Source organism: Rutidosis leptorrhynchoides, chromosome 9 (assembly GCF_046630445.1).
Source record: "Rutidosis leptorrhynchoides isolate AG116_Rl617_1_P2 chromosome 9, CSIRO_AGI_Rlap_v1, whole genome shotgun sequence".
Taxonomy (NCBI): Eukaryota; Viridiplantae; Streptophyta; class Magnoliopsida; order Asterales; family Asteraceae; genus Rutidosis; species Rutidosis leptorrhynchoides.
In genome coordinates, this window is record NC_092341.1 from 308,122,301 (window position 1) to 308,266,479 (window position 144,179).

Here is a 144,179-nt window from a genome sequence, read left to right on the forward strand (position 1 = left end):
GAGTTGTCAACCCTAACCAAAAGTTCACAAAATCAATAATCGCGTTTATGAAGTTTCTTTAATCAATCTATACATCAAAATGAAGCTAATGATACTAGTAACACTTTTAAAACATGCACCTTAACAATCTAATAACATTTGATCATCCAAAATCAAGGATTTAGCAAGTAATTTTCATAATGAACTAGTTACACCAAAAACAACAAATCGAGCATACAAATTACATACACGACATCACAATGAGCCATAGACACTAATTAACATACTTTTAAGTCAAGAACACAAATTTAAAGAAAACTAGTGTTTTAGAAATGTTACCCAAACGAGATGAAGTTGGTACCAAAATGAATAGGATGAAGAGAGGATCACGAATATGTAATTTATTTTGTTGTAAGCCTCCTAGATCGAATTTAGATGATGATTGGATGAATTTGGAAATTAGGTGTGTTCTTGCTAGAGAGAGAGAGAGAGAGAGAGAGAGAGAGAGAGAGAGAGAGAGAGATGGTTGAATGGTGGTGATTGGGGTGGACTAGGTGACCTAGTCAACTAGTTTGCCCCGTGTCAATTTTAGTCCCTCGAGTTTGTAGTCGGGTGCGGAAAATACCTAAACGGAATATTTTAAAACGCGTATTAACGGGAGATGTTATAAACATATAACGGAGTTTAAATTAGTATAACGGAAAAGAAAACGGAAAAAGGCGGGATGTTACATTACCTACTCCTTAAAAGAAATTTCGTCCCGAAATTTAAGTAGGCGTAGTAGTCGTTGTTTCTTCCTCGAGATCTTGCGTTTCCGAATTCACGAATAGATGAGGATACTTCCTTTGCATTTGATCTTGTCTTTCCCAAGTAAACTCGGGTCCCCTTTTGGCGTTCCAACGGACTTTAACAATCGGGATTCGGCTTTGTTTCAATGTCTTGACGGAGGTGTCCACAATTTCAACCGGTTCCTCCACGAAATGAAGTTTGTCATCAATGGTAAGCTCCTCGAGAGGAATGACGATATCGGGTTCGGCAAGACACTTTTTCAAGTTGGATACATGGAAAGTAGGATGAACGGAGCTCAATTGAGGCGGAAGATCTAAACGATAAGCAACGGTTCCAATACGCTCCAAGATTTCGAAAGGACCAATATACCGCGGATTTAGCTTCCCGCGTTTCCCAAAACGGATTACACCCTTCCAAGGTGTGACTTTTAACATTACTCGGTCACCGACTTGAAATTCAAGATCGTTGCGTCGTTTGTCGGTATAGCTCTTTTGACGACTTCGGGCCGTCCTAAGCCTATCTCGGATTTGAATGATTTTCTCGGTGGTTTCGTGAATGAGTTCGGGTCCGGTGATTTGCACGTCGCCTACCTCGGCCCAACAAAGAGGTGAACGACATTTGCGGCCATATAGCGCTTCAAAAGGTGCGGCTTTAATACTCGCGTGATAACTATTGTTATAAGAGAACTCGGCGAGAGGTAAGTGCTTGTCCCAAGCTTTTCCGAAATCAACCACGCAAGCTCGTAACATGTCTTCTAAGGTTTGAATTGTACGTTCGCTTTGTCCATCGGTTTGAGGATGATATGCGGTGCTCATGTCTAAACGCGTTCCCAACGCTTCTTGCAATGTACGCCAAAATCTAGAAACGAAACGGCCATCTCGGTCGGAGATAATCGATAAAGGTACACCGTGTCGGGCTACGATCTCCTTAATGTAAAGTTGTGCAAGTTTCTCCATTTTGTCTGTTTCTTTCATGGCAAGGAAGTGTGCGGATTTGGTGAGACGGTCAACAATAACCCAAATGGTATCATAACCGCCCGTCGTTTTTGGTAGCTTGGTGATAAAATCCATCGTTATCCTTTCCCACTTCCATTGCGGGATCTCGGGTTGTTGAAGTAATCCGGACGGTCTTTGGTGTTCGGCTTTGACTTTGGAACATGTCAAACACTTGGAAACATAAGTAGCTACGTCCCTTTTGATGTTCGGCCACCAATATAGTTGTTTAAGGTCGTGGTACATCTTATTGGCACCGGGGTGAATCGAGTATCGTGACTTATGGGCTTCATCTAAAATAAGGCTTCGTAGGTCCCCATAACTAGGCACCCAAATCCTTCCGGCGTAATATCGGAGTCTGGTCTCCCTAATTTCGAATCGAGAGACGTGAATGTTTAAGAGCTCGTGTGAAAGGTTTTCATCCTTGAGAGCCTCATCTTGGGCTACCCGAATTTGGCTATTAAGGTTGGTGTGAATGGTGATGTTTAAAGCTCGGACACGAAGAGGCACCGCTCTTTCTTTTCGACTTAAGGCATCGGCTACTACGTTTGCCTTCCCGGGATGGTAACGAAGCTCGCAATAGTAATCGTTCAAAGTTTCAATCCACCGTCGTTGTCTCATGTTTAGTTGCTTTTGATCGAAAATGTGTTGGAGACTTTTGTGGTCGGTAAAGATAGTACTCTTGGTTCCATAAAGATAGTGTCTCCACATTTTAAGTGCAAAGACGACGGCTCCGAGTTCGAGATCATGCGTCGTGTAGTTTCGTTCATGAATTTTGAGTTGTCGAGAAGCATAAGCAATGACTTTCGTTCGTTGCATCAATACACACCCAAAACCATGTTTCGAGGCATCGCAATATACAACAAAGTCATCATTGCCTTCGGGAAGTGACAAGATAGGAGCGGTGGTTAGCTTCGTTTTCAAGATTTGAAACGATGATTCTTGCTCGGTCGCCCAAATGAATTTCTTTCCTTTGTGAGTTAATGCGGTTAGAGGACGTGCAACCAAAGAGAAATTTTCGATGAATCTACGATAGTACCCGGCGAGACCCAAGAATTGACGAATGTGAGTAGGAGTAGTAGGAGTCTCCCATTTACTAATGGCTTCGATCTTCGTGGGATCGACTTTAATACCTTGATCACTTACAACATGACCAAGAAATTGAACTTCCTTCAACCAAAATTCACACTTGGAGAATTTGGCATAAAGTCGTTCTTGTCTCAAGAGTTCAAGCACAAGTCGGAGATGTTGTTCGTGCTCTTCTTCATTTTTAGAATAGATCAATATATCATCGATGAACACAATAACGAATTTATCAAGATACGGTTTGCACACGTGGTTCATAAGATCCATGAACACCGCCGGTGCGTTAGTGAGACCAAATGGCATGACAAGGAATTCATAACTACCGTAACGAGTCCGGAAAGCGGTTTTGGAGACATCTTTCCCCTTAACCCTTAATTGATGATAACCCGAGCGGAGATCGATTTTCGAATATACACAAGACCCTTGTAGTTGATCAAAGAGGTCATCGATGCGAGGAAGAGGATATCGGTTCTTAACCGTCAATTTATTTAGTTCACGATAATCAATGCACATTCGTAGGGATCCGTCTTTCTTTTTAACAAACAAAATCGGAGCGCCCCAAGGTGAATGGCTAGGTTGGATAAAACCACGATCAAGTAGTTCTTGGATTTTACTTTGCAATTCTTGCATTTCGGATGGGGCGAGTCTATATGGTGCACGTGCTATGGGTGCGGCTCCCGGAATAAGATCGATTTGGAATTCAACCGGTCGATGAGGTGGAAGACCCGGCAATTCATCGGGAAATACATCGGAATAGTCACTAACAATTGGCACATCATCGATATGCTTATCATCGGACTCGACTTTCTTAACGTGGGCAAGGATCGCAAAACAACCCTTACGGAGCAGTTTTCTAACTTTAAGGCACGAAACGAGGTTGAGTCTGGTGCAACTCTTATCGCCATAAACAATCAAAGGTTCACCATTCTCGATAGGAATTCGGATTGCGTTAAGATCACAAAGGATGTGAGATTTCGTTTTGACTAACCAGTTCATACCGATTATTACATCAAAGCTTCCTAGTTCCATGGGTATCAAGTCAATCTCAAATTCCTTACCCAAAATGTTTAACGTACACCCCCGGTAATATGTGTCGGCACTTAATAGTTTCCCGTTAGCCACTTCAATGGTATAAGTGGTATCTAATGGAAGAGGTGGAGTGCTAAAAGAATGAGTCAAAGTCTTGGATACAAAGCATTTATCGGCACCCGAATCGAATAAGCAAGAGACATAAGAATTGTTGAGAAGAAACGTACCCGTGACTAGTTCAGTGTCATCCCGGGCTTCCTCGGTGTTGATGTTGAAAGCTCGGCCGCGCGTATTGGTGTTATCTTTCCTTTTCGGGCATGCATTTCTATAATGACCCGTTTGGCCACATTCGTAACAAGTGCCCGTCTTTGGTGCATTGGGCCACTTTCGAGCGACGGGAGTGGCACTTTTACAATCGTTGGCCTTATGACCAATTCCTTGGCACCGATGGCAAATTAGCTTACCAAATTCGTCAAAGTGATGTTTGTTGCATTTGTTGCAAAAAGGTAGATTCCCGGCATAACCCTTCTTGCCGTCGGAAGTGAAAGATTTCTTGGCAAAGTTGTTGTTGCTTGATTGGGGAGCTTCCCATTTTCTTTTGCTGCCGCCCGATTTATCCTCGGCCTTAGGTGCCGGAACTACGATTTCGTCAACCGTTTCTATCAATTTGCGGGCCATGTTCAAGGCCTCTTGATGATTAGTGGGTTTGGATGACATTACTCCGTGTTTGATACTCTTTGGAAGACCATCCATGTAAAGTTCAACCCTTAAAGCTTCGGGGTTCACAAGATTTGGGCACATCAAGGCTAGTTCGGAAAATCGTTGATTATAAGCCTTGAGATCATTTCCGATCGCCTTTAAGGTTCTTAGCTCTTGTTCGAGCCTTCGGGTTTCTTCACGAGGGAAATATTCGACAATCATCTTTTCCCTCAAGTCGGCCCAAGAGAGGGCGTGAGCTTCATCGGTACCCACCGATTGTACATAAGTATTCCACCATGTAAGAGCGACACCGGCGAAGGTGTGAGTGGAGTATTTGACCTTGTCTTGGTCCCGACAACCGCTTATGCTAAAGACGGCTTCCGTTTGCTCAAACCATCGGGTGAGCACGACCGGTCCCCCGGTTCCATCAAAAGTGTGAGGTTTGCACCCCATGAAAGCTTTATAGGAGCATCCCTCGTTTGAGTTTCCGGCTCCATTGTTGTTGTTGTTGTTGTTGTGGTTGTTATTATTATTGTTGTTGGATGAGTGACCGGCCATGGCCGCATCTACGGCGGTGGCTATCATCCGTTCGAGAGCTTGTTCGGGAGTTTCATCGCGGCGTACACGACGAGGAGCCATTGTTCCTTCAAGACACAAGAATATCATTGATTAGCATTCTCAATAATACTAACCGTGATATAGAATAAAGATAAAGAGAAGTTTTTCCTCGACTCGCCTTAAATTCTTTATGTCATAATGTCGGAACGTTCATATGAGTCACCGTAATATAATCCCGGAAATTATATTACCCTGATTCATATGTGCATTCGACATCATTTCATATAGTCAAGGTGGCGTGTCAATCAAATTAAACAACGTGAGATTAAGATGAACTAAGAGTAGATATGAGTAGAAGCGTTCGAGTATAAATGCACAAGTAGTCAAGTAATTCCTACTTCAAGTCTATATGCCGGTTGTAGTCTAGACTCACCAATGTACCCTATGACTCGGGGTTGACACTAATGAACTCTAAATCCCTACAACCAACGCTCTGATACCATCTGTAGTGACCCGACCAAAACATATTTGACGGCGCCGTCTACTTAGGTCCCGTTACGTGGTCATAAGTCTTTAAAACAACGTTTGACCAAAAGATATGTCGCATTCATTTCAAATGTAAAGATTGTTCAAAGTTTACAAGAATAGTTCCACCACAAGTTACGATACAAAGTTTTAAGTACAAATGAAACTTATGCGACACAATTTGAAAGTAGCCAAAAGACGCTCCATGTATGCATATATACACGACATCCAATGCAAGTATCAAAATAATGAGCGGAAGCATGTAACATATATCGTTCAAAGACCTGAGAAAAACATAGAAATCTGTCAACGAAAACGTTGGTGAAATCATAGGTTTAAGTAAGTAAGTACAAGTGAACCACAAGATTTGCATCAATGAAATAATAGTAATACATTCCAAAAGTTTGTTTCACGAGCACCCAATTATCAATGCTTAACATTTCTCCCATTGAACCCCATCACTTAGTGCTAGAACATACACTGTTTCTCGAAAATATATTTCATTCGTAAACGGTAGCGAACCGTTTGAATGAGGGTTTGTCAAACCCATATGGATCCATACAACATAAGTTCTCGCTTACACCCGGCAAGTGTAACTAATGATAATCGAATTGAGGATTTTGTTCTAAACTCGTATGTAGAATGTTTGTTTTCCGGTACTTGTGTTCACTTAGTAAAGAAATGTTTATGTTTTCTCATCCCAAATGTAAGTTCAAAAAGAGTAAAAGTGGGACTATGATCTCACCTTGAGTGCACGAGTAGTAAAGTACTTCAACAAGTAAACGTGTGCAAAGAACAATGCTAGTCTTGACCTAAACAATAGGTTGTATCAATAACGGTAAGCACGATAGGTCAAAGATGTTCAATTAGTCCTATGGCTCGTTAAGACTCGATCATAATAGCATGTGAATCAAATTGTCATGTTTCATGCAAGGTACAAGTATAAAAACATGTTAGAACGATTGCACAATTATTTGGTTAAGTTTGATTAAAAGTCAACTTGGTCGGGTCAAAGTCAACGGAAAAGTCAACGGGGTCGGGTTGGGTATCCGACAATTTTTCTAAGTTATATAATCATATATGAGAATGTTGGCCAAGTTTCATGTTAATCGGAGGTCCGTAGCATAGCAAACATTTTTATGTCAAATGACCAAAGCAAACAGCCAGTTTTAGTACAATGGGACGGCGTCCCAAATGGCTAGACGGCGTCCCACAATGAAGGGTGGGACGGCGTCCTGATATCCTAGACGGCGTCTAGGTTCAAAAGGTGGGACGGCGTCCCCAGTATCTGGACGGCGTCCTGATCGGTTTCCAGGCCCTGTTTGCTGTATTCCTCAAATGGACGAACCAAAACACAAACAATCACATTTTATGATCCGCAAACAATTAGAACATGTATTTTATATCATCGGAAAGCTCTTTCGACAAGGAATGCAACTAAGCACTTTTCATCAAACAAAAACATCATATACTATAACCGAAATCCTGCCAAGTGATCAATAGAGGTTTATTTTCAAGTTTCAAGTTTATCAATTGCAATTTAAGTTTCGGGAATCCAATTTATACATATGATATGCCGTTTTGAAGGTAATGAAACATGTAATACAACTAAACACTTATCAATAACATTAACAAGCATTCAACGCATCAAAAGTTCGTTTTAAGAGTTGTCAACCCTAACCAAAAGTTCACAAAATCAATAATCGCGTTTATGAAGTTTCTTTAATCAATCTATACATCAAAATGAAGCTAATGATACTAGTAACACTTTTAAAACATGCACCTTAACAATCTAATAACATTTGATCATCCAAAATCAAGGATTTAGCAAGTAATTTTCATAATGAACTAGTTACACCAAAAACAACAAATCGAGCATACAAATTACATACACGACATCACAATGAGCCATAGACACTAATTAACATACTTTTAAGTCAAGAACACAAATTTAAAGAAAACTAGTGTTTTAGAAATGTTACCCAAACGAGATGAAGTTGGTACCAAAATGAAGAGGATGAAGAGAGGATCACGAATATGTAATTTATTTTGTTTTAAGCCTCCTAGATCGAATTTAGATGATGATTGGATGAATTTGGAAATTGGGTGTGTTCTTGCTAGAGAGAAAGAGAGAGAGAGAGAGATGGTTGAATGGTGGTGATTGGGGTGGACTAGGTGACCTAGTCAACTAGTTTGCCCCGTGTCAATTTTAGTCCCTCGAGTTTGTAGTCGGGTGCGGAAAATACCTAAACGGAATATTTTAAAACGCGTATTAACGGGAGATGTTATAAACATATAACGGAGTTTAAATTAGTATAACGGAAAAGAAAACGGAAAAAGGCGGGATGTTACACCTGGGCTATTGTGATTATGATTTTTAAATAGATCTTTTTGAGTAGATAACTTTTCATATAGGACTCGTCTTAATCCGAGTTACGGTTTAGGATTTATGGCCCTCCGATCGTCACTATGTCCTTTTAACGTTGTGCAGAAATTTCTGACCTACTCGCACTTAGACCGTCGTCACGGTCAAACGAAGATGATTTTGCTTCTGTAAATTTTGCCACACTTAAAGGACTCGTATACGGAGCCATGTCCACTGGTCTCACCTTATTTCAGTAGGTGTAGAGGCCGTGGTGACTGACCGAACTCAGCCTTTGTTTTGAACTACTTTCATAAACGAAACTTACTTTACGCCTTTTGTTTGATGATGAATGATGATGACCCTTAAGACCTTATTTACATACTTTTAAACCTATTAAGACGATTTACTGACATAGTACTATTTGCCTTAGGTTGAGGACCTTCGGACCGATTACTTGCACACCTTTTCCGAACCGACTTTACGACTACATTATCATTGTGAGTTATAGCATTCCCTTTTTACGTAAACTTATTTTGGGAACTGAGATACATACGGATTTTATGTTTTACATACTAGGCACGAGTACTTAAACTTATATATGTGTGGGTTATACAACGGCATAAACATTCCCTTTAGCTCGGTAACGTTTAATCATTGGTTTTTGAACCGTGAACGCGAATCTTAGATATGGATCCATAGGGTTTGACATCCCCACTCGGGCTAGTAGCGCTAGCATTTAACGAGTGTTTAATACTTCGTAGACACACGCACTTGCCAAGTGTACTTTCAGGGGGTATAAACGTTAAGTTAGTTACCAAGTGCCCACAGTTAACATATACTTTATCATACTGTTTTGAAACGCTCTTTGTAGCACTGAAATCTCGTGGCCTACCTTACATTACTGTTATACTTAAACTATAGCTCACCAACCTTTGTGTTGACGTTTTTAAGCATGTTTTTCTCAGGTGCTTGAGGTTAGCTTCCGCTGTGTACTAGTCGTGCTGTAGACACCCGCTGCTTAGAGTTGTCGTCGCATGAACTACTTTTTTTTTTTTTTTTTTGCATTCAAACATTAGTACTTTTGAACTATGACTTGTAACGACCATTGTGGTCACATACACTTATTATTTGCTTCTACTTAGTGAAGCATGCTTTTGGATTGTAAAACATTCGATGTTGGTTTAGACATCACTTTATTAACGAATGCAACTTCTTTTATTACAGCATATAGTACTTAACCTTGTAATGATCCTGTCGTTGATGATTCGTACACAATGGTTTTGTACGGGGCATCACATTTGGTATCAGAGCATTGGTTGTAGGGAATTAGGTTGCATTAGTGAGTCTAAGACCGACCCGAGTAGGATTCACTAATAGGACTAATCTACAACTTGCTAGTTTACTTGTTTCCGCTAAACTTACCGCATGCTGCTGCTTACTTTTACTGCTATATGCCGTATGCTACTACATGATTTCACTACTGTATGATATCACTTGCTTTCGATTGCATGTTACTTCTGTATGATTCATTATTATTTCCATGCTACTTATTGTTATACACGATTTAAACTGTTGGCCTAATACGTGCTTGCATTATGACTTACTGACATGGAAAATTTATTTTTCCTTGTTCAGATGTCGGATGTACCACCTGCTAGCATATTGGGCAGTTTAGACTCTTCAGCTACTCCACTTACCACCGTTGCCGATCCACCGATCCCGATACGCACGAGTGACCCCGGCGCTTCATCTTCCGGGACTAGCAGCCAGCCGCCTGCACCAGTGGCTACTATTGAGGGACACACGGACCCTACGGAGATTCCAGCTCCGTCTGCTCCCGGATCCTCGGAGTCACAGCCCTGCATCGGTGGTGTTGTGATCCCCACGGAGTACGGGGAAGGGCCATTCCGTAACCATATGCGCATGCCGTGCCGACGCACTCCAGATGGACGTTTAGTGCCGATTCCGCAAGGCAGACACAGAGAGATGTTGGCCGCCTTCGGACTGCCAGTTCAGCCACCCGTGCCACTACCACATGATTCGGATGACTCCTCAACCGCCGATTCTTCATCAGATGATTCTTCATCAGACTCCAGTGACGACGAGGACCCTGCTGACATACCTATACAGGCACCCTCACCCCGCCGAAGAAGTGGTACCGTCCTGATGGCACCGTCATTCCAGGGGTGAATGGAGGTCGTGCTTTCACTGACGCTTTTGGTCGGCGTCGGAGGGTTACTGCCCGTAAGCGGCTTGTGTCGTACCCTGCCGACCCACTCATACGTAAGGCACCTCGTTACGTGCTGACTATTTCTGGAGCCGGGACATCTGCACCCCGCTTCGTGCGGTCTGCATCACCCGCTCCACCAGCACCATCTGACCCACCGGCCCCACCTGCACCACCAGCACTGCCCGCCCCACCAGCTCCCACTGTCGAGGCATTGACAAGGGAGGTGGGAACCCTCCGACCTCGGGATACTGAGCTCGAGGAGCAGTTGGCTCAGGTTTTAGACATCCTACACCCACCTTCACCGTATGACTTTTGTATTTAGATTTCGTTATGTAATCTAGTTGTAGTTTTATGTTTCACTTATGTATTGTACGAACTTATTCAGATGTATGAAACTTATTATTATTAATGAATGGAACTATGCGTTATTTAATTCTTGCACGATGTTCTATTTACTTTACTGTACGATGATTCTGTGGTATTTGTACCTAGATGCGTTATTTAATAAAATGTGATGTTTTGACTCCATGTTGGTTACTATATACTGTATTATTACTATATTGAATACTGGATTTTGACTTGAGTCAAAATTTTTGTTTAGAACATCATGGCTAATGGTCGATCCACACCTACTGCTGCTCAAATTGAAGAGATGATCCAAGAACGTATAGCCGCAGCCCTAGCAGAAAGAAACCTCCAAGCTCCATCGCCACCACCACCGGTTATCCCACCCGTTCGAAATGGGTGTACTTACAAGGAATTCCAGAGCTGTAAACCACATAACTTCAGCGGCACTGAGGGACCGGTTGGTCTCACAAGATGGTTCGAGAAACTTGAATCAGTATTCCGAGTTAGCAACTGTTCGGAGGACAATAAGACCAAATTTGCTTCTTGCACGCTATCTGACGGCGCGCTAACGTGGTGGAACACGTTAGCTCAAGCGAAGGGCATTGATGAGGCGTATGCTACACCATGGGAGGAATTCAAAGAGACTATGATTGATGAGTATTGTCCGAGAACCGAAATACAAAAGATGGAGATGGAATTCATGCAGTTAAAGGCCGTTGGGAACGACCTTGATGGTTACAATAGGAGATTTTTGGAACTAGCCCTGATGTGTCCGACAATGGTCACCCCGGAATTCAAGCGTATGGAGAGATACTTCTGGGGACTCCTTAAGTCTATCAAAGGAAACGTCACATCGTCCAAACCACCGAATGTTCCCGAAGCAATGCACATGGCGCATACCCTCATGAATCAGATTCTTATTGATGAGCCGGAGAAGGCTAAGTTTGAGGCTGGTAGTAGCGAAAAGCGAAAGTGGGATAATAACAACAACAACAACAACAACAACAATAACAACCACCACCACAACAACAGGGGGAGAACCTATGACCAGACCCCCGCCAAGAGGCACAACAATGGTGGAAACCCCAACCCCAACAACAACACCAACTCCAACCCAAACTACAAGGGAACCTTACCACAATGCAAGCGGTGCTACAAGCACCATACTGGATATTGCAACGTTGTCTGTGAGAAGTGTCAACGGGCTGGGCATATAGGGAAAGACTGCAAGGTCACCACTTTGAATGGGAAGCCGAACACCAATGGACCAAAAAAGTGCTACGAATGCGGACAGACGGGCCATTTCAGAAATGCGTGCCCAAACAAGCGAAAAGAAGGCAAACCACCCCGTACTAGAGCTTTCAATGTTAATGCAAGGGACGCACGCGAAAACCCCGACTTGGTGACAGGTATATTCAAAATCAACAACCTTTTAGCTTCTGTCTTATTTGATACTGGTGCGGATAGAAGTTATGTATGTAGACATTTTTGCGATAAGATTAATTGGTCATTAGTCCCGTTAAAAGAGAGTATGCTTGTCAAGGTTGCCAATGGAAAACTTGAAAAGGTTGACCATATTAGTCGTGGAGCTATTATCAACATAGCTGGTGCAGATTTCGAAATTGATTTGATACCCATCAAACTGGGAAGTTTTGACGTGATCGTCGGTATGGATTGGTTGAGCAAGATAAAGGCCGATATTATCTGTGGGGATAAAGCACTTCGTATACCACAAGGAAACGGTGAGACACTGATCATCTACGGAGAGAGATGTACCTCGAAGCTGAACCTCATTAGTTGCGTGAAAGTGTAAAAGATTATAAAAAAAGGACGTTTTGCTGTCCTAACACATGTGAAAGCGGTAGAAACTGAGGTGAAGAGCGTGAACGATGTTCGAATCGTGAACGAATTTTTCGATGTCTTCCCAGAGGAATTGCCTGGATTGCCGCTGCAGAGAGCAGTAGAGTTTCAGATTGATTTAGTGCCAGGAGCTGCACCTGTAGCTCGCGCACCTTATAGACTCGCACCTTCCGAGATGCAAGAATTACAGAGTCAACTACAAGAGCTGTTAGACCGTGGATTTATCCAACCAAGCTTCTCGCCTTGGGGCGCACCTGTGTTGTTTTTGAAGAAGAAGGATGGATCCTTCCGTATGTGTATCGACTACCGTGAACTCAACAAATTGACTATCAAGAATCGGTATCCTCTTCCACGAATTGACGATCTTTTTGATCAATTACAAGGATCGAGTGTCTACTCAAAGATCGATTTGTGATCCGGTTATCACCAGTTGATGGTGAAGGATAGTGACGTGATGAAAACTGCATTCAGGACCCGTTATGGTCATTATGAGTTTCTCGTGGTGCCATTCGGTTTAACAAATGCACCTGCCGTGTTCATGGACCTCATGAATCGTGTCTGCAAGCCTTACTTGGATAAGTTTGTTATCGTCTTCATAGATTATATCCTCGTCTACTCTAAGAGCGAAGAAGAACATGAGCAACACCTCCGACTAGTACTTGAACTATTGAGACAAGAGCAACTTTACGCCAAATTCTCCAAGTGTGAATTTTGGTTGAAGGAAGTTCAATTTCTGGGTCATGTTGTGAGCGACCAGGGTATCAAAGTTGATCCTGCCAAGATTGAAGCCATCAGCAAGTGGGAGACCCCCACTACTCCGACGCATATTCGCCAATTCCTAGGTCTCTCCGGTTATTACCGAAGGTTTATCGAAGGATTTTCTCTGATTTCGAGTCCTTTGACCGCGCTGACTCACAAGGGCAAGAAGTTCATTTGGGAACCCGCACATGAATCAGCATTTCAAACTTTGAAGAAGAAGTTAAGCACCGCACCTATCCTATCACTTCCTGAAGGCAGTGACGACTTTGTTGTTTATTGTGATGCATCGAAGAGTGGTTTTGGTTGTGTACTGATGCAACGATCAAAGGTTATTGCCTATGCTTCTCACCAATTGAAGATTCACGAGCGAAACTACACTACTCACGATCTTGAACTTGGAGCCGTTGTCTTTGCGCTCAAATTATGGAGACATTATTTGTATGGAACTAAGAGTACTATCTTCACCGATCACAAGAGTCTCCAGCACATCTTTGATCAGAAGCAATTGAATATGAGACAGCGTCGATGGATCGAGACGCTCAACGACTACGATTGTGAACTCCGTTATCACCCTGGCAAGGCCAATGTTGTAGCTGACGCTTTAAGCCGAAAGGAGAGGACGGCACCTCTTCGTGTTAGGGCTCTGAACATCACCATCCATTCGAACCTCAACAGCCAGATCAGAGTAGCCCAAGATGAGGCTCTTAAGGAGGAGAATATATCTCATGAACATTTGAACATACTTGTCTCTCGATTCGAGGTTAGGGAGTCTGGACTCCGATGTTATGCCGGAAGAATTTGGGTACCTCTTTATGGAGATCTACGGAACCTTATACTTGATGAAGCACACAAATCGAGATATTTGATTCATCCTGGAGCGGGCAAAATGTACCACGACCTTAAAGAACAGTATTGGTGGCCGAATCTTAAGAAGGACGTTGCGACTTATGTTGGTAAGTGTTTGACTTGCTCAAAGGTTAAAGCCGAGCATCAGAGACCTTCTGGTTTACTTCAACAGCCGGAGATCCCACAATGGAAGTGGGAAAGGATCACAATGGATTTCATCACCAAGCTGCCAAAGACGGTGGGCGGATACGATACTATTTGGGTTATTGTTGACCGCCTTACCAAATCTGCACACTTTCTAGCGATGAAGGAAACTGATACGATGGAGAGACTTGCTCAACTTTACATTAAAGAGGTTGTATCTCGTCACGGTGTACCTTTATCGATCATCTCAGATCGCGATCCCCGTTTTGCCTCTAGATTTTGGCGTTCTTTGCAAGAAGCCATGGGAACTCATCTTGACATGAGTACTGCTTATCATCCTCAGACTGACGGGCAAAGTGAACGAATGATTCAGACCTTGGAGGACATGTTACGTGCATGTGTCATATATTTTGGAAAGGCTTGGGAAAGACATTTGCCACTCGTCGAATTATCGTACAACAACAGTTATCACTCTAGCATTAATGCTGCACCTTTTGAAGCATTGTATGGCTGTAAGTGCCGATCTCCTATTTGTTGGGCTGAAGTAGGCGAAAAACAAATCACCGGACCCGAGGTAGTCCACGAAACGACGGAGAAGATTGCTCAGATTCAAGCTAGACTTAAGACTGCCTGCGATCGTCAAAAGATTTATGCCGATCTTAAATGTAAGGACTTTGAATTCAATGTTGGTGATCGTGTAATGTTGAAGGTTGCACCTTGGAAAGGTGTGATCTGTTTTGGAAAACGTGAAAAGTTAAACCCACGATACATTGATCCTTTTGAGATCTTGGAACGTGTTGGACCCGTTGCTTACCATTTAGATCTACCAGCACAATTGAGCTCAGTTCATCCTACCTTCCATGTATCAAACTTGAAGAAGTGTCTTGCTGCACCCGAACTTATCATACCACTTGAGGAACTTACAATTGACGACAAACTTCACTTTGTGGAAGAACCTGTTGAAATTATGGATCGTGAGATCAAAACTTTGAAACACAACAAGATTCCGATTTTCCGAGTACGATGGAATGCCAAACGAGGACCTGAGTTTACTTGGGAGCGAGAGGATCAAATGATGCGGAAGTATCCTCACCTTTTCCCGACTCCTCCATCTACCTCAGCTTAAAATTTCGGGACGGAATTTTCTTTTACAGGTGGGTAATGTAACGACCCTGGATTTTCCAACGTTTATTTATTAATAATTATTATTATTAATACGTGTGATTAAACGAATGTATGCTATTACATTTACATGTTGCCATGATTGCCCGAACTTGACTTTAATTGCCCGAAACGTCTTTGTGACACCCGGAACTTTCACGAATAATATTTTTAGATACTATTTACATTCATGATTAGTTTTATTAATCATTTTAATTAACTATGGTGATTAGTTAGTTACATGGGCTTTATTTGGATTCATTTGTTAATTACACACAACTTGGGCTTTTAATTGAACATGGGCCTATAAAGCCCACCCTACACTCCTTAGTTGAACTAGTTAGCCCATCTAGATATGTAAGTAATACTTGTAAGTATCATTTTAAGTGTAACTTGTTAGTTTGAAAGAATTGGAATCTAGTTGCACTTAATCCCCATGTAAACCATCCTTTTAACCAACTTTTGAAGCTTTAACACACTAGTGACCAAAGAACCTTTCCCTCCTCCTTGTTGGGCTGCCAAAACCGTGGCCTAAGGCTCCCATATGGAGTGGTTTTTGTTTCATTTTTCATTTACTTCATTTGCTACATTCCTCTCTCATTTTCACACACACAAACTTGCTTCATTCTCTCTCAATTTTCTCTAGTTCTTGTAAGTAAACTTGAAGCTTTTCTTCTTTTCTTTCTTCCTTGTAAAACCGTAGCATATGCTACAAATATCATCATCATACTTTGTTTGTTTTAATCTTTGTTTACTTGTGTTGATTTCTAGTAGTTGTTAGTTACTTACTTACTTGGTTTCAAGAATCAAACTTGCTAGTTTCTTTCTTCTTTTATCTTGTAATTTCAAGAACACTCAAGAACATAACTTACTAGTTATGATTCTACATATACTTTCTTAAAAGATTGCAAGTTCATGTGTTGATTAAACTCATACTTGAAGTTCATGAAGTAAACTTTAAAGTTTACTTTCTAAAGATCAAACTTTGGTTTGAATCTTTAAAGTATGAACAACCATGAACAAATTACATGTTTACTTAGTTTACTTCTTCATTCTTGCACTTTAATTTCATGTAATTAGTTTAAATGGTCAAGAACTACAAGTTAGCCTTGATCTCATTAATCTTGAACTAAAAGTCAACCTTGAAAGTTCAAGAACACACAAATAAGTTTTCTTTAAATATAACTTTGTATACTTATGCTTGATCTAGACTTTTGAGTCTTGGATCTTCAAGATCTAACTAAGAACCATGTTCTACACCTTAAGATCTTGATTAGTTAGCTTACTTTCAAGTTTATAGTTCAATATTACCGTTAAAGTTCATGTATGTGTTAGATCTAAGACTTTGATGTAACTTTGGTTCATCAAAACACTTGCAACACTTAAGTGAGTTGTGCTTCATGTCTTAGACTTGCACTTGGGTTATGATGGTCAAAACTTGGTAAAGATGATGTAAACATATCAATGAGTTGTACACTTGAAGCTATAGGCATCAAGGATGAGAACCATGATGAACATCAAACACCAAACCCACCGGAACCCATTATTTTTCTGCTTACTGTTCTCTGCCTACTGTTCCGCTGTTTCTGTAACAGACCAGTAGACCTGGGCTGTTGTGATTATGATTTTCAAATAGATCTTTTCTAGTAGATAACTTTTCATATAGGACTCGTCTTAATCCGAGTTACAGTTTAGGATTTATGGCCCTCCGATCGTCACTATGTCCTTTTAACGTTGTGCAGAAATTTATGACCTACTCGCACTTAGACCGTCGCCACGGTCAAACGAAGACGAGTTTGCTTCTGTAAATTTTACCACACTTAAAGGACTCGTATACGGAGCCATGGCCACTGGTCTCACCTTATTTCAGTAGGTGTAGAGGCCGTGGTGACTGACCGAACTCAGCCTTTGTTTTGAATTACTTTCATAAACGAAACTTACTTTACGCCTTTTGTTTGATGATGAATGATGATGACCCTTAAGACCTTATTTACATACTTTTAAACCTATTAAGACAATTTGCTGACTTAGTACTATTTGTCTTAGGTTGAGGACCTTCGGACCGATTACTTGCACACCTTTTCCGAACCGACTTTACGACTACATTATCATTGTGAGTTATAGCATTCCCTTTTTACTTAAACTTATTTTGGGAACTGAGAATACATGCGGATTTTATGTTTTACATACTAGGCACGAGTACTTAAACTTATATATGTGTGGGTTATACAACGGCATAAACATTCCCTTTAGCTCGGTAACGTTTAATCATTGGTTTTTGAACCGTGAACGCGAATCTTAGATATGGATCCATAGGGTTTGACATCCCCACTCGGGCTAGTAGCGCTAGCATTTAACGAGTGTTTAATACTTCGTAGACATACGCACTTGCCAAGTGTACTTTCAGGGGGTATAAACGTTAAGTTAGTTACCAAGTGCCCACGGTTAACATATACTTTATCATACTGTTTTGAAACGCTCTTTGTAGCACTGAAATCTCGTTGCCTACCTTACATTACTGTTATACTTAAACTATAGCTCACCAACCTTTGTGTTGACGTTTTTAAGCATGTTTTTCTCAGGTGCTTGAGGTTAGCTTCCGCTGTGTACTAGTCGTGCTGTAGACACCCGCTGCTTAGAGTTGTCGTCGCATGAACTACTTTATTTTTTTTTTTGCATTCAAACATTAGTACTTTTGAACTATGACTTGTAACGACCATTGTGGTCACATACACTTATTATTTGCTTCTACTTAGTGAAGCATGCTTTTGGATTGTAAAACATTCGATGTTGGTTTAGACATCACTTTATTAACGAATGCAACTTCTTTTATTACAACATATAGTACTTAACCTTGTAATGATCCTGTCGTTGATGATTCGTACACGATGGTTTTGTACGGGACATCACACCTAATATCTATCTATATACATTTCTATAATTAAAATAAAAGGAATGTGCAAAGTGACATGGATTGAAACAGAAAGTAAATTAGTGATGGTTACATATATCTGTATGTAATGTAATTTAGAGATAGAATGAGATAGATATTTATAACTAAAGTAATAAATATAATATAATATATGTAAATTATAAACATGGGTGAAAGGAATTGAAAACAGAAAACATGTCATGCATAGTGTATATCAATTAAGTTCAATTAGACATAGTAAATGGAATCTCATAATTCAAATATCAAGTATAGTGTAGTAGTCGGGTAATTGGATTTATTTATGTCGACATTCAATAATAAGGATATTATTTCGTGGTTCATTTAAACTTATAAAAATTAAATCAACTGTCCGCTCGATTTTGGGAAAAATATAAAAAGTACTAAAATTTAATAACTAGATCCTAAATAAATTTTTAGTAAACCTAAAATTTATAGAACTCATTTTTGGATCACCGTTTATATTAAAATCATATAAGTTCGAATTAAACTTCTCTAAATAAAAATCGAAACGTCCAACAACTATTACAATCATTTAATATTTATTTTTAATATACAATATATATACATTTAAATATATATGTATCTATTTACAAATAGTTGTTCGTGAATCGTCGATAATGGTCGAATGTCAAATGAATATATGAAACAGTTCAAACTTTTTGAGACTCAACATTACAGACTTTGCTTATCGTGTCGAAACTTATATAAAGATTAAGTTTAAATTTAGTCGGAAATTCCCGGGTCATCACATCACCTCAAAGTAAGATTTCTTGTAGTAATAGCTTTAAATGTTTTTTTGATTTTATTTTGTTAAGCACAATACGAATATAATATTTTAACTGGAAACATATAGTTTTGCGCTGGTAACCCTAGACTCGTTTGTACAAAACAGATTAGTACTTTGCCACATTATTTGAGATATTTAGGAAGAAAAAATACTTCGTTGCCAACAAATATTTTAAGATATCGGTCATTGTTATGTATTTCATGAATGTTTCTACAATATACATGTGTAACATTGTACCTTGCACCAGCCTATAATATGTACACTATCTACACGAGACTTGAATATAAGATATTTGGTGAAACAAATATACACTGGAATATAGACAACAACAATGAGGCAACATATATATAAAATAATTACAAAAAATGACTTTTGCTGAACCTGATTATGCTCTTCTAGTCAAGCATATATAGTTATTGTTCCAATGGGTCATATTTATCTACTATTGAATTTGAAACGGTAGATGGGGATGCCTTGATCATGACGCTTTGGATAAATGCGATCATCTGCAAATGAAATGAAATATACTTTCTAATCTTATATAAAGAAAGATGCACAACCTGTGAAATATGCTATAGATCATAATAAAAGGTGACAATTTCGACCCATTTAGTAATACATGGATGGATTTCAGGATTTGGGTTAGGTTTTTACCCATTACCTGACCCGCCTACTGATTGCCCATTTTGCTACCTCTACTTAGGACGTGTTACTGTAATTAAGAAAATTTGGTTCATGGTAAAACGGTTGCTAAGCACAAGGATGAGAGATTTTATTGATCTGCACAAAAGAAATATAGAGATCGTACCACAATAAAAGCGGCACACATAAGACTAAAACCAGGAAAATGGAATGGGGCGTGATCAGACAAAAATAAAGCTGTGAAGAAAACAGAATATTAGTTACAATCAAATTTAATCATGAACAAAACATGATGGAAGTGTTTACAGACCTGTTAGAGGACTGAAAACTAATGGTGAAATGATGCCGGCAAATGAGCATAGTCCTGTAATGAACCCTTGCGCCTTTCCCTAAAAGGATAGATTAAAACCCAATCAAAAAATGATGCAATAATACATTTATGATTTAACAATTATAGCTGAAACGATGATAGAAAGTAATTAGCATCCTAATAATAATGTGGAACTGATGTGACAAAGTACCTGCTCGGTAGGGCCAACTTGTTTGGATACAATGCTTCGTAACTAAAACAAATGAGACGACGTTAAAGCTAAAATAAAATTGTGAAGTACGTAAATAAAATCATGTAGCCATGAACTTACACTTGGTCCTGCAAAAACAGCCAAAATTTGCAATGTTGTCGCGAGATAAACAACCTGTTACACACAAAACATATAAGAGGAATACTTAGCATTTTGTCAAGTTCAATGTAGTAAATATATAATAGCTTGCTGGTTAAGAAGTACGTACCCAAGGAGCCCAAGCTACCGAAAAAAGAAAAATCTGCATTTCAATTGATAGTGTAAGTTAGGAATGTTTCCTATCGAATTATTTTAAAATGATTAAAAATGCTAATGGAATTTCAAGATAAGATTAGTTTCTAACATGTATACAGTTGAACGCGAGCCCAATCGCAAGAAGTTTTTCTTCATTTAATAACCTAACCAACATAGGCATAAGGATCATCTGCAGTTTTCAATTCAACATTTAAACAAGTTACGACCTATATAAGAAGTATACTATAATAATTAGACATGTTTGAATACCGTACTTGAGATATGATTCCTGCGATGCCATGGATGATCATTAAGTCAGCAAACTGGTCTTTCTTAAAATGGAATTCAGCCTTCAAATAGTACTACATAATAAGGCAAACAAATCCAACAAATGATCTTAATCAGAAAAATGATGAACGGTAATAAGACATTTATAGTTGTGAGTGAAAGAGTATTCGTGGTACCATTAATGCAGATAATTGACCAAGTTCACCAAGCATGCTGAAGAATGCCACCACAGCTGCTTGTGTGAATATCCAACTGAAAGTACATTTCAAACATACTTTACATTATCTATCATGTAGTTTGTATATATGTGTAGAAGGTTTATTCGCATTTCGTTCTTTTACAACTTCTACTAAATATAGTACTCTGAAGTTTGACTCTAACAAAATCTATTTTGTTATATTTTCACCTGAACTAATGTTGTCCTTGTTTTAAACTAACAATGTAGCCATTATGCCTCTAATTTTGCGCTCTATAAATGAGTAAACGGATTAGGTTTTCTCTGTTCAGGCTACCGGATAAGCGGGTTATTTTTACTCAGATGTATGCGGCCTAATCAGGTTATCGGTTGACCGTTTTCGACCTTTTTTCCTGGCCACTCTAAGATATGCTGCTAGTGAGATTTGAAACTGATACCTCTTGTAAAGAAATTTTGTGCTCTATATATGGTATATTCACGACAAACAAAATTTTCTTTATAACAACATACCTGGTCTTCAAAAGAGAAATTGAATCTTGCAAAGAAATAGTTGTACGTAAAGGTCGTCGATTATTGACACTCTTTTTCTCAAGAAGACATTCATATGTTGTTCGTTCTTTACCAGAAACATCAATAACCATCGCTTCCATGTTAGATTCAGGCAAGAAAATTCTCATGTACACTACAGAAACCATTGTCATTACTGCAGACACCTACGATAACAAAACTAAAAGAATTCAAACCACATTTTAATTTTCTCTAATGATAATTTTAATTACAAATATAGAGATCAAAGTGGTTACTTGGAAAACGGAGGCAGTGGATGGAAGGAAACGTGTAAGGAGATTTCCGAGCACAAACGAGCATGATGAAATGCCTGAGAGTAGTCCAAATATGGACACTCGCCTTTGCACAGTTACGTTATCCGCCTAACGTTTTGAAAATCAAACATATATGATTAGCTGATAATCGTCTAGTAGTTGCTACTACGGTTATAAAGAGATAAAAATAATACTGTTTAGAAGGCAAATTGACATCATTTTAAAAACTTATGTAAGATTTTGATTTCAATAGAGGTATTTCCTCTTATTTTTGCAAATTTAAGTACACATTATATTGTTAGAAATGTACAAAAGAAAAAGGAAGTGATTACCACATACGCATGTGCAATGAAGAAGACAGTTCCTTCAGAAACCATGGAGATTAAAGTCTTGAGCACATAATATGCATAAAAGAATACTCTTTCCCTACTATATGCCAATATCACTGTTTCCAAACATCATGTTAGTTAGTATACAAAGTCTCAAACTTAACATTGCTACTTTACTAGTATTTAGATCAAGGTGAAAAGTCTTGTTATGATCTTCCAATGTGTAAGATTATTAGTATATAAAGAAAAAAATATCATGGTTGGTCCCTAAACTTTGTACCAAAAATCAGGATAAGACCTAAAGTTTAAATCGATCAAGGTTGGTCCCAAGTTTTAAGCATAATACACGAATGGTCTCAGATTTAACTGACAGTTAATACATCTAATTAACTTTAACACCTTATGTCAGACTCTGTAAAATGTCAACATGTGCACCTCACATGAGGGTATTTTAGTCATTTTAATAGCAAATTGTGCTTGCTTTACTAATAATCTTCATCCCTACCAAAATTTCACAGCATCTCTCTGTCATCTCTCTCACATAAAATCATCAGTGTATAATTAAAATGGAATCACAAAAACCTAAAACTAATCATCTATACTCAAAGACCATTAGAACCATCGAAAAGAATGTATAATTTTTAGAAAATAATTTGTTTTTGAAGTCGGTAAAATCATCACCTAAGCCTCCGTCGCCGGCTACTTTCGTCGTCGGAGCACCACCACCAAAAACGGGCGGAGCAGCATCATCAACCGCCGGATTTCATATCCTCCGTACAGATCTGGTTCGTAACTAATGACGGTTTCTCCATACACATGTTCTAAAAATGTTGAATATTTGCATTTTCATGAATTGTGATAAAAGTTATTGCTTGCTGCAAATATATATGTGGTAAAAGGTTAACACGGGGAACAAGTTCAGTTATTTTAGAATGGGTTCAAATGGATTAGGTATACTTGGCATTCTAGCTTCCAGTGTTTTTAGTTAAAATTTACGAATAATTATAATTATTATATTTTATTTATTAGACTATAATAAGAGCTTAGTATTGAAAAATAGTTTCCTTCAACCTGATTTAGTAGGTCTGAATCGATTGAAATCACGTATGTTGACTATATGATTTACTTTTTTAGGTTTTTGGAAACAAATTCAACCCAAGTTGGTCCACTTGTAAGTAAATGGGTTGAATTTGGTAAGATGTTACAGTGGGTTTTTAAGTTTTGATATGTATTTATTGGGTTTTAATATTGGTTAAAGTATAGTGAGATTTTTAAGTATTAATTTTTAGTTTGATTTGATTTATGAACACGAAGATTAACTTTTATGGAAGAAGATGAAGTTCATAACTGGGGAAGAGAAAAAAAAAATAGGTCTTTACACGTAATTTTCTACAAACATTATGGACCAATCGCGTAATTTATCTTTTATCACGTGTTAAAGTTAACTAGATGGTACTAATGATCAGTTAAATCTGGGATCATTCGTGTATTATCCTTAAAACTTGGGATCAACCATGATTGATTTAAACTTTAGATCCCATCTTGATTTTTGATACAAAGTTTGGTGACCCATGAATTTTTTTCGTATATAAATAATTAAATATGTTTACCTGCAGGGAAAATGGCGAGCGTCATCGGAAATGTTAGAAGGAGTTTCCTTCCGTAATGGTCAGACAAATTACCAATTAGCGGCATCGTTACCAGACTTCCGATTCCTATTATCTGATCATTTAATAATCAACATACCCAATTATGATTTATGAGTGACATTATTAATTAATTAACTAAATAAAGGATACATACAATACAATGTGACCAAGTCCGATTCATTAAAGTTGGTACAGTAAGGTTTCTTTTCATTTTACTCCCTCCATTCCAAATTATCACGTAGTTTAAGAAAAATTGACACTTACATGTGTTTTTTTTTACTTTACAATTTTACTCTTTAATCTTTACATATATTTTTTTGTCTTATATACAAAAGTTAAAAACATAAAAAAAAAAAATCTACCTTATTATCTATATCTATACTATATAGTAAAAGAGAATTTGTGCTAATGTCATCATGTGTTTGATAGAGTTATAACATATGCTTGATAGGTTGTAGCATGTCAATTTGATGATGTAATATTTAAAATAAACAAAAATAAGGAAAGCCCTTTTATTTTTTTAAGAATTCTACACACACGTTGCAGATTAAGTACTCTTCCGTTATAACAATTGCATTGGAAATATGCAATCCTCTTTCCAAAACGTACTCATTATTTTCACTCAATTAAGAATTTAAAATTTTAAATTCAAGTTACATACTTGGTACAGGATTCAAATATTTTAGTTTTGATTTGTGTTTGTTAAAAAAAATTATTCTAGAGGTTTATCATATTGATTTTAAATTTAAATGTAAAGGTATTATTTTGCAGGTGGCAGACTTAGATCCAAAGGTATTAGATTTCATTAAATTAGTTTTAAGTTTGTGTAATTACTTAACAAATTTTAGTCTAGGATTTTATCATATTGATTATAAATTCGTTTTTTGATTGTCTATAAATGATTGTGTGCGGGCAATGATTTTAAAGTACTAATTTTTGTATGTAGCTATGATTTGTGCAAGTTTCACAATCAATTTTAAGATAAGCTTTTCGTTTTGTGGTTATGTTGGATATGTATTTATCAATTTCTTTGGTTAAAAATTTGAATTTAAATAGTAAGGTAAGAATTGTTCTTTTCGATTATGTTAGTTAATAGTTAATGAATGAATTTTGTTTGCTCACATTTTCATACGTTACAATTTCATAACGTTTTGTATGTTTGATGTTGCTCATAACATTGGTACATGGTGATGGTGAATATTACTTTAAAACTGGAATACAACTCAGTCTCCATGAAGTTGCATAGTAAATTCTTTTTAAAAAGTTGCAGTGGTCTTAGACATAAATTGTAACGACCCGGCTTTTTCGACTGGCTTTTATGCCTTGTATTTTTGTGAAACTGCGTATTTGTGCGTACTGTGTTACTTTATTACTCCGGAACCTTGGCACACGTGTTTTATATTCATATATACTTTAAAACGTGCCTTGGTGTATGTAGAATGCTTAACTTGTCCACCGGATGCTTTATAACCGTTGGTGTTACTTGCCGTTACGAATAAACCTCGGACTGCGCGCACTTTTGACTTTTGTCGGAACCGGAATATTTGGACAGCGAAATATTAATTATTATTTTATAATAATAATTACTTGGGCATTTGGATGCTTAATTTTATTTATTTAATTGCTAAAGCCCAATAGTCAGTCTTGTTGGACTTTCTACTTTGTTGGGCTCAAGCCCACCCTACTCTAGCTAGTGACCCAATTAATTAGCCCAAGTATTATTACTAGTGGCCCATAATAATAAATAAATAATAAATTAATTAATTAATGAGTCATACTAGCATAATGGATAAGGTTTATCTAATTATCACATGGGATTTTAGCATAAGGACACACTTTAGACACCATTAGCCAAAAAGCAAAGTTGTGTCTCCCTCCCCCTCCCCTCAAAATCACGGCCACCATAGGTGCCATGTCACCAATCCATGTCAATCCCATTTGCTTATAAATACTAGTCATTTACCTCCCATTTTACACTTGCTCTCATTTTAGTTTTCACACACACTTGATTCTTTCATTCTTTCCTCTCTAGTTCTTCTTGTAAGTCTTCTTTTTCTTCTTCTTTTCCTTTCAATTTCGTGGTCATCATCATCATATTATGGAGATCAAAGTTCCTTTTAGCTTTGATCTTGCTTATATCTTGTTGATTCAAGCATGAATCCTTCAAGAACATTGAAGATTCAAGCTTTCTAGCTTTGAATCTTCACCAACTTTGTAGATTCATCTTTCTTTTACTTAATCTTATTATTTTGTGATAAAGATTCAAACTTTTATTTGTAATCTTCATGCATCTTCAAGATCCAAGCTTTATGCTTCAAGATCTTCAAGAACAATTGAGATGCAAGCTTTCTAGCTTGAATCTTCATATCTTTTTGTTAGATCTAAGTTCTTTTTGCTTTGATCATGTTGTTTTGTGAAAAAGATTCAAACTTTTGTTTGTAATCTTCATGTATCTTCAAGATCCAAGCATTATGCTTCAAGATCTTCAAGAACACTAAAGGTTCAAGCTTTCTAGCTTTGCAACCTTGTAACTTGTGTGAAAAGGATCCAAGCTCTCTAGCTTAGGGTTTCATCACCTCATTTGACTTAGATTGTGCTTATACTTGTTGAATTGATGTAAAGTTTGTAGCTTTAGTTGTTATTGTGAATTGAAATTGTGTTAAGGCTAAGGATATGATGTAACCTTGGTTCATCATCCATCTAAGACTCATGAATGAGTTGTGTTCTTACTTGGTCTTAACATATTGTGTATTGATGGTGAATCTTGGTCAAAAGTGATGCTAAACCATCAAAGAGTTGTACACTTGAAGCTACAAGCATCAAGGATGAGAACCGTGATGAGCATCAAGTACTAAGAACCCCACCGGAGCACCTTAGCTACTGTTTTTCGTGTCTGATCAGACCACCTGTGTGATGACCCGGAAATTTCTGACCAAATTTAAACTTAATCTTTGTATGAGTAACATTTTCGACACGATAAACAAAGTCCGTAAAACTGAATCTCAAAATTTTTGAACTATTTTCATATATTCAAATACCTTTCGGTTGTTCTCGACGATTCGCGAACAATTATATGTATATAGATACATATATATATACTATAACTTGAAAACGTAACAATGTATTAATTTTTTTGATACCGTACATTAAACTTATTGGTTTAAATATTTATTTGAATATATATGATAAGTTGGAATATTAATTGTATGAATAACTTACGACGTATATTTAAAACGTGTTTATGAATGTTGAAAATATATATTAACTTGGTCATAAAACGATTTGTTATTATATATATATATATTAACAAATAGCGAGACAATGATTTAAAGAAGTAAATGACCAAAACACTCGAAAGTTTAAGATTCACTTTGAATGATGTAGTTTATTGATAATTTAAGACTATATTTTGACAAAAGTACGAGTCACAAAACGTAAATTGCGAGTTTTCTAAGCGTACGAAAATGCGTTCGAGAAACCGAAACCGGGACATAAGTCGAGTGACAACGTACGAGTCATTGGAACGAAAATTACAAGTCAACTATGCATGTGAATTTAATATAATATATAATTAATTATATAAATTAAATATATTATATATATAATATAAAATTATGTCGACAAACAAGAAGTTAAAAATTTGTGAGCTGTCCCAGGGTGCCATGCGATCGCATAGCCTTGAAGCACAAATCCCATGCGATCGCATGGGGTACTTTTTCAGAAAAGGTTCTATAAATTGCTCAGTTTTCACACTCTTACTCTAAATCATATATTACTCCGTATTTTATTTATTTATTATTATTATTATTATTATTATTATTATTATTATTATTATTATTATTATTATTATTATTATTATTATTAAGATTAATATTATTAATAATCTTATTATTATTAATATTATTAATTAGTATTATACATAAAATACTACGACGAGGTTATGAGCGTGTCACTTTCAAAATAGTTTTCAAGCGGGATAGAGCTAAGGAAATTATGGGTTATTGCCAAGGAGGTTATGGGTAATGTTCGGGGGTATATTTGTGAATCAAACCTAGTGTTTATCATCTCCGTTACGTCTACGTACTTTCCTACAATATTGAATCTCAATACTGATACGTAAGCACTCATATCTTATCTTTTATATATTAATTATGTATCCATGTCTAGTGCTCGAGTATATATATTTATATGTGCTTGTATGCTAAATTTCATCGTTAAACAGTTTATAATGAATCACTAATTAAATACATATATTACTGGTAAAAGGTATATGATATACATGTTTTTTAAAAGCTGGCGAAAAATCAATAACTTTTCATTTAGATATCGAATAGTTTCGATGAACGGATTAAAAGATATGATCAACTGAATTATGATTGACGTTAATTGAAATTGCTTTTGAATCTGCAATTAAGATTTAAACAACTTGTTTACGAGACTGATAAAGTGAATTTTTAAATATTACTAACGGAGTAAATGAATCCTTATATAAGGCACGTCTCGTTTTGTTGAACTATTGTCAAAATTGACTTTTTGAAACGACTTTGGATAACTATTATATGTCGATCTCGAGCATTAGGATTGTGATACACTATGACCTGACCTAGCTTAATAGACATTTATTGACCAACATATGTTCTCTAGGTTGAGATCTACGATTAATTGGTAATCCGAGTTTCGATCACATTTTGGTGAACAACTTTATATGCTGCTAAGGTGAGTTTCATTTGCTCCCTTTTTAATTGCTTTTGCAATCTATATTTTTGGGCTGAGAATACATGCACTTTATTTTAAACGCAATGGATACAAGTACATACTAAATTCTACACCGAGTTTGAACCGAAAATCCCTTAGCTTTGGTAACTAGTAACTGCCGGTTATAAGAACTGGTGGACGCGAGTAGTAGTATATGGATCCATAGGGCTTGATATCCCCGTCTGAGCTAGAGCACTAGCCTTTTAACGGACGTATGCTATTTGAGAAGCGTACACGTTGGTTTGCGTGTATTATTAAGATGATTATACAAAGGGTATAAATTATATATACGTTAAGTTTAGTTACCAGGGTGCTCAATTTCGTAGAATATTTTGATAAACGTTTCGGATGAAACAACTGAAATCTTGTGATCCACCTTTATATACAGATTATGCGAAACACTAAAACTATGAACTCACCAACCTTTGTGTTGACACTTGTTAGCATGTTTATTCTCAGGTTCCCTAGAAGTCTTCCGCTGTTTGCTTATATGTTAGACAAGCTATGTGCATGGAGTCTTACATGGCATATTTATCAAGGAAACGTTGCATTCACCAAATCATCACCATGTATCTTATTTTGACTGCATTGTCAACGGAATTACTATTGTAAACTATTATTTACGATGATTGTCTATATGTAGAAATCATCAGATGTCGAAAACCTTTGATTTAAATATTCATTTATGGTGTGCCTTTTCAAAATAATGCAATGTTTACAAAACGTATCATATAGAGGTCAAATACCTCGCAATGAAATCGATGAATGATGTGTTCGTCCATATAGATTTGGAGTGATCGTCACAGTTGGTATCAGAGCGTTGGTCCTAGTGAACCAGGTCTTGCATAAGTGTGTCTAACTGATAGTTGTTAGGATGCATTAGTAAGTCTGGACTTCGACTGTGTCTGCATGTCAAAAGTTTTTCTTATCATTTCTTGTCAGAAATTACCTGTCTATCATCTTAAGTCTAAACGCATCTTATTGCATTGATTGCATAGATAGTGTATAGACAAAATTCATATCTTGGCATATCTATTACAGTAAACTTTGACTGCCATGTTCCGAAAATTTCTCCGTAATTTATGGGATTTTGGTATTATATATACATATGTAAATTATGTATTGAAGAGTACCAATCAAATTCTATAATCTATTTCATATCAAAAATTATCTCTCTAATTATACAAGATGGATCCCGTATCTAGTTCAAATTCCTTCAATTCCGACAGCTATTCCGATATGGATATTCACCTGAACTCTGAAGAAAGTGTAACCGGAATGGATCAACCAATCAGCCATCACCTATTCTGGATGAATTGGGGATGGGTTCGTAGCCTACGTAATCATTGGAGACAAGAAGAAGGTGATCCCTTCCATCCACCACATTCACCTCTTGGCGAAGAACCTGAAGCACTTACCGGCGAACCTATTCGTAATACTATTTTCTCTCTCATTTTCAGAGTATCTCATCATGATTATATACTATCCCATATTATAAATCTTATTTATCCGATCGTCCGAACCACCGATCATCCCGGTATAATAGAAGAAGTCAACGAGCTTCGTGCTCGGGTAGTGGCTTTGGAGAATATGGTGCAAGGGTTATGAACACCAGCAGCAGCACCCGCAGCATAACCGGTACCGCCATCATCCACACCAACAGGATCATTACCCCCACCAACAACCACATACGCATCACACGCCTCAACATCACAATTTGTACCTCGGATATCAACATCATACACACCATAGGTACCAAGAAGTACCAGCAACGACAAACGATGAAGTATGGATTCATAACTTCATCGGAGAAACATTCTACGGCGATTATGTAATTTCTAAAGTTTAGAGATTATCTATTCTAGCCTTAACCCTAAATCAGATAGAGTAGAAACCCTTATTCGAATGGTGTAAGATACAAGCTATACTTGTTTTACCAACAGCATCAACAATACCCTTAGCCTCCCCGGCACAGTCAGTGTTGTCAACATCGTCAGAATCAGCAGACCTCTAACATCACAAGCTCCGTCAGTTCAAGAAAGCACCGTGGACATCATTACGAGTCAACAACGAGTATATTGTATCAATGAGTTATGAAGTAATAACTCAATTCATCTAAAGAATTTATATGTATATCTTATATATATAAATTTTAAAACCATCATGAATCTTTTAGTACTAAGCTATTACGTGTGAATTTTAAGGGGTAGATACTACTTGGTTAATTCATATTACTAATATGCTATGATGTACATCCTTCGTTAACAACTTAACCATCGTTAACTACAAATATCCGTTTCAACTCAATGAATTCCATTTCATAATGAACTTAGTGTATTAATCAATTACATGTTTGATTTTACACTTTTATCTTCGATGTACTCGAAACTTTCTAGAAAACATCATTTATATCCTATGAAGTTCATAAGAATTCCACGAGCATCAACATCCTTCACCGAGGAATAAGAATAAATAATGAAGTATTGATTTCATTAGTGAAATACTCCGCGAAGATTATGTAATCCTTAATGTTTTAGAGATTATTCATTCAATTCAAAAATCAAATGAGCTTAATATGATATTAACTCATCAAATCTGTATTACATCTGAAGAAAATATACATACATATATTTTCATAAGGACGGTAAAAAAAAAATCTTTTGTACAAAGTATTAATTGTGAAATCTTTAACGGGTAGGTAATACTCGGGAAATATATAAGTTCACAATTAATATGTTATACTTTACATTCTTCAACTTTGATTCAAAAATTATTAACTATGCTCACAGCGATATACAATCGTTTCCATACAAATTCAATTACATATTCTGATTTTGAAAAATCAGAATCCAAGCCAAGATTTAACAGAAAACATCACTCTTAGATTCTTACATCTTTCAAATGCTATACTTTGACTTCAAAACTGTGCTAGAACATCACTTCTATTCATAAACCCAGAAAAAAAAATTGTATCGTTCAAAATTCTAGAACATCGTATGTATCTTGACAATTACAATCTTCATGCAAACCCTTCAAACTTTTGAAAACACCTCGGATTGATAACCAACGATTCGGTTATGATAACTTTGAATGCTGATGAAGCAGCAAAAACTGTAAACGACCTTAACAGCCAAAAGTTTGATGATAAAGAATAGTGTGTTGGCAAAGCTTAGAAAAAGAGAAGGTTTGGAACTGGAAAATGGATTGAGCAAAGTATGAAGGAGGCTGTGGATAAATCACAAAGACTAAACCTGCCTTCAAAGAATCCAAATTATTCAGTATCTGCTGAAGCCATTAACGAATACCTTGCTTTCGAATCTAAACCCTTGCGAACAATATTCTTCATCATCCTCTGATATTAGAAATTCTAAGATATCATCGTATCTTTCATTATAAATATCCTCCATATTTCTGGAGATAATTCCATAATCATTCTCATCGGAAATCAATTTTCTCCTTGCGATATATGTGTAACATCATAAAAGAAACTATTTTAGTTTCTAAATTCTGAAATCTTCGAGTTTAAAATATGAATATTTTTGAAGCGGTGTTGGGAACTGAAGCATGAGTTAGTATAATATAATGACACTTGATCAACGTGATTATATTACAGTAAGTCATGCTGAGTTTCTAATGGAACGTGATAAAGGTTCACAGATCATACCCTCATTATAAACCATGTTACATAACTCTTTCATTCTATTTAACCTCTAAACTATCAAGAAAATATTTTCTTAATGATTCGGTCTTTTTTCGAGGTATTCTGGTAATTTGACAAGTCAGATTGTGCTATTACTGTTTTTTTTAAAACATTAATTATGTTCATTCCGAAATTCATACCTACGAATTCTGGACCATTATTCACTTGATTTAAAGTCGGGAAGATAAAACAAAAGCATGAAGCTTCAAAATATCAATGGGAGTATATATAAATCACAGTAAATTGAAGAGAGTATTAACTGTGGATGTCAATGATTATGGAAAGACAGAAGCAGACACATCGAAATATAAGGAAAGATATAAAACCCAACAACCACCCAGAAATTACAAACCGTGTATATCAATGCGTATAGCAATATAAAGACACGGGAGAATGAAAAACACTATAACCCCAAGGTAATGGTAGAAGAAAATAACTTCCTCCGGTGGTAGATGAAAAAGAAGAATGACAGATATGAAAGTTAGGAGTATATCAAGAATCAGAACTGGATGAAGCATTTTTACAATCTTTTGAAAATAGGAAATGAGAAAGAAGATGTAAGAGTGATGAAAATAATGAAACGGAAGAGGTCAATTTATAGCGAAATATCAAACATAGCAATCGAGGAAAATTACGCATTTAATCAAAAGAAATCTTAATTTCCTTAAATTCCGAAGAATCAAATCTTATTTAGATTATGAAGATTTTCTATTCCTTAAATTACGAAAATCAATCGTTAATACGTCAAGAGTTAAGACGAATCTCTATTCTCCATTTCACTCTTTTACGATAACTTCTCTCATACGCTTCGAATAATCAGATTGTTTTATCCATATTATTCAACGATGATAAAACTCTATTTATCAACACATATACGGCATGAAAACATTTTTATTGTTAGTCATGACAACCTCACTCAAATTTCGGGACGAAATTTCTTTAACGGGTAGGTACTGTGATGACCCGGAAATTTCTGACCAAATTTAAACTTAATCTTTGTATGAGTAACATTTTTGACACGATAAACAAAGTCTGTAAAACTGAATCTCAAAATTTTTGAACTATTTTCATATATTCAAATACCTTTCAGTTGTTCTCGACGATTCGCGAACAATTATATGTATATAGATACATATATATATACTATAACTTGAAAACGTAACAATGTATTAATTTTTTTAATACCGTACATTAAACTTATTGGTTTAAATATTTATTTGAATATATATGATAAGTTGGAATATTAATTGTATGAATAACTTACGACGTATATTTAAAACGTGTTTATGAATGTTGAAAATGTAACATCCCGCCTTTTCCATTTAATTTTCCATTTAACTATTTAAAGTCCGTTATATGATTATGACAACCCTCGTTAATACGCGTTTTAAAATATCTCGTTTAGGTAATTCACGCACCCGCAACCGAACTTGAGGGACTAGTTTCGCCAAAGTGCCAAAGAGGTGACTAGCATTTGACTAGTCAACCCCTTCCTCCCACCTTTTTCATTTCATTTTCTCTTTTTCTATACTACTTTCCATTTTTCTCTCAAACTCCATATCAAAGAATCATCATCTAAATCCAAGCTAGCGGGTGTCTTGCAAAACAAATTACATATTTGGAATCCTTGCAACTTCCTCTTCGATTCCATACCGATTTCATCAAGTTTGTGTAACTTTCTAAAATCACTAGATTTTGTGTTCTTGATGTTTTTAACTTATAAAGTTGTTAATTAGTGTCTATGGCTCAAGTCTAACATGAATATATGATTTATATGCTCGATTTCGTTATTTGAAGTAACTAGCTTGAGTATGAACTTTGGTGTGTTTGGTTTGGTGATTTGGTTGTTTGAATGTTGTTAAATGTTATAAATGCATGTATTAAATGTGTTCCTAACATCACTAGCTTCAATTTGATGTGTAGGTTGTTTTAGAAAACTTCATAAACATGATTAGTGATTTTGGTGAAATTGGGTTAGGGTTTGATAAGCTTGAAATGAATATTTGATGTATTGAATGCCATGAATTATTGTTAGTAAGTAGTTAGTTGTATTGTATGCTCGATTACCTACAAAACGGCATGTTGTATGTATGCATTAAATGCCCAAATCATAAATGTGCACTTATCAAATTTGAGTATTAAATGTGTGCATTAATTGATCATTTACTTTGGAAATCCGATTGTTACAAATAACGTTTTTGGTTGATGAAATGTGTTTAGTTGTGTTCTTTGTCAAATTACCTTTCTAACGATATACGATACGAGTTCTAGGTATTATCGGTTTGCGAGTTATGCTTGAAAGTGTTTAGAATTGAGACTTGGACATTTGAGACTGACCAGGTACCAGCTCCGGTGTATTGTCACGGCGCGACAATCCTGGGTCGCGGCGCGGCCTAAGCCGTGTCCAAGTTCTGACCTCTTTGGTCAAATTATGAAAAATGTTTGGCACCCTATGGACCTCCGATTCACATGAGACTTGTTCTAACATGTTTACATATGAATAAAAACCTCAGAAAAATAGTTCGGGACTCGACCCGAACGTGTTGACTTTTCGTTGACTTTGACCGACCAAAGTTTGACTTTTTGTCAAACTTAACCAAATGATTATGCAACCTTCCTAACTTGTTTATATATTGTATCTTGCATGAAACTTGACAATTTGATTCACATGCTACATAATCGAGTCGTAACGAGCCATAGGACTAATTGAACATCTTTGACCTATCGTGTTTACCGATATTGATACGACCTATATGTTTAGGTCAAGACTAGCACTATCCTTCGCACACGTTACTTTGTGAAGTACTTTTCATACGTGCACTCAAGGTGAGATCATAGTCCCATCATTCAAACAACTTTTATGCTTTAAACTATGGGATGAGAAACATATACGTATCATACTTTTATACATTGAACACAAGTACGAAAACGAACATTTCACGTACGGGTTTGAACGAAAATCCTCAATTCAATTATCATTAGTTACACTTGCAGGGTGTAAACGTGAACTTATATTATGTGATCACATGGGCTTGACGAGCCTCATTCGGACGGTTCGCTACCGTTAGCGGATGAAATATATTTTTGGGTCTAGTGTATGTTCTAACACTACGCAAAGGGTGCAAAACAGTTAAGTTTGATAATTGGGAGCCCGCGAAACAAATAACAACTTTGGAATGCAAATGATTTTGATAATCATATTATATTAAATCTTGTGGTTCAAATGCAACGTTTACTAAAACACCTATGATTTCACCAACGTTTTCGTTGACATTTTCTACATGTTTTCTCAGGTCCTTGAAAGCTACTTGGTACATGCTTCCGCATTCTTTTGATACTTGCTTGGATGTCGAGTATACAATCATAGTTGGAGCGTCTTTTGACTACTTTAAATTGTGTCGCATAGGTTTCATTCGTACGTTAAACTTTGTAATGTAACTAGTCTTCTGAACTACATTTGTAAACTTGAAACATCCTTTTATTTATGAAATGAATGCGACATATTTTGGTCAAACGTCATGTTAAAGACTTATGACCACGTAACGGGACCTAAGTAGTCGGCGCCGTCAAACATGATTTGGTCGGGTCGCTACAGATGGTATCAGAGCGTTGGTTGTAGGGATTTAGAGTTCATTGGTGTCAACCCCGAGTCATAGGGTACATTGGTGAGTCTAGACTACAACCGGCATTTAGACTTGAAGTAGGAATTACTTGACTACTTGTGCATTATACTCGAACTCGTCTATCATATCTAATTCTCATTCAATCTTAATCTCACGTTACTTGATTTAATTGACGCGCCACCTTGACTATATGAATTAGTGTCGAATGCACATATGAATTAGGGTAATATAATTTCCGGGATTATATTACGGTGACTCATATGAACATTCTGGCATTATGACATAAAGAATTTAAGGCGAGTCAAGGAAAATTTCTCTCTATCCTTATTCCATATCATGGTTAGTATTATTAAGAATACTAATCAACGGTATTCTTGTGTTTTGAAGGAACAATGCCTCCTCGTCGTGTGCCACACCATGAGACTCCCGAACAAGCACTACAACGAATGATAGCCACCGCCGTGGAAGCAGCCATGGCCGATCACTCCTCCAACAATAACAACAACCACAACAACAATCAAGGGGCCGGTAACTCAAGCGAAGGGTGCTCCTACAAAGCCTTCATGGGGTGCAAACCTCACACTTTTGATGGAACCGGGGGACCGGTTGTACTCACTCGATGGTTCGAACAAACAGAAGCCGTTTTTAGCATAAGCGGTTGTCGAGACCAAGATAAAGTCAAATATTCCACCCACACCTTTGCTGGTATCGCCCTCACGTGGTGGAACACGTATGTACAGTCGGTGGGTATCGATGAAGCTCACGCCCTCTCTTGGGCCGATTTGAGGGAAAGGATGATCGTTGAATTTTTCCCTCGCGAAGAAACCCGAAAGCTCGAACAAGAGCTAAGAACTTTGAAGGCGGTCGGAAACAATCTCAAGGCCTACAATCAACGATACGCCGAGCTATCCTTGATGTGTCCCAACCTCGTGAACCCCGAATCTCAAAGGGTTGAACTCTATATGGATGGTCTACCAAAGAGCATCAAACAAGGAGTGATGTCATCCAAACCCGCTAACTTACAACAAGCTTTGAACATGGCCCGCCAATTGATCGAAACGGTTGAAAAAATCGTAGTTCCGGCACCTAAGGCCGAGGATAAATCGGGCGGCAACAAAAGAAAATGGGAAGCCCCCCAATCAAGCAACAACTACAACAACAACTTTACCAAAAAGCCTTTCACCTCCGACGCCAAGAAAAGTTATGGCGAAAATAAAACCTTTTTGCAACAAATGCCACAAACACCACTATGGTAAATGTAGCAATCTATTTTGCCATCAGTGCCAAAGGGGTGGTCATGTGGCCAACGATTGTAGAAGTGCCGCCCCCGTCGCTCAAAAGGTGCCCAATGCACCAAAATCGGGTACTTGTTATGAATGTGGCCAAACGGGTCATTTTAGAAATGCGTGTTCAAAGAAGAAAGCCAACACCAACACGCGCGGACGAGCTTTCAACATCAACCGAGGAAGCCCGAGATGACAATGAATTAGTCACGGGTACGTTTCTCCTCAACAACACTTATGTTACTTGTTTATTCGATTCGGGTGCCGATAAGAGTTTTGTATCCAAGACTTTAACTCATTCTTTTAACACTCCACCACTTCCACTAGATACCACTTATACCATTGAAGTGGCCAACGGAAAACTATTGAGTGCCGACACATATTACCGGGGGTGTACGTTAAACATTTTAGGTAATGAGTTTGAAATTGACTTGATACCCATGGAACTAGGAAGTTTCGATGTAATAATCGGTATGAATTGGCTAGCCAAAACAAAATCTCACATCCTTTGTGATCTTAACGCAATCCGAATTCCTATCGAGAATGGTGAACCTTTGATCGTCTATGGCGATAAGAGTTGCACCGGACTCAACCTCGTTTCATGTATTAAAGTTAGAAAACTACTCCGTAAGGGTTGTTTTGCGATCCTTGCTCAAGTTAAGAAAGTCGAGTCCGATGAGAAGCACATCGATGATGTGCCAATTGTTAGTGACTATTCCGATGTATTTCTCGACGAATTGCCGGGTCTTCCACCTCATCGACCGGTTGAATTCCAAATCGATCTTATTCCGAGAGCCGCACCCGTAGCACGTGCACCATATAGACTCGCTCCATCTGAAATGCAAGAATTGCAATGTCAAATCCAAGAACTACTTGATCGTGGTTTTATCCAACCTAGCCATTCACCTTGGGGCGCTTCGATTTTGTTTGTTAAAAAGAAAGACGGATCAACGGTATAATAATAATAATAATAATAATAATAATAATAATAATAATAATAATAATAATTGGATAATAATAATAATACTAATTATAACTTTAACGATAATAACGATAGTAATAAAAAAAATAACAATTTTTAATGATAAATCCCTTTTATTGATAAAGATAATAATAATGATAATAATAAGATAAAACTAGAACGACGATAAAAACGACGATAATAATAATAATCATTTTTAATAAAAATATCGAAAATTCAATTGATTATAACTTCTAATCCGTTCATCGAAACCATTCGATATCTAAAGGAAAAGTTCTTAATTTTTCGCTAGCTTTCCAAGGACATGCATATCTTATACCTGATCTCAACCGCAAGTGTAACTAATTCAAGATTCAACCTAACCTGTCTAAGGGCAATATCAAAAGTACAAGCATGCATAATCCTAAATACTCGAGCACTAGTCAGGGATACACTATTAGTATGTAAAAGTTAAATTATGAGTACTCACGTATCAATATTGAGATTCAATATTGCAGGAAAGGTACGTAGACGCAACGGAAATGATAAACACTATATTGACCTCACGAGCATACCCGTGAACCTTACTCAATCACCTCCATAGCTATAACCCATAATTTCCTTAATCCTATCCTACTCGAAAAACAATTTCGAAATCACTCGGACATCACTCCGTCGTAATATTTTATGTATACTAATAATATCTTGAAATAATACGGAGTAAATATATATAGGTAAATCGATTGAGAGAGTTTAGAGAAAAATATTTTCAAGTTTCTATGAAATAATGAAACCTATTGAATTCTATTTATAATAGATTTTTGAATTATTAAAGTGAATTATTAAAGTATGAATTATTAAAGTGAATTATTAAAGTATGAATTATTAAAGTGAATTATTAAAGTATGAATTATTAAAGTGAATTATTAAAGTATGAATTATTAAAGTGATTTATTAAAGTTAAAGTAAAGTAAAAATAAAGTAAATGTAAAGTTTAAGTATAGTAAAAGTATAAAACTATGTACGTATAATACACGTATAAATATATATAATATTAATTTAAATCATTATATATATTTAATAAAATAAAATATAAATATCGTTATCTTTATCATACTAGTTAAGTAATGAGTTGTCAAAAGTGGTTCTAGATATTTATAAAAGTTATATACGTTTTAATAATAAAGTTCTTTTTAAACTGAAAACGTTTTTGTACGTTTGAAACTAAATAGATCAATCGAGTCTTTATGAGATTCATTCTTCCACTATCCTTTGTCTAGTTCTCAATGATTGACAATTTGTTCTTATTTATAAATCACTTTACCATTTTCCGAATATTGTTAAAATAGAAAGATTTCTCAAATCAACATGAGCCTTTCAACAGAGACTTGTAATCATAATTCAATATATCTGATAATTCAATCATTTGATCTTATCTTCTAATTCCATTAATAAACATTTTGAAACAGATACAATCATATAAAGTATTTAATCTAATATTTTGTTTACGTTTCAAGTTATAACATATATACACATATACATATATAATCATATTCGTTTAATGGTTCGTGAAACGTTGGAACTTGGTCGAGGTTGAATGAATGTATGAACATAGTTTAAAATTCTTGAAATTTAACTTAACAAATATTGCTTATCGTGTCGGAAACATATAAAGATTAAAGTTTAAATTTGGTTGGAAATTTCCGGGTTGTCACAGTACCTACCCGTTAAAGAAATTTCGTCCCGAAATTTGAGTGAAAAGGTCGTGAATGATAATAAGTATGTTTTCATGATGCATACGGGCTGAAAATTAGAGTTTTATTATCAGCGAATATTTTGGATAAACAATCCATTTATATGAAGAGTACGAATGAAGCTAACATAGAAGAGTGAAATGAGTAAGTGTAGATTCATCTTATCATTTGACGTAGATATGATTGATTCCCAGATTTCAAGGGATTTGAAGAAAATCTTCTTAATAAGATTTGACTCTCCGGTAATCAAGGGAATTAGGATCCGCTTTAAATGTGATCGTCCATTTTAATTGTTCTGTCAGAAATTTTCTTATAAATTCACCTCCTTCGTTTCCTTGCAACTCACACCTTCTGTTGATGCATTTTATGCAAGTCCCTAGACATCTACCCACGTCCATTGCAGGTACAACAGTTTACAGGCCACCATGATTGCTCGTTATTATACTATCCGTGTTTGTATGTGGTTACAGGAACTGCAGGAACGAGATTTAGATGTTTGACTATGTTAGACTTAGTCAGACGTACGAGTGAAGCCTCACTAGTACGGCTGACAGGCTCATACGCATGGTTGATGCTGAGCTAAGTCACAATTACAACCTAAATGAGAAGACACGAGTGAGTGATCACCCGTACGGCTGATGAAGCCAACTCGTACGTGTGATGAATGAATCGTATGGGTGAGTCAACAGCAGGGGTATATAAAGTCTTATATTCTTCATTTTAGGTTAAACCTCTCATTTGTTACACACACTTAGATCTAGTGAGCTCCTCCGATTCTCTCTCAATCCAAATCACCCAGGTGGTGAATAGTAGCTCTAGATGTTGATCTAATCACACTTAATTTAGCTGTGGTTTGACTAAATTAATCAAAAAAACTTAACCTATTCACTAGAGGGTTTGATTCACTTATTCCGCTATTGTGTGAGTTAAATCTGTTTATTTCTAAGTTCCTAGTCATGTTTCATCACCTTCTATTCTTTCCCCCTCAACTCATATTTTAAAGTATTCATCAATATGCTTCATCCAGTTCTGATTCTCGATATACTTCTAACTTTCATATCGGTCATTCTTCTTTTTCATCTACCGCCGAAAGAATCTATTTACTTCTACTATACTCTTGGGTTTATAGTGTTTCTAGTTCTCCCATGTCTTTATATTGCTATATGCATCGATATATATGGTTTATAATTTCTGGTTTATCGTTGGGCTTTATATGTTCCCTTATATTTCAAAGTCTTTGCTTCTGTCTTCTATAATCATTATCATTCACAGTTAATGCTCTCTTTTATTTGCTGCAATTTATACCCCAATTTCTATTTCGGAGTTTTGTCCTTTCGTTTCTTCTTCTTGCGATTAAGCACCGCTTGTAATGGTCCAGAATTCACAGATATGAATTTCGGAATGAACATTGTTAATGTTCTAGGAAGGAAATTGTGATGGCATAATCTTGACTTGTCAAATTACTAGAATACCTTGGAAAAGGCCAAATCATCAAGAAATATTTTCTTGATATTTTAGAGGTTAAATAGAATACAAGAGTCGTATAACATGGCACATGATGATGTTATGATCTGTGAATCATCACGTTCCATTTAGAAACTCAGCATGACTTACTGTAGTATAATCATGTTGATCAAGTGTCATTATATTATACTAATTCATGCTTCAGTTCCCAACACTACTTCAAAATATTCCTATTTTAATCTTGAATGTTTCAGAATTTAGAAACTAAAATAGTTTCTTTTATGATGTAATACAGATAGCGCGAAGAGGTAAATGATTTCAAATAAGAAAAATTAAGAAAATATCTTCAGAAATATGGAGGATATTTATAATGAAAGATATGATGATATTTTAGAATATCTAAGATCAGAGGATGATGAAGAATATTATTCACAAGGGTTTAGAGTCAGGAGTAAGGTATTTGATAATAATTTCAGCAGATACTGAATCATTTGGACTCTTTGAAGGCAGGTTTAGTTTTTGTGATTTGTCCATAGCCTCCTTCATGGTTTGTTTAATCTGTTTTCCAGTTCCAAACCTTCTTTTTTTCTAAGCTTTTCCAACACACTATCCTTTATTTTCAAACTTTTGACTATTAAGGTCGTTTACAGTTTTTGCTGCTTCATCAGCATTTTCCAAACTTCGGAGAACTAGTTCGCAGTTTAGGATGTTTTTCAGAAACTTCACATTCAAAGTATATAAGTCTAGGAGATAGACGTTATATATACACCTATAACTGTTGGCAGAGACATGCTGCAAGATTTCAAAATACTAATTGCTGATTCCCAGTAATTGGCATGACAATTCTTGTTACAAGATGCGGATGAGTAAATGATGGGGTTTCGATAAATATAATGACTTTTCGAAAAGTCAAAGATCAGTGAAGTTGTTGGTAAGTTTATTTTTAATGTGGTGAGACATAAAAGGTTCTCCGGTAACGATGACGAAAGGGCAACGTCTAAATCAAGGTTATAATAAGATTGTTTCAACTGAAAAGTCGAAGTTGACTTGCTAAAGCTGTGACAAAACTGACTAATTTGAAAAGGAATCGCAAAGTTATTTTTGCTAATAAATGCCAAAGGGTCTGACACGGATACGTGTTAAATTATGACTCTGGTTTCGAGAGCTTTTCAGATGCAAGACTGTGGTTAATATGTGATTGGATCATCATCTCGATTGTTTATTATTTGAAGTGTCTTCAGGAATTTCGAAGGGTTTTGAACACAGATTGTAATCGTTAATATACATATGATGTTCTAACATAGTTTTGAAGTCAAAGTATAGCTTGTAGAAGATGTCAGGATCTAAGAGTGATGATTTCGATCATATCTCGAGTTGAATTCTGAGATTTCAAAATCAGAATATGCAATTAAATTTTGAATGAGTATGGTTGTTTTGATTTCTATAAAAGAATATATATTGTTTGAGAAAATAGTGAGTATATTTGATGATTGCTGAATCAGATTCGAAGAATGTAACATATTAATTGTGAATTTATATATCTCTCGGGTATTACCTACCCGTTAAAAAAATATTTCACAATTAATATTTTGTACAAAAGAATTTTTATTACAGTCTTTTTGAAAATATATATATATATATATATATATATATATATATATATATATATTTTCTTCAGATGTAACATCGATTTAATGAGTTAATATTAAAATAAACTCATTTAATTTACGGTTGAAACTAGAATTGAATAATCCCTTAAAGGCTTTAGAGATTACATAAGTATTACTTCAATAATATTGAAATTATGAATCAATACTTCGTTATTTGTTGGGGCATGATGTTGGTTTTCATTAAATTCTTGTGAACTTCGCAAAGTACGAATGATGTTATCTGAAAAGTTTCGAGTACATTGATGACAAAAGTGTAAAATCAACATATATTTGTATAATACACTTGATTTATTATGAATTGGAATTTATTAAATTGAGACAGAGGTTGTAGTTAACGATAGTTAAGTTGCAGACGAAGGACGTGCATTATTGCATATTAGTAATATGAATTAACCGAGTAATTAAGATTCACACATAATAGCTTAGTACGGAAAGATTTATTATGGTTTAATGATTTATATATAAGATATACATATAAATCCTTCAGTGGAAATGAGTTAATTCTTCATAACTCGTTGATACAATATACTCGTTGTTGATTCATAATGATGTCCGCGGTGATTCTTGAACTGACGGAGCTTGTGAGGTTATAGGTGCTGCTAATGCTGATGCTGACAACACTGACGATGCTGGTGATGCTGGCGGTACTGTTGATGCTGTTGGTAAAACAAGTCTAGTTTGTAAATCGTGCACCATTCTGGTCAGGATTTCTTTTATCATTTCGGTCCACTCATCTGATTTATGGTTAGATCTAGAATAAGTAATCTCTAAAATTTTAGAGATTACATAATCACCGTAAAATATTTCTCCGATGAAGTCATGAATTAATACTTCATCGTTTGTTGTTGTTGGTCTTCCATGTTATTTACAGGACGTATGACCTTGATACTCGTGGGACAGATTGTGGAGTTGAGGTTTACGACGCGGTTATGGTTGGGGGTGGTAATGGTACTGTTGACGTTGATGTTGGTGATACTGATTATGCTGCTGGTGCTGCTGCTGGTGTTTGTAACCTTTGCACCATATTCTCCAAAGCCACTACCCGAACGCGAAGCTCGTTGACTTCTTCTATTACACCAGGATGATTGTCGGTTCGGACAAGCGGATAAATAAAATCTAGAATTTGATGTAGTATATAATCGTGACGAGATACTCTGAAAATGAGAGAGAAAATAGTGTTTCGGACAGGTTCGCCGGTAAGTGCTTCAGGTTCTTCGTCAAAAGGACAATGTGGTGGATGGAAGGGATCACCTTCTTCTTGTCTCCAATGATTTAGGAGGCTACGAACCCATCCCCAATTTATCCAGAATAGGTGATGACTGATTGGTTGATCCATTCCGGTCACACTGCTTTCGGAGCTTGAGTGGGATTCCATTTCATAATCTGAGGAACTTGAACTAATGACGAATTCCATTTCGTACAATTGAATAAAGGATTTTTCGATATGAAATGATTTTTCGGCTATCGAATGGTATTCTAATTACATAGAATATCTATATATATATAGAGAAAAAGATTTCGTAGATTACGGAGGAATTTATGGAATATGTCAGACAAAGTTTAAAGTAACAGATACGATAAGATATGATTCAGCAGATACGCTAAGATATGAATTTTGTCTATACACTACTCATGCAATTAATGTACAAGACGTGTTTAGACTAATAATGATAAGCAAGTAATTTTCTAAGGATGATAAGCAGATGATTTCCGACTAGAAATGATAAGCAAAACTTTTGACATGTAGACACGGTCGAAGTCCAGACTCACTAATGCATCCTAACGACTTATCAGTTAGACACACTAATGCAGACTTGGTTTGCTAAGACCACCGCTCTGATACCATCTGAAAGGACCCGTTCATATACATTATAAACGATTCACAATAGTTGATTACATTGCGAGGTATTTGACCTCTATATGATACATTTTACAAACATTGCATTCGTTTTTAAAAGACAATCTTTCTTTACATCGAAAATTGACAGGAATGCATACCATTTCATAATATCCACTATCCAACTATAAATTGATTTAATAATAATCTTTGATGAACTCAATGACTCGAATGCAACGTTCTTCGAAATATGCTATGAAAGACTCCAAGTAATATCTTTAAAATGAACAAATGTACAGCGGAAGATTTCTTTAACACCTGAGAATAAACATGCTTTAAAGTGTCAACCAAAAGGTTGGTGAGTTCATTAGTTTATCATAATCATTTATTTCCATCATTTTAATAGACCACAAGAATTTCATTTCCAGTTCTCATAAATATACGTCCCATGCATAGAGACAAAAATAATCATTCATATGGTGAACACCTGGTAACCGACATTAACTAGATACATATAAGAATATCCCCTATCATTCCGGGATCCTCCTTCGGACATGATATAAATTTCGAAGTACTAAAGCATCCGGTACTTTGGATGGGGTTTGTTAGGCCCAATAGATCTATCTTTAGGATTCACGTCAATTAGGGTGTGTGTTCCCTAATTCTTAGATTACCAGACTTTAATAAAAAGGGGCATATTCGATTTCGATAATTCAACCATAGAATGTAGTTTCAATTACTTGTGTCTATTTCGTCAAACATTTATAAAAGCGCATGTATTCTCAGTCCCAAAAATATAAAGGGTAAAAAGGCAAATGAAACTCACCATACTGTATTTTGTAGTAAAAATACATATAACGTCATTGAACAAGTGCAAGTTTGGCCTCGAATTCACGAACCTAAATTAATTATATATATTTATGTGTTGGTCAATATTTGTCTAACAAATTAGGTCAAGTCATAGTGTACCACAATCCTAATGCTCGAGACTAATATGCAAAAGTCAACAAAAGTAAATTTGACTCAAAATAATTTCCAAAAATCTATACATGATTAATATATAGTTTAAATATCGTCGTTTTATATTTTTAAATATTTTTAAAAGATTTATTAGAGTAAATAATATAATCTATTTATTAATAAATAAAATTTTATAGTAAATTTATATAATAAAATATACTTTTATATATATTTAAGTAATAAAATTTATAGGGTTCATTTAATATCATAAAGATAATATGATAGGTATTATTAAATAAGTTATTACACGTAGTAAAATATGTTTGTATCACATATTTATTTGATAAAATAATATCTATAATGATAGTAAGTAAAAGTTGTATTATTTTGTAATAATAATTATTATTATAAAAATATCAATATTTATAATTACTAAGATGACATTATGATAAAACGATAATTCTAATTATGATAACTTTAATATTTACGATAATTTTTAATATTATCTTTAAAATAATAATTCTATTTAAAATAATAATAATACTGATATTTTATAGTAACAATGACATTTCTATTAAAATGATAATTTTTGTTAAAATGATAGTTTTAATACTAATGATACTTTTAATAATAATAGTAATGATAAAAATAATAAGAACGATAATTTTATCTAAATAAATATCTTATAATATTTTAATTTCATCATGAAACTCTTACCCATTATTTCCTAATCGTTTCGTTTAATAGCTTGTAATCGTCTTTTATATCGTGTTCATAATAATGATAATAATAATAATCAAAATAATTAGGTGTTACAAATATTTGTTTTAATTACACTAATATTAATAATGATAGTTACTATAACATTATTAACGATAATACTAATAATTATCTTAATGATAATATAGTAATAATAATAATAACAATAACAATGACTATTTTTAAATAATGATATATATATTAATAATGATAATAATAATAATAATAATACCAATAATAATAATAATAATAATAATAATAATAATAATAATAATAATAATTGGATAATAATAATAATACTAATTATAACTTTAACGATAATAACGATAGTAATAAAAAAAATAACAATTTTTAATGATAAATCCCTTTTATTGATAAAGATAATAATAATGATAATAATAAGATAAAACTAGAACGACGATAAAAACGACGATAATAATAATAATCATTTTTAATAAAAATATCGAAAATTCAATTGATTATAACTTCTAATCCGTTCATCGAAACCATTCGATATCTAAAGGAAAAGTTCTTAATTTTTCGCTAGCTTTCCAAGGACATGCATATCTTATACCTTATCTCAACCGCAAGTGTAACTAATTCAAGATTCAACCTAACCTGTCTAAGGGCAATATCAAAAGTACAAGCATGCATAATCCTAAATACTCGAGCACTAGTCAGAGATACAGTATTAGTATGTAAAAGTTAAATTATGAGTACTCACGTATCAATATTGAGATTCAATATTGCAGGAAAGGTACGTAGACGCAACGGAAATGATAAACACTATATTGACCTCACGAGCATACCCGTGAACCATACTCAATCACCTCCATAGCTATAACCCATAATTTACTTAATCCTATCCTACTCGAAAAACAATTTCAAAATCACTCGGACAGCACTCCGTCGTAATATTTTATATATACTAATAATATCTTGAAATAATACGGAGTAAATATATATAGGTAAATCGATTGAGAGAGTTTAGAGAAAAATATTTTCAAGTTTCTATGAAATAATGAAACCTATTGAATTCTATTTATAATAGATTTTTGAATTATTAAAGTGAATTATTAAAGTATGAATTATTAAAGTGAATTACTAAAGTATGAATTATTAAAGTGAATTATTAAAGTATGAATTATTAAAGTGAATTATTAAAGTATGAATTATTAAAGTGAATTATTAAAGTATGAATTATTAAAGTGAATTATTAAAGTTAAAGTAAAGTAAAAATAAAGTAAAGGTAAATTTTAAGTATAGTAAAAGTATAAAACTATGTACGTATAATACGCGTATAAATATATATAATATTAATTTAAATTATTATATATATTTAATAAAATAAAATATAAATATCGTTATCTTTATCATACTAGTTAAGTAATGAGTTGTCAAAAGTGGTTCTAGATATTTATAAAAGTTATATACGTTTTAATAATAAAGTTCTTTTTAAACTGAAAACGTTTTTGTACGTTTGAAACTAAATAGATCAATCGAGTCTTTATGAGATTCAATCTTCCACTATCCTTTGTCTAGTTCTCAATGATTGACAATTTGTTCTTATTTACAAATCACTTTACCATTTTCCGAATATTGTTAAAATAGAAAGATTTCTCAAATCAACGTGGGCCTTTCAACAGAGACTTGTAATCATAATTCAATATATCTGATAATTCAATCATTTGATCTTATCTTCTAATTCCATTGATAAACATTTTGAAACAGATACAATCATATAAAGTATTTAATCTAATATTTTGTTTACGTTTCAAGTTATAACATATATACACATATACATATATAATCATATTCATTTAATGGTTCGTGAATCGTTGGAACTTGGTCGAGGTTGAATGAATGTATGAACATAGTTTAAAATTCTTGAAATTTAACTTAACAAATATTGCTTATCGTGTCGGAAACATATAAAGATTAAAGTTTAAATTTGGTTGGAAATTTCCGGGTTGTCACACAACCAAACTTGAGGGACTAGTTTCGCCAAAGTGCCAAAGAGGTGACTAGCATTTGACTAGTCAACCCCTTCCTCCCACCTTTTTCATTTCATTTTCTCTTTTTCTATACTACTTTCCATTTTTCTCTCAAACTCCATATCAAAGAATCATCATCTAAATCCAAGCTAGCGGGTGTCTTGCAAAATAAATTACATATTTGGAATCCTTGCAACTTCCTCTTCGATTCCATACCGATTTCATCAAGTTTGGGTAACTTTCTAAAATCACTAGATTTTGTGTTCTTGATGTTTTTTAACTTATAAAGTTGTTAATTAGTGTCTATGGCTCAAGTCTAACATGAATATATGATTTATATGCTCGATTTCATTATTTGAAGTAACTAGCTTGAGTATGAACTTTGGTGTGTTTGGTTTGGTGATTTGTTGTTTGAATGTTGTTAAATGTTATAAATGCATGTATTAAATGTGTTCCTAACATCACTAGCTTCAATTTGATGTGTAGGTTGTTTTAGAAAACTTCATAAACATGATTAGTGATTTTAGTGAAATTGGGTTAGTGTTTGATAAGCTTGAAATGAATATTTGATGCATTGAATGCCATGAATTATTGTTAGTAAGTAGTTAGTTATATTGTATGCTCGATTATCTACAAAATGGCATGTTGTATGTATGCATTAAATGCCCAAATCATAAATGTGCACTTATCAAATTTGAGTATTAAATGTGTGCATTAATTGATCATTTACTTTGGAAATCTGATTGTTACAAATAACGTTTTTGGTTGATGAAATGTGTTTAGTTGTGTTCTTTGTCAAATTACCTTTCTAACGATATAAGATACGAGTTCTAGGTATTAGCGGTTTGCGAGTTATGCTTGAAAGTGTTTGGAATTGAGACTTGGACATTTGAGACTGACCAGGTACCAGCTCCCGTGTATTGTCGCGCGACAATCCTGGGTCGCGGCGCGGCCTAAGCCGTGTCCAGGTTCTGACCTCTTTGGTCAAATTATGAAAAATATTTGGCACCCTATGGACCTCCGATTCACATGAGACTTGTTCTAACATGTTTATATATGAATAAAAACCTCAGAAAAATAGTTCGGGACTCGACTCGAACGTGTTGACTTTTCGTTGACTTTGACCGACCAAAGTTTGACTTTTTGTCAAACTTAACCAAAAGATTATGCAACCTTCCTAACTTGTTTCTATACTTGTATCTTGCATGAAACTTGACAATTTGATTCACATGCTACATAATCGAGTCGTAACGAGCCATAGGACTAATTGAACATCTTTGACCTATCGTGTTTACCGATATTGATACGACCTATTTGTTTAGGTCAAGACTAGCACTATCCTTCGCACACGTTACTTTGTGAAGTACTTTTCATACGTGCACTCAAGGTGAGATCCCATCATTCAAACAACTTTTATGCTTTAAACTATGGGATGAGAAACATATACGTATCATACTTTTATACATTGAACACAAGTACGAAAACGAACATTTCACGTACGGGTTTGAACGAAAATCCTCAATTCAATTATCATTAGTTACACTTGCAGGGTGTAAACGTGAACTTATATTATGTGATCACATGGGCTTGACGAGCCTCATTCGGACGGTTCGCTACCGTTAGCGGATGAAATATATTTTCGGGTCTAGTGTATGTTCTAACACTACGCAAAGGGTGCAAAATAGTTAAGTTTGATAATTGGGTGCCCGCGAAACAAATAACAACTTTGGAATGCAAATGATTTTGATAATCATATTATATTAAATCTTGTGGTTCAAATGCAACGTTTACTAAAACACCTATGATTTCACCAACGTTTTAGTTGATATTTTCTATATGTTTTCTCAGGTCCTTGAAAGCTACTTGGTACATGCTTCCGCATTCTTTTGATACTTGCTTGGATGTCGAGTATACATGCATAGTTGGAGCGTCTTTTGACTACTTTAAATTGTGTCGCATAGGTTTCATTCGTACGTTAAACTTTGTAATGTAACTAGTCTTTTGAACTACATTTGTAAACTTGAAACATCCTTTTACTTATGAAATGAATGCGACATATTTTGGTCAAACGTCATGTTAAAGACTTATGACCACGTAACGGGACCTAAGTAGTCGGCGCCGTCAAACATGATTTGGTCGGGTCGCTACAGAAAATATATATTAACTTGGTCATAAAATGATTTGTTATTATATATATATATATATATATATATATATATATATATATATATATATATATATATATATATTAACAAATAGCGAGACAATGATTTATAGAAGTAAATGACCAAAACACTCGAAAGTTTAAGATACACTTTGAATGATATAGTTTATTGATAATTTAAGACTATATTTTGACAAAAGTACGAGTCACAAAACGTAAATTGCGAGTTTTCTAAGCGTACGAAAATGCGTTCGAGAAACCGAAACCGGGACATAAGTCGAGTGACAACGTACGAGTCATCGGAACGAAAATTACAAGTCAACTATGCATGTGAATTTAATATAATATATAATTAATTATATAAATTAAATATATTATATATATAATATAAAATTATGTCGACAAACAAGAAGTTAAAAATTTGTGAGCTGTCCCAGGGTGCCATGCGATCGCATGGCCTTGAAGCACAAATCCCATGCGATCGCATGGGGTACTTTTTCAGAAAAGGTTCTATAAATTGCTCAGTTTTCACACTCTTTCTCTAAATCACATATTACTCCGTATTTTATTTATTATTATTATTATTATTATTATTATTATTATTATTATTATTATTAAGATTAATATTATTATTAATCTTATTATTATTAATATTATTAATTAGTATTATACATAAAATACTACGACGAGGTTATGAGCGTGTCACTTTCAAAATAGTTTTCAAGCGGGATAGAGCTAAGGAAATTATGGGTTATTGCCAAGGAGGTTATGGGTAATATTCGGGGGTATATTTGTGAATCAAACCTAGTGTTTATCATCTCCGTTACGTCTACGTACTTTCCTACAATATTGAATCTCAATACTGATACGTAAGCACTCATATCTTATCTTTTATATATTAATTATGTATCCATGTCTAGTGCTCGAGTATATATATTTATATATGCTTGTATGCTAAATTTCATCGTTAAATAGTTTATAATGAATCACTAATTAAATACATATATTACTGGTAAAAGGTATATGATGTACATGTTTTTTAAAAGCTGTCGAAAATCAATAACTTTTCATTTAGATATCGAATAGTTTCGATGAACGGATTAAAAGATATGATCAACTGAATTATGATTGACGTTAATTGAAATTGCTTTTGAATCTGCAATTAAGATTTAAACAACTTGTTTACGATGAAAGAACCCGTCCTAATCCATCTGGACGAAGTCACCAACAATTGGTTCCATTGCGATGATCGACTCCAAATACTGTCTTTAAAATGAGCAAATGCACAGCGGAATGTCTCTTTCATACCTGAGAATAAACATGCTTTAAAGTTTCAACCAAAAGGTTGGTGAGTTCATTAATTTAGCATAAATAATCATTTCATATTTTTAATAGACCACAAGATTTCATAATTCCATTTCTCATAAACATACGTCCCATGCATAGAGACAAAAATATCATTCATATGGATTGAACACCTGGTAACCGACATTCACAATCTGCATATAAGAATATCCCCATCATTCCGGGATCCTCCTTCAGACATGATATAAATTTCGAAGTACTAAAGCATCCGGTACTTTGGATGGGGCTTGTTGGGCCCGATAGATCTATCTTTAGAGTTCGCGTCAATTAGGGTTTTTGTTCCCTAATTCTTAGATTACCAATTCGATTAGATAATCCAACCATAGAATGTAGTTTCGATCACTTGTGTCCATTTCCTAAAACATTTATAAAAGCAGCGCATGCATTCTCAGTCACAAAAATATATATTGCGAAAGCATTTAAAAAGGGATTAATGAAACTCACGCATATAAATATTGTAAAACAGTTAATAAAGCATTTGCATGTATTCACAGCCCAAAAATATAATGAGTAAAAAAAGGGCAAATGAAACTCACAATACGATATTTTGTAGTAAAAATATGCATACGACGGAACTGAACAATGCAAGGTTGGCCTTGGATTCACGAACCTATATCAATTGTATATCTATTAAAACATATAATCGTAATCGAACAAGTTTATGTTTTATTATTAGTGATATATTTGTTATATTAATAAATTATATATCTTATTAATAAATTTATAAAATATTTATTTATTTATGTGTTCTAAATGAAAACCAAAACCTCATTATTTTTCAAAATAATGATATAGTTATGTTATGTATTAAATACATTTTCATGTAACTAATATTTATTTGTAAAATAATAAAAATAAAAATTTGTATCTTTTTATGATAACAATAATACTAAAAATAATTAGACTTAGTAATGATACTGATTTTAATAGTTTTGATAATAACACTAATAATCATGATAACTATAATAAATTTTTTTTTAATATTAATGATAATGGTATTAAAACTACTAATAATAACATAATTGATAATACTAATAATAATACTTATTAGTCTTATTAATAATAATAAGTAACCTAAAATAATAACAATAAATATAATAATATAATAATAATAATAATAATAATAATAATAATAATAATAATAATAATAATAATAATAATAATAATAATAATAATAATAATAATAATAATAATAATAATAATAATAATAATAATAATAATAATAATAATGAGATTGCTACCTCAAAGGAATAAGCTAAAAGAAATAACGCCACTGCCAGGGCTCGAACCCGAGACCTCTCGCTCACCCATAACACCCCTTAACCATTCTTCCATTTTTTTAATTTCTGATATACCACACTTAAATAACTATATAACTCGTATGTTTTCCTTTCTTCTTCTCCTAGATTTCGTATTTGACAGGAACAAAATTCACCATCATTCATAAATTGTGTTATCAAATTTATTATCATCTGCTTCTAAATCGCTTCACAGATAACAACAATATTATATATATACCCACCTTATGATCATAATTGTTATATACTTCATGAAAACGTCCCCCTTTTTGTTCCCTTTTGGTCGGCTCTCACTCTTATCCTCATAATTAATTCGCTAATCTCTGCCTCTAATCATCACGGAATCCTCGTTATATTTTCCTTATCATACAACATCATCATCATGACATTGTTAATGAAACAAAAACATTCACACATCAATAGCTGCTGAATTCAGGAACAAAAGGAAAGCAGCGGCTGGGTTGTAGTGTTATAGTTTGATCCCGTAGTCTAGTATTACAATAAGGCCCAAGAGGAAAACGTAATCTAGAACAGGCCTTAGATCCTTAACAGCCCAATATCATAAATTAAATGGCAGCCCACCTACGTTCCCTAATTCTTAGATTACCAATTCGATTAGATAATCCAACCATAGAATGTAGTTTCGATCACTTGTGTCCATTTCGTAAAACATTTATAAAAGCAGCGCATGCATTCTCAGTCCCAAAAATATATATTGCGAAAGCATTTAAAAAGGGATTAATGAAACTCACGCATATAAATATTGTAAAACAGTTAATAAAGCATTTGCATGTATTCACAGCCCAAAAATATAATGAGTAAAAAAAGGGCAAATGAAACTCACAATACGATATTTTGTAGTAAAAATATGCATACGACGGAACTGAACAATGCAAGGTTGGCCTTGGATTCACGAACCTATATCAATTGTATATCTATTAAAACATATAATCGTAATCGAACAAGTTTATGTTTTATTATTAGTGATATATTTGTTATATTAATAAATTATATATCTTATTAATAAATTTATAAAATATTTATTTATTTATGTGTTCTAAATGAAAACCTCATTATTTTTCAAAATAATGATATAGTTATGTTATGTATTAAATACATTTTCATGTAACTAATATTTATTTGTAAAATAATAAAAATAAAAATTTGTATCTTTTTATGATAACAATAATACTAAAAATAATTAGACTTAGTAATGATACTGATTTTAATAGTTTTGATAAAAACACTAATAATGATGATAACTATAATAAAATTTTTTTTAATATTAATGATAATGGTATTAAAACTACTAATAATAACATAATTGATAATACTAATAATAATACTTATTAGTCTTATTAATAATAATAAGTAACCTAAAATAATAACAATAAATATAATATAATAATAATAATAATAATAATAATAATAATAATAATAATAATAATAATAATAATAATAATAATAATGAGATTGCTACCTCAAAGGAATAAGCTAAAAGAAATAACGCCACTGCCAGGGCTCGAACCCGAGACCTCTCGCTCACCCATAACACCCCTTAACCATTCTTCCATTTTTTTAATTTCTGATATACCACACTTAAATAACTATATAACTCGTATGTTTTCCTTTCTTCTTCTCCTAGATTTCGTATTTGCCAGGAACAAAATTCACCATCATTCATAAATTGTGTTATCAAATTTATTATCATCTGCTTCTAAATCGCTTCACAGATAACAACAATATTATATATATACCCACCTTATGATCATAATTGTTATATACTTCATGAAAACGCCCCCCTTTTTGTTCCCTTTTGGTCGGCTCTCACTCTTATCCTCATAATTAATTCGCTAATCTCTGCCTCTAATCATCACGGAATCCTCGTTATATTTTCCTTATCATACAACATCATCATCATGACATTGTTAATGAAACAAAAACATTCACATATCAATAGCTGCTGAATTCAGGAACAAAAGGAAAGCAGCGGCTGGGTTGTAGTGTTATAGTTTGATCCCTAAGGCCCAAGAGGAAAACGTAATCTAGAACAGGCCTTAGATCCTTAACAGCCCAATATCATAAATTAAATGGCAGCCCACCTACGTTAAATAGTATAGCAGCGAAAATCCTCCTGGATGAATGTTGAGTTCTCGGATAGAATCAAATGGGTGGGGTCTCCATAACCACTTGTGTGCATATCATGATTACTTAAATAGATAAAAAAAATCAAACATCCCTTTTATCTAGCCTATTTCGGTCGGCCATGAAATGCTAAATCGGTTCCACAATTATTGAGAATGCATTATATATCTTTACACATGTAAAGATGATTGGTTCCACATGTAAAGATAATGCTTATATATATTCTGTATCTAAGTTTTCAAAACTAAAACTATGATTAAATAAGCAATACCGATATCACTTTCTCTTTTGCTAAACCCCATCGTTATTTAAAAACAGAAAGCTTCTTAAGCCTGCAGTAGTAAGTTTTGGTGGTTGTGATTCAAGGTTATGAGAGAAAGAGAGAGCTAGAGAGAAGAAAATGGTTGTTTTGTTGATGAAGGTGGTTTTGTGTTGCAACAGAAATATATTAGAAGAAGGTGGTCGTGTTTGGTGTGGTTTTTACACGAAAACAACAGGAGCTAGGTGATGACTGTGGTAGTGGCAGTAACCAAGAATAGGAAACAGAAAAATGGGTTGCAAGTTGTATAGTTCGTGAAAAATATATATATATATATATATATATATATATATATATATATATATATATATATATATATATATATATATATATATATATATATTTATATATATCAGCTGGATGTTGAAGTAGGTGATGGTAGCAGTTATGGTATTGGTTGATGATTTACAAGGCAAAACAGTTGTGTAGCATGAGCATGCGAGGTCTAAATTTAATATGGAACCCGAAAAATATACGCATGTGGTGATAAAGTGGTGGTGATATGGGTCGAAGGTTGAAATAGAAGATAGAAAATGCGAGTGAAAGAAGTTAGTGTGATCAAAGTGGATTTGTTGTGGTTTCTGTTTCTCGTGGTTTTCAGATACAAATAAGAGAGAAAGATAGAAAGTGGTGGGTTTCAACAAGAATGAAGATAGAAGGGTGAATGAAATCCCTTAACAACTTGTACTACTCAAATTATATAATGAATGTGGTGTCGACAGAATTATTCTAGCCAAGAAGAAAAATACAAGAAAAATAAAAAGGTGAAATCGATGGTTAACAGAATTTTGGATTCATTCCTGTGTTTGGATTTGTTTACGTGCAGATTCAGAGACAAGAAGTACATAAATGTTAAATCAGAGAATTAATAGAATAAATAAACAGATAGAGAATTATTGGTCTGATTCATCATTTTAAATCGATCTGTAAAGGAATAAAGTTTGATAGTGAAGTGTAACAAACTGACTTCCTTCTATCTATTTATCTGATTCGTGATTTTGATAATAAATAAGTATATGTATATTAATTTTATTAATAATATCAAAATAATAATTAATAATAATAAATATAATGATAAAAGTAATAAAATAATGATAGTCATCATTTTAAATAAAAAGATAATTTTTAGTATTAATAATGATAATAATAACTAAAATTATAGTTTTAATCATTCTCATAATAATATTTATATTTAACATCTTTATTCTGATAATCATAACCTTTTAATTATAATCATAACAATAATAATAATATTAATGTTAATACTATTATTAATGTTAATATTGATATTAATATTATTAGTAATAATGAAAGTCGTAATGATATTACTATATCAACTATATTTTAACTTGCAATTTAATGTATTAATATTGCATATTATTGATTATGACAGATATGTAATAACATATATATAACATTTAATATTTATATATTTATATATATATATATATATATATATATATATATATATATATATATATATATATATATATATATATATATATATATATATATATATATTACAATATACATATAACATTAACTATGTATTGAATTCATATATATTTACATATAGTTTTACTTTAATCACAAACTTTATTATCTTATTTATTATTTTACATCTTCAATTCAAATGGTTAAATTGTTTTCTATTTCAAATTAAAATATATATATATATATATATATATATATATATATATATATATATATATATATATATATATATATATATATATATATATATATATATTTACAGATAGTGGTTCGTGAATCGTCGGGAATAGTTGAAGGGTAATTGATTACATGAACCTAGTTTCAAAGTTTTCGAGACTCAACATTACAGACTTTGCTTATCGTGTCGGAAACATATAAAGATTAAGTTTAAATTTGGTCGGAAATTTCCGGGTCATTACAGTACCTACCCGTTAAAAGAAATTTCGTCCCGAAATTTGATCGAGGTTGTCATGGCTAACAATAAAAATGTTTTCATGACGAATATGTGTTGATAAAAAAAATAGAGTTTTATCATATTAGAGTAATATGGATAAAACAATTTGTTTATGTGAAGAGTACGAGTGAAGTTATCACAAAAGAGTGAAATGAGTAAATGTAGATTCGTCATATCTTTTGACGTAGATAGGATTGATTTCCAAGTTCAAGAGATTTGGAGAAAATCTTCGTAATAAGATTTGGTGTTTCGGCGATTAAGGAAATCAGGATCTTCTTTGATTAAATGCGATAATCTGTCTCGATTTCTCTGTTAGATATTTCACTATAAATCCACCCCCTTCGTTTACTTACAACTCATACCTTCTATTCTCTCCCTTGATTCATACTTCAAAACATTCTTTAATATGTTCCATCCAGATTCTTGATATACTCTTAACTTTCATATCTGTCATTCTTCTTTTCCATCTATCACCGGAAGAATCTATTCACTTCTACTATACTCTGGGTTTTATAGTGTTCTTTGTTCTCCAGTGTCTTTATATTGCTATATGCATCGATATATACGGTTTATAATTTCTGGGTGGTTGTTGGGTTTTATATATTTTCTTATATTTTGATGTCCCTACTTCTGTCTCCCCTAATCATTGTCATCCATAGTTAATGCTCTCTCCTATTTGCTGTGATTTATACTCCAATTTCTATTTCAGAGTTTTGTTCTTTCGTTTCTTCTTCTTGTGATTAAGCACCACTTGCAATGGTCCAGAATTTGCAGATATGAATTTCGGAATGTATATTGTTAATGTTCTAAGAAGAAAATCATAATGACACGACCTTGATTTGGTAAATTACCAGAATATCCGAAAAGATAGAACTATCAAGAAAATATGTTCTTAATATGTTTGAAGATTGAGTGGAATGTAAGAGTCGTGTAACATGGCACATGATGACGTTATAATCTGTGAATCATCATGTCCCATTTAGAAATTCAGCATGACTTACTGTAATATAATCACGTTGATCAAGTGTCATTATATTATATTAACTCATGCATCAGTTCTCAACATTACTTCAATAACATTCATATTTTAAGCTAGAGATTTTACAGAATATAGAAACTAACAGTTTATATATGATGTAATACTGATAGCATGAAGAGATTAATGATTTCAGATAAGAATAGTTATAAAAATATCTCCAGAAATATGGAGGATGTTTATAATGAAAGATTCGATAATATCTCGAAATATCTAAGATCAGAGGATGATAGAAACTATTGTTTGCAAGGGTTTAGAGTAAGGAGCAAGATATTCACTAAAGACTTTAGCAGACATTGAATCATTTGGATTCTTTGAAGTCAAACTTATTCTTTGTGATTTGTCCACGGCTTTCTTCATAGTTTCGCATAATCTGCTTTTCGGTACTAAATTTTCTATTGAATATTTCCAATATAATGATACACAGGAAGCACGAGGAGGTATATAATTTTGGACGAGAATATTTATGAAAATATCCTCAGAAATATCGAAGATATTGATGATGATATTTTGGAATTTCTAAGTTCGATGGTTGATGGATAAAGATTTTCCGCAAGATTTTAACATGACTTTAGAGCAAGATATTCTCTAAAGATTTCAACGGATCCAGAATTACCTGAATCCTTTGAATATAGGGTTTGGTCTTTGTATTTGTCCTTGGTCTCCTTCATGGGTAGCTCAATCTATTTTTCAATACCCAATTTTTTATCGAGCATTCCTAACACTCCTTTCTTTATCATCAAACTTTTGGCCGTTTAGACCATCTACCTTTTTTTCTATTTCCTCTGCGTTTAATGATATGACATCTGAATCATCGGTTATTAATCCGAGGTGGTTTCAGGAGAATTGTGTTTTTAGATGATTAAACGCTGATGGTAATATGGTGGAATATGAAAGGTTCCCTGGTAACAATAAAAGAGCACGCGTATATATCAACGTTATAATAAGGTTGTTTCGTACAAAAAGTCAAAGTTGACTTGCTGGAGCTGTGACAAAATTTGCTAATTTGGAAAGGGATTATAACGTTATTTTCGGTAATAATAACGCTAAAGGAATTAGCACAGCTACACGTTAAACGTTTACTCAGTTTCTGAGTGTTTTCAAGTGCATAACTATATGCATCGATCTTTTCTTCCGTAGATGAAGTGCGGTTGGTTCAACCTCTCAATTGAGACGTTTTTAAGAATCATAAAAGGTTTGAACGCAGATTGAAATCGTCAAGATACAAATGAGGTTTAAGATGCAATCAAGTGGCAAACTTGAAGAATTGTTTAGTTTCATATGTTATAATCAATATTTTAATTCATTTTAATTGTCCAATATTATTAGTCCACAGTCGTTAGTCCACAGTTAACAGTCTAATAATTTATATATAGTTTAATATATAATGTTCGAATTAATTAATAAATATCGTGACCCGTGTACATGTCTCAGACTCGATCACAACTCAAAGTATATATATATTATATATAGATGGGTCGATATGATATGTCAAAACATTGTATACGTGTCCCGATATTTAAAATGCGTAAATAACAGAATGACGATAAATAAAGTGCGTAAAATAAATAACAGAAATTAAATGACGATAAATAAAATTGCGAGAATGTAAATTGCGATAATTAAATTGCGATAAATAAAATGTAACCCGTTAGCTAGGAATAGTTAGCTAGGAACAGTTAGCTAGGATCTTGTTAGTGTGGTTTCTTAACAAAATTTCATATTGTTAATTAGTCTGTTTCTAATCAATTTTTATTGTGTCCATTATTTCTTCATTATGCCACTTGTTGGATTCTGATAAATCAAAATCCAAATTTGAAATTGGATGAATATGGTTATTCTGTGGTGAACGGGTTTGTATGTCGGTGAATGTAAATATGATAGTAAATGATTGTTGAATCAGATTCGAAGAATGTATAGTTTAACTTATTAATGTGAAATCTAAATATTCCTCGGGTATTACCTACCCGTTAAAATATTTTCACCATTAACAGTTTGTACGAAAGAATTTTTAATTACAATCTTTATGAAAATATACTTACATATATATCCTCTTCAGATGTAATCATGGATTTAATGAGTTAATATGATATTAATCTCATTTGATTTACCGTTAGAACAAGAATATATAGTCTCTAAAACATTAGAGATTACATAATCGTTATGTCGAATGAAGATAAAATAGATAGAACGATACAGAGTACGATGTTTATACTCGAGGTACAGAATGAGTCGTTGAGACATGAATTCTTGATGGTACTGGTGCTGTTACTAATGATACTGTTGATATCGGTGATGTTGCTGAAGCTGGTACATTTTGCACCATATTCTCCAAATTGATTACTCGAGCGTGAAGTTCGTTGACTTCTTGTATTACTCCGGGATGATTGTCGGTCGGAATGAGCGGATGAATAAGGTTTTGAATTTTGAGATATTATATAATCATGGCGAGATATTCGGGAAATGATGGTGAAAATAGTGTTTCGGATTGGTTCGCCGATAAGTGCGTCAGGTTCTTTGCCAATAGGTGAATTCGGTTGGTGGAAGGGATAGCTTCTTCGCGTCTCCATTGGTTAGGTCAACTACGAACCCATTAGATGAATTGGTTGATTCATTCTGGTGACGCTGCTTTTGGAGCTTAGGTGAACATCTATATCAGAATAGCTGTCGGAATAACTATCAGAATAGTTATCGGAATCTGAGGGACTCGAACTGGTTGAAGGATTCATCTCGTACGATCAGATACAGGATTTTCGATAGGAATTAGATTATAGGATGTAGATTAGTACCCTGCAATACATAATTTACATATGCATATATAATACTAACATCCCATAAGTTACGGAGGAATCTACAGAAGCTGTCAGGCAAAGATAACAATAACAGATAAGCTAAGATGTGAATTTATCTATACACTGTCTATGCAATAGAGGCAGTAAGACGTGTCTAGACTTTAAGGATGATAAGCAATTAATTTTCGACAATAATGATAAGCAAAACTTTTGACATGCAGACACGGTCGAAGTCCAGACTCACTAATGCATCCTAACGACTTATCAGTTAGACACACTAATGCAGACCCGGTTCACTAAGACCACCGCTCGGATACCAACTGAAAGAACCCGTCCTAATCCATCTGGACGAAGTCACCAACAATTGGTTCCATTGCGATGATCGACTCCAAATACTGTCATTAAAATGAGCAAATGCACAGCGGAATGTCTCTTTCATACCTGAGAATAAACATGCTTTAAAGTTTCAACCAAAAGGTTGGTGAGTTCATTAATTTAGCATAAATAATCATTTCATATTTTTAATAGACCACAAGATTTCATAATTCCATTTCTCATAAACATACGTCCCATGCATAGAGACAAAAATATCATTCATATGGATTGAACACCTGGTAACCGACATTCACAATATGCATATAAGAATATCCCCATCATTCTGGGATCCTCCTTCGGACATGATATAAATTTCGAAGTACTAAAGCATCCGGTACTTTGGATGGGGCTTGTTGGGCCCGATAGATCTATCTTTAGAGTTCGCGTCAATTAGAGTTTTTGTTCCCTAATTCTTAGATTACCAGACTATATAAAAAGGGCATATTCGATTAGATAATCCAACCATAGAATGTAGTTTCGATCACTTGTGTCCATTTCGTAAAACATTTATAAAAGCAGCGCATGCATTCTCAGTCCCAAAAATATATATTGCGAAAGCATTTAAAAAGGGATTAATGAAACTCACGCATATAAATATTGTAAAACAGTTAATAAAGCATTTGCATGTATTCACAGCCCAAAAATATAATGAGTAAAAAAAGGGCAAATGAAACTCACAATACGATATTTTGTAGTAAAAATATGCATACGACGGAACTGAACAATGCAAGGTTGGCCTTGGATTCACGAACCTATATCAATTGTATATCTATTAAAACATATAATCGTAATCGAACAAGTTTATGTTTTATTATTAGTGATATATTTGTTATATTAATAAATTATATATCTTATTAATAAATTTATAAAATATTTATTTATTTATGTGTTCTAAATGAAAACCAAAACCTCATTATTTTTCAAAATAATGATATAGTTATGTTATGTATTAAATACATTTTCATGTAACTAATATTTATTTGTAAAATAATAAAAATAAAAATTTGTATCTTTTTATGATAACAATAATACTAAAAATAATTAGACTTAGTAATGATACTGATTTTAATAGTTTTGATAATAACACTAATAATCATGATAACTATAATAAATTTTTTTTTAATATTAATGATAATGGTATTAAAACTACTAATAATAACATAATTGATAATACTAATAATAATACTTATTAGTCTTATTAATAATAATAAGTAACCTAAAATAATAACAATAAATATAATAATATAATAATAATAATAATAATAATAATAATAATAATAATAATAATAATAATAATAATAATAATAATAATAATAATAATAATAATAATAATAATAATAATAATGAGATTGCTACCTCAAAGGAATAAGCTAAAAGAAATAACGCCACTGCCAGGGCTCGAACCCGAGACCTCTCGCTCACCCATAACACCCCTTAACCATTCTTCCATTTTTTTAATTTCTGATATACCACACTTAAATAACTATATAACTCGTATGTTTTCCTTTCTTCTTCTCCTAGATTTCGTATTTGACAGGAACAAAATTCACCATCATTCATAAATTGTGTTATCAAATTTATTATCATCTGCTTCTAAATCGCTTCACAGATAACAACAATATTATATATATACCCACCTTATGATCATAATTGTTATATACTTCATGAAAACGTCCCCCTTTTTGTTCCCTTTTGGTCGGCTCTCACTCTTATCCTCATAATTAATTCGCTAATCTCTGCCTCTAATCATCACGGAATCCTCGTTATATTTTCCTTATCATACAACATCATCATCATGACATTGTTAATGAAACAAAAACATTCACACATCAATAGCTGCTGAATTCAGGAACAAAAGGAAAGCAGCGGCTGGGTTGTAGTGTTATAGTTTGATCCCGTAGTCTAGTATTACAATAAGGCCCAAGAGGAAAACGTAATCTAGAACAGGCCTTAGATCCTTAACAGCCCAATATCATAAATTAAATGGCAGCCCACCTACGTTAAATAGTATAGCAGCGAAAATCCTCCTGGATGAATGTTGAGTTCTCGGATAGAATCAAATGGGTGGGGTCTCCATAACCACTTGTGTGCATATCATGATTACTTAAATAGATAAAAAAAAATCAAACATCCCTTTTATCTAGCCTATTTCGGTCGGCCATGAAATGCTAAATCGGTTCCACAATTATTGAGAATGCATTATATATCTTTACACATGTAAAGATGATTGGTTCCACATGTAAAGATAATGCTTATATATATTCTGTATCTAAGTTTTCAAAACTAAAACTATGATTAAATAAGCAATACCGATATCACTTTCTCTTTTGCTAAACCCCATCGTTATTTAAAAACAGAAAGCTTCTTAAGCCTGCAGTAGTAAGTTTTGGTGGCTGTGATTCAAGGTTATGAGAGAAAGAGAGAGCTAGAGAGAAGAAAATGGTTGTTTTGTCGCTGAAGGTGGTTTTGTGTTGCAACAGAAATATATTAGAAGAAGGTGGTCGTGTTTGGTGTGGTTTTTACACGGAAACAACAGGAGCTAGGTGATGACTGTGGTAGTGGCAGTAACCAAGAATAGGAAACAGAAAAATGGGTTGCAAGTTGTATAGTTCGTGAAATATATATATATATATATATATATATATATATATATATATATATATATATATATATATATATATATATATATATATATATATATATATATATCAGCTGGATGTTGAAGTAGGTGATGGTAGCAGTTATGGTATTGGTTGATGATTTACAAGGCAAAACAGTTGTGTAGCATGAGCATGCGAGGTCTAAATTTAATATGGAACCCGAAAAATATACGCATGTGGTGATAAAGTGGTGGTGATATGGGTCGAAGGTTGAAATAGAAGATAGAAAATGCGAGTGATAGAAGTTAGTGTGATCAAAGTGGATTTGTTGTGGTTTTTGTTTCTCGTGGTTTTCAGATACAGATAAGAGAGAAAGATAGAAAGTGGTGGGTTTCAATAAGAATGAAGATAGAAGGGTGAATGAAATCCCTTAACAACTTGTACTACTCAAATTATATAATGAATGTGGTGTCGACAGAATTATTCTAGCCAAGAAGAAAAATACAAGAAAAATAAAAAGGTGAAATCGATGGTTAACATAATTTTGGATTCATTCCTGTGTTTGGATTTGTTTACGTGCAGATTCAGAGACAAGAAGTACATAAATGTTAAATCAGAGAATTAATAGAATAAATAAACAGATAGAGAATTTTGGGTCTGATTCATCATTTTAAATCGATCTGTAAAGGAATAAAGTTTGATAGTGAAGTGTAACAAACTGACTTCCTTCTATCTATTTATCTGATTCGTGATTTTGATAATAAATAAGTATATGTATATTAATTTTATTAATAATATCAAAATAATAATTAATAATAATAAATATAATGATAAAAGTAATAAAATAATGATAGTCATCATTTTAAATAAAAAGATAATTTTTAGTACTAATAATGATAATAATAACTAAAATTATAGTTTTAATCATTTTCATAATAATATTTATATTTAACATCTTTATTCTGATAATCATAACCTTTTAATTATAATCATAACAATAATAATAATATTAATGTTAATACTATTATTAATGTTAATATTGATATTAATATTATTAGTAATAATGAAAGTCGTAATGATATTACTATATCAACTATATTTTAACTTGCAATTTAATGTATTAATATTGCATATTATTGATTATGACAGATATGTAATAACATATATATAACATTTAATATTTATATATATATATATATATATATATATATATATATATATATATATATATATATATATATATATATTACAATATACATATAACATTAACTATGTATTGAATTCATATATATTTACATATAGTTTTACTTTAATCACAAACTTTATTATCTTATTTATTATTTTACATCTTCAATTCAAATGGTTAAATTGTTTTCTATTTCAAATTAAAATATATATATATATATATATATATATATATATATATATATATATATATATATATATATATATATATATATATATATTTATTTACAGATAGTGGTTCGTGAATCGTCGGGAATAGTTGAAGGGTAATTGATTACATGAACCTAGTTTCAAAGTTTTCGAGACTCAACATTACAGACTTTGCTTATCGTGTCAGAAACATATAAAGATTAAGTTTGAATTTGGTCGGAAATTTCCGGGTCATTACATACGAGACTGATAAAGTGAACTTTTAAATATTACCAACCGAGTAAATGAATCCTTATATAAGGCACGTCTCGTTTTGTTGAACTATTGTCAAAATTGACTTTTTGAAACGACTTTGGATAACTATTATATGTCGATCTCGAGCATTAGGATTGTGATACACTATGACCTAACCTAACTTAATAGACATTTATTGACCAACATATGTTCTCTAGGTTGAGATCTACGATTAATTGGTAATCCGAGTTTCGGTCACATTTTGGTGAACAACTTTATATGCTGCTAAGGTGAGTTTCATTTGCTCCCTTTTTAATTGCTTTTGCAATCTATATTTTTGGGCTGAGAATACAAGCACTTTATTTTAAACGCAATGGATACAAGTACATACTAAATTCTACACCGAGTTTGAACCGAAAATCCCTTAGCTTTGGTAATGAGTAACTGCCGGTTATAAGAACTGGTGGGCGCGAGTAGTAGTATATGGATCCATAGGGCTTGATATCCTCGTCTGAGCTAGAGCACTAGCCTTTTAACGGACGTATGCTATTTGAGAAGCGTACACGTTAGTTTGTGTGTATTATTAAGATGATTATACAAAGGGTATAAATTATATATACGTTAAGTTTAGTTACCAGGGTGCTCAATTTCGTAGAATATTTTGATAAACGTTTCGGATGAAACAACTGAAATCTTGTGATCCACCTTTATATACAGATTATGCGAAACACTAAAACTATGAACTCACCAACCTTTGTGTTGACACTTGTTAGCATGTTTATTCTCAGGTTCCCTAGAAGTCTTCCGCTGTTTGCTTATATGTTAGACAAGCTATGTGCATGGAGTCTTATATGGAATATTTATCAAGGAAACGTTGCATTCACCAAATCATCACCATGTATCTTATTTTGACTGCATTGTCAACGGAATTACTATTGTAAACTATTATTTACGATGATTGTCTATATGTAGAAATCATCATATGTCGAAAACCTTTGATTTAAATATTCATTTATGGTGTGCCTTTTCAAAATAATGCAATGTTTACAAAACGTATCATATAGAGGTCAAATACCTCGCAATGAAATCGATGAATGACGTGTTCGTCCATATGGATTTGGAGTGATCGTCACAACCAGGGCTATTGGAAAGTTGATTTTCAGTTAGTTCGTTTTGAGTAGATGATTTTCTGTTTAGACCTCATCTTAAACCAAGTTACGGTTTAGGATCTATGGCCTTCCGAAAGTCAATACTCCTTTGTAACGTTGTGCTGAAAATTCGGACCTACTCGCACTTAAACTATTGCCACGGTCAAAGGAAGTCGAGTTTGAGTCTAGAAATTGGTCAGCAACTATAGGACTCCCATACGGAGCCATGGCCACTGATTTTGTGTCTTTTCGATTTACGTAGAGGTCGTAGCAGCTGATCTAATTCAGCCTATTGTTTGACCTCTATACTTGATTAGTTTACTTAGCTTTTATGAATGATGAATGATGATGATGATGACACTTAAACTTACTTATGCACTATTTGAACTTATAAAGATAACCTACTGACCTAGTAGCCTTTGATTTAGGTTGACGACCTTTCGGACCGACTTTCTACTTGCATACTTTCGTAACAACTTGTATTGCTTATTCACTGTGAGTTATAGCATCCCTTTTTACCACTTTTACTATTTTTGGGACTACTTTTTACGTTTTACATGTTAGGCACGAGTACTTAAACTTTATATGTGTGTGGGTTATACAACGGCATAAACTTCCCCTTAGCACGGTAACGTTTAGTTATTGGTTTTTGAACCGGTGAACGCGAATCTTAGATATGGATCCATAGGGTTTGACATCCCCACTTGGGCTAGTCGCGCTAGCATTTAACGGGTGTTTAATACTTCGTGAACATACGCACTCGCCAAGTGTACTTTCAGTGGGTTATAAACGTTAAGTCTAGTTACCGGGTGCCCACGGTTATGCATATACTTTCCATACTGTTTTGATACGCTGTTGCAGCACTGAAATCTCGTGGCCTATCTTACGTTAGTATTACAACTTAAACTATAGCTCACCAACATTCGTGTTGACTTTTTAAGCGTGTATTTCTCAGGTGCCTAGAGGTTTATTGCTTCCGCTGTTAGACTTGATGTCATGCTGTTATTGAATTGCTGTTAAGGACCTGCTGTATTAGTTATCCGCTGCATTACTTGAGATGTCTCATTCATGGAACTTTTCTGTTGCATTCGTAGTTTATGTTAATTTCAAACAATGGATTTGTAACGACCTTAGGGTCAAATAATTATGATTATGCTCCTATTCATAGGATGCACGCTATCTTTTGTAAAAACGTTATCTTTTATGAATACAAACTGGTTTTCAAACAGCATATAGTGTTTGACCGTGTAAAGATCCCGTTGATGACGAATCGTACACGATGGTTTTGTACGGGGCGTCACAGTTGGTATCAGAGCATTGGTTATAGGGAATTAGGTTGCATTAGTGAGTCTAGACCGGACCAAGTAGGATTCACTAATAGGACTAATCTACAACTTGCTTGTTTACTTGTTTCTGCGGGACCTGCTGCATGCTACTGTGTTATAATACTGCATGTTACTGCTTATTACTACTGCATGCTACTGCTTACTTTTATTGCTGTATGATCTTACTGCATGCTATTGCTTATCTTTACTGCCATGCGAACTTGCTGTAGGCTTATTTCCGCTATTGCATGATTACTATCTGCTTTCACATGTTACTTATGTTTAGCGTTGTTGATATTATTGCCATGCTGTGTATTGTTTTAGACAACCTAGGTTGTTGTAGTGCCTGATTACATGCTTGCTTCATGTCTGCCATTCACTATACCGACTTAGAAAACTTACCTTTCCTAGTTCAGATGTTTTTCTGAACCCTTTTCCCCACTCGTCTAGCCCTAAGGATTAGTATTGTAATCCGCCTGTTAATACCGTTCCACCGTTCCGGAGATCGAAACATTACTTCACGCAATCTAGTAGGAGTACCCCTCGGATTACACGCCCACTAAAGTTGATCCTCGGAGGAGGAGATATGTGAGGACTTGTCGGAATAACCGCACCCCGAGCTCACTCTAATTAGCCACGTACAACGTATGAACATTAGAAGGTTGTTCACTTCCCGCAAGATGACCTGTATCCCGTACGCTTTCATGATCGTCAATTATCTCCTTCATTCTTCCCTACTGCTCGACGATCTAACGACACTTCTGGACATAGGTCCCCAACACTCTTAGGAATTGGAGAAGTCGGGAAGGCATCTCCTTTCACAAGGTCGTAGTGTCTTCTACTGATGCTCAGCCATACCCAAGGACTTGGGAGTCGCCTCGAAACACATCGTATTACTACTTGCTACATGTACAACTAGACACGAGACCCATATTGAATTTCTAGAAAGGAACCTAACGACATTACCGGAACCCGAACATTTTGAAGAAATTTCGAGACATTTAGGCATTGATGCATGACCTACGGAACCTACGCACCCACACCAAGAAACTGTGAGATTAATTATGTAGATTTTGTTTTGAGATAGCATAGATAAGGTACCGTTAGGTGGAATTGAGTAGAACTTGAAGTGAACACGTTACATTGACCATATGGAGTGATATTGGAATGAACGTACGATTTAGTACAATATAATGACGCCAGGCCAGCGTGATTATATTGACGTAAATCATGCAGAAATCCCAATGTTACTATATAAGGAATATAAAGCGATTCAAAGGAAATTTTGGTAGGAACCACTTGAGTATACGCATTATGGTCTGATAAAGGTAGGAATAACCACTTAGCCTAGGTACTGTAAGAGAAGGGCCTGGATTGCAGAATTGATAACCCGAAAATTTGTTATAGATATACACACCCTGGGCACTTAAGTAAAAAGTTCTCAAATAGGAAAAACTATGGACTTACTTGCGGTAGAGCAATCGTTATCTCAGTTATGGAGACTCCCATGGATCCTGATTTTAGTTAGGGTGCATTTCTTCACAACGTTTATTGTCTCTGAGATGTTTAATACTAGAGTGATAGAAACCTTACATCTAAGAACTTTAGCGTTATGACTAGTAAGCCATTAACAACCATAAGAGTTAAGTATTCTATAGGACAAAGTAATGGTAATCTGGCAGAGATAGAGGAATGATTTAAGGTAGTATCTTATAATTAACAGGTGGGTCATTTGGAGATGACCTCATGCCGACGAAACTTGGAAGTTTTATAGTAGTAGTTGGAAAGGATTAGTTACCTACGCACAAGCAGATGTTATTTGAGAAGGTTGATGGAATTTTTCGCGATAGTATAATAAGATTTAGTTGGAATGGACTTTAGGATTAACCTAATACTCATCAAGTTAGGAAGCTTTGATGAAATAGTTGGAACAGATTGGCTTTCAAGGATGAAAGCGTAAGTTATTTATAGTAAGAATATTATTCGTATACCTCGCGAGAATGGTGAGCCAGAAGCCATCTGGGTTACTTCAACAACCCGAGATCCCACAATGGAAATGGGAAGGGATGACGATGGATTTCATCCTGAAGACTACCAAAAACAATAGGCAGTTATGACACCATCTGGGTTATCGTTGACCACCTCACCAAATCTGCTCACTTTCTAGCCATGAAAGGAACCGATACAATGGACAAACCTGCACAACGATACATAAAGGAAAATGTATCCCGTCACTTCGGCAATTCAAATTCTATCTTAAGGACTGGCCAGGAATCTTATTTGATACTCATTCTTACGCGAATCTAAATCCTAACTTACTCCGAGAGATTTCTTTTTTGATGATAATCGTACCATCATCCTTCTTACGTCAATATTAGTCGTACCAGTTCGAAATTTCTAAAATCAATGGGTAGTTAATTCCCATCCTCATACTCTCCCACTCGTATCTCACTTATAAGCAACAACTTCACACTTAAGCATTTTTGGTCAAAGGACTTATGTCCTACTAAAAGTCATCAACCACATTTAAATTCAATAGTTTTTATTACCTCAAATGTCACCCGAAATTTTAAAAAATCTATTACTCGATCTTTTCCCAACTTGTAATCTCTGAAATATGAAAATCTGTTTGCCAAAATTTTACACACACTATTTTACTGTGCGATCCTCTCAAAGTTTTATAAAAATTTATTTTATTGCCATTCGTACAAATTTTAGAAACCGTATATGTTAAATAATTACTTATTTTGACTAGTACACATGAAATTTTACTTTCACTTTTACAAATCAAAGCTTTTATTCAAAAGATATTTTACCTTAAATGGTACGTGTTGCACATAACCCTAGTTTGCTAAGAACTTCGTTTCTTTTCTTACATTGTCACCTTCAACGATTTTTATAAAATTTTCGTTGCTTGTCAATAAAAAATTTTTCGTTGCGTATTCGTATCCAAGTCTTCATGGAGACTTTACAACCATCGAAACCGAGAGATTCATGGGTGTGTATGTGATAAAGGCACTTACTACCACGTCATGCAGAGCCTTCGGGCATCCATCATGAAATGTCCCGTTCTTATTGATTAAAAACGTTCCATATTAATTGATTTCGTTGCGAGGTTTTGACCTCTATATGAGACGTTTTTCAAAGACTGCATTCATTTTTAAAGCAAACCATAACCTTTATTTCATAAATAAAGGTTTAAAAAGCTTTACGTAGATTATCAAATAATGATAATCTAAAATATCCTGTTTACACACGACCCTTACATAATGGTTTACAATACAAATATGTTACATCGAAATCAGTTTCTTGAATGCAGTTTTTACACAGTATCATACAAACATGGACTCCAAATCTTGTCCTTATTTTAGTATGCAACATCGGAAGCTCTTAGTATTCACCCGAGAATAAACATGCTTTAAACGTCAACAAAAATGTTGGTGAGTTATAGGTTTAACCTATATATATCAAATTGTAACAATAGACCACAAGATTTCATATTTCAATATACATCCCATACATAGAGATAAAAATCATTCATATGGTGAACACCTGGTAACCGACATTAACAAGATGCATATATAAGAATATCCCCATCATTCCGGGACACCCTTCGGATATGATATAAATTTCGAAGTACTAAAACATCCGGTACTTTGGATGGGGTTTGTTAGGCCCAATAGATCTATCTTTAGGATTCGCGTCAATTAGGGTGTCTGTTCCCTAATTCTTAGATTACCAGACTTAATAAAAAACGGCATATTCGATTTCGATAATTCAACCATAGAATGTAGTTTCACGTACTTGTGTCTATTTTGTAAATCATTTATAAAACCTGCATGTATTCTCATCCCAAAAATATTAGATTTTAAAAGTGGGACTATAACTCACTTTCACAGATTTTTACTTCGTCGGGAAGTAAGACTTGGCCACTGGTTGATTCACGAACCTATAACAATATATACATATATATCAAAGTATGTTCAAAATATATTTACAACACTTTTAATATATTTTGATGTTTTAAGTTTATTAAGTCAGCTGTCCTCGTTAGTAACCTACAACTAGTTGTCCACAGTTAGATATACAGAAATAAATCGATAAATATTATCTTGAATCAATCCACGACCCAGTGTATACGTATCTCAGTATTGATCACAACTCAAACTATATATATTTTGGAATCAACCTCAACCCTGTATAGCTAACTCCAACATTCACATATAGAGTGTCTATGGTTGTTCTGAAATATATATAGATGTGTCGACATGATAGGTCGAAACATTGTATACGTGTCTATGGTATCTCAAGATTACATAATATACAATACAAGTTGATTAATTTATGGTTGGAATAGATTTGTTACCAATTTTCACGTAGCTAAAATGAGAAAAATTATCCAATCTTGTTTTACCCATAACTTCTTCATTTTAAATCCGTTTTGAGTGAATCAAATTGCTATGGTTTAATATTGAACTCTATTTTATGAATCTAAACAGAAAAAGTATAGGTTTATAGTCGGAAAAATAAGTTACAAGTCGTTTTTGTAAAGGTAGTCATTTCAGTCGAAAGAACGACGTCTAGATGACCATTTTAGAAAACATACTTCCACTTTGAGTTTAACCATAATTTTTGGATATAGTTTCATGTTCATAATAAAAATCATTTTCTCAGAATAACAACTTTTAAATCAAAGTTTATCATATTTTTTAATTAACTAACCCAAAACAGCCCGCGGTGTTACTACGACGGCGTAAATCCGGTTTTACGGTGTTTTTCGTGTTTCCAGGTTTTAAATCATTAAGTTAGCATATCATATAGATATAGAACATGTGTTTAGTTAATTTTAAAAGTCAAGTTAGAAGGATTAACTTTTGTTTGCGAACAAGTTTAGAATTAACTAAACTATGTTCTAGTGATTACGAGTTTAAACCTTCGAATAAGATAGTTTTATATATATGAATCGAATGATGTTATGAACATCATTACTACCTAAAGTTTAGTAGGTAAACCTACTTGAAGTGACAAGAAATGATCTAGCTTCAAAGGATCTTGGATGGCTTGAAAGTTCTTGAAGTAGGATCATGACACAAAAACAAGTTCAAGTAAGATTTTTACTCGAATTAAGATAGTTTATAGTTATAGAAATTGAATCAAAGTTTGAATATGAATATTACCTTGAATAAGAAAGATAACCTACTGTATATAACAAAGATTTCTTGATCTTAGATGATTACTTGGAATGGATTAGAAAGCTTGGAAGTAAATTAGTAAACTTGAAGGGATTTTTGAAGTGTTCTTGATGTGTTCTTCCTATGATGATTATAGCTTGATTCTTGAAGTGATTTTTGATGAAGATGATGATTAATTACTGGAAAAATACGTTCATAATAGTGTGTGTGTGTTGAGAGAGAATTAGAAAGAGAATTGGAAGTGAAATGGAGTGAATGATGAGTGGTAATTGGTGAGTGGTGAGTGGTGAGTGGGGTTAAAAGGAGTTCTAGTTAGTTGACTAGCTCATGGTAGAAGTTAAAATTGATTAGTCATACATGACATAATCAAGAGTGGAATCCCATGCTAGTTCCTATTGGTATATACCCATAGTAAGTACGTTTTGAAGCTGTGTATAATACGGGTAAGAATACGACTAGAATTCTTGATGAAAGAAAAGAATGGGAAAGTAACTATAACCATTTTCGTTAAGTATGAGTGTTTTGATATATGTCTTGAAGTCTTCCAAAATTATTTTAATACATCTAAATACACTACATGTATATATATTTTAACTGAGTCGTTAAGTCATCGTTAGTCGTTACATGTAAGTGTTGTTTTGAAACCTTTAAGTTAACGATCTCAATTAATGTTGTTAACCCATTGTTTATTATATCTAATGAGATGTTAAATTATTATATTATCATGATGTTATGATATATTAATATATCTTAATATGATATATATATACATTTAAATGTCGTTACAACGATAATCGTTACATATATGTCTCGTTTCGAAATCCTTAAGTTAGTAGTCTTGTTTATATGTATATAACTCATTATTAATATACTTATGGAGATACTTACTTATCATAATCTCATGTTAACCATATGTATATCCATATATATATCGTCATGTCGTTTTTACAAGTTTTAACGTTCGTGAATCGCCGGTCAACTTGGGTGGTCAATTGTCTATATGAAACATATTTCAATTAATCAAGTCTTAACAAGTTTGATTGCTTAACATGTTGAAAACATTTAATCATGTAAATATCAATCTCAATTAATATATATAAACATGGAAAAGTTCGGGTCACTACAGTACCTACCCGTTAAATAAATTTCGTCCCGAAATTTTAAGCTGTTGAAGGTGTTGACGAATCTTCTGGAAATAGATGCGGGTATTTCTTCTTCATCTGATCTTCACGCTCCCAGGTGAACTCGGGTCCTCTACGAGCATTCCATCGAACCTTAACAATTGGTATCTTGTTTTGCTTAAGTCTTTTAACCTCACGATCCATTATTTCGACGGGTTCTTCGATGAATTGGAGTTTTTCGTTGATTTGGATTTCATCTAACGGAATAGTGAGATCTTCTTTAGCAAAACATTTCTTCAAATTCGAGACGTGGAAAGTGTTATGTACAGCCGCGAGTTGTTGAGGTAACTCAAGTCGGTAAGCTACTGGTCCGACACGATCAATAATCTTGAATGGTCCAATATACCTTGGATTTAATTTCCCTCGTTTACCAAATCGAACAACGCTTTTGCAAGGTGCAACTTTAAGCATGACCATCTCTCCAATTTCAAATTCTATATCTTTTCTTTTAATGTCAGCGTAGCTCTTTTGTCGACTTTGGGCGGTTTTCAACCGTTGTTGAATTTGGATGATCTTCTCGGTAGTTTCTTGTATAATCTCCGGACCCGTAATCTGTCTATCCCCCACTTCACTCCAACAAATCAAAGACCTGCACTTTCTACCATAAAGTGCTTCAAACGGCGCCATCTCAATGCTTGAATGGTAGCTGTTGTTGTAGGAAAATTCTGCTAACGGTAGATGTCGATCCCAACTGTTTCCGAAATCAATAACACATGCTCGTAGCATGTCTTCAAGTGTTTGTATCGTCCTTTCGCTCTGCCCATCAGTTTGTGGATGATAGGCAGTACTCACGTCTAGACGAGTTCCTAATGCTTGCTGTAATGTCTGCCAGAATCTTGAAATAAATCTACCATCCCTATCAGAGATAATAGAGATTGGTATTCCATGTCTGGAGACGACTTCCTTCAAATACAGTCGTGCTAACTTCTCCATCTTGTCATCTTCTCTTATTGGCAGGAAGTGTGCTGATTTGGTGAGACGATCAACTATTACCCAAATAGTATCAAAACCACTTGCAGTCCTTGGCAATTTAGTGATGAAATCCATGGTAATGTTTTCCCATTTCCATTCCGGGATTTCGGGTTGTTGAAGTAGACCTGATGGTTTCTGATGCTCAGCTTTGACCTTAGAACACGTCAAACATTCTCCTACATATTTAGCAACATCGGCTTTCATACCCGGCCACCAAAAATGTTTCTTGAGATCCTTGTACATCTTCCCCGTTCCAGGATGTATTGAGTATCTGGTTTTATGAGCTTCTCTAAGTACCATTTCTCTCATATCTCCAAATTTTGGTACCCAAATCCTTTCAGCCCTATACCGGGTTCCGTCTTCCCGAATATTAAGATGCTTCTCCGATCCCTTGGGTATTTAATCCTTTAAATTTCCCTCTTTTAAAACTCCTTGTTGCGCCTCCTTTATTTGAGTAGTAAGGTTATTATGAATCATTATATTCATAGATTTTACTCGAATGGGTTCTCTGTCCTTCCTGCTCAAGGCATCGGCTACCACATTTGCCTTTCCCGGGTGGTAACGAATCTCAAAGTCATAATCATTCAACAATTCAATCCACCTACGCTGCCTCATATTCAGTTGTTTCTGATTAAATATGTGTTGAAGACTTTTGTGGTCGGTATATATAATACTTTTGACCCCATATAAGTAGTGCCTCCAAGTCTTTAATGCAAAAACAACCGCACCTAATTCCAAATCATGCGTCGTATAATTTTGTTCGTGAATCTTCAATTGTCTAGACGCATAAGCAATCACCTTCGTTCGTTGCATTAATACACAACTGAGACCTTGCTTTGATGCGTCACAATAAATCACAAAATCATCATTCCCTTCAGGCAATGACAATATAGGTGCCGTAGTTAGCTTTTTCTTCAATAACTGAAACGCTTTCTCTTGTTCATCATTCCATTCAAATTTCTTCCCTTTATGCGTTAATGCAGTCAAGGGTTTTGCTATTCTGGAAAAGTCTTGGATGAACCTTCTATAGTAACCAGCTAGTCCTAAAAATTGGCGTATGTGTTTTGGAGTTTTCGGGGTTTCCCACTTTTCAACAGTTTCTATCTTTGCCGGATCCACCTTAATACCTTCTTTGTTCACTATGTGACCGAGGAATTGAACTTCTTCCAACCAAAATGCACACTTTGAAAACTTAGCGTACAATTCTTCCTTCCTCAATACTTCTAACACCTTTCTCAAATGTTCACCGTGTTCTTGGTCATTCTTTGAGTAAATAAGTATGTCATCAATGAAAACAATGACAAACTTGTCAAGGTATGGTCCACACACTCGGTTCATAAGGTCCATGAACACAGCTGGTGCATTAGTTAAACCAAATGGCATGACCATAAACTCGTAATGACCGTAACGTGTTCTGAAAGCAGTCTTTGGAATATCATCTTCTTTCACCCGCATTTGATGATACCCGGAACGTAAGTCAATCTTTGAATAAACAGACGAGCCTTGTAGTTGATCAAATAAGTCGTCGATTCTCGGTAGTGGGTAGCGGTTCTTGATGGTAAGTTTGTTCAACTCTCGGTAGTCGATACACAACCTGAATGTACCATCTTTCTTCTTGACAAACAAAACAGGAGCTCCCCACGGTGATGTGCTTGGTCGAATGAAACCATGCTCTAAAAGTTCTTGTAATTGGCTTTGCAGTTCTTTCATCTCGCTGGGTGCGAGTCTGTAAGGAGCACGAGCTATTGGTGCAGCTCCTGGTACAAGATCTATTTGAAATTCAACGGATCGATGTGGGGGTAATCCCGGTAATTCTTTCGGAAATACATCGGGAAATTCTTTTGCAATGGGAACATCATTGATGCTCTTTTCTTCAGTTTGTACTTTCTCGATGTGTGCTATAACAGCATAGCAACCTTTTCTTATTAGTTTTTGTGCTTTCAAATTACTAATAAGATGTAGCTTCGTGTTGCCCTTTTCTCCGTACACCATTAAGGGTTTTCCTTTTTCTCGTATAATGCGAATTGCATTTTTGTAACAAACGATCTCTGCTTTCACTTCTTTCAACCAGTCCATACCGATTATCACATCAAAACTCCCTAACTCTACTGGTATCAAATCAATCTTAAATGTTTCGCTAACCAGTTTAATTTCTCGATTTCGACATATATTATCTGCTGAAATTAATTTACCATTTGCTAATTCGAGTAAAAATTTACTATCCAAAGGCGTCAATGGACAACTTAATTTAGCGCAAAAATCTCTACTCATATAGCTTCTATCCGCACCCGAATCAAATAAAACGTAAGCAGATTTATTGTCAATAAGAAACGTACCCGTAACAAGCTCCGGGTCTTCTTGTGCCTCTGCCGCATTAATATTGAAAACTCTTCCGCGGCCTTGTCCATTCGTGTTCTCCTGGTTCGGGCAATTTCTAATAATGTGGCCCGGTTTTCCACATTTATAACAAACTACATTGGCATAACTTGCTCCGACACTACTTGCTCCGCCATTACTCGTTCCGACACCATTTGTTCCTTTCGTTCTATTAACCCCTGGTCCGTAGACCTCACACTTCGCCGCGCTATGACCATTTCTTTTACACTTGTTGCAAAATTTGGTGCAGAACCCCGAGTGATACTTTTCACACCTTTGGCATAGCTGCTTCTGATTGTTGTTGTTGTTGCTGTTATTATTGTTATTGGGATGATTGTTGTAGTTGCTGTTGTTGTTGTTGTTGTTGTTGTTGTTGTTGTTGTTGTTGTTGGGCCGTTTGTTGTAGTTGCGATTGATGTTGCGATTGTTAGGATAATTGTTGCGATTATTGTTGTAATTGTTGTTGTTGTTGTATTGGTGATTCTTATCACCGTTTTCCTCCCACTTTCTTTTGACTTGCTTCACATTGGCCTCTTCAGCAGTCTGTTCTTTAATTCTTTCTTCAATCTGGTTCACTAGTTTGTGAGCCATTCTACATGCCTGTTGTATGGAGGCGGGCTCGTGTGAACTTATATCTTCTTGGATTCTTTCCGGTAATCCTTTCACAAACGCGTCGATCTTCTCTTCCTCGTCTTCGAATGCTCCCGGACATAATAGGCACAATTCTGTGAATCGTCTTTCGTACGTGGTAATATCAAATCCTTGGGTTCGTAACCCTCTAAGTTCTGTCTTGAGCTTATTGACCTCAGTTCTGGGACGGTACTTCTCGTTCATCAAGTGCTTGAATGCTGACCACGGTAGTGCGTACGCATCGTCTTGTCCCACTTGCTCTAGATAGGTATTCCACCATGTTAACGCAGAACCTGTGAAGGTATGCGTAGCGTACTTTACTTTGTCCTCTTCAGTACACTTACTTATGGCAAATACCGATTCGACCTTCTCGGTCCACCGTTTCAATCCGATCGATCCTTCGGTTCCATCAAATTCCAAAGGTTTGCAGGCAGTGAATTCTTTGTAGGTGCATCCTACACGATTTCCTGTACTGCTAGATCCAAGGTTATTGTTGGTATGTAGCGCAGCCTGTACTGCGGCTATGTTTGAAGCTAGAAAAGTACGGAATTCCTCTTCATTCATATTCACGGTGTGTCGAGTAGTCGGTGCCATTTCCTTCAAAATAGTCAAATGGAACAAGTTAATCATACAGAATATTAAGAGTAGTTAATAGTATTTCGTAGCATAATATGAACTCATTTATAAAAGCTTTTTCTTCATATTAGCGTTTTATAAGTTTAAATTCGGGTAGTACCTACCCGTTAAGTTCATACTTAGTAGCTAATATACAATTCAACTACTACAATTCTATATGAAAAACTGATTATAATAATATTTCGCGTTCAAACTTTTATACAATATTTTACAAACTTACAATACCGCTTATTTTATATAAAGCATGAAATATAGCACACAATAACTTTGATACAAGATAGTTGTGAAGATAATTCTAGCTAGTACACAAGTCGTTCAGCAAAGGCAATAAAGACACGTAATTCATACGTCCAGAAACAAGTCATGCATTCTGGTTTTACTAGGACTACTTCCCATCCTTGGTCTTGTGGAACATAACCGTTATGGCCGTTGATAAGACAGCGTGTTGTAACGTCATCAAAGGGACGAGGGTTACGTAATGTCCAACAGTCCCGTACCAATCTAAAAACCTCATTTCTTACCCCAATTACCGACTCCGTCACTTGTGGGAACGTTTTGTTTAATAGTTATAGGCCGATGTTCTTGTTCTCACTTTGGTGAGAAGCAAACATTACTAATCCGTAAGCATAACATGCTTCTTTATGTTGCATGTTAGCCGCTTTTTCTAAATCATGAAGTCCAATATTCGGATATATTGAGTCAAAATAATTTCTTAACCCATTGCGTAAAATAGCATTTGGGTTCCCCGCAATATATGCGTCAAAGTAAACACATCGTAACTTATGGATTTCCCAATGTGATATCCCCCATATTTCGAACGAAAACCTTTTATAAACCAAGGCATTCTTGAAACGTTCTTCGAATGTCTTACAAACTGATCTCGCCTTAAATAGTTGTGCCGAAGAATTCTGACCGACTCTAGACAAGATTTCATCAATCATGTCTCCGAGTAGGTCTCTTAAAATATTGGGTTGTCTATCCATTTTGTGTTTTTATACTATAAAATAGACAAGAGTTAGATTCATAAAAAAAAATACTTATTAATACAAGCAATTTTTACATATATCATAAAGCATAAGCACACTATATTATATATATTACACCACACGAATACAACTATCTTATTCCGACTCGCTTGTTTCTTCTTCTTCAGTTTTGGTTCGTTTTGCCAAGTTTCTAGGGATATTTGATGTCCCCCTAATACGAGCCGTCGTTTTCCACATTGGTTTAGAAAAACCTGGTGGTTTAGAGGTTCCCGGGTCATTGTTACAACTTAAGGACTTCGGGGGTTGACGATACATATAAAGTTCATCGGGGTTGGAATTAGATTTCTCTATTTTTATGCCCTTTCCCTTATTATTTTCTTTTGCCTTTTTAAATTCAGTTGGGGTAATTTCTATAACATCATCGGAATTCTCGTCAGAATCCGATTCATCGGAGAATTGGTAATCCTCCCAATATTTTGCTTCCTTAGCGGAAACACCATTGACCATAATTAACCTTGGTCGGTTGGTTGAGGATTTTCTTTTACTTAACCGTTTTATTATTTTCCCCACCGGTTCTATTTCTTCATCCGGTTCCGATTCTTCTTCCGGTTCCGATTCTTCTTCTGGTTCCGACTCTTCTTCCGGTTCCTCTTCGGGAACTTGTGAATCAGTCCATGAATCATTCCAATTTACATTTGACTCTTCATTATTATTAGGTGAGTCAATGGGACTTGTTCTAGAGGTAGACATCTATCACATAATATCAAACGCGTTAAGAGATTAATATATCACATAATATTCACATGTTAAAAATATATAGTTTCCAACAAAATTTGTTAAGCAATCATTTTTCAAGTAAACACGGTCGAAGCCCAGACTCACTAATGCATCCTAACAAACTCGATAAGACACACTAATGCAAAATTCTGGTTCTCTAAGACCAACGCTCTGATACCAACTGAAATGTCCCGTTCTTATTGATTAAAAATGTTCCATATTAATTGATTTCGTTGCGAGGTTTTGACCTCTATATGAGACATTTTTCAAAGACTGCATTCATTTTTAAAGCAAACCATAACCTTTATTTCATAAATAAAGGTTTAAAAAGCTTTATGTAGATTATCAAATAATGATAATCTAAAATATCCTGTTTACACACGACCATTACATAATGGTTTACAATACAAATATGTTACATCGAAATCAGTTTCTTGAATGCAGTTTTTACACAGTATCATACAAACATGGACTCCAAATCTTGTCCTTATTTTAGTATGCAACATCGGAAGCTCTTAGTATTCACCTGAGAATAAACATGCTTTAAACGTCAACAAAAATGTTGGTGAGTTATAGGTTTAACCTATATATATCAAATTGTAACAATAGACCACAAGATTTCATATTTCAATATACATCCCATACATAGAGATAAAAATCATTCATATGGTGAACACCTGGTAACCGACATTAACAAGAATGCATATATAAGAATATCCCCATCATTCCGGGACACCCTTTGGATATGATATAAATTTCGAAGTACTAAAACATCCGGTACTTTGGATGGGGTTTGTTAGGCCCAATAGATCTATCTTTAGGATTCGCGTCAATTAGGGTGTCTGTTCCCTAATTCTTAGATTACCAGACTTAATAAAAAAGGGCATATTCGATTTCGATAATTCAACCATAGAATGTAGTTTCACGTACTTGTGTCTATTTTGTAAATCATTTATAAAACCTGCATGTATTCTCATCCCAAAAATATTAGATTTTAAAAGTGGGACTATAACTCACTTTCACAGATTTTTACTTCGTCGAGAAGTAAGACTTGGCCACTATTGATTCATGAACCTATAACAATATATACATCTATATTATAGTATGTTCAAAATATATTTACAACACTTTTAATATATTTTGATGTTTTAAGTTTATTAAGTCAGCTGTCCTCGTTAGTAACCTACAACTAGTTGTCCACAGTTAGATGTACAGAAATAAATCGATAAATATTATCTTGAATCAATCCACGACCCAGTGTATACGTATCTCAGTATTGATCACAACTCAAACTATATATATTTTGGAATCAACCTCAACCCTGTATAGCTAACTCCAACATTCACATATAGAGTGTCTATGGTTGTTCCGAAATATATATAGATGTGTCGACATGATAGGTCGAAACATTGTATACGTGTCTATGGTATCTCAAGATTACATAATATACAATACAAGTTGATTAAATTATGGGTGGAATAGATTTGTTACCAATTTTCACGTAGCTAAAATGAGAAAAATTATCCAATCTTGTTTTACCCATAACTTCTTCATTTTAAATCCGTTTTGAGTGAATCAAATTGCTATGGTTTAATATTGAACTCTATTTTATGAATCTAAACAGAAAAAGTATAGGTTTATAGTCGGAAAAATAAGTTACAAGTCATTTTTGTAAAGGTAGTCATTTCAGTCGAAAGAACGACGTCTAGATGACCATTTTAGAAAACATACTTCCACTTTGAGTTTAACCATAATTTTTGGATATAGTTTCACGTTCATAATAAAAATAATTTTCTCAGAATAACAACTTTTAAATCAAAGTTTATCATATTTTTTAATTAACTAACCCAAAACAGCCCGCGGTGTTACTACGACGGCGTAAATCCGGTTTTACGGTGTTTTTCGTGTTTCCAGATTTTAAATCATTAAGTTAGCATATCATATAGATATAGAACATGTGTTTAGTTAATTTTAAAAGTCAAGTTAGAAGGATTAACTTTTGTTTGCGAACAAGTTTAGAATTAACTAAACTATGTTCTAGTGATTACGAGTTTAAACCTTCGAATAAGATAGTTTTATATATATGAATCGAATGATATTATGAACATCATTACTACCTCAAGTTTAGTAGGTAAACCTACTGGAAGTGACAAGAAATGATCTAGCTTCAAAGGATCTTGGATGGCTTGAAAGTTCTTGAAGTAGGATCATGACACAAAAACAAGTTCAAGTAAGATTTTTACTCGAATTAAGATAGTTTATAGTTATAGAAATTGAATCAAAGTTTGAATATGAATATTACCTTGAATAATAAAGATAACCTACTGTATATAACAAAGATTTCTTGATCTTAGATGATTACTTGGAATGGATTAGAAAGCTTGGAAGTAAATTAGTAAACTTGAAGGGATTTTTGAAGTGTTCTTGATGTGTTCTTCCTATGATGATTATAGCTTGATTCTTGAAGTGATTTTTGATGAAGATGATGATTAATTACTGGAAAAATACGTTCATAATAGTGTGTGTGTGTTGAGAGAGAATTAGAAAGAGAATTGGAAGTGAAATGGAGTGAATGATGAGTGGTAATTGGTGAGTGGTGAGTGGTGAGTGGGGTTAAAAGGAGTTCTAGTTAGTTGACTAGCTCATGGTAGAAGTTAAAATTGATTAGTCATACATGACATAATCAAGATTGGAATCCCATGCTAGTTCCTATTGGTATATACCCATAGTAAGTACGTTTTGAAGCTGTGTATAATACGGGTAAGAATACGACTAGAATTCTTGATGAAAGAAAAGAATGGGAAAGTAACTGTAACCATTTTCGTTAAGTATGAGTGTTTTGATATATGTCTTGAAGTCTTCCAAAAGTATTTTAGTACATCTAAATACACTACATGTATATACATTTTAACTGAGTCGTTAAGTCATCGTTAGTCGTTACATGTAAGTGTTGTTTTGAAACCTTTAAGTTAACGATCTCAATTAATGTTGTTAACCCATTGTTTATTATATCTAATGAGATGTTAAATTATTATATTATCATGATGTTATGATATATTAATATATCTTAATATGATATATATATATATACATTTAAATGTCGTTACAACGATAATCGTTACATATATGTCTCGTTTCGAAATCCTTAAGTTAGTAGTCTTGTTTATATGTATATAACTCATTGTTAATATACTTATGGAGATACTTAATTATCATAATCTCATGTTAACCATATGTATATCCATATATATATCGTCATGTCGTTTTTACAAGTTTTAACGTTCGTGAATCGCCGGTCAACTTGGGTGGTCAATTGTCTATATGAAACATATTTCAATTAATCAAGTCTTAACAAGTTTGATTGCTTAACATGTTGGAAACATTTAATCATGTAAATATCAATCTCAATTAATATATATAAACATGGAAAAGTTCGGGTCACTACACATCAACACTTAAACCATTCAAAATTACTGCGTTACCCTAGGGATCTTATCCTTCACACCTGTCGGAGCGATGCTCTATCTTACACAACTCAAAGTACTGACTTATTCCAAGGGATTCTCATCTAGCGATATTAACATCATCAGTACTCCGACTTTAATATTGGCCATCACCTGTTTGGTATTTTTACAAAGTTAAGAAACAATTAACTTCTCATCCTCATGCTCTATCCTTCATACCTCACTTTTTAGCAACGGCTTCGCACGTGAACATTTTTGGGCCAAAGACTTAGGTCCTGATAACTTTCAAAACTATATTTAAGTCATTAGTTTTCATTACCTAGTAACATGTCAACCGATGATTCAAAGATTTTTCACTCGACCTTTTTCAACTCATAACCTCTGAAATACGAAAAACTATATTTATCAAAATATTTTGATTTTACACGTTGCTTATTTTTGCGGTCCGCACGAGATTATGGATAAATGAAAGTAATAAAATTTTGCGGTCACTTACTCGATTTATAAAATCATGTATGTATATATATAATTAAGTTAACAAATTTACCCTTACTTATTTTGGTTAATACCTACTAAGTTATACCTTCAAATTATTTAACAATCGCTCCTTTATTGAGTTGTTTAACTTAAGTCAAATAGTTTTATGCAAAATGGTACACGTTGTACATATTTCTAAATTTACTAAGAACTTCGTTCCGTTTATGTTGTCACATCAAACGTTTAAAGGTTTTTCAAAACTTCCTTGGTTGATTTTAAAGGTTTTCGTATTAAGCTACACCATGTATGGATCACACTTCTTCTCGCCCTCCGTTAGGGATGAAGCTTACTATTAAAATGCTTGTTAAAAACGCTTGAGCCACTTTGGGTGGCAGATTTTAAAAAAAAATTTGTTAAGAAGTCTTTGCGCTCATGAAATGTTCCTCTTAAGGTTAGACTTGGCAAAAACGCGAGCCGATAAATCAGTCTTCTTATGTACACTCAGTGTTTACCCGATTGTAGGAAAGGAACTAGTTAGGTTTCTACTCTCAATATTTCACGGCTAATCGCAACACCCTCGTAAACGTCATCTCTAGGATTCATTTTGTTGAGGTACAAGAAATCATTGTTGGAGATTCTCTTAACTTGGAGTAAATTATTTTTTATGACCAGGAGTTCACGTATCTTCTCATCCTCACATCCCTTTAAGTATAAGGATAAATTCAGAACGAACTGTTCGGAGAATTCACTCTCGTTCAAGGACCACACCTTTCGTGCGATTTTCTTTCGAAAATGTAACATAAGATACCTTAAGAATCTATGAATCTTGTTATCCTCTTGGAAGGGACTGCTTAAAACGTCTGTAACACAGATATGGTTACTCCACACATTCCTTCCTTCGCCGATTGCAACTATATGTTGTTCTAGTTAATGTTAACCCTAACCTCAACATGTAACTGAAAGGAAAAAGTTAAATTATGGAACTGTTCACCTGTAGTATGGTAAACTAAGGTGATATACTTCATTGTTTGTTCAGACCGTCCTGAAGACACTATAGATAATTATGGCTTGCATTGAAAATAAGTCCAATTACTCACTTTCAGCTAAAATTTCAATTCATTTAGTCAAATGAAACGTTCTTAAATATCGGGTTCTTTATGCCTGTGGTCTCCTTCCGAATTTAAGGGATTAGTAAAATCCGTGGCTAACACTATCCAGACATCAAATCGCATGGTTGTGAATCACCATGTTTTCCATTCTATCTGTCAGCTTTGTATTACGGCATAAGCGCTCAATGTTTTAGATAAGCTTAGTAACATTCATGATGCATTTCATGCATCCAGCTTGCTGAAGATGCCTGTAAGGCTAAAAACAACATCTTTCCTTTTGTGGATATATATTCAGATGACATATTCATGTTAACCAGAAATGAAATCAATTTGTTGATCTCTTAGGACAAGAGACTTAAATAATGGCACATGCCTATTCTTACTTTTATACGCTTAAGTACCTTTCAAGGTAAATAGCTCACTTTGAGCCCACGAATCTTTCGAAACTTTGATACGCTACTTCTTATTTAAATACGGTACCATTTTTTAGTCACTCCTCAAATTTCGGGACGAAATTTTCATTAACAGGTGGGTAATGTAACGACCCGGCTTTTTCGACTTGCTTTTATGCCTTGTATTTTTGCGAAAATGCGTATTTGTGCTTACTGTGTTACTTTATTACTCCGGAACCTTGGCACACGTATTTTATATTCATATATACTTTAAAACGTGCCTTGGTGTATGTAGAAGGCTTAACTTGTCCACCGGATGCTTTATAACCGTTGGTGTTACTTGCCGTTACGAATAAACCGCGGACTGCGCGCACGTTTGAATTTTGTCGGAACCGGAATATTTGAACAGCGAAATATTAATTATTATTTTATAATAATAATTACTTGGGCCTTTGGATGCTTAATTTTATTTATTTAATTGCTAAAGCCCAATAGTTAGTCTTGTTGGACTTTCTACCTTGTTGGGCTCAAGCCCACCCTACTCTAGCTAGTGACCCAATTAATTAGCCCAAGTATTATTACTAGTGGCCCATAATAATAAATAAATAATAAATAAATTAATTAATGAGTCATACTAGCATAATGGATAAGGTTTATCTAATTGTCACATGGGATTATAGCATAAGGACACACTTTAGACACCATTAGCCAAAAAGCAAAGTTGTGTCTCCCTCCCCCTCCCCTCAAAATCACGGCCACCATAGGTGCCATGTCACCAATCCATGTCAATCCCATTTGCTTATAAATACTAGCCATTTACCTCCCATTTTACACTTGCTCTCATTTTGGTTTTCACACACACTTAATTCTTTCTTTCTTTCCTCTCTAGTTCTTCTTGTAAGTCTTCTTTTTCTTCTTCTTTTCCTTTCAATTTCGTGGTCATCATCATCATATTATGGAGATCAAAGTTCCTTTTAGCTTTGATCTTGCTTATATCTTGTTGATTCAAGCATAAATCCTTCAAGAACATTGAAGATTCAAGCTTTCTAGCTTTGAATCTTCACCAACTTTGTAAATTCATCTTTCTTTTACTTAATCTTATTATTTTGTGATAAAGATTCAAACTTTTGTTTGTAATCTTCATGCATCTTCAAGATCCAAGCTTTATGTTTCAAGATCTTCAAGAACAATTGAGATGCAAGCTTTCTAGCTTGAATCTTCATATCTTTTTGTTAGATCTAAGTTCTTTTTGCTTTGATCATGTTGTTTTGTGAAAAAGATTCAAACTTTTGTTTGCAATCTTCATGTATCTTCAAGATCCAAGCTTTATGCTTCAAGATCTTCAAGAACACTAAAGGTTCAAGCTTTCTAGCTTTGCAACCTTGTAACTTGTGTGAAAAGGATCCAAGCTCTCTAGCTTAGGGTTCCATCACCTCATTTGACTTAGATTGTGCTTATACTTGTTGAATTGATGTAAAGTTTGTAGCTTTAATTGTTATTGTGAATTGAAATTGTGTTAAGACTAAGGATATGATGTAACCTTGGTTCATCATCCATCTAAGACTCATGAATGAGTTGTGTTCTTACTTGGTCTTAACATATTGTGTATTGATGGTGAATCTTGGTCAAAAGTGATGCTAAACCATCAACGAGTTGTACACTTGAAGCTACAAGCATCAAGGATGAGAACCGTGATGAGCATCAAGTACTAAGAACCCCACCAGAGCACTTTAGCTACTGTTTTTCATGTCTGATCAGACCACCTGGGCTACTATAAAGTTGATTTTCAGTTAGCTCGTTTTGAGTAGATTATTTTCCGTTTAGACCTCGTCTTAAACCGAGTTACGGTTTAGGATCTATGGCCTTCCGAAAGTCAATACTCCTTTGTAACGTTGTGCTGAAAATTCGGACCTACTCACACTTAAACCGTTGCCACGGTCAAACGAAGTCGAGTTTGAGTCTAGAAATTGGTCAGCAACTAGAGGACTCCCATACGGAGCAATGGCCACTGATTTTGTGTCTTTTTGATTTACGTAGAGGTCGTAGCAGCTGATCTAATTCAGCCTATTGTTTGACCTCTATACTTGATTAGTTTACTTAGCTTCTATGAATGATGAATGATGATGATGATGACACTTAAACTTACTTATGCACTATTTGAACTTATAAAGATAACCTACTGACCTAGTAGCCTTTGATTTAGGTTGACGACCTTTCGGACCGACTTTCTACTTGCATACTTTCGTAACAACTTGTCTTGCTTATTCACTGTGAGTTATAGCATCCCTTTTTACCACTTTTACTATTTTTGGGACTGAGAATATATGCGCTTTTTACGTTTTACATGTTAGGAACGAGTACTTAAACTTTATATGTGTGTGTGTCATAACCCGTCCTTAACCATAAGAACGCGTTAGATAACGTATGATTTCATTGCGAGGTATTGACCTCTATATGAGACATTTTTGAAAGAAAACTGCATATATTATACATTACAAACCATAACCATTATTTTTGTTACAAACTTAAGACAATAAAAAGAAGATTAACGTTTAGCGATAATCTTCGACTTACAAACTTTACAAATGATGACAACAACACGGTTTCTAGCATATTTTACAGTACAACATCTTGGATATGCAGTTTTATTTTTGACACAAACATGCGTACGCAAGATCCTGGTTAGATCCAACATGATGCAGCGGAAGCTTTAGAAATCACCTGAGAATAGACATGTTTTAAAAAGGTCAACATAAAGTTGGTGAGATATAGGTTTAATGCCGGCAGCAATATATATATATAGACCACAAGATTTCGTATATAAACAGTTTAATAAAAGTATTCTAAGTGGTTGAGCACTCGGTAACCATACTTAACATTTTCACGTCGCATATTCCCTTTAATATGAAATCTTACTACACCGTACCAAGTGTAGTCACAAAAACGAAGTACTGTGCAACCGTTGAATACTGGTCGTCCAGTCCGGTTGGGGTTGTCAGGCCCGATAGATCTATCAACAGGATTCGCGTTTACAATACCGCTGTAAATATTAGTTACCAAGCTACAGGGAAGTATGCCAGTGGTACAACTCAACGTAGAATATATTTTTCAGTTACTTGTGTCCATATCGTAAAACATAAAATACATGTATTCTCATCCCGAAATATTTAGAGTTTAAAAGTGGGACTATATACTCACTTTTGTATTGATGATATAAATAATTTGACTCGGTCTTCCGGTTGATATCACGAACCTATCCATATATAATATATCAATATGTTTTCATTTTAAACAAACGTTATATATATATACTTGTTATACTTTTAATACTTTGAATATTTCCTTAGTCCGAAGTTAGCAGTCCGAGGTTAGCAATTCAATTTTTAATGGTTCATTTTTAGATGTTTAATATACCCGCAATGAATAAATACAACCCCCAACGAAATAAATAAAACTCCCGTAAAACCCCATCATAAATGTATTGGTCGAGATTAATCTTGACCCATGGTACCGGTGTTGTCAAATGACGTGTTGCGTACAATCATGGGATCTTATGATTAATCTTCTCGTGTTGCTTACGGGTGATCCTGAACCATATGAAATTGAATTATGAGTACATATATATAAAATATCATGTTATCTTAGAAGTATGTGATTTTATGTAAATTTTTCCAATGAATCCCGAAGTCATTTAAGCCTTGGATAACCAATTTTGTTTCGGTCATAGTTTCTTCGTTACAAGTCCGTTTTCGTTGATTCAACTTGCCATCTCCTTGGATCGAGTCCCTCTTTAAGACTATGAACTGTAAATACCTTAGTTTGTATTCAAAATCACACGGCATAGGTCAAACTTTAGTGAAACTTATGAAGTTAATCATTTTCGTTACAACAAAATCATTTAATGACCATTTTTCTAAAAATACTTATACTTTGAAAAACCAAGTTTTACCTTGTTAAATTAGCATATACATAAGTTATATTACAGGTCTTGAAGTATTTTAAAAGTTAAGTTAGAAGGATCTATTTAGTTTGCAAACAAGTTTGAAAACATTCAAACTATGTTCTTGTTGTTAAACTTGTATACCACAAAATATGATAGCTATATATATATGAATCGAATAAGGTTATGAACATATATTCTACCTCAAGTTCCTTGGATGAAGTTGCTGTAAAAGAGAAGTAAGAAGCTAGAATCACAAGGGTGATAGAAGTGGATGAAAGATTGGAAGTAAGTTGGTGTTCTTGGAGGGTTTTCTTGAAGTGTTTTTGTATGGTTTTCTTATGGTGTTTTAGTATGGTTTTTGAAGCTAGATCTTCAAGGTTATGAGCTGAGGTGGTTAAGGTGTTTTAGGGTTCATAAGTATGTGTGTGTTTTGGCTAGATACTTGGAGTAAAATGAATCAAAAATGGGTTACTCCTAACCCTTTAAAAAAACGTGAATGGGGGAGTATGGAGACAAAATTTCAAGTGATAATTTTATGTATCTAGTCCTAATTGCTTCCAAGTTCAATTACCTAGCCCTCATGGCATGAATAATGGCTGGTTAGGTGGTGATTTTGATGTGTATTTACTATTAGTAAATACGTATAGAAGCTTGGTATGATACGAGTACAAATACTCTAGGTATACGTATAGAAATTTTGTGAAAAATGGAATGAGGATTCAAATATAGCTATCTTTTGTGAATACACTTATATGATTTTATGTATTTAAGTTCTTAAAAGTGATTAAATACATTACTTATACGATATATGTATAAACATTATAAGTCTTAAGTATTTATGTCAAATAACGTTACGTATAGTTATCGTTTTGAAAACTTAAGTTAGTAGTTTCAAAATACACATATAACTTGTTGTTATTAATACAAAATGAGATATTAAAACATTTATTAATCATGTTAAATATGTATATATACATTTATATACACAAACGTATAATTATCATATATTGTATAGTTCGTGATATCATCGGTCAAACTAGACGGTCAAACGTTGTGTAAAACTCTTTTCGGAAATATAAATCTCGACAATTTGGATTGCTTATCATGTTGGCAAGGTTTAATTTATGTAAATATTAATCTTATAAGTATAGAATGATCGAAAAAGTGCGGGTCGTTACATTACCTCCCCGTTAAATAAATTTCGTCCCGAAATTTTAAAATTGTACCTATTTTGCGTCATCGAGAAACAAGTGTGGATACTTTTGCTTCATCTGATCCTCTCGTTCCCAAGTAAACTCGGGACCTCTTCTAGCATTCCAACGAACCTTAACAATCGGTATATTGCTCTGTTTGAGCTGTTTAACTTCACGGTCCATGATTTCAATTGGTTCTTCGACGAATTGTAGTTTCTCGTCGACATGGATTTCTTCAAGAGGAATGGTGAGGTCTTCCTTTGCAAGACACTTCTTAAGGTTTGAGACGTGAAAGGTATTATGTACTCCGGCGAGTTGTTGCGGTAACTCGAGTCGATAAGCTACCGGTCCAATGCGTTCGATGATCTTGAACGGGCCTACGTACCTTGGGTTTAGTTTACCCCTTTTGCCGAAACGTATCACACCTTTCCAAGGTGACACCTTTAGCATAACCATGTCCCCGACCTGAAACTCTAATGGTTTCCTTCGGACATCGGCGTAGCTCTTTTGGCGACTACGGGCTGTTTTCAATCTCTCCTTGATTTGTACTATCTTCTCGGTCGTTTCGTGTATGATCTCAGGACCAGTTAAATGTCGATCTCCTACTTCATTCCAACAGATAGGAGATCTACACTTCCTTCCGTACAATGCTTCAAATGGCGCAGCTCCAATGCTCGCATGATAACTATTATTATACGAGAATTCTGCTAACGGTAGATATTTATCCCATCCGTTTCCAAAATCGATCACACATGCCCTGAGCATGTCTTCGAGAGTCTGAATCGTTCTCTCACTCTGTCCATCGGTTTGTGGATGATATGCGGTACTCATATCCAAACGAGTTCCTAGTGCCTCCTGTAGTGATTGCCAGAATTTTGAGGTAAATCTACTATCACGATCGGATATAATGGAAATAGGTATTCCATGCCTTGAAACAACTTCCTTTATATACAATCGTAATAGTTTCTCCATTCTATCCGTTTCCTTTATAGGTAAGAAATGTGCAGACTTGGTGAGACGATCAACAATCACCCAAATGGTGTCGTATCCCCAGGCAGTCTTTGGTAACTTCGTGATGAAATCCATGGTAATACCGTCCCATTTCCATTCTGGAATTTCTGGTTGTTGAAGTAACCCTGACGGCTTCTGATGTTCTGCTTTGACTTTGGAACAAGTTAAACATTCCCCAACATATGTTGCAACGTCTGTCTTCAAATTAGGCCACCAATAATGCGTCTTAAGATCTTGGTACATCTTTCCAACTCCAGGATGTATCGAATATCTTGTCTTATGTGCCTCGTTCAATATCAACTTCCTTAATCCACCCAACTTCGGTACCCAAATACGATTTGCAAAATATCGAATTCCATCTTCCCGCATAACGAGTTGCTTCTCATACTTCTTCATTATTTCATTTCCTTTATTTTCTTTAGTAAGTGCTTCTCGTTGAACTTCTTTGATTTGTGAGTTGAGATTCATGCGAATTTTTATATTCATTGCTCGCACTCGAATTGGTTCTCGTTCCTTTCTGCTTAAAGCATCGGCCACCACGTTCGCCTTTCCGGGATGATAACGAATTTCACAATCATAGTCGTTTATTAACTCGACCCACCTACGTTGCCTCATGTTCAATTGTTTCTGATCAAAAATATGTTGAAGGCTTTTATGATCAGTAAACACAGTGAATTTAACCCCATACAAGTAGTGTCTCCACATCTTCAATGCAAACACGACTGCTCCCAATTCTAGATCATGCGTCGTATAATTTCGCTCGTGAATCTTCAATTGTCGGGATGCAAATGCAATAACTTTCTTCCGTTGCATAAGAACACAACCAAAACCTTGTCGCGAAGCGTCACAATATATTTCAAAATCATTGTTCCCTTCTGGTAACGATAAAATAGGCGCCGTAGTTAACTTCTTCTTCAGTAATTGAAATGCGTTCTCCTGCTCCGAGGTCCATTCATATTTCTTCCCTTTTTGCGTTAACGCTGTCAACGGTTTAGCTATTCGGGAAAAATCTTGAATAAACCTTCTATAATAACCGGCTAAACCCAAAAATTGGCGTATCTGCGTTGGTGTCTTAGGAGTCTCCCATTTTTCAATAGCTTCAGCTTTTGCTGGATCAACCTGAATTCCTTCGCTATTAACAACGTGACCAAGAAATTGCACTTCTTTCAACCAGAAAGCACACTTAGAAAATTTAGCATAAAGTTGTTCTTTTCTCAACAACTCCAGTATCAACCTTAAATGCTCTTCATGCTCTTGCTCATTCTTGGAATAGATAAGAATATCATCAATGAAAACGATAACAAACTTATCTAAATACGGACTACAAACTCGATTCATGAGGTCCATGAATACAGCTGGCGCATTCGTCAATCCAAACGGCATAACCAAAAATTCGTAATGACCATAACGTGTCCGAAAAGCAGTTTTCGGAATGTCCTCTTCTTTGACGCGTAGTTGATGATAGCCCGATCTTAAGTCGATTTTTGAATAAACACATGATCCTTGCAATTGATCAAATAAGTCATCAATTCTCGGTAGTGGATACCGATTCTTGATAGTTAACTTATTTAATTCACGATAGTCTATACACATCCTAAAAGATCCATCTTTCTTCTTAACAAATAAAATTGGAGCTCCCCACGGTGAAGTACTCGGTCGTATGAATCCACGGTCCAGTAATTCTTTTAACTGACTTTGAAGTTCTTTTAACTCGGACGGTGCAAGTCTATATGGAGCACGAGCCACTGGTGCAGCTCCTGGTACTAAATCTATTTGAAATTCTACCGATCTAAATGGAGGTAATCCCGGCAACTCTTCCGGAAAAACTTCAGGAAAATCTCTTGCCACAGGCACGTCGTTGATGCCCTTCTCTTTCTTTTCGACTTTATTAACATGTGCTAAAATAGCGTAACATCCCTTTTCTAAACACTTCTTGGCTTTCAAACAACTAATGAGTTTTAGCTTTGAATTACCCTTCTCTCCATAAATCATCACTGGCATTTTATCCTTACCAGGAATACGAATTGCCTTCTTAGCACAAACAACTTCCGCTCCTATTTTGGACATCCAGTCCATGCCGACTATTACATCAAAACCTCCTAATTCTACGGGTATTAAGTCGATTTTAAACGTTTCTCCGGCTAGATTTATTTCACAATCACGACAAATTTTATCGGCTTTAATTAGCTTACCATTAGCTAACTCAATCAAGTACTTAGCATCTAGAGGTAATGATGAACAATTCAATTTAGTGTAAAAATTTATACACACGTAACTTCTATCGGCGCCAGTATCAAATAAAATAGATGCTGATAAGTTATTAATGGTAAACGTACCCGTAACAAGTTCCGGGTCTTCTCGTGCCTCTCTAGCATTAATAACAAACGCTCTTCCACGTGCAGGTCCGCCATTCTGATTCGGGCACTGGCTCTTATAATGACCTTGTTTTCCACACCCAAAACAAGTAATGTTAGCCAAAGCAGTTCTATTTGCGTTGGTGGCAGGAGTCTTGTTACCATTTGCATTTGTAACGAGAGCCTTACAATCTTCAGCAAGATGTCCCTGTCTATTGCATTTGGTGCACAACACACTGCAGTAACCAAAATGATGTTTGTGACAACGGTTGCATAAAGGACTTTGTCCTTTGTAACCAAAGCCTGAACCGCTACCCGCACCTTTCGTGGTTTCTTGTTTCTTATAAGGTTGTTGTTGGTTACCTCGATCATAACCTCCATTCCACTTTTTCTTGTTCCCCAATACCTTCACCTCAGTATTAAATGCTTTCTTGTCCAAAATGACCTGATCCATTAGCTCGTTCGCCATGGTTATAGCTTCATGAATTGTCTTAGGTTTCGACGCCGTAACGTTTGCCTTGACCTTTTTGGGCAAACCACCTTTGTACATTTCAATCTTCCGTGCTTCGGTTGGGACCAATTCAGGGCATAGTAAAACTAATTCCATGAATCGCTGGTTGTAGTTGGTGATTTCAGTACCAACCACCTTCAAACTTCGTAACTCATCTTCTAACTTAATAACCTCATTCCTTGGACAATACTCGGTGATTATCATTGCTTTGAATTCTTCCCATGGAGTATCATAAGCTACATCTCCTCCTACCGCCTTCACATAATTCTTCCACCATGTGAGTGCACTATCTTGTAAAGTGCACGATGCATACTTGGTCATGTCTTTTTTATCACAACCGCTGATTTTGAACACCGTCTCCATCTTTTCTATCCATCGGGTTAAACCGATAGGTCCTTCCGTTCCACTGAATGATGAAGGTTTGCAAGCTTGAAACGTCTTGTAGGAGCATCCTACGCGAGGATTTGGATTAACTGCAGTAGCTCTTGCAGCTTCGACCCATAGCATTCTATCGTTGACTCGCTGGTTGATGAAGTTCTCGACTTCTTGTTCCGTCATTCGGTTCAATCGCGCCATTTCCTAATGAAAGAAAATAATTATTCACATGGATTATTATAGATGTAGTGTGTATTTATAGTACATTTATAGCTTGTTAATAATATGAACCAGGTATTATTATAAAAGCCTTTTCTTCTTATTAGCGTTTTATAATTATATCTTGGGTAGTACCTACCCGTTAATGTTCATACTTAATAGCTTAGTACAGAATCAATTACTACAATCTAAATAATACTTAACCATGGAAAATTATTGCATTTCATACTTCGCTATTTTACATATGCTTATCTTACATCAAACTTTAAGCAAACCACACTAATAATATTATACAAAACATTATATGATTCCATGGCTTAATACGGCAGTGCATCGTTCGGTCTATTTTCTAGGGCGTTTAGTTCCAATGAATGGCCTAACGCTTATCCTAGCTGTCTGCCTACGTTTTGGCTGAGGAGCCGAAGAACTAGATGCGGGGATAGCACTAATAGGAATAGCGGGAATAGGGGTGGTAGTGTTGAGTGGAATTGGTGCTACGTCATTCTTACTAAGTTCGGGATTTGAATTTTCTAATTCATTCGCTTTTCGTTTCTTTCCTTGATCGAATTTTTCTTTCGTAATTTCTAGTATTTCTTCCTCGGGTTCACTTTCTTCTTCGGGTTCACTTTCCTCCTCGGGTTCACTTTCCTCTTCGGGTTCACTTTCCGATATTTCTATAGTTGGTTCATCTGGAAATTGTGAGTCTTCCCCAAAAATACCATTTTCGTCATCGGATATGTTAATGACTGAAACACAATCTGAAGATTCTGGTTCGGAATCGCTGAATGTGATAACAAGTTTTGAGCCCGACATCTATCATATAACAACTAACCCATTAGTACTACATAATATTTACATATAAATTTTAACCAACAATGATAAGCAATGGTTTTTAAATCAGACCCGGTCAAAGTCCAGACTTACTAATGTATCCTAACGACTTATCGGTTAGACACACTAATGCAAACCTGGTTCGCTAAGACCAACGCTCTGATACCACATGTCATAACCCGTCCTTAACCATAAGAACGCGTTAGATAACGTATGATTTCATTGCGAGGTATTGACCTCTATATGAGACATTTTTGAAAGAAAACTGCATATATTATACATTACAAACCATAACCATTATTTTTGTTACAAACTTAAGACAATAAAAAGAAGATTAACGTTTAGCGATAATCTTCGACTTACAAACTTTACAAATGATGACAACAACACGGTTTCTAGCATATTTTACAGTACAACATCTTGGATATGCAGTTTTATTTTTGACACAAACATGCGTACGCAAGATCCTGGTTAGATCCAACATGATGCAGCGGAAGCTTTAGAAATCACCTGAGAATAGACATGTTTTAAAAAGGTCAACATAAAGTTGGTGAGATATAGGTTTAATGCCGGCAGCAATATATATATATAGACCACAAGATTTCGTATATAAACAGTTTAATAAAAGTATTCTAAGTGGTTGAGCACTCGGTAACCATACTTAACATTTTCACGTCGCATATTCCCTTTAATATGAAATCTTACTACACCGTACCAAGTGTAGTCACAAAAACGAAGTACTGTGCAACCGTTGAATACTGGTCGTCCAGTCCGGTTGGGGTTGTCAGGCCCGATAGATCTATCAACAGGATTCGCGTTTACAATACCGCTGTAAATATTAGTTACCAAGCTACAGGGAAGTATGCCAGTGGTACAACTCAACGTAGAATATATTTTTCAGTTACTTGTGTCCATATCGTAAAACATAAAATACATGTATTCTCATCCCGAAATATTTAGAGTTTAAAAGTGGGACTATATACTCACTTTTGTATTGATGATATAAATAATTTGACTCGGTCTTCCGGTTGATATCACGAACCTATCCATATATAATATATCAATATGTTTTCATTTTAAACAAACGTTATATATATATACTTGTTATACTTTTAATACTTTGAATATTTCCTTAGTCCGAAGTTAGCAGTCCGAGGTTAGCAATTCAATTTTTAATGGTTCATTTTTAGATGTTTAATATACCCGCAATGAATAAATACAACCCCCAACGAAATAAATAAAACTCCCGTAAAACCCCATCATAAATGTATTGGTCGAGATTAATCTTGACCCATGGTACCGGTGTTGTCAAATGACGTGTTGCGTACAATCATGGGATCTTATGATTAATCTTCTCGTGTTGCTTACGGGTGATCCTGAACCATATGAAATTGAATTATGAGTACATATATATAAAATATCATGTTATCTTAGAAGTATGTGATTTTATGTAAATTTTTCCAATGAATCCCGAAGTCATTTAAGCCTTGGATAACCAATTTTGTTTCGGTCATAGTTTCTTCGTTACAAGTCCGTTTTCGTTGATTCAACTTGCCATCTCCTTGGATCGAGTCCCTCTTTAAGACTATGAACTGTAAATACCTTAGTTTGTATTCAAAATCACACGGCATAGGTCAAACTTTAGTGAAACTTATGAAGTTAATCATTTTCGTTACAACAAAATCATTTAATGACCATTTTTCTAAAAATACTTATACTTTGAAAAACCAAGTTTTACCTTGTTAAATTAGCATATACATAAGTTATATTACAGGTCTTGAAGTATTTTAAAAGTTAAGTTAGAAGGATCTATTTAGTTTGCAAACAAGTTTGAAAACATTCAAACTATGTTCTTGTTGTTAAACTTGTATACCACAAAATATGATAGCTATATATATATGAATCGAATAAGGTTATGAACATATATTCTACCTCAAGTTCCTTGGATGAAGTTGCTGTAAAAGAGAAGTAAGAAGCTAGAATCACAAGGGTGATAGAAGTGGATGAAAGATTGGAAGTAAGTTGGTGTTCTTGGAGGGTTTTCTTGAAGTGTTTTTGTATGGTTTTCTTATGGTGTTTTAGTATGGTTTTTGAAGCTAGATCTTCAAGGTTATGAGCTGAGGTGGTTAAGGTGTTTTAGGGTTCATAAGTATGTGTGTGTTTTGGCTAGATACTTGGAGTAAAATGAATCAAAAATGGGTTACTCCTAACCCTTTAAAAAAACGTGAATGGGGGAGTATGGAGACAAAATTTCAAGTGATAATTTTATGTATCTAGTCCTAATTGCTTCCAAGTTCAATTACCTAGCCCTCATGGCATGAATAATGGCTGGTTAGGTGGTGATTTTGATGTGTATTTACTATTAGTAAATACGTATAGAAGCTTGGTATGATACGAGTACAAATACTCTAGGTATACGTATAGAAATTTTGTGAAAAATGGAATGAGGATTCAAATATAGCTATCTTTTGTGAATACACTTATATGATTTTATGTATTTAAGTTCTTAAAAGTGATTAAATACATTACTTATACGATATATGTATAAACATTATAAGTCTTAAGTATTTATGTCAAATAACGTTACGTATAGTTATCGTTTTGAAAACTTAAGTTAGTAGTTTCAAAATACACATATAACTTGTTGTTATTAATACAAAATGAGATATTAAAACATTTATTAATCATGTTAAATATGTATATATACATTTATATACACAAACGTATAATTATCATATATTGTATAGTTCGTGATATCATCGGTCAAACTAGACGGTCAAACGTTGTGTAAAACTCTTTTCGGAAATATAAATCTCGACAATTTGGATTGCTTATCATGTTGGCAAGGTTTAATTTATGTAAATATTAATCTTATAAGTATAGAATGATCGAAAAAGTGCGGGTCGTTACAGTGTGGGTTATACAACGGCATAAACTTCAACTTAGGACGGTAACGTTTAGTCATTGGTTTTTGAACCGGTGAACGCGAATCTTAGATATGGATCTATAGGGTTTGACATCCCCACTTGGGCTAGTCGCGCTAGCATTTAACGGGTGTTTAATACTTCGTGAACATACGCACTCGCCAAGTGTACTTTCAGGGGGTTATAAACGTTAAGTCTAGTTACCGGGTGCCCACGGTTATGCATATACTTTCCATACTGTTTTGATACGCTGTTGCAGCACTGAAATCTCGTGGCCTATCTTACGTTAGTATTACAACTTAAACTATAGCTCACCAACATTCGTGTTGACTTTTTAAGCGTGTATTTCTCAGGTGCCTAGAGGTTTATTGCTTTCGCTGTTAGACTTGATGTCATGCTGTTATTGAATTGCTGTTAAGGACCTGCTGTATTAGTTATCCGCTGCATTACTAGAGATGTCTCATTCATGGAACTTTTCTGTTGCATTCGTAGTTTATGTTAATTTCAAACAATGGCTTTGTAACGACCTTAGGGTCAAATAATTATGATTATGCTCCTATTCATAGGATGCACGCTATATTTTATAAAAACGTTATCTTTTATGAATGCAAACTGGTTTTCAAACAGCATATAGTGTTTCACCGTGTAAAGATCCTGTTGATGACGAATCGTACACGATGATTTTGTACGGGGCGTCACATAAATTGATTAAGAATTATCATTAGAATTGTTATTTAGATTTATATGATTGATCAGTACTTAAATGTTCAAGTTTCAGGATTTGAAACATGGATTTATGTATAAGAGATTGCCATTGTAATAACCATATGCCAATTCAGTTTTTTATTTATTTATTTTTTTATTATTTTTTATTATTTTTTATTTTTATCTAAGGTGTAGTTATGGTCTATACAAAGGGTTTATAGTTTCAAGAACCCTCGAATTTTATACAGTAATTTTTTTTGTCAACTCATCAGTGACAATGACCATATTTTCATCCTCCAATATAGTGCTTCTCTATTCTTTACATAAAAAGGCATGACCAGTTCTCATCATCTAAAAGGTTGGTTGATTGCTTATATATTGCTTTTGAGAAAGGATACAAGATACACGTAAGATATTTTTTGAGCTTAAACAGATGGGTATGTTTAGTTATGTTTTCTTGATGGTTACATTATATTATATTATTTTATAAAGTGTTGTATTTTTTAATTTAGTGACATGTACCCAATTTATACATAATTACCAATTATTACATAATACTATCTGTTCATGTTTTGTAAGCAAGTTCATTTCAGGGTATATGTATGGATTTTGGCAAAGTCAAGCAAGGCCAAACTAGCTTAGGAAAGTTGGATCAAGGAACCTATTGGTTGCCGAATTTCAGATTGTTGTGCATATTGAGTTTACAATGGATCGACCGAGTTGTGTGTTTTGTAAAGTGGTTGTTCCTTTTACACAAGTTTTTGGTGTTTATGTTGCAAACTAAGATGTATGCTCAAATTATATGTTTTGTAAACTGCATAATGGCATGCATTTAAATTAAAGATAAAAAAAAGTTTTATGGCTTAAAAATAGAGAAGAAAATAAAATACACAAATTAAACTATATGATAAAAGAAACTACACTCATCAAATATATTACTCAGTACTATCAAGTAACTTTATAAAGTGTATTTATTAATAAAGCATTTTGTTTAAACCCGTGAATTCACGGGTCAATGAACTAGTTCTTATATATAAGAACGACTCAAAAAGAAATACTTCAAGAAGATAAGACGGATTAGAGTATTTGATTGATACTCTTCGATAAATAGGACTCATTGGTCCAAATCTAATGATCAAATATTCTGTTTTAATTAACATATTCTAAATTAATAACTTATATTTATAAATAGATAAAAACTAGTTGTGGAGCCCTCGTTTCGCGCCGGGGGCTCCGTTTTGAATGCGAGTTAAAAAAAAAGTCTCGATCTATTTTGTAAAAAAGAATTTTTATCAACATCTAAACATTGAAGGGTTGTTCCTTTTGTGAAAGTTGCTTCTTTTAGCGTTCAGTTTTTTTTTTAAAAAAAAAGTTAGTTGATCTATTTTGTAAAAAAGAATGTTTTTCGACATTTTTTTAGGCACATTGAAGGGTTGTTCCTTTTATGAAAGTTGTTCTTTTATCGTTGAGGAATGAAAGGGAAAAAAAAGAAAAAAAGTTCGTTGATTTTTTTGTAAAACGTTGGGGACCACAAAAAAAAAAGAAACTGTAGCACAGTAGTGGCCCCTGTGGGTCCAACTGTTTGAGCGCTGCGTACAAGTCGGTAAAGCGTGGGGGGTGTTATTATTCAGTATTTTTGGTTTTAGCAATGAGATAAATAATAATAATTTAGAATTTAGAATTAGGTATAAAGTGGGGGTTTGATTTATATTTTAATGAAAGTTAGGGGATTAGTTTTGTGAAAAGTGAAAATAAAAATAGGACTATTCATGGAGAATAAGACAAATTTTGTCTATTAGATATAAGTATTAATATTAATATTAATATTAATATTAATATTAATAATAAAATAAAATTTCTACTACCCTTACTTTATAATATAAAACAAAAATATAGATAGAAAATAAGTAGTAAATTGTAAAATAAACAAAAAATATAATTTGATAAAAATATTTTTAAACTACGTGTTTTTTGTTTGATACTATTAAACTCGAAGATGAGAGAGTAAGTTTTATGGGTTATATTATCGTTTTAGTCATAAATCTTAAAATGTTTAGAGTTAATTGATACTCTCAACACATTAGTTTCATAATCAATATATGCACATAACACCATAAAAATCATCACCTCTGGAGGCTTGACGTCGGACGCTATTGTTACAAAATTTTATTTTTTAAAAAATAACAAATATTCGTAAATCTTTTACTTTAGTGTTGGTGAACATTGTTGTAATTGACAAAATTTCTTATTAAATTGCTGCTCATTCTTACGGCAAAGTAAGTTATAACGTAAAAAAATGTTGTAACATATGATGAAGTCCTCAAGTGGTATGCAACTATATCGGTGAATATCATTCTACATCATATGTATGTACTGTATTATGTTAATATGGCTCAAATCTAATTGTTAGTGGACCAAACCCTTAGCATCAATACATCGTACACAATTTTATACACAAATTTTTAATAATGTTACCCTTAAACTTGAACTCATAACTTTTTACAGTTCCTCCGTGAATACCGATATCAATAAGATATTTAAAGGTATCATATAGAATGCCATATGTTTATTGTATAGTCTAAGTTTTTAGTTATTCGGTCAGAATCATAACCGAAAATATTGTATGTGATCATATTTTCTTTTGTATGACTTGCATTGTATATAGCAACATTGATATCGTATATGTTCATAATAACATGACATGCCTACTTATGAGTTACTTTAGTTTTTTTGGAAGACAATGAGTACGTTAGTTTTCTAGTACTTTAAAATCAAATAGTGATAGAAAGAGGTTCCCTTAAGCTTATATACACACATTATGTTCTTTTAATTAGTTATATGGGAAACACAAACCGATTAACTCCAATATAGTAGTTTCATGTCATGTCTTTAAGTCACAAATATGAACATAAGTACATAACATTTTAGTTAAATTCGTCTTGATTTTCTACTAAAACAAAATGGCCAGGAGTTGAACTTTGTGAAAACTTGTCGATTCAAGGGACATTTACACTAAGGTTTTGGTGGAATCAACTAAACTCGGGTCAATCAACTTTTTTGCAAATTTTTTTTTTTTGAAAGGCAAATCTACAATATACACACGAAACCACGAATATTCACATCTCACTGCCTCAAGTTTAGACATTTAGTTTTGAATAAACACGGCTCTTTTTAACTTTTATTGTTGAGTTAGAAGATATTCAAATTCTCAATAAAATAAAAGTTATTCATACTATCTGAGGAGGTTATGTTTACCAAGATCTCAATAACTAGGCTATCTTGAGACAATTTTAACATCGATAATAGAAGAGAAATAATGATTTATAGAAATGTACCGCTTGCTGAAATCCACTAAGATAGATGGCGAAGGAGCATTCGTCTTGTCTGGGACAAAGTGCCGCCATGCTAACGTCGGTCATGGCTGGAACAACCATAAAATGAGAGAAATTGAACAAGAAAACCGTCACGAAAAGGTGGCTCAGCCCCCATGACGACATGGTTGCCTTCTCTACCATGATCAATGTGGTTGTTGTGAAGTGGTAGTAAGTTAAATGGTAAAGCAAAGAACGAATGCTTTATTTGGATGCAAGGCATCAAGGTCTAAATATATGAATATATACTTGGATTTGGGAGAGAAAATGTGACGTCATTACTTGTATAATTAGTTTAGTCACTACTTTTGTAACTACTAATAAGTTCCAATTATTATTTGATTGTAAAATACCATAATTGTACCTTTTAGTGTTTAGTTACTTTATAACATTAATAAAAATATGAGCATGATGTATTTACTATTGTTTTAAACAATAAAAAGACAAATATGTCCCTGATGAAAAGTAATCAAACGACAATTAAACATGTACAAAATGATTTCGCGACGGTAAGCGATGACTACTCATTTAGATTGATGTAAAATAAAGTATTAAGATATGAATACCACTACAATGACAAAAGTAATTAAAATTTAAAATATTAATAATAATAATAATAAATATATAGTAAATAATTATAAGTTTATAATAATAATAAAAATAAATAAAAAATAATCAAAATGTGTCAATTTTACAATCGTGTAGTAGGAGACTAGGAGTAGGAAATAGGAATCGGTTAGTGCATTCGAGAAGCCTTTTCTAGTTTGCTTACCTTAAATGCCTTGTTTGATCCAATTAATCAAGCATTCCCTTCCTAATTACGAAACTACCCTTTTTGATGGGTCAATCTTAAATTGTCACTTTTTTTTACTAAATAAATCACAAATCAAGTTTCTAATCACATATATTGTTCATTAACTTTTTTTAGGAGCTATAGAAAGCATTTATGACCACATTTAAGAAATTGCTAGTTGATAAATAGCAGTTATAAAATCAACTTATATGGTTACTACTTAAAGCACCAGGAGTCGAAGCATTTTTTCACCGTTATTGAAATTTAACGCCGGGGATGGCGGATGTGCCGACTCCCGTTCGCCGTTAAACAGCCGTTAAAAGTCGGCGTTGGAGCTCACCGTCGAGTGGGCGACGCTGTTTGCTTTTTTTTTTTTTTTTTTCCTTTCTTCTTCTTTATTTTTTCTTTCTTTTCTTCTTTTTTCCTTCTTTTTCTTTGAGTTTGCAAGTGCTGTGATTTTCTTTTTTAGTTGCATAGAGCAGAGATGAAGAAGGAGACCATGTTATAAAGAGGGTGTAAGTTTTAAGTTATTTGGTGTAAATTTAAGACTATTAAAAAATGGCAAAAAGGATGAATTTTTTTAGAAATGGGACACTTTTAAAAAAAAATCACAATGATACTTATTTATATTTATATTATATTTTTTGTTAGTTAAATAAATTAAATAATAAATAAAAGTATAAAAATAAATTAAATAATAATAATTAAATAATTGATTTAACACTGAAAGATTTCTCCTGTTTTGGCCTCGGTGTTAAATCTAGTGTTAAATTTAACACTAAAATTTAACATTGAACGACTCCTAGTGCTCTTCTTAATTACTCCACTATAAGATCATTACCAACGCTTCCATTCTCACTTATGCTTTGACTCCGCTCTTGAGGGCTCATTGGCATTGTCATGCCCTCACTTATGCTTTGGCTCCGACCTGCATCTTTTCCTCGTATAGCATATTGATGCACGAATCTCTCTCATACTTATGGTGTATTATTGAACATATAGCTTAAACAATTGTGACCTATTTATTTAATTAGTTTTTTGTGAGGTGTGTGATGAGGATGAAGAATTGTCACTGTTGGTAGTTGTGTCAGGTGTGATGGGGGATGAAATGAAGCGAGAAAGCTGATGTGGCGGTCTGTTCTGAGAGGAATGACGTCATGATTGAAAGTGGTCGAAGCGGTTTATAGATGGTTGATATTTTTTAAGGAAGTTGTCTGGTTTTTAGAGGAGAGTTAGGGAGTGTTTAATTTCCACTCAATGACCTGTTTTTGTACAATTTTTTATTCGGCAAGTAAAATTATTGTTTCTTTGTCTTTTAATCTGTCATTTAATCTGAAAATTGATCTATTTATATGAGACATAGATTAAGACACCCCACTCCTAACAAGATGATGCGGGTGAGCTGGGCAATGTAACCAGCAACGCAACCAGCACAAGCTCAAAAGATGTTACACCCGAATCTGCCCAAGCAATGGTCTTGTTGCCATCTCTTTCTTATCATCTAAGTGTTTTTGGAGTTGGTTCAAGAGGCTCAGGGGTTACCCTACTTCAGTCCTTAAACTGAAATAGTTAAGTTTTTCATGAATAAAGTTTTTGATAGTTGAAGGCAAGCCAGCAAAGAAGAAGAACCATTAGCCGGACGAGCAAACGAGCTTTAGTTCAACCAGCAAAATGTCTTTGGTTCAACCAGTAAAGTTTTACTCATCTGATAAAGCTAGTTCAACCAGGAAGACGAACTTCAGTACAACCAACAAGATGAACTTTAGCACAACCAGCAAATGACGCTGTTTTATTTCTAAAAGGTCAGCTTGCTGATACGATTCAAAGTTTACTTATGCTTTTGAATAACTAGGCCAAGTCATGTGCTTAACACGTGTGTGTGGCTGTTCTAGAATGTTGAGCTGTCCAAGGAAGATTCTCATCTATCATTGGCTGCTGTTTATCATGGAAGGAGCACTACCAAATGGCAGACCTTTTGCAGATTATGTCCTTTATTCTTATTGGCTAATTTGTAATTGTTTGTCTTTTTTGTAACCTTTTCCTTTTTATGTTTTTGTCTTATCTAGAAGGTAGCTGTTATGCTTCTCCTATAAATAGAGAGCTCTTGTAATTGTAAAACTTGGTTGATGAATGAATGAAAGTTTGATAGAGCTTATCTATTTATAAAATCTATGTGTCTATATGAATCTTTGATTCTGGTGGCTAAGAGTGGTTTCTTTATCAGTGTTTGTGGTGTTACTTTATCAAACTTTGTGGTGAAATCCAAATCTTCATATTTGATATTATAATTGTGGTGGAATCTTTGTCAGCTGTAATTGAAGGTTTGGAGTGTTTCTAGATCTCTGATTGTGGTGGTATCTTTATCAATTAGGGGTTTAGATTCTTTATCCTATGTGTTCTTATTTCAGAGTTTTATACTCTGTTTTGGGGTGTTACTGTTACAAATTAGGGGGTTTTTATGTTTAGATCTGTTGGTTGAAGAAAGTTTGTTCTAAATTGCGTATTTAAAGTCATAATTACGCGTCAAAGTGGTATCAGAGATTAGGTTGCTAATCTGAAGCTTTATTATCATTTTTATTGTTATTTCAGTTCATACTCTGTTTTGAGCTGAAAAGCTTATTTCCAGATCTGATTTGAAATGGATGAGATTCCTAGAAATATGACTCTTGAAGAAGCTCATAATCTTCGAAGAGATAGAGCTATTGAAGCTCTGCAACATCAGATGGAAAGAATGGTTAATTTATTGGAAGATGATGTGCCAAGAAGAAATAGAGCTAGATCTGAAAATGGAGATACAACCATTGTGTCCTCCAGTACTGAATCTGAAGATGGTAGCCATGGATCTACTGATGGATCTCATGCTTCTTCACAATGAAGAAGAAGGCATAGGAAATGAGCTGATGATTTAAAAGATATCAAGATAGATCCACTTGATTTTGAAGGGTCTTCTAATCCAGAAGATTACTATGAGTGACTTCAGACCATGGATCGAATTATGGAGGTTAAAGGCTATGATTATAAAAGGGCATTGATATGACCGAAATAGACGGTTTTATTTATGTGGTATCGTTAGACCGCAAGGCGTCATAATCAGTCCAGAGGGAGAACAGTGGTGTAACACCGGCCATTTTTTTATATATATATATATACACAGCGGAAAACTTTAATAAAAAAAACACAATATAAGTCACGTCATTACATTAAATCGCATAATTAAGTTTAAGCTTACACAGCAGTGTTACATTATTACAAAACATTATTTATACAAAAGTCCACATCAGAGTTGGGTTGTCAAACATGTCTTCTGCAACAGCACCCATCCCGACTAGCAGTACCTAAACCTGCAAGGGGAGAATATGTGGGAGATTAGCGCACCGCTAAGTGAATGGAATCTATCTAACAGATATAGCTTAAGCCACACACAAGCTATCTACTAACAACAACACCTGCTAAATACCAACTAGCAAACCATAAGACAATACGAGGATCGGCGGCTTGTACGAGCACATGACTCCCAGCTGATCGGGCCTGAGTCTACCGATAGTCCCTGCTACTCAATTCAAATTATAGTTATCTAGATGCAGGGGGTGCATCGTTCACACTATACTCCGCAATTAGTAGCCTATGGACCCAACCTCCCCTAGGCACGGTTGACCTCATACGGGCTCTAACCTCTCCTAGGCACTGTCTCGAGTCCCCAGTCTCCCTAGGCCCGACTGGTGCCATCCACACAGTGTACACATAATTCACATACAACATCAGGCATACGATATTATTCTATCATGGCAATTTCTACATTATGCATGGTAAAAGAGTCAACCACAGTAGCATGATATGCTACTTAAACTCTATCCGGAGATAGACCCACTCACCAATTACCAGCAACTGCTCAGTTATTATTTCTGAGCTTCCTCCTTGTCCTTATCTCCTGAGAACAGCAAAAACCAAGTTAGAATAGTGTTCCCATCAAGATTAGACGCACTGACAGCTAATTATAGCAAATTAGTAAAAAAATGCGCCCGCTAAAATTTTCATGCTTAACACACCATCGGTCGATGGTCTCCCCCAATCGGTCGATCGTCAAAATTACATCCGCTGGTCAGAAATCATACACCATCGGTCGATGGTCTCGTCCATCGGCCGATCGTCCTCACCATCGGTCGATGGTCAACGACCATCGGCCGAAGATAGTTCATCAGCTGCAACAGCAGCAAAGTGGTTTCAACTCAAAATCACCTAATCTCGACTTTGGACACATTTTTTACCTCAAAACTGGTTACATCTTTTACACTAGACATTTAGAAACATAAACCCACAACTTTTATACACAAACAACAACAAATTGAACCAATTTGACACAAAACCTCATTTTAACAAAAACTAACTTAAAAACCCATTTAATCACAGATTTGATCATGAAATCTTAAAAACTTTACCTTGTTAGAATCACAATGACACAAGGAACGTTTTGACACCAAAATCAAGCTTCAATTCGAGATCAAATGATTTAGGGTTGTTTAAGATGATGAAGATGAGGTTAGGTGAGAGTGTGAGTGAGAGAAAGGAAAAATCAGGAAACTTCAAGAAAGGAGCTGGTCACCAGCTTATGTTTGTGTTAAAACACAATACCCCATCACACACGGGTATTTACCAGTTATCTGATATCTTTCGCACAAGATTAGGTAACCCAAACGAGATCCAAATAAAATAAACAAACCTGTTCTGGGACCCTGGTCACAACACAAATATAATAAAACACTAGTAAAATAATTAATATAAAAGCACCTAAGACTAAGCACAAACCCTAAGGGAAAAATAGACAACTTATAACTAGCCCGGGTTTCAGTCTGTTATAAGTGGTTTATTATTTATATTTTGCGGGACCTAAATTTACTTTTAACTTTCTAAAGTAGAAGGTGTAAGTTAACCTAGGGTCGTACTTTTGAATGGTTTGTCGAATTGAAGATCAAGTGAATAATTGTCTTTGGTTAAATTACCTAGATAAAGAATAGTAGTTGGTTTTAAGCTAATAGTCCTAATTACGAAAAAGTAAAGATGATGGAGGGATACTCGGAGTATGCAGATCAGGGAAATGTTGACCAAGATATCAGTTTGGGCTAGGGAAAGGTAATTATGTTTATGTTAAATCTATGTTTAGAATAGTGTAGATTTGGTTAGATGAGCCAATTACACAGACCTACCTATCTCTAGACTCTCGGAGTCCTCGTTGAGTAGTGAAAAGTATGTCACTTGATTGTATAATTGAAAGGTAACTTTACCTTAGAGGTTATCCTCAGTAAAGCACTAGGTTTATTAGTGAGTTGAGTTCTAATCCTAACCCTCATTATCAGTTTGGGTAACTGAATAATCATGTTGCTGTGTTGAGTGAACAATGATCACAAACGGAAGGAGTCCGTCGGGTTAAGTTGACAAAACCTTAATGTAAAATAACAACCATTTCATCATACTAATGATATCATACCAATCTGAACATTATACAGTATTAAATTGACATACTGAAAGTAAAGCAGATAGAAACCTAATAGATACCTAAACAGTTAATAGGACTTAATCCTAGGGCAACAATCTGACAAGAACATGCAATAGGTTTGGGTCACACAGTTAAGGCACTAACTAGATCTTAACAGCTTCTAAGAGGTCTCTTTAGAACAGTCAATAGGCATACTAGGTCATTCATGTCTCAATTCCTAAGTTCTGTGTCCTAAAAGCGCATTAGATGACTCTCGGGAACTTCGGCCATACCGAGTTTATAAAATCTTTAGATACAGTATAATCAGAGGTCTTAATCCTATGAAGTAGCTAAGTTCATATAGGTGGACAAGTCCTGATCACAACCTAGGTTGGTCAATCCTTAAGATGCTAGCATACACATCTATCAGAACACAAGTTCAGTATGACGATAGTAACCGTACTAATTTAACATAACTACGCTAACCCAAACTTCTATCATGGCAACATACAGATTAATTAAGCTAACATGGTAATATCGGAACGCATTATTAAACATAAATGATAACAATACATGTTTAATTAATAAAACAAGCGTTTCGGATAAAAATCTGAAAAGGCTGAAGAAATCTGCCCGAGATCGCAGGGACTCGCCTGGATATCCTCCAAAAAATAAAAGCAAAGCTAGCTACTACTAAAACCTAACTAAAAAGGTTGGAAATCTAAATTGAAGTACAAATTGATTGTGTGAGAAAAATGAATGCAAAAAGTTCCTTAAATAGGCAAATGTTTCCTGGCATACGGCTGGCAGGCCGTATGGCAGGCCGTATGCCATGACCATATGCCAGGTCAAGCCCTTTGTTGTGCCCAAATAATGGCAGGCCGTTTCCCATAGTGGCAGGCCATATGTCAAGCTGTATAGCCTGCCATGTTCTGCTGTTTTTCCTGGATCGTAACTTGATTTACTGGGTCGTAACTTGTCTTTCACCGTTTTTGCTCTAGATTCTTCGTTTTAGCTCAATTTTACTTAATTATTTTTGCATCGCCTTTGTAATTACTCAATCTACAAAATTAACCAAAAAGCGATTATTTTGGTGACAAGGCTTGGAACTTTATGGATTTAGGGCTCAATATCGGGGGTAAAAACGTGACTTTTTAACGGATATCAAATACCCCACACTTAGCTTTGCTTGTCCTCAAGAAAAAAGCGACAATATAAGGTTCTCTTGTAATAGATTCTCCCTTGCCTACCCTTAGGTTCTTTTATTATGCCTTCATCAGAAGTCGTCACATCTTTCGAAAGTAGTAGAAAAAGTTTCGAACTTCGATTGTTTAGTCGCTAGATTTCAATCGCGTCCATAGTGAAAAAGGCGTACTTTCCAACTCTCAGATGAAAGGACCCATCCTAATCCATCAGGACTAATACATTACAGTTGGTTACATCGTGAGGTACTTGACCTCTATATGATACATTTTACAAACATTGCATTCGTTTTTTTTTTAAAAGACAAACTTTCAATACATCGAAAGTTGACAGCATGCATACCATTTCATAATATATCCAACTATAATTGACTTAATAATAATCTTGATGAACTCAATGACTCGAATGCAACGTCTTTTGAAATATGTCATGAATGACTCCAATTAATGTCTCTAAAATGAGCAAATGCACAGCGGAAGATTTCTTTCATACCTGAGAATAAACATGCTTTTAAGTGTCAACCAAAAGGTTGGTGAGTTCATTAGTTTATCATAAACATTCATTTCCATCATTTTAATAGACCACAAGATTTTCATTTTTCCATAAATATACATCTCATATCAGGCATTTCGCAAACTGCATAGAGATAAAAATTCATTCATATGGTGAACACCTGGTAACCGACATTAAAAAGATGCATATAGAATATCTCCATCATTCTGGGACACCTATCAGACATGATAAACTCGAAGTACTAAAGCATTCCAAATTCCAGAATGGGGGTTGTTAGTTCCCGTAGATCTACCTTTAGGATTCGCGTCAATTAGGGGTGCACTAATTCTCAAAATTAGTGATGTTCCCTAATTCTTAGATTACCAGGCTAAAAGGGGCATATTCGGTTTCGATCCATTCAACCATATAATGTAGTTTCGATTACTTGTGTCTATTTCGTCAAGCATTTATAAAAATAGCGCATGTATTCTCAGTCCCAAAAATATATATTGCAAAAGCATTTAAAAAGGGAGTAATGAAACTCATAATACTGTATTTTGTAGTAAAAATACATATGGCGATATTGAACAATGCAGGGTTGGCCTCGGATTCACGAACCTATATCATTTGTATATATATATTAATACACATAATCGTAATCGCATAAGTTTATATTTATATTTTATTAATTATATCATTTTTATATTAATAATATATATGTCTCTATATTCTTTTTGTATATCAAAATATTAATTCTTGGTTATGTTATATGTATTACATATAATTTTATAAAATTAGTAGTTATTTTAATAATAGTAATTGTACTAGTAATAATAAAAATGATGATAATAATGTTAATATCAATTATTATTAATGGTAGTGTTGGTAATAATATCGATGATAATAATATTAATGATTAGTAATTCACTTAATTCATAATTTTATCCATAGTTTTTAAATCCAAAATTTTGTATATATTCTTATAATCTTAATAATAATATCTTTAAAAACTTTTTATTGTCATAATCATAATACTTTTAATAATAATAATAGTATGGATATTACTAATATTAATAATACTAATAATTTTAATGATAACAGTAATAATAGTAATAACTATAATATCTATAATAATAATCCTTTCACCAATAATAGTAATAATAATATTAACAATAATAATATTACTTATAATAATAATAATAATAATAATAATAATAATAATAATAATAATAATAATAACAGTAATTTTTAATAAAAAGAAAAGTTTAAGAATTATAATAATGAAAATAATACTTTTGATAATAATTCCTAATACCTAATAACAATAACAATCTTATTACTAATTATAATATTAATAATAGTGCTTCTTAATAATCATACCGTTAATGGTAATATTATTAGTATTAACAATATAACTATCAATAATCATATTTGTAATTATACTTATATTAATTATAATATATGGTAGCTAATACTTATATTAGTAATAATCATGATAATAATAATTAGTAGTCATTAATTGATATTAATAATAACTTGTTAAATTAATAATAACTTGTAACAATAACTTTAATTGATAACAATAACTACAACATTCATAATAATAATAATAATAATAATAATAATAATAATAATAATAATAATAATAATAATAATAATAATAATAATAATAATAATAATAATAATAATAATAATAATAAAAATAATGATATTAATAATAATAATGATGAAAATGAAAATATAAAATTGTATACCCTTTTTGAAAAGCTTTTCTAAAAAGAATTTCCCACAACGGGGCTCGAACCCGAGACCTCTAGCTAACCCGCCACTCCTCTTAACCATCCCTCTGAACCTGTTTTCTGATTAAAACCTGTTTTAAATTCTATTATTCCAAAAACTGTATTCATCCTCTTCTTCTTTATAACAGTGATCGACCAGGGAACCCAGTTCATAAGCAAAATAATGAATTTAGGTTTTATTTAAGCCTTGAGACTTTATTGTAAAATATCTGTAATGGTTAGCTGGTGCAATTTAAACAAAACGAATCAAAAAAATAAATAAATATAAACAGGCCTGCTGTATATTCACGATGAGCTTAAGCAAACTCAAAATCCATTTTCGAATTTGGCACAGTTTTAGCCAAAATTTATAATATGAAATGTGTTTAAAAACACTCCTAGAAACTTTGTGAAACATCAATTTTAACAGAAACATCAACACGATCTCTAATTTCTCGATGAACAATTAATTTGACTTCATGAAATTGAACTTTGACTTCAAAATTCGGATTTGATTGGAAAAATTGGAGGCTGTGATTTTGCAGGAAGATTGTTTAGAGGATTACTAACAACTTTACATTTACACATTTTCGAATTTGATATAAATTTGGGTTTTTAATTATTTGAGTCTAGAACAGGGTGACAGCGGTTCTTTTTGTTTTTCTGTTTCAATTTAACAAGTTAAATTTGCTGTGATTGATAGGAAAGTATTTGAATGGGTTTTTATGTCAATAGCATGAGTCAATCGATCACTTTATAGCCAAAATGGTTCGATATTTAGAATCAATCAGTGGAAGAAACAAACAGATAAAAATAAAAATAAATAAAGTGGATAACGACTTGAAACGGATTTTAATTGTATTAGGACACTTGATTTCGACAGATAACAACTTAGAGACCGAAAAAAAAATTGGGATTGTGATGTTTTTAATAGATTCGTCTTATATATCTGATTTCATAATATAATTAGCATTAATAAATAAATAAGTATATTAATAATAATAATCCTAATAATAATAATTATATTGATAAGAATAATAATTAATAATGATACTAATAATAAAAATGATAATAATAATATTATTAATGTTAATAAATGTATTATTTTCTAATAATAATAATAACTTTCATATTAATAATAATAATAATATAATCACATATAATAAAAATAATAATAATAATAATAATAATAATAATAATAATAATAATAATAATAATAATAATAATAATAATAATAATAATAATATGATAATATTGTTAATAACAATAATTATAATAATACCCATAGTAACAGCAATATAATAAATTATATATAACAATTTCGTATTATAATTTTAATAATTCAAGTAATACTAATATTAATATTAATAATAGTAACAAATGTAATAATAATGTAACAATTATAATTAAACTTGTAATTTCATTTAATATATAATTATTACAATTTATTAATTAGATAATATTATGTGATAACATTTATTGAATATTGAATATTATATATTTTATATATATTACAATATAACAATAATTATTAATAGAAATCATACATACGTATAGCTTCATAATAATATCATGTATATGTTTATATATATTCATTTTAATAGTACTTAATTATTTTATTTAGTATTTCCCATTATTAATTCAGACTGATTATAGTTTATTCAAAATTTTATACACTTATATTTATTTTCATGTATATATATATATATATATATATATACACACACACACACACATATCTATTTATAATTAATTGTTCGTGAATCGTCGAGAGCAGTCGAAGGTCAAATGAATATATGAATCAGTTCAAAATTTTCGAGACTCAATATTACAACTTTGCTTATCTTGTCGAAATTATATAAAGATTAAGTTTAAATTTGGTCGGAAATTTCCGGATCGTCACATCAGATGTAGAGTATACATGACCAAGCTTCTCACTAGCGGATCACTCGTATCACTCAGCTATTTAGGGTGCCCTAATCTAGTTGGATTATCGCTCAGAAGCCAGTCGTGTAACGGTTCTCATCATAGGCTTGGTAAAGCATCGATATCTCCACCGGTTAAGTAAGGACGACACTGATCTTCTTTCTAGGCATTCTTTCAGGAGGAAGACGGGTTTGTAGGGTTGGTTGAGGAGTTTATGGAAGGGTGAAAGGTATTCGGATCTTTTGATTTTTTTTAAAGAGAATTGATAGATTTAATTTCTTCAGAGTATCCGATTTTTGATAGAAAATGGCTTGAATTCCGTAATTAGTTCTTCGGAAGATTCGGATTTCTCTAAGACTTTTGTCTAGAATTTTTCTTGGCTCTTCCTACAATCCTTCTTTGGGCAACTTTCCCGAGTTTTTCCTTGCCTTTATTCTAGAGACTTTACTCTTTCATAATCATTTTTTTTGCATACCATATTCTTCATAACTTTTTTCCTTTACTCCTGGTGCCCAGAGAGGAAGTGATAATTCATCGAAAATAGGTCTTTGACCTATCAAAAACAATCGGGGGCTAGGAATCTTTTAACAAGTGCTTTTGAAGCGAATTTTTGATCTATCTATCTCTTTATTGATCTCCGGGTCTTTTGAAAAGTGGTAAAGGAATGAAGGTGAATGGGTAGTGTATCTTTGGGAGTGAATTTGGGGTGAGTATTTTCTGATACATCAACTCTTTGGTGTGAGTTGGTTGGACTAAATGCGTGGAGTGGAAACGGAAACGGATGGTTTGTCTTCTCTATTCAAAATGATTTTGGTAGGAGGATCGTACCTACACCACATATGGCGCTTACTAACTATTGGCCTTGAAACGTATGTCAAAACCAAGTTCTAACTTAAACCGTACACCGGCACGCTCATCAAATGAATGACATAGTACTGTAGATTTGATGGGTCATACAGATACTTCGGGTCCAAGAATTCCTCACTTTTTGGGAGTAGGGGTCGTGCTTGGTCATGCGTAGCCCTTTATATATTTTTTCGAAAGAAATCTTTTGACATAAATCATGAGTTTTAGCTTAATCGTTCCGTTCTAGTGAATGTTCCGAAAACTGATTTCTAGCAATTTTATAGAATCTTTTTGGGTAAAACGAGGTAAGAATTTTTCGAAATTCCCTAATATTCTTTGCTAAGTACTTTTTAAACAAAAGAATTTTTCAAAATTTTGACGTTTTTACGGTTACTTTTTCTTAAACCTTTACTCAATACCCCACACTTAGAAGAATATTGTCCCTAATGTTCCCTAGAATATTTTGAATACTTTTATGGTTTAAGGACAATATCGTCTAGAATCTCTAAGTTGGTTGCTGGGATGACCCCACACTTAGAGATTTGCGTAATAATTAAAAGAGGTTTGAGGAAAGATTACTTCCCTACGGTCAAGTTATTCTCCTAGTGCTGGGCTTTCCTATGGTCAGACTATGCTACTAGTGCTGGAAAGGACCAGTCTCTTTGATAAAATTCTTCATGAAGAACAAAACAGAGTAGCATTTCCACTAGATATATATTTTTCATACAATGCTTTTATAATAAAGATAAGTTTTAAAAGTAAATAAAGTAGTCTACGAAATACTCTCCTGGCCTATTTGTAGAGCAGTGTTTGCGAAATATCCATCAGGTCCAAAGATATCATCATCGTCCTCCAATCTTGGTAAATCCTCAAGTGGTTGTCCTGCATTCAACTAAGGGCCCAATAGCGTGTATAGACATAGGTCTGACGGTATCTCCAGGTGTGATAGGATCGGGAATTGCTCCTCATCGGGATGCTCCTCATCAGGATGCTCCTCATCAGGATGCTCCCGGTGATCTCAAAAACCTGGGCCATATGTAGCTCTACTGAGATAGGGACTGTAACTATGTGGCAGACCTCAGGTTGCTCATGAATAGGGACCGTCTCAATGACTGGAGCAGGTGAAACAGCTAAAACAGGTAGCGTGATAGGAGTAGCACGAACTGGGACGACTGCTGAGGCTACAGAATGCACCGAGACTGGAGTAGAGCGCCTAGGAGTAGCTTGTCGTGTTGGTGGAACACGACGTACTAGTCTGAATGATGAAGGGCCTAGAGTACTCCAGGGAATTCCTTCACGCTGAAGATATGCTCTGAAAGCTCTATAGAGTCTCTGATGATCTCTAAGTAATTCCCATATGACAGTTAGATCACTCATGGTTGCTCCATGGTGAATCACAACCTGTGGCTCAAGCGGCTCTAATGGCTCTGGATGCTCAGCGGGTCTAGAAGCTAAATGCCTGGAGCGTCGTACTGGAGGAGCGGGCGGTGTCGTACTGATATCCTCCTCAACACTCTCTGGAATCAAACGTCTTGGGCCTAGCTGTCCCGTCGAAGGCCTGTGCTGATTGATGTTTTAGCAGAGTAGTATATAAAATAGCTTATATTTTTACAGGAAAAACTATTAAATACGATACATTTTTACACAAGATATTTATTTATTTAGAGAATGGATATACTTAAACCTTGCTACAACACTTATAGGCAGTGTACCTAATCGTACAGTAGTGTAGTTTTTAGTAAGTCCGGTTCGTTCCACAGGGAATCTTTTTAAACAAAGCTTAACGCTATATTAGTTTACTTTTATAAAAATACAAATATATATATATATAAGTAATATTATTATTATAAAGGGGGGTTTTTACCTTTTAATGACCGGTTTGTCGATTTTAAAACTTTAGTCGCAGTTAAAACCAAATGTAAAATAATAAATATAAATACAAGACTTAAATTAAAGCGTAAAGTAAATAACAATAATGAAATTGCGAATAATAAAAGTGCGATAAAATAAACTTGCGATAATTAAAAAGTACGATAATTAAAAGTACAATTAAATACAATAACAATAAAAATGCGATAATTAGAAGTGCAATTAAATATAAAATAAAGGAAATTAAATATGAAATAAAAGAATTATGCTTATTTAAACTTCCGTAATCATGATATTTGACGTGTTGATTTTAGTTTTATGCCCATGGGTTAATTGTCCTTTTTCCTGGATTATTCAATATGTCCATACGAATTTGTCCATAATAGTCCATCAGTCATAAATATAAAGAGCGAAAGCCTTCGTCAAATTATTTTTATTCCCGAAGTCAAATATTCCAACTAATTGGGGATTCGAATTGTAACAAGGTTTTAATACTTTGTTTAATGAATACACCAGGTTATCGACTGCGTGTAAACCAAGGTTTTACTACTTTGTTAACAATTACACCAATTACCCTTGAATGTAATTCACCCCTGTTTTAACAAGTTTATTAACTATTAATCCAGTTCCGTGTCCGGTAAAATGAATAATTATTGGTATTTATAGATATCCCGCCCACCGTACCCAGTCAAGCGTATGTGGTTATATATAAATATGTCGAATTATAAGTTTGTATATTAAATTAACAAGGTATTGTTTAGTTAATATAAAACCCATTAATAGCCCATAGTCTAATTTCCACAAGTGTCGTTCTTTTATCCAAACCCCAATTATGGTACAAAGCCCAATTACCCAATTTTAGTAATTAGCCCAACATCATGATTACTTCGGATTAAATAAGCATAATAATAACTTAGCTACGAGACATTAATGTAAAAAGGTTGAACATAACTTACAATGATTAAAAATAGTGTAGCGTTACACGGACAGAATTTCGACTTACACCCTTACAATATTCGCTAACATACCCTTATTATTAGAATTATAATTAAAATTAAAATTAAAATTAAAATATAAATATAAATATTTACGTATTATGAGAGAAGAAGAAAAAGGATGGATTTTGCGATCAGAATTCGGTTGCTTTTATAGGGAGTTTCAGAAATTGGGGCTCCGCGACTCGCGGCCCTTTTGGCCTTCAAACTCCGCGAGTCGCGGAGTTTGTAAATACAGCTCACACAAGTTTGGCTCTTTGTTTACCGACGATTTTATAAATAAATATAATATATTAAATAATTATAAGAATTATTTAAATATTATATTATATTTATGTGCATAGTTGACTTGTAATTTTTAGTCCGTTGCGTCGAGCGTTGAGAGTTGACTCTGGTCCCGGTTCCGGATTTTCGAACGTCCTTGCGTACAATTTAATATCTTGTACTTTGCGTTTTGAATCTTGTACTCTTGTAATTTCGAGACGTTTCTTATCAATAATTGGAACCTCTTTGATTGTATTTTGTACTTTTGAGCTTTTTGGTCGTTTGCGTCTTCAATTCGTCGAATCTGTCTTTTGTCTTCACCTTTTATTATTTAAACGAATATCACTTGTAAATAGAACAATTGCAACTAAAAGCTTGTCTTTCTTGAGGAATAATGCTATGAAATATATGTTCGTTTTTAGCATTATCAAATATTCCCACACTTGAGCGTTGCTTGTCCTCAAGCAATATCGTCTTGAAATACTAGAATCACTTCTTTATTCTTCACACTTTATACATCAGTGATTTCTATACGGTGGTATAAACAATGGTAGTAACGATATGGTTTACAGTCCCACATGACTATAAAAATTTAGATCCATTAAGGAAATTGGATCTTTATGAAAACATTTGATCTTTTGAAAATTAAATCTAGTTTTTACCCTAGATAAGTTTTCCGGAATAACCCTTTACCGGTGTTTGCAAAATATTTTTGTGGGTTTGGTGGGTTTCAGATTTGAAAATTTTAGCTCAAAACTTATGGTTTTGTGTCACCCACTTGCTAACCTTGTATTTGGAAAGCAACACATCCAGTTTACTTGTCCCGTATATTACCTTTCGGTAAACTACCGTCCGGTTGTAAAGGAAAGCGTTGAACAAGCAACTGTTAAGGCAATGTCCCCTGGCATGCTTTTAATTATGGTCTATAACGTGTCGGACGCAATTACTATCCTTGGTAGGAGCAATAGTAAAGCTCACCCTTATGATTTTTCGGTCTGGCACAAGGTCCTGTCTTTGACCATGCTATGCAACCACCGTTCTTACGCTTGACACCCGATTTAGTTCAGGTGACCTAATGAATTCCAGGTGAATTCCTAGGATTTTACGTTCAATGGTAATGAACGCATTGAAAATAGGGTTTTCAAAAAAAAAACAAATCGGTTTGTAATTTTGATCAAAATATTTTCTCGTTCAAGCTCGAGTTTAGATATCATTGAATTCCATGAGTTTGTAATTCTCAATCTTTAAGGTCAATCTCAAGGATTGAGTAATATCAGGCTTAAAAGCTGATTTTTGATCTTTTAAGGAGATTATCCTTTCTGGAGATCTGATTCATTAGTCTTATCCAGCTAATTTTCATGGTACCCCCCATTGTACGAGATAATTCCTTCTCATGGTTAGGATAAATCTGACCACTTGGCGACCCTGTTTAATGCTGAGGTCCGTGGATTTCCTGCTGATTTTAGTGATGACTTTTCTAGATTTTTCGTCAACCTACAGCTGGTCTGGACGACAACTTCATGACCTAAATCAAGAAGCGCGTGTCTTTTTCGGAAGACTTTACTTCCTTTTAATGATGGAATTGATTCATCATGTAGATCCATCTTTCTTACAGTAAATCAGGTAAAACAGTTTAGTTTAGTCCAAAGCAAAAGTATTTTCAGTTATTTGTTACAGATATATGTGACATATGTTTAAGATAACTTGGTAAATTTTCCCACACTTGGCTTTTATTTTCCTTTTTATCGTCCTCTATTCCATTTTAAATGAATTTTAACATTTTGGTTTGTTTCTCAATTTATGTCCTTTCTGAGGTAACAATAATTTCGGTGTTAAAACCTAGTTTTATTGTTCATAAATATGTATAAACATGATTTTGAGTTCATTTAATTGAAAATTTTTAAAATTTTTACTAGAATTGGGTAGTCAGTATATAAGACTAGGGCTGTTCTTTATTATCAGAGAGCACTAGATTCTAATACAACTACTGCTTTACTAGTATTTTTAATGATAACCAAGTGTATAAAGTAAAAAATTTTAAAATCCGAAAGAATTTAACCCCTTCCCACACTTAAGATCTTGCAATGCCCTCATTTGCAAGAAATCAGTAACAATTTAAATTATTGAAGGTGATTTGTGTGAAATTGATTAAATTTTACCAAAGTTTCCAAACATATTGGCGTTTGTTTGATGAATGATAAATGGTGCACATCATTTGTTCATTCCGTCTTTGTTGTTATTTCACATATATTTTGCATCTTGTCGTCAAAATTAGTTGCTTTTGCTGAACTTAATGCCAGTCTTTAAAAATGCGTTGTTTTACCCTGTTGTGTACATAAGATAAACTGCAAACATATATACATATTTCTGAAGTTTGGTATATTACCCCACATTCAAAAATTATTAAAATCTAAGAATAAAAGTTAGAACATTATAAAAACTATTACAATATTAACATAAGTATTAAACGTATCAACATTACAAATTTCAAAATAAATAAAACTAAGTAGACTAGGGATGATACTGGTACCAATAGGGGTTCCAAGCATAACCATAGGTGCTATAGAATGCTTCGGCAGGGTTATACGTAGGATACGGTGGTTGCATCTCTATAGACCAGGGAGGGAAGATGGGTTTTGGTGTAGGAATATAGTTTCTACCTATATGTTGGCAATGAGCTATGATTTGGTTCTGATGAACTTGCCAATCTTCAAATGCTCTCTGTCTAGCATTTTCGTATTCCTGTGAAGCTATAAACCTTTGCATTTCTTGCATCTCATTTCCCCCTCCTACATTACCTTGCTGTTGGTTTCTCTCAACCTGTGGATGTCTACCATGGTATTGTACTGCGACGTTATTTCGCCTCTTCAAAACTTTCGCACCATGGTATACATTTAAACCTATAGTATCGCGGGGTTCTGGTTCTTTGACTAATAATCCCCCCCGACTTATATCCACACCGAGATATTCAGCAATCAAAGTAATAAAAATACCACCTCCTATTATGCTATGCGGTCTCATCCCCCTAACCATAGCTGATAAATAATAACCCACACAATAAGGTATACTTACAGCGCTTTGTGGGTCTCGAATACACATATGGTAAAACAAATCCTGTTCATTTACCATTTCCTTGTTCTTACCTCTTTGTGTAATCGAATTAGCTAAAAACCTATGAATCACTCTTAATTCAGCTCTATCTATATCCAAATAAGAGTAATTTCTCCCTTTGAATCGGTGATGGCTTGTCATTTGACTCCATACACCGTGTGTATCAAAATTTTCATCTATCTTTCTACCATTTAGTATCAACCCTCTACAATCGGCAGATGCTAACTCCTCAGGCGTATATATACGTAAAGCCTGAGCCATGTCTAGTAAAGACATGTGGCGCATCGAACCTCCTAACAAAAATCTAATAAAAGATCGATCGGTTAAACTAGCTACCCGATCATTTAATTCTATACTACACAACAATTATTCACACCATACTTTATATACAGGTCTACGCATGGTGAATAAACGTACCCAGTCATTAAAAGTAGAATTACCATACCTCTGTACAAGTAATTCCCTAATTGGCCCGGCCAATTCTACAGCTTCTAATGGTCCCCATTCTATGACCCTAGGTACCTCAACAACCTTAGAATGAAGAGTATGCAAACCCCTTTGGTATTTTGGATAATCTATCCAAAGTCTGTCAAATCTTAGGGTCGGGTGCAAATCTTCCAAGTGCATATCAGAAAAGGTCATGACTGGATGAGGTATATCTTGCTTGTAGTAGTTATCCACCTCCTATTGTTCCGCATTCTCAGCAGGAGCATTGCGAGCTTGGGATGAAGATTCACCCCTTTCAGTCTGCAAAACACATCAAACACAATTTTTGTGCATCCAAATATGCATTAGTGTCAGCAAAATCATCAATCAAAATAATTACAATGACATGATCAATTTATATCAAACTTAAGCTTATTTTCACATTTTTATCAAATCTACACTTTTTCAAATAAGCATATACGAAAATGTTCGCCAAGTTCATAAGCATTCAACTCAAATAACATGTCGAAATAATCATTACTAGCAATTAAACAAGTTTCAAATGGCATTATCTTTCAAAAATCAAGTTCATGAATTTTAGACTTGAAAAAGTCCACTTTAATTCTAAAAATCATGTTTAGGCTCAAAGTTTGGATCATTTAACTACCTAAACATGTTACACTACTTAATTTAGCAACAATTCATGACAAAAATCGGCCATAACCTGTTCATATCAAAAAGCCCCAAATTTGCTCAAGAACACAAACCCTAGATTACTCAAAATTTGAAGTTTAAGGCTTCTAATCATGTTAAACAGCATCAATCTAGGTTATACAAGCATAATACATAAACAATTTAAGCCTAATTACACTAAAAAGCATCAAAATCAAATTGGGGAAAAAATTGCTCAAGAACACTAATTTTCGGATTAAATGGTGTTTAGGTGTAGAAATTTACCATTTTTCTTGAGTAATTCCTTGATAGCATCCTTCTCAACATGATTTTAGTAAAAGATTTGGTGATTAACGGTTAAAAATTGTGATTTTGGGGGTGTTTTTGGGGTTTTTTTGCGCAGTCTTTTTGCTGTGTTTTGTGTTGTGGGTTGGACTGAGCTGTTCTTTGCGTTTTATTTTTTTTTCTGTATTTCGGTCCTCCCGCGACTCGCGGAGATTTCCCCTTCAAACTCCGCGAGTCGCGGAGTTTGTTTTTGTTTTTTTTTGTTTTTTTTAACATCTTATATTAATTAAAATAATTAAGTAATTAATTTTAAAATTTTGTTTCCCTTGTTATTTAGGACGAGGTCGTTTCGGATCGATGTCCTAGTCCGTCCTTCGACAAAATTTTAAAATTTGTCTTTTTGTAGCGATTGTTTTAAAAGCTAAGATTTTTGGGTTTTTTAATGTTTTTGGCATACTTTAATTCAATAAGATTAAAAATAATGATAATAAAAGTTCTCGTCCCTCCCTCGGGTAAAGCAATTTCGGTTCAAAGACCTAGTCTTCAACTTACGACGAATTTTAAAAATCATATTTTTAACTTAATGAGATAAAGTAAATTTTTGTTTTTAAATTCACACAATTTAAATATAAAATTCAAAATTAATATTAAAAATTCACACCAAACTTTAAAATTTGAATTGCATAAAATTAAAAATTCATATTTTAAAAATTAAAAATTCACACCAAACTTAATTTAAAAAAAATCATATTATAAATTCACACCAAACTTATATTAATTTTTCAAATATTTATAATTTTAAAAATATTGTTTTTACAAAGTTTACAATATTAATTTAAGATTTATATATTAATTTTAAAAACATGGTAAAAATAAAATTAAAAATCTTTTTGGCTTTTTATCCCACTTTAATCAATCAAATATTATCAAAAATATGCGCCCCTCTTTTCGGTAAAGTAATTTCGGTTCCAAGACCTAATTTAACTCATGACGAATTTTTAAAATATTTTGGGTTGATTGATTAAAGATATTTATACCTTAAGAATAAACGTTAAATTTCGCAGTGATGTAATAAATTTTTGAATGATATCAATAATTTCGGTCGCCAAACCTAATTTTATTCAATACCAATTTAATACTTTATAGCGAACAAATTAGCATTTAATATCAAAAGGTTAAAAATAAAAACTGTACAAACATACCTGTGAAATAGATTTCTTAGTTATATGATCTATCCCATTCATAAGATAGTCGGTTTAATTGGTTTTCCATGGCTACATAGGCGTAACCTCGAGCATTCAGTGTTTTTTCTTCTAAACATACGAACGGTTCGTCTCTGCATAAAGTAACAAATTCGGTGTTTGAATAGGTTTGATTATTTGAACATTTACCTCCATGTGACCATTTTCCGCATTTGTGACATCTTTCTAGGTGTCGTGCTCTTCTTTTCGCTGCGGATTTTGATTTTCCTTTACCAAATTGTAACTTATTATCTTCGCATCTGGATTCTTTTCTAACTCCGTCCATTCTTTCTCTGATTACTGATACTATTTGTGTCATTATTATGTTTAGTGATCAAAGCGTGTAGCATTAGACCATGGTTTAGTTCACAGGCAGTCTTCATTTTGTAAAAACCTAAAAAAAATAAAAATTCAGAATGGGGGGAGAAGACTAGTTCTTTAGGGTCTGCTAGGGAGAGACCATTCGGGTTCCATTTTCGAGAACTACACGAAAACAGATAATCTAACTCTAACAGAAATATATAAACCCTTTGATTCTCCCCACACTTAGTCAGCTGTGGTATCGAAATTGTGATTACCATTATTTTCAATTGAATCATCAACAACTTGTATATCTTTGACTTTTACTTCAATCCATTTGTTGATTTCCTCCGTAACTTTCACAAATTCAACTAACATTGCCTTTTCTTTTGACGATAAATTGGATATTAATCGGTTATATAACTTAAAGTTTCCTTTAATCTTAGCATCGTGAATCCATTTATAAAGTTTCTTCGTTGAACTGTTAAAAATGGGTTCATCTAATTTCGTATCATCAACGGCATTCTTTGTGATTGGATCATCATTAAGTGTTTCTTCATCTTCCCCACACTTATGCGTTTTTATTGGTCTAACAGTTTTGGTTTGTGGAGATCTAAACTTTCGGTTCACAAAGGTGATCGATGTATCACCATCCCTAAGTGTCATTCTACCTTCTCTTACATCAATGAATGCCTCGGTGGTTGCTAAAAATGGGCGACCTAGAATTAGAGGAATATCAAGGTTTTCCTCCATATTAATCACTATGAAGTTTGCAACAAAGGTCAAACTTCCCACGTTAACAAGTAAATTATTTGCTATTCCAACCGGGTGTTTAATGGTTTGGTCAAATGATTGAACACCTATTTTGGTTGGTTTTAATTTACCCATGCCTAATCTTTTGTATAAGGAAAGAGGCATAATATTTGCACTTGCTCCTAAATCTGCGAGTCCATTATATACAGCACCATCATTAAGTAAGCAAGAAATGATAAATTCACCCAGGTCTCCTGCTTTAGTAAGTCGAGTTGGTTTGTAAACCTTTTTCGGGTGTTCTTTCCTTGGTTCTTTCATTTCTATTTGAATTTCTTGTTCACATTTTTCTTCGTTTCTTGGAATGGGAGGTTTGTATAGGAATTCTTCTTCATCACTCAAATTTGAATCCTCCCTATATTCCAGTTTTGATTTTTCATATGTTGTTGATAACATATTTATGTTTTCATTTTGAAGGTTTTCTTGGGTGGTGAAATTATGATTAACTTCATTGTCAACTTCCATCGGACCATGTATGTAATGTTTAACTCTGTGACCATTAACTTTAAATTCAATCCCATTTGAATTTATTAATTCTATCGTTCCGTATGGGAAAACTTTTTTGACTATGAATGGTCCAGACCATCTTGATTTCAATTTTCCAGGAAATAGCTTGAATCGTGAATTGAAAAGAAGAACTCTGTCTCCTTCTTTAAATTCTTTTGAACTTCTGATTCTTTTATCATGCCATTTCTTCGTTCTTTCTTTATAGATTAACGAATTATCGTATGCTTCATGTCTTAATTCTTCTAATTCGTTTAGTTGACTTAATCGTAGACGTCCGGCTTCATGTAATTCAAGATTACATGTCTTCAAAGCCCAAAATGCTTTGTGTTCAATTTCTACTGGAAGATGACATGCTTTTCCATAAACAAGTCTAAAAGGTGTGGTTCCAATTGGAGTTTTGTAGGCTGTTCTAAAAGCCCAGAGTGCATCCTCCAATTTAATGGACCATTCCTTTGGATTTGATCCTACGGTTTTCTCTAGAATACGTTTTAAAGCTCGGTTGGTATTTTCAACTTGTCCACTTGTTTGTGGATGATATGCGGTGGAGATTTTATGAGTTACTCCATATCTTTTAAGAACTTTCTCAAGTTGATTATTACAAAAATGAGTACCCCGATCACTTATTAAAGCTTTCGGTGTTCCAAACCTTGCAAAAAGACGTTTTAAAAAATTGACTACAACTCGTGCATCGTTAGTTGGGAGAGCTTGTGCTTCCGCTCATTTAGATACATAATCAATGGCTACGAGTATATATAGATTATTATGAGATTTTGAAAATGGACCCATAAAGTCAATACCCCAAATGTCAAATACTTCACATACTTGAATGACATTTTGTGGCATTTCATCACGTTGACTTATTTTTCCGGCCCTTTGACATGCATCACAGGATTTGCAAAGAAGGTGTGCGTCTTTGTAAATTGTAGGCCAATAGAATCCAGCATCATAAACTTTTCTTGCTGTTAGTTGAGGCCCATAATTCCCTCCTGTTGGTCCTGTGTGACAATGGTTCAATATTTTACTAGCTTCATCTCCAAATACACATCGGCGTATTATTCCATCGGGACAACTTTTAAACAGATGTGGATCTTCCCAAAAATAGTGTTTTATATCACTGAAGAATTTCTTTCGTCTTTGGTACGATAATCCTTTTTCAAGGAATCCACAAACTAAGTAGTTTGCATAGTCTGCAAACCATGGAATTTCATTATAATATATCTTTAATAGATATTCATCAGGAAAGTTGTCTTGTATGGCCAATTCATTTAGAACTTCTAATTCGGGATTTTCAAGACGAGAAAGATGATCAGCGGCGAGATTTTTTGCTCCTCTTTTATCTCGGATTTCAATATCAAACTCTTGTAAGAGTAAGATCCAGCGGATTAATCTTGGTTTAGCATCTTGTTTTGAAAATAGGTATCTAAGAGCAGAATGGTCGGTATAGACCACCGTTTTTGCTAGAACGAGATATGATCGAAATTTGTCAAAAGCAAAGACAATAGCAAGGAGTTCTTTTTCAGTAGTTGTATAGTTCGTTTGTGCTCCTTGTAACGTCTTACTAGCATAATATATAGGTTGAAATCGTTTTTCAATACTTTGTCCTAAAACGGCTCCCATTGCAAAATCACTTGCATCGCACATTAGTTCAAATGGTAGATTCCAATTTGGTGTTATCATGATCGGCGCATTAGTGAGTTTCTCTTTAAGAATATTAAAAGATTTGATACACTCATCTGAAAAGAAGAATGGAGCATCCTTTTCTAGGAGTTTATTCATAGGAGTGGCAATTTTAGAAAAATCTTTTATGAAACGTCGGTAAAAACCGGCATGCCCTAGAAAACTCCTAACTCCTCTAACATTGGTGGGATGTGGAAGTTTAGCAATTACATCTACTTTAGCTCTATCCACTTCAATTCCTTCTTTTGAAATTTTATGACTAAGAACGATGCCTTCTTTAACCATGAAATGGCATTTCTCCCAATTAAGTACTAGATTTGATTGTTCGCATCTAATAAGCATTCGTTCCAGATTAACTAGACATGATTCAAATGTATCACCGAAGACTGAAAAGTCATCCGTGAAAACTTCCATGCATTCTTCTATCATGTCGTGAAAAATCGCCATCATACACCTTTGAAAGGTTGCTGGGGCATTGCAAAGTCCAAATGGCATGCGTTTGTAAGCAAAAGTACCATAAGGGCACGTGAATGTGGTTTTCTCTTGATCTTCGGGTGCTATTGGAATTTGAAAATATCCGGAAAATCCATCTAGAAAACAATAGTAACTATTTCCGGCTAATCTTTCCAACATTTGATCAATAAAAGGTAAGGGAAAGTGATCTTTTCTGGTGGCGTCATTTAATTTTCAATAATCAATACACACACGCCATCCTGTTACAGTCCTAGTAGGAATAAGCTCATTTTTCTCATTTGTAATGACAGTCATGCCACCCTTCTTAGGCACGCATTGAACTGGGCTTACCCATGGACTATCAGAAATTGGATATATCAAACCTGCATCTAGCAGTTTAATAATCTCTTTTTTAACTACATCTTGCATATTAGGATTTAGTCTTCGTTGGCGTTGCACATACGTTTTATGACCTTCTTCCATAAGGATTTTATGTGTGCAATACGAAGGACTTATTCCTTTAATATCATGAATCTTCCATGCAATGGCTGGTTTATGAGCTTTCAACACAGAAATGAGTTGTGATTTCTCATTTTCAGTAAGAGAAGACGATATTATTACAGGTAATTCAGATTCACCATGTAAATAAGCATATTCCGAATGGTTTGGAAGTGGCTTTAACTCTAATTTCGGTGGTTCTTCTATCGATGATTTGTATCGATATCTGTCTTCTTCTTTTAGCATTTGAATTTCTTCTGTTGTTGGTTCATATCCATTAGCTATAAGTGTAGCTAACATTTCAGCTTCATCAATTGGTTCATTACCTTCTCCTAAAGAACATTCTCCTGTTCCTTGTAATTCTGAAAATTCTTCTAATAATTCTGCATGTGCATCTATAGTTTGAATATAATAACATGTATCATCTGTAGATTGTGGTTGTTGCATTGCTCTATCAACTGAAAAGGTAACACTCTCGTCCTCTATACTTAGGGTCAATTTCTTACCGAACACGTCTATCATTGCTTTAGCCGTGTTTAAGAATGGTCTTCCTAATATGAGAGGAACTTGAGAATCTTCTTCCATGTCCAAAACAACAAAATCTACTGGAAATACTAAAGTACCAACTTTAACTAGCATGTTCTCCATTATCCCTCTAGGATATTTTATTGATCTATCGGCTAGTTGTATGCTTATTCTGGTTGGTTTCAATTCTCTAAGGTCTAGTTTAGTGTATAGTGAATACGGCATTAGATTTATACTAGCACCTAAGTCTGCCAATGCTTCTATTGAACTAAGACTACCCAGAAAACGTGGAATTGTGAAACTTCCTGGATCAGATAGTTTTTCTGGTATCTTATTCAACAGCACTGCTGAACAATTAGCATTCATGGTAACAGCCGAGAGTTCTTCCATTTTCTTTCTATTTGAGATTAGATCTTTCAAGAATTTAGCATATCTAGGCATTCCTGAAATCATATCAATGAAAGGAAGATTTACATTTATCTATTTTAACATATCCAAGAATTTGGATTGCTCGGCTTCAAGTTTCTCTTTCTTCATTTTACTCGGGTAAGGAAGTGGTGGTTGGTATGGTTTAACATAAGGTTTAGCCTTAACTGTGTTATCTTCATTAACCTTTTCAACTTTCGGTTCTTTTTCCTTATCTTGATCAGGTTGTGGTTCTTGTGGAGTAGGAATAGCTTCATCAGAAGTTACAGGTATTTCAGGTGGTTTAAGTGTTGTACCACTTCTTGTGGTAATGGCTTTAGCTGTTTCATTCCGGGGGTTAGCATTTGTATCACTAGGTAGACTTCCCGGTTTTCTTTCACCTATTAACCTTGCTAGGTTACTCACTTCTTGTTCCAGATTTTGAATAGAAGCGTGTTGATTTCTAAATGCTTGAGCATTTTGTTCATTAGTTTGTTTCTGAGATGTGAAAAATTGCGTTTGAGTTTCAACTAGCTTCGTCATCATATCTTCTAAATTCGGCTTTTTATCATCGGTTTGTTGTGGTGGTTTGTTTTGAAAATTAGGCCTTTGCTGATTGTAATTATTATTGGATACTTGTTGATTGCTAGGACCTTGTTGGTTGTTGTATGGAATATTTCTGTTATAATTCTGGTTTTGATTGTAAATTGGTCTTGGCGGTTGATAATTATTCTGATAATTATTTCCAGGCCTTTGGTTTATGTATGAAATATTCTCTCTTTGTTCCATTGTTAATTCAATACTGAGACAATCTTTTGTCAAATGTGGTCCTCCACACTGCTCACAACTAATTTGTATTGAGTGAATATCTTTAGTCATCTTTTCCATTCGTCTCTCGACAGCATCTATCTTTGCGGAAATGGAATCTAAGTCATGGCTAGAATCGGCTCTAGCTGCTTTAGATGATCTAACGATATCTTTTTCTTGGTACCACTCATGCGAGTGGGAAGCAGTGTTATCAATAATTTTGTAAGCATCAGTTTCGGTTTTCTTCATAATAGAACCACCAGCTGCTATATCTATGTCTTTCCTTGTAGTGATGTCGCATCCTTGGTAGAATATTTGTACTATTTGACAGGTATCTAAACCATGTTGCGGACATCCTCTTAACAACTTTCCATATCTTGTCCATGCCTCATATAGAGTTTCATTTGGCTTCTGTGTAAACGTAACAATTTCTGCTTGAAGACTTACGGCTTTAGATGCAGGAAAGAATTGTTTAAGAAATTTGTCAACTAAAACATCCCATGTATCAATCGCCCCTTCAGGTAACGATTCCAACCAATCTTTGGCTTCTCCCTTTAAAGTCCAGGGAAATAACATGAGATATATCTGTTCATCCTCCACTTCTCGGATTTTAAATAGTGTGCAGATCCTATTAAAGGTACGTAAATGTTCATTTGGATCTTCCTTCAGCGCACCACTAAATTGGCATTGATTAGTCACCATGTGTAGAATTTGTCCTTTTATTTCATAATCTGGTGCATTAATGTCTGGATGAGTAATTGCGTGACCTTGGCCAGTGCGTTTAGCTCTCATTCGGTCTTCCATACTTAAAGGTTCCAGATTCTCCATAATTGAATTTGTTGAATCGGAATCACTAGAGGATTCTGATTTAATGGTTCGTTCCTCAACAATCTCTGTTTGAATGATTGGTGGTTCCGGAGGAAAGTTTAGTGGTTCAGGATCTACGAATCGTTCCTGAATATTCTCCGGATTCTCAATTGTGAGGTCGGGTTCAAAAAATGGATTATCGGAAATTTGAACTGAAGTACTTGGTCGACTGGATGACGATTCTAAAGAAAAATCAACGGCAGTAATATTTGCTAAATGTCTTGATCTAGTTACAGGTGGTGAACGTACAAAAGGTGGTGAACGTCTTGCTCGGTGCATTCACTGAATATCCTATTAGTTTTTAAAAGGAAAGAAAAATTATAATAAGTTATCCAATCAATAGACTTTTTCTGATTTTGCCCACGTTTCGAATAGCCAAAAGATGCAGCAGAGGGGCATGATTCGTTTGGTCTCAATATAATTGAGGACTGTTTGGCTCCAATAACCCGGTCCACGTACAAATTCAACTATTACTACGAACCAGAAAATTTTGATGTCTATCAATTTAACCACTTAAAATTAATTTTCGTAATTTTAAGAAATTTAGATAAGAAGTAGAATAAAAATCTATGTCCTAAAACTAGAATAGCGAGAAATAAGAAAGAAAAAGAGTTCGTCGAAAAAGGTTGAAAAAGAAAAATGGTTAAAACATAAAAGGTGACGGAAAAATAAAAGAAACTTATAAAACTTAAAAATACTTGACTAACCTAACCTTATTACTACAACTAACTTAAAATTATAATCGCAAATTGAGATTACTAATTGGAATGATAATTGATACATAGGTAAAAGTCGTCTAAAAATATTAAAGCTTACAGGAAAAACTAAATCCCAAATGGAAATAACTTAAAAAGAAACTAAAACTTAAAAAGGCGTCGCAAAATTCTAAAGCACCTAAATCTTAGTCTAAAGAAAAAGCACTTAAGGAATTCTATGGCAAAGCCTAAAAATCTAGAAGTAAAAATAACTATGACAAAAACTAAGTTTAAAACTAAATATGAGCTAAAAATACAAATATTACGCTAAAACGATTAAAAAGGAACAAAATATAAAAATATACAAAAAGTTGTAAAAATTACAATTTTTATAAAAATATTATTTTTATATTATTTATTTATTAAAACTATTAATTTTACAATTTAATTAAACTAATTTAACTAATTATATAAATTAAATAAAAAGTAAAACTTAAAATAAAACTAATTATAATAATAATAAGTATTTAGGGTTTATAATAATAATAATTAATAATTACTCCGTAATTAATTGCAGTTAGGGTTTCTGTCGGTGTCAGGTCCCCTCCGCGAGTCGCGGTATTTCAAGCAGTAAACCCCGCGAGTCGCGGGGTTCGAAAATTCAGATTACAGGCAGTTTCATTTCAGTTTTCGACGTAATTTTATTTATATATATTTTTTATTTTTCTGTTTTTAATTTAATTAAAATATTTATATAATTTAAATAAAACTTATATTTTAAAAACTAGAATAGAAATAAAAATATGTTACAATTTTATAAATAAAAATCTTAAAACTAGATTTATATAAAAAAAAATTTTTTTTTCGATTTTTAATTTTATGCTTTAAATAAAAATAAAATATTTAGCTAAAACTTATATTTTTATAAAATAAAAATAAAGAAACTTTAAAAAACTTAAATATTTAACAAAATCTTAAAAATACTTATATTTTTGTTTTTCTTTTTATATTTTCGAATATTTAAAACGTATTTTTATAAAAACGAATTTTAATAAAAGTAAACTAAATTTTTTTTTTTTTTTTATATTAGCGTTGCGCTTCCGGCTTTTAAGCGATCTCCGGCAGCGGCGTCAAAAATACTTGATGTTTTAGCAGAGTAGTATATAAAATAGCTTATATTTTTACAGGAAAAACTATTAAATACGATACATTTTTACACAAGATATTTATTTATTTAGAGAATGGATATACTTAAACCTTGCTACAACACTTATAGGCAGTGTACCTAATCGTACAGTAGTGTAGTTTTTAGTAAGTCCGGTTCGTTCCACAGGGAATCTTTTTAAGCAAAGCTTAACGCTATATTAGTTTACTTTTATAAAAATACAAATATATATATATAAGTAATATTATTATTATAAAGGGGGGTTTTTACCGTTTAATGACCGGTTTGTCGATTTTAAAACTTTAGTCGCAGTTAAAACCAAATGTAAAATAATAAATATAAATACAAGACTTAAATTAAAGCGTAAAGTAAATAACAATAATGAAATTGCGAATAATAAAAGTGCGATAAAATAAACTTGCTATAATTAAAAAGTACGATAATTAAAAGTACAATTAAATACAATAACAATAAAAATGCGATAATTAGAAGTGCAATTAAATATAAAATAAAGGAAATTACATATGAAATAAAAGAATTATGCTTATTTAAACTTTCGTAATCATGATGTTTGACGTGTTGATTTTAGTTTTATGCCCATGGGTTAATTGTCCTTTGTCCTGGATTATTCAATATGTCCATACGGATTTGTCCATAATAGTCCATCAGTCATAAATATAAAGAGCAAAAGCCTTCGTCAAATTATTTTTATTCCCGAAGTCAAATATTCCAACTAATTGGGGATTCGAATTATAACAAGGTTTTAATACTTTGTTTAATGAATACACCAGGTTATCGACTGCGTGTAAACCAAGGTTTTACTACTTTGTTAACAATTACACCAATTACCCTTGAATGTAATTCACCCCTGTTTCAACAAGTCTATTAACTATTAATCCAGTTCCGTGTCCGGTAAAATGAATAATTATTGGTATTTATAGATATCCCGCCCACCGTACCCAGTCTAGCGTATGTGGTTATATATAAATATGTCGAATTATAAGTTTGTATATTAAATTAACAAGGTATTGTTTAGTTAATATAAAACCCATTAATAGCCCATAGTCTAATTTCCACAAGTGTCGTTCTTTTATCCAAACCCCAATTATGGTACAAAGCCCAATTACCCAATTTTAGTAATTAGCCCAACATCATGATTACTTCGGATTAAATAAGCATAATAATAACTTAGCTACGAGACATTAATGTAAAAAGGTTGAACATAACTTACAATGATTAAAAATAGTGTAGCGTTACACGGACAGAATTTCGACTTACACCCTTACAATATTCGCTAACATACCCTTATTATTAGAATTATAATTAAAATTAAAATTAAAATTAAAATTAAAATTAAAATATAAATATAAATATTTACGTATTATGAGAGAAGAAGAAAAAGGATGGATTTTGCGATCAGAATTCGGTTGCTTTTATAGGGAGTTTCAGAAATTGGGGCTCCGCGACTCGCGGCCCTTTTGGCCTTCAAACTCCACGAGTCGCGGAGTTTGTAAATACAGCTCACACAAGTTTGGCTGTTTGTTTACCGACGGTTTTATAAATAAATATAATATATTAAATAATTATAAGAATTATTTAAATATTATATTATATTTATGTGCATAGTTGACTTGTAATTTTTAGTCCGTTGCGTCGAGCGTTGAGAGTTGACTCTGGTCCCGGTTCCGGATTTTCGAACGTCCTTGCGTACAATTTAATATCTTGTACTTTGCGTTTTGAATCTTGTACTCTTGTAATTTCGAGACGTTTCTTATCAATAATTGGAACCTCTTTGATTGTATTTTGTACTTTTGAGCTTTTTGGTCGTTTGTGTCTTCAATTCGTCGAATCTGTCTTTTGTCTTCACCTTTTATTATTGAAACGAATATCACTTGTAAATAGAACAATTGCAACTAAAAGCTTGTCTTTCTTGAGGAATAATGCTATGAAATATATGTTCGTTTTTAGCATTATCACTGATCTGTGCTGCTCTCTGACAGGTAAACCATGGGAGTCCTTCTCCTGCGAATGGGAATGCTATAGGAAGCTCCTGAACTTGGCATTTTATCTGGATACATTTCATCAAACTAGTAAGTACTAAGCGCAAGTACGATGCTTAGGGTTAGTGCACAGTAAAATATTTTGTAGACTAAAAATAAATTGAAATTAAAATTAAGAATTAAAAGGATAAGCAAGGGGTGCCTCTCAAGAGCGCTTTGTTTATCAAGTCGTTATATCTCGACTTTTTCTGGCATGTCTTCAGAATGGATCAAGGGAGAAGAGGTGTTCCTCCCTTTTGTGGTCTTCTAGATAAGCTTTCAACCGGTGGTCGTTGACTTTGAAATTTCCGGTTAGTCCTTCTAATTCTACGGCTCCGTGCAGAAAAGCGTGTATTACTTTATATGGTCCACTCCATCATCATCTGAATTTATTAGCGAAAATCTCGAATCGAGAATTAAAGAGTAGAACTTTATCTCCTAGAGCGAACTTTGTTGGTATCAGTTTTGCATCCTGTGTCAGCTTCGTTCGTTCCTTGTAGATATATGATGTCTCGTACGCTTGGTCTCTTAATTCAGCGAGTTCATTCATCTACATCTTCTGATGCCTAGCGGTTACTGAAGGATCGAGGTTACAGGTTTTCAATGCCCAGGGAGCTTTATACTCTAGTTCTAGCAGAAGGTGACAGGCTTTTCCATAGATCATGCGGTATGGTGTAGTTCCTAGAGGATTCTTGTAAGCAGTCCGGTGACTTCTGCCTGTCCGTTAGTCTGCGGATGATAGACAGTGGACATTTTGTGGGTAACTCCGTATTGTTGCATCACCTTCATAAATTGGGTATTGCAGAAGTGTGTGCCTCTATCACTTATTAAAGCACGGGGAGATCTGAATCGGCAGAAGAGTCTCTTTAGGAAGTTGGTGATGACCTTGGAATCATTGGCTGGAAATGCTTGGGCTTCGACCCATCTGAAGACGTAATCTACTGTTACGAGGACATATTCTTTCCCACTAGACTTCGGAAATGGCCCCATAAAGTCTAATCTCCATATATTGAAGATCTCACAAGCTTGAATATTAGTCCGAGGTATCTCATTCTTCATAGAGTAATACATTGCCTTTAGCATGCGTCACAACAATTTACAAGCTCTTGCGCATCTCAGAATATAGACGGCCAGTAAAATCCTGATTCGTAGACTTTTCTTGCGGTTAAGTTTGCTCCATGATGACCTCCAGTTAGTCTGTGATGACATTGGTGAAGAATCCCTGCTGCATGTTTTTCATCTACGCACCTCCTTATTATTTGATCAGGGAAAATTCTAAATAGGTACGGATCTTCCCAATAGTAGTACTTGACATCCCTGAAGAACTTCCTTCTTCGGGATGTGCTCATTCCCTTTTGTACTACTCCAGCAACTAGGTAGTTGGCTATGTCAGCATACCAGGGAGTATCAGTGAATTGTGATCCTATGTGAGTTTGTCCTAAGCTCATAAGCTGTTCTTCCGGAAATTTATCTCTGATATCTTGTTTAGCAAGTTGTTCCATCGCTGGGTTCTCCAAACGACTAAGATGGTCTGCTGTGATGTTCTCTACTCCTTTATTATCTTTGATCTCAATATCGAATTCTTGGAGGAGTAAGATCCATCGTAAGAGTCTCGGTTTAGCGTCTTGCTTAGTGAATAGATATTTAAGGGCTGAATGATCTGTGTAAACCGTAGATTTGGACAGGATGAGATAGGAACGGAATTTGTCGAAGGAAAATACTATAGCTAGCAGCTCCTTTTATGTGGTGGTGTAATTCTCATGAGCTCCGGTTAAGGTTTTGCTGGCGTAATAGATTGGAAGAAAATGTTTATCTTTCCGTTGTCCGAGTACAGCTCCAACTGCGAAGTCACTCGCATCACACATGATTTCGAATGGTAAACTCCAATCAGGAGCTATCATTATAGGTATGTGTTAGCTGTACCTTCAGATAGTTAAATGCTTTAGTACATTCTTTATCAAAGACAAACGGAACTTCCTTTCCGAGGAGATGAGTGATAGGTCGTGTGACCTTTGAGAAATCTCTAATGAAACGTCAGTAGAAACCGACGTGTCAAAGGAAACTCCTTACCGCTTTTACCGTGGTAGGTTCTGGAAGTTTAGCGATGGTCTCGATCTTAGCCTTATCAACTTCTATTTCTGACTTTGAAATCTTATGTCCTAAAACGATCACTTCTTTAACCTTGAAGTGACATTTCTCCCAATTCAGAACTAAATTCGAATCTTCACACCGGGTGAGCATCTTGTCAAGGTTAGAAAGGCACGAATCAAAGGTACTACCAAAGACCGAGAAGTCATCTATGAAGACTTCCATACAATGTTCAATCATGTTGTGAAATATTGCTACTATGCATCGCTGGAATGTAGCTGGTGCATTGCATAACCCAAAGGGCATGCGTCGATAGGCAAATGTTCCATAAGGACAGGTGAAGGTTGTTTTTTCTTGGTCCTTGGGATCGAGGGGAATCTGAATGTAGCCTGGAAAAACCATCAAGGAAACAATAGTACTCGTTTCCTGATAGACGTTCCAACATTTGATCAATGAAAGGTAATGGAAAATGATCCTTTCGGGTTGCATCATTAAGTTTACGATAATCTATGCAAACCCTCCAACCGATCACCTCCCATGTTGGAATTAGCTCATTATTTTTATTTTGAATTACAGTTGTCCCTCCCTTCTTGGATACCACTTGAACAAGACTGACCCATGGTGAATCAAAAATGGGATAGATCAGACCGGCGCCCAGAAGTTTGATTACTTCTTTCTTGACGACTTATTGAATCATAGGTGATAATGCTAAAAACGAACATATATTTCATAGCATTATTCCTCAAGAAAGACAAGCTTTTAGTTGCAATTGTTCTATTTACAAGAGATATTCGTTTAAATAATAAAAGGTGAAGACAAAAGACAGATTCGACGAATTGAAAACGCAAACGACCAAAAAGCTCAAAAGTACAAAAGACAATCAAAAAGGTTCCAATTATTGATAAGAAACGTCTCGAAATCACAAGAGTACAAGATTCAAAACGCAAAGTACAAGATATTAAATTGTACGCGAGGACGTTCGAAAATCCGGAACCGGGACCAGAGTCAACTCTTAACGCTCGACGCAACGGACTAAAAATTACAAGTTAACTATGTATATAAATATAATATAATATATAATTAATTATATTAATTATATATATATTATATATATATAATAAAAACCGTCGGCAGCAGGAAACTCCAAGGGTGTGAGCTGTAAATATCTCTCCGCGACTCGCGGAGTTTGATGGGCATTTTGCCGCGAGTCGCGGAGCCCCAAATTTCACTTCTGGCTATAAAGCCAACCGAATTCTGATCGAATTTATCATCTTATTTTCTCAATCTCTCTCTCAATATATACGTAATATATTTATATTTATAATTTATATTTTAATTTTAATTATGATTCTAATAATAAGGGTATGTTAGCGAATGTTGTAAGGGTGTAAGTCGAAATTCTGTCCGTGTAACGCTACGCTATTTTTAATCATTGTAAGTTATGTTCAACCTTTTTATATTAATGTCTCGTAGCTAAGTTATTATTATGCTTATTTAAAACGAAGTAATCATGATGTTGGGCTAATTACTAAAATTGGGTAATTGGGCTTTGTACCATAATTGGGGTTTGGACAAAAGAACGACACTTGTGGAAATTAGACTATGGGCTAATAATGGGCTTTATATTTGTTTAACTAAATGAAAGTTTGTTAATGTTAATATAAAGATTTACAATTGGGCGTCCCTATAAATTACCATATACACTCGATCGGACACGATGGGCGGGGTATTTATATGTACGAATAATCGTTCATTTAACCGGACACGGGAATGGATTAATAGCCACTAGAATAATTAAAACAGGGGTGAAATTACATTCAAGGGTAATTGGTGTAATTGTTAACAAAGTAGTAAAACCTTGGTTTACACGCAGTCGATAACCTGGTGTATTCATTAAACAAAGTATTAAAACCTTGTTACAATTCGAATCCCCAATTAGTTGGAATATTTATCTTCGGGTATAATAATAATTTGACAAGGACACTTGCAATTTATATTTATGACTGATGGACTGTTATGGACAAAAACCAGACGGACATATTGAATAATCCAGGACAAAGGACAATTAACCCATGGGCATAAAACTAAAATCAACACGTCAAACATCATGATTACGGAAGTTTAAATAAGCATAATTCTTTTATTTCATATTTAATTTCCTTTATTTTATATTTAATTGCACTTCTAATTATCGCACTTTTATTTATTGTTATTTTATTTAATCGCACTTTTAATTATCGTACTTTTTAATTATCGCAATTTAATTTTATCGCATTTTTATTATTCGTAATTTCATTATCGTTATTTACTTTAAGCTTTAATTTAAGTCTTGTATTTATTTTATATTTTACATTAGGTTTTAACTGCGACTAAAGTCTTAAAATCGACAAACCGGTCATTAAACGGTAAAAACCCCCCTTTATAATAATAATATTACTTATATATATATTTGTATTTTTATAAAAGTAAACTAATATAGCGTTGAGCTTTGTTTAAAGATTTCCCTGTGGAACGAACCGGACTTACTAAAAACTACACTACTGTACGATTAGGTACACTGCCTATAAGTGTTGTAGCAAGGTTTAAGTATATCCATTCTATAAATAAATAAATATCTTGTGTAAAATTGTATCGTATTTAATAGTATTTCCTAGTAAAATATAAGCTATTTTATATACACCTCGCACTTCATCAAGTATTTTTGGCGCCGCTGCCGGGGAATATCTTAAAAGCCGGAAGCGCAACGCTAATATAAAAGAAAAAAAAAAAGATTTTTATCTACTTTTATTAAAAGTCGTTTTTTTTGTAAAATTACGTTTTAAAAATTCGAAAAATATAAAAAGAAAAACAAAAATATTAGTATTTTTAGGATTTTGTTAAATATTTAAGTTTTATAAGTTTCTTTATTTTTTTTTTAGTTTATAAAAATATAAGTTTTAATTTTAATATCTTTTAATTATTTAAAAAACAGAAAACAAAATAAAAAAAAAAAAAATATAAAGAAAAACGCGTAAAAAGTGAAACCTGTCAGCTCAAATTCTGAACCCCGCGACTCGCGGGGTTTTCTTCTCTCTTTGCCGCGACTCGCGGAGGCCCTCTGACACACGGACAAAAACCCTAATTTCGCATTGATTACGGGTTATAATTTATTATTATTATTATTTAACTTAATTATTATTATTATTATTATTAATTTTAGTTTTATTTTTACTTTTTACTTTATATTTATGTATTTTGTTTAATTAGTTTTATTAAAATTGTAAAATTAATAGTTTATTAAATAAATAACATAAAAATAATATTTTTATAAAAATTGTACTTTTTACAACTTTTTGTATATTTTTATATTTTTGTACCTTTTTAATCGTTGTAGCGTAACTTTTGTATTTTTTAGCTCATAATTAATTTTAAACTTAGTTTTTGCTATAGTTATTTTTACTCCTATATTTTTAGGCTTTGCCGTAGAATTCCTTAAGTGCTTTTTCTTTAGACTAAGATTTAGGTGCTTTAGAATTTTGCGACGCCTTTTTAAGTTTTAGTTTCTTTTTAAGTTATTTCCATTTGGGACTTAGTTTTTCTTGTAAGCTTTAATATTTTTAGACCTTTTACTATGTATCAATTATCATTCCAATTAGTAATTTCAATTTGCGATTATAATTTTAAGTTAGTTGTAGTAATAAGGTTAAATTAGTTAAGTATTTTTAAGTTTTGATAAGTTTCTTTTATTTTTCCGTCACCTTTTATTTTTCAACCATTTTTTTTCTTTTTCGACCTTTTGCGACGAACTCTTTGTCTTTCTTATTTCTCGCCATTCTAGTTTTTAGGACTTAGATTTTTATTCTACTTCTTATCTAAATTTCTTAAAATTACGAAAATTTATTTTAAGTGGTTAAATTGATAGACATCAAAATTTTCTGGTTCGTAGTAATAGTTGGATTTGTACGTGGACCGGGTTATTGGAGCCAAACAGTCCTCAATTATATTGAGACCAAACGAATCCTGCCCCTCTGCTGCATCTTTTGGCTATTCGAAACGTGGGCAAAATCAGAAAAGTCTATTGATTGGATAACTTATTATAATTTTTCTTTCCTTTTAAAAACTAATAGGATATTCAGTGAATGCACCGAGCAAGACGTTCATCACCTTTTGTACGTTCACCACCTGTAACTCGATCAAGACATCGTTTAACAAATATAACCGCCGTTGATTTTTCTTTAGAATCGTCATCCAGTCGACCAAGTACTTCAGTTCAAATTTCCGATAATCCAGTTTTTGAAACAAACCTCACAATTGAGAATCCAGAAAATATTCAGGAACGGTTCGTAGATCCTGAACCATTAAACTTTCCTCCGGAACCACCAATCATTCAAACAGAGATTGTTGAGGAACGAACTATTAAATCAGAATCATTCAGTGATACCGATTCAACAAATTCAATTATGGAGAATCTGGAACCTTTAAGTATGGAAGACCGAATGAGAGCTAAACGCACTGGCCAAGGTCACGCAATTACTCATCCAGACATTAATGCGCCAGATTATGAAATCAAAGGACAAATTCTACACATGGTGACTAATCAATGCCAATTTAGTGGTGCGCCGAAGGAAGATCCAAATGAACATCTACGTACCTTTAATAGGATCTGCACACTATTTAAAATCCGAGAAGTGGAGGATGAACAAATATATCTCATGTTATTTCCCTGGACTTTAAAGGGAGAAGCCAAAGATTGGTTGGAATCGTTACCTGAAGGGGCGATTGATACATGGGATGTTTTAATTGACAAATTTCTTAAACAATTCTTTCCTGCATCTAAAGCCGTAAGACTTCAAGCAGAAATTGTTACGTTCACACAGAAACCAAATGAAACTCTATATGAGGCATGGACAAGATATGGAAAATTGTTAAGAGGATGTCCGCAACATGGTTTAGACACCTGCCAAATAGTACAAATATTCTACCAAGGATGCGACATCACTACAAGAAAAGACATAGATATAGCAGCTGGTGGTTCTATTATGAAGAAAACCGAAACTGATGCTTACAAAATTATTGATAATACTGCTTCCCACTCACATGAGTGGCACCAAGAAAAAGACATCATTAGATCATCTAAAGCAGCTAGAGCCGATTCTAGCCATGACTTAGATTCCATTTCCGCAAAGATAGATGCTTTCGAGAGACGAATGGAAAAGATGACTAAAGATATTCATGCTATACGAATTAGTTGTGAGCAGTGTGGAGGACCACATTTGACAAAAGATTGTCTAAATATTGAATTAACAATGGAACAAAGAGAGAATATTTCATACATAAACCAAAGGCCTGGAAATAATTATCAGAATAATTATCAACCGCCAAGACCGATTTACAATCAAAACCAGAATTATAACCGAAATATTCCATACAATAACCAACAAGGTCCTAGCAATCAACAAGTATCCAATAATACTTACAATCAGCAAAGACCGAATTTTCAAAACAAACCACCACAACAAACCGATGATAAAAAGCCGAATTTAGAAGATATGATGACGAAGCTAGTTGAAACTCAAACGCAGTTTTTCACATCTCAAAAACAAACAAATG

The 144,179-nt window shown here is 34.0% G+C and overlaps 1 protein-coding gene across 1 annotated transcript; it reads right to left on the minus strand.

Moving 5' to 3' along the window:
* Window positions 1-19,523: 19,523 nt before the first annotated feature.
* Window positions 19,524-104,527, minus strand: LOC139868961 (uncharacterized). Its single transcript, XM_071857295.1, has 14 exons — window positions 104,348-104,527; window positions 23,812-23,923; window positions 22,205-22,317; window positions 21,855-21,980; window positions 21,562-21,764; window positions 21,032-21,107; window positions 20,843-20,929; window positions 20,677-20,757; window positions 20,542-20,574; window positions 20,394-20,447; window positions 20,274-20,315; window positions 20,063-20,141; window positions 19,919-19,989; window positions 19,524-19,616 (listed from the first exon to the last, which is right to left on the minus strand). The coding sequence occupies exons 1-14, from the start codon at window positions 104,525-104,527 to the stop codon at window positions 19,524-19,526; spliced, it is 1,350 nt and encodes a 449-aa protein (XP_071713396.1).
* Window positions 104,528-144,179: the final 39,652 nt, after the last annotated feature.

Bases quoted from the DNA above. Each gene is read 5' to 3' on its own strand.
- LOC139868961 (XM_071857295.1), bottom strand. From the start codon at position 104,527: ATGGTAGAGAAGGCAACCATGTCGTCATGGGGGCTGAGCCACCTTTTC. The intron at 23,924-104,347 runs GTACATTTCTAT...TTAAATGATCAG, and splicing joins TTAGTGGATTTCAGCAAGCG to ATAATAGGAATCGGAAGTCT. The intron at 20,316-20,393 runs GTAAGTTCATGG...CATTTGTTTTAG, and splicing joins CTGTTTTTGCAGGACCAAGT to TTACGAAGCATTGTATCCAA.